This window comes from Lynx canadensis, chromosome D1 (genome assembly GCF_007474595.2).
Source record: "Lynx canadensis isolate LIC74 chromosome D1, mLynCan4.pri.v2, whole genome shotgun sequence".
In the NCBI taxonomy this organism is placed as follows: domain Eukaryota; kingdom Metazoa; phylum Chordata; class Mammalia; order Carnivora; family Felidae; genus Lynx; species Lynx canadensis.
The window spans coordinates 9,261,866-9,382,412 of NC_044312.2; the positions used below are offsets into that span (position 1 = coordinate 9,261,866).

The 120,547-nt window shown below is 45.0% G+C and overlaps 2 protein-coding genes and 3 long non-coding RNA genes across 7 annotated transcripts; 3 read left to right on the forward strand and 2 right to left on the reverse strand.

The window, feature by feature from the left end:
- Positions 1-5,930: 5,930 nt before the first annotated feature.
- Positions 5,931-22,585, reverse strand: LOC115525415. The gene is made up of 3 exons (XR_003972361.2): positions 22,497-22,585; positions 20,690-20,798; positions 5,931-6,037 (listed from the first exon to the last, which is right to left on the reverse strand). It is a non-coding gene; the product is annotated as an uncharacterized LOC115525415 (long non-coding RNA).
- LOC116738344 lies at positions 22,554-23,910 on the forward strand. Its single transcript, XR_004344190.1, has 2 exons — positions 22,554-22,625; positions 23,529-23,910. It is a non-coding gene; the product is annotated as an uncharacterized LOC116738344 (long non-coding RNA).
- A 15,062-nt stretch (positions 23,911-38,972) lies between these two features.
- CD1H11orf53 (chromosome D1 C11orf53 homolog) lies at positions 38,973-68,136 on the forward strand. Its single transcript, XM_032594979.1, has 5 exons — positions 38,973-39,015; positions 41,645-41,748; positions 62,771-62,813; positions 65,849-66,147; positions 67,374-68,136. The coding sequence occupies exons 1-5, from the start codon at positions 38,973-38,975 to the stop codon at positions 67,773-67,775; spliced, it is 891 nt and encodes a 296-aa protein (XP_032450870.1). The 3' UTR covers positions 67,776-68,136.
- Positions 68,137-76,442: 8,306 nt separating this feature from the next.
- On the reverse strand, positions 76,443-83,912 carry LOC116738343. The gene is made up of 2 exons (XR_004344189.1): positions 83,806-83,912; positions 76,443-77,862 (listed from the first exon to the last, which is right to left on the reverse strand). It is a non-coding gene; the product is annotated as an uncharacterized LOC116738343 (long non-coding RNA).
- Positions 77,737-87,483, forward strand: COLCA2 (colorectal cancer associated 2). 3 transcript variants are annotated; one of them, XM_030332608.1, is made up of 5 exons: positions 77,737-77,784; positions 79,694-79,788; positions 83,906-83,960; positions 85,235-85,464; positions 86,861-87,483. In XM_030332608.1, exons 1-5 carry the CDS (start codon positions 77,778-77,780, stop codon positions 87,230-87,232), a joined length of 759 nt encoding a protein of 252 aa, XP_030188468.1. In that variant the 5' UTR covers positions 77,737-77,777; the 3' UTR covers positions 87,233-87,483. The 3 variants fall into 3 exon arrangements, with proteins under 3 accessions (XP_030188468.1, XP_030188469.1, XP_032450889.1); XM_030332609.1 differs by lacking the exon at positions 77,737-77,784 and adding an exon at positions 81,857-82,925 and having other exon boundaries at positions 79,130-79,788; XM_032594998.1 differs by lacking the exons at positions 77,737-77,784; positions 79,694-79,788 and adding an exon at positions 81,198-82,925.
- Positions 87,484-120,547: the final 33,064 nt, after the last annotated feature.

The window sequence follows — 120,547 nt, forward strand, 5'->3', positions numbered from 1 at the left end:
ACTTTCTTCTTTGCCTGAGTGGCAGATACACCCCTCAATTTTGGGTTGAAACTGTTCTGTCTATTGGTGAAATCCTGACTCATTAAACCCAGACCTCAACATAAGATTTTCTGGTGGTAAGCTCTGCTGTAAGGATCTATTAGCCCCTAGGGTGTCATCATCTCAGACCTGCTCTCACTTTTAAGATCGTATACAAGGCCCCTGCCTTGTATAGACCCCACAGCTGCAGATTATCTACCTTTTTTTCTCAAGAGCTCTATCTTCTCTGCTTCTGACCCCCCACAAGCTACTTTACATCTTCATCACCCTAGAGATCCCCCTCTTTCCTAGAAAAGACTCCAGGGGCGCCTGGGTGGCGCAGTCGGTTAAGCGTCCGACTTCAGCCAGGTCACGATCTCGCGGTCCGTGAGTTCGAGCCCCGCGTCGGGCTCTGGGCTGATGGCTCGGAGCCTGGAGCCTGTTTCCGATTCTGTGTCTCCCTCTCTCTCTGCCCCTCCCCCGTTCATGCTCTCTCTCTGTCCCAAAAAAAATAAATAAACGTTGAAAAGACTCCATCCACTTCTACAAGGAGTAAGTCAGCATGTTCAAGGTTTGTGCCCAAGTTACACATCCTGCTGTAGACTATCCTCCCTTTCACTGCCCCGGCGTCCTCAGGGGCCCATTCTGATCGTGACCCCGCCTGTCATCTTGGGTCACATTTCAATCCACACAGTTTCTAGGGAAATTTGAAGACACAATATCATGTGCAAGAAGGGCCAGTTCAGGGAACAGCAGCAATTTCAGTACGACTGAGGCACATAGCCTGTGTGGGAGGGCTGGCAGGGAAGAGCCAGAGATGTGGAGAGGTCTTAATGGCTCAGGTCAGGGGTTTAACCTTTGTCTGATTGTCAGTAAGGAGGCGTGGAGCAGCGTTAAGCAGGACAGTCATCCTCAGGTCTGCATTTGAGAAGTAGAACTCTAACTGGAGCAGAGAAAAGGGATAAAAACAAAAGTGACCACGTATATGGAGGACACGTGAAAGGCAATTTTTGGAGCCACCATTGAGAAATGGCAAGAAACGACTTTAAGGATGGAGAAGAGGGGCCAGTGTGAGAAGTTGGGTACACTCAGCAGTGTTTGGATTTTGAGATTTTGAAGGTGATGAGTGGGAGGAAGTCTAAAGCTTCTGGCTTGAGCAACTAGAATAGACATGACATGCCTTTAACCAAAGTTGGCAAATACAGGAGAAAGAGAAATGACATGAAAACAAGTTCACTTTGGGACATGTCCATTGTAATGTTCATTTCAGATGCTCACAGACATCTAAGTGAGCAACATCTACTAGGCACTTTGAAGTTTAGGTCTGGCGCTCAGGTATAATATACCGATTTAGGTATTTACGTAAAGATGGAAGTTTGGTGCCCTGGAAGTAATGGGATTAACCAAATACATTAATCAAATAAGGTATATAGCAGAAGTGAAGAAGACAGTCAAATATGGAACCCTAAGGAAGACCAGCGTCTAAGGGATGCACAAAATAATGTGGATACTGGGAGGGAATACCAAAATGGTTGGAAGACAACCAGGAGAAAGTAGTAGCTCAAAAGCTAAGAAGTAAACAAGTTCAGGAAGGAAGTGGTCAGAAGTGTGAAATGCTACCAGTCAAGTAATACAAGTACAACAAGGACTGAAAACCAAAAATACCCATTGGATTTGGAGACTACATAAGAAAATTGGAAACCTTAGGTAGTGATTCTCAACATAGTGATGCTCTCTTGAAGTGGAGGGGTGAGTGGAGTGTTTGGATTCTCAGTCGTTTGAGTTAATCCCAACATTCATTTGTTACTGATGGCATTTGATAACTGGGGACTTTACAATTTGTATGTGTGTGTATGTGTGGAGAAGGTCACAGAGCCAAAGCCTAAACTTCATATCTACGGTGATGCCAGGCAAGTGTCCAGGAAGAGTCCAGTGAGCTCAGAATAATTAGGGGGATTAGTGCCAGCATCAGGTCCTCAGGGTCAAGAATTCTAAATAATGAGGGATAATGGCTACCTCTTAAGGAAAAAAATGTGGGCGGTATACCAGATGGACAAGGAACTCACTATGGAAGGAGAAAAATTGGAACACCACAGCAAGAAATATATCCAGTTTTAATATGAAACAGAGGTACGTGTCTAAAAGTGAGAAGTGAGAAGTGGAGTAAACCAAGAGGAAGTAAAACACAAGAGCTCAACAACCTAGGGGCTAGTAATGAATGAGTGTGCGTGGCTCGAGGATCAATACTTTAACAGCAATGGACAGGGGACTTATTCTTTACATCTTGATGGCAATAACTAGAAGAGACAACATTTAGAACACCAGAATCAGTGAGAGTAGCAATCACAAGAGAGGTGGTGTTAGAAAGTCAGTCATAATGGGGTGACAGTGATACAGCATGAACTCAGAAAGACTGCCAAAGATCTCTCGTAAAACTGCTCATCTCCCCTCATGGACTGAGAAATGAGAAACAAGTGATTTTTGTGGCGAGGGCTGTGATTCAGATATACTATGAACATAACGGTCTTCATTAACTCAGCATCGGGCTATTAATTGGGGCAAATGTGTGTCATCTGTATAAATATATGCTCATCTGTTTGGCAAACTTGAGCCATAATGAAAAGCTGAGTCCTTAGGACAGACTGTAAGTTCCGTGAGGCACAAAGGGTATCTGTGTTGCCTGCCTTAGCATTCCAAGGTCAGTGCCCTATATCCGGTCTCTGACGTCAAGGAGCTAAGATTTGATCAAAAGTAAAGTACATGTGGATGCTAAGAGAGACATAGAAGGGAGTGTAATTGGTGGCTCAGATTTTAATTTGAGAGAGAAAGAATTGGATGATACATAAAAAGAGCATCAAAAACTCGTGCTGTACTGGCACATAGTAAACACTTAATAAATGATTGTTAGGGCGCCTGGATGGCTCAGTCGGTTGAGCATCCAACTTCAGCTTGGGTCATGATCTCGCGGTTTATGAGTTCAAGCCCCGTGTCGGGCTCTGTGCTGACAGTTTGGAGCCTAGAAGCCTGCTTCAGATTCTGTGTCTCCCCCCTCTCTGCCCCTCCCATGCTCATGCTCTGTCTTCCAATAATAAATAAACGTTAAAAACAATTTTTTTAAATAAATGATTGTTATTCCTAATACTATATAGTGTGCTGCTCATTTTAGGCAATTCCTCCAAAAAGAGGGTATCTTGGGGAAATTCTAAAGCTTTCAGATAGGCTTGTAACCAGCCACGAATCTGGCTTTGGGTACAGTTTCAACCTCCCTAACAGAGCATAATGTCATCTCTTCAGACGAGCAGAGTGTTTTTAAGACAGATGGTTTAGATCAGTTATCTTATTATTCAAAAGTCTGCCCCTCAACAGGAATCCGTACAAGTTTAAACTGAAGATGAGTGGTCATTCTCAGCTAGAGTCATCCCCCATCTTGAAAAATACCTCTTCCCTTATGTTTTGGTTACACTTCCCTTTGATGGACAAACAGCTCCAGCTGTTTCAACCCTTGGAGTGCCTCAAGCCTTCCTGGGCAGGCTTTATATCCCACTCTTCCTATGGAGACAAGGGGCTCTGCATTCAGCCCCTGAGGAGTAGAAAGGACCCACAGTTTCCCTCTGATCTTAGCTTAATTATTTTTACAAATATAAATACAGCCCCTTAGACTGCAGCTCTGTAGATCTATTCACTCAGCAAAGAGTAACACCCAGTATGTCGGTACGAGTACAATTCTTAGAAGGAAAAAAAAAATCAGAAATTTTAACACACTAGTTGTTGAATATGCAAATTTTGTTGGGTGAACAGAACAAAGTTCACTGATAGCTGGAACTCTTCCTAAATTCATACTGACAAACGTTCCAAAACATGATTGTCCATTTCATTTGTTTTGCCTCCATATACAACATTTTGGGTTTTTTTTTAAGGTACACTGATACTTTTTCTCCTTTCTTTAAAATGTTATTTATTTTTCAGAGAGATGGACAAACGGAGTGTAAACAGGGGAGGGGCAGAGAGAGGATGGGGACACAGACTCCAAAGCAGGCGCCAAGCTCCGGGATGTCAGCACAGGGCCCAATGCAGGGCTCGAACTCACGAACCCTGAGATCATGACCTGAGTGGAAGTCGGACGCTCAACAGACTGAGCCACCCAGGTGCCCTGATACTTTTTTTTAAACTTCCGGCCTTGGTTTATGCAAGATCACGACCCGTTTGTAATCTAACAAGCAGGTGGTAGTTGACTCCCTCCTAGTGAAGGACAGTGTGTTTGGAACATCATAATAAAGACAGATCTGATGTCACAAACAGCAAGACAAAGTTTCCTTCAAATGAAAGGCTAGTCAGTGAATTTCTCATTCCATCAAGTGTGGTAGCCTCCATTTTGTAGTCGGATCATTATAATTTATTCATCCATTTGATATTTGAGATCTAAAGATTCAAGATTGAAAAATCTACTGTCCACTAGCCTTGAACCTGATAGATAGACGTGGTTCCTTTTATTCAGGCAGAAACTTGAGTGCTGCCTCCTAAGATGTCAGACAGCATGTACCGACTGTGTTAGTGACGTCCCTGGAGAAAAGTTCATTTTTCTTGCCAACAGTAATTCTTCTGGGAATAGCTTCCTGGCTTAGGTAAAAATAGCTATTTTCATCAGTCATCCTGCTTCCTGTTCAGCTTCTTTATACATACAATTTCTACAAATGGAAAGAATGTCGGGAAGCAGGGCTTTCAATATTATCAAATTGATAGGCTGCATCTGTATTGAAGTACAGCTTATGGTAGAAATTAAAAGGAAATAAAAATGAGTAAGCACTTCTCAAATATCAAAAAGACTGCCAATTACAGATGCTTCCCCCTTATTGACATTAGAAGATGGGGCACCTGGGTGGCTCAGTTGGCTAAGCATCCAACTCTTGGTTTGGGCTCAGGTCATGATCTCATGGCTTCGTGGGTTCGAGTCCTGCATCCGGCTCTGCACTGGCACTGTGGAGCCTGCTTGGGATTCTCTCTCTCTCTCTCTCTCTCTCTCTGCCCCTCCCCGACTTGCGCTGCCTGTGTCTCTCTCAAAATAAAGTACGTTGAGTTCTGATAGCTACTTTGAGACAGCTAATGAGAATAAAAACAGAAGTGAGAAGTCTAAGATGTGGTTACTCAGGGTTATCCCCCTCGACCCACCAGGGAAAATGCTTTTATACTGAGGATGTCTCTCCTTGATACATTCTGTAAAGTTACCAAGATGTCACTTTTTTAGATAGCCTTTTAATTGAGGTATGATTTACATAGAGTGAAATGCATAAATCTTAAGGGTACAGTTCAGTGAGTTTTCTTGTTTTAATTGAAGTATAGTTGATATACAGCATTATATTAGTTTCAGGTGTACAACATAGTGATTCAATATTTAAATATCTTAGGAAATGCTCACCACCACAAGTGTGGTTACCATATGTCACCATACAAAGTTATTACAATATTATTGACTAAATTCCCTGTGCTGTACCTTACATCTCTGTGACTTATTTATTTCATACCTGGAAGTTTGTAACTCTTTAATCCCTTTCCCCTATTTCTCCCATTCCCTGCCCCTTAGCAACCACCAGTTTGTTTCCTATACCTACAAGTCTGTTTCTGTTTTGTTTTGTTTGTTCATTTGTTTTTGTGTTTTAGATTCCACACATAAGTGAAATCATATGGTATTTATCCTTCTCTTTCTGACTTATTTCACTTAGCATAATACCCTCTGGGTCCATCCTTGATGCAAATGGCAAGATCTCATTCTTTTTTATGGCTGTTTCCACAGGGTCTGTACCAATTTACATTCCTACCCACAGTCCACATGAGGGGTCCCTTTTCTCCACATCCTCACCAACACTTGTTATTTCTTGTCTTTTTGATCCTGGCCACTCTGACAGGTGTGAGGCGATGTCTCATTGTAGTTTTGATTTGCCTTTCCCTGATGGTTAGGGTTGTTGAGCATCTTTTCATGTATTGTTGGCCACGAGATGTCAATTTTTCATGTCCTAGAGATTATCTAGATATAGAATAAAGATAATAAAGGTGGCTCACACATTTAGAAAACATAGACTTCCTTTACTATCTAGATCACTTGTCAGCCTCTGGCTTAAAAAGAAAAAACAAAACAACACAGGACCAAATGATCAAACTAGTTTTGTATTTAACAAAAATATCATATTCTACCCCCCAATTCATGAGGCTACGTATTAAAATCATGGAACTTCAGGGGCACCTGGGTGGCTCAGTTGGTTAAGCATCCGACTTCGTCTCAGGTCATGATCCCACAGTTGGTGGGTTCGAGCCCTGTGTTGGGCTCTGTGCTGACAGCTCAGAGCCTGGAGCCTGCTTCGGATTCTGTGTCTCCCTCTCTCTGTCCCTCCCATCCCCCCTTCTCAAAAATAAATAAACATTTAAAAAAAATTGTTTAATAAGAAAATAAAACCATGGAACTTCAGAGCTGGAAAGAACCTCTTTCAGGCATAAGGAGACTTAAGGTTTGAGAAGCCCTGTGTGATTCCAGGATGCAGCCAAGTTTGAGAAACAGTCTTCCAGATTCGTTCTCCTTAACTTTTCAAGGGCCAATGAATCACTTGAGAACTTGCATAGGTGCACATTCTGACTCAGTAGGTCTGGAGTGAGGCCAAAACTCTGCATTTCTAACAACTTCCCAGGTGAAGCTGATGTTGCTTTCCACGGTTACACTCTGGGCAGCCAGGTCTCAGAGATCTCCCAGCCCAGTGGCCACCAGACTGTGTTCTGAGAACCCTAGGTCTCTGTGGAGAGTTCTGGGCAGGTTCCACGATCCCAGATGTACATCTGCTCACCTGAGCTTGCACCCATCACCTGTTCTCCACCAGCGCCTCTCCCAATTTAAATTGTCACTTAATGTCATTGTCATTGGTTGACTATATAATGTGTAAATATTATAAATGTGAACTATTTTACGTATAACATTTTGTTTGAGAAGAGAGTATACTGCTAAAAACACTTCTCCAGTTCCTTCCATTATACACATAAAGAAACTGAGACCCAGAGGAGACAAATGACTTTATGGAAATCACGTCACACTTAGTTATAGGACAACATAATTCCCTTTCACAACACCCAGTTTCCTTGTGTAATTCAAGAGAAACCAACCCAACTGAGGCCAAAGCAATGGGAAGGCAATCTGGGTTATATGTCTGCCTGTTTATGTACTAGTGGTTGAGCAAAGAGAGCAAGGAGACCCAGGAATGCCGACATAGCCCCTGGGCACACCCAGTACAGTCTAGTAGTTTGGAGGTTGGTCCTAACCAGGGTTGTGTTGAAATGGAAGGAAAAGATAGGGATGCGTGTATCCTTTTGAATTAGTGTTTTCATATTCTTTGGGTAAATACCCAGTAGTGCGATTACTGTATCACATGGTAGTTCTACTTTTAATTTTTTAAGGAACCTTTGTGCTGTTCTCCACAGTGGCTTTAATAGTTTGCATTCCTATCAACAGTGCCCATGGGTTCCTTTTCCTCCATGTCCTCCCCAACACTTGTGCTCTTTCTTGTGTTTTTTATTACAGCCATGCTGACATGTGTGAGGTGATATCTCATTGTGGTTTTGATTTGAATTTCCCTGATAATGAGTGATACTGAGCATCTTTTCATGTGTCTGTTGGCCATCTGTAAGTCTTCTTTGGAAAAATGTCTATTCGTGGGCACCTGTCGGGCTCAGTCAGTTGGGCATGTGACTCTTGATTTCGGCTCAGGTTATGATCCATGGTCATGGGATCAAGCCCCACATCAGCAGGCTTTGTTAAGGATGTGGAGCCAGCTTGTCTCATGCTCTCTCTCTCACTCTGTCTCTCTCTCTCAAAAATAAAATGAAAGAGAGAAAGGGAAGGAAGGAAGGAAGGAAGGAAGGAAGGAAGGAAGGAAGGAAGGAGGAAGGAAGAGGGGAAGAAAGGAAGGAAGGAAGGAAGGAAGGAAGGAAGGAAGGAAGGAAGGAAGGAAGGAAGGAAAGGGGAAGGAAGAGGGGAAGGAAGGGAGGAAGGAAGGAAGGAAGGAAGGAAGGAAGGAAGGAAGGAAGGAGGAAGGAAGAGGGGAAGAAAGGAAGGAAGGAAGGAAGGAAGGAAGGAAGGAAGGAAGGAAGGAAGGAAGGAAAGGGGAAGGAAGAGGGGAAGAAAGGAAGGAAGGAAGGAAGGAAGGAAGGAAGGAAGGAAGGAAGGAAGATTTCTATTCAGTTCAGGTACTCTGCCTATTTTTTAATTGGATTATTTTGGGGGGGCTTTGGTGTTAAGTTGTACAATTTCTTTATGTATTTTGGATACTAACCCTTTATCATATATGTCATTTGCAAATACCTTCTCCCATTCATTAGGTTGCCTTTTAGTTTTGTTGATAGTTTCATTTGCTATGCAGAAACTTCTTATTTTGATGTAGTCCCAATAGTTTATTTTTGCTTTTGTTTCCCTTGCCTCAGGAAATATACCTAGAAAAATGTTGCTACAGCCAATGTCAGAGACATTACTGCCTGGGCTCTCTTCTAGGCTTTTTATGTTCTCAGGTCTAACATTTAGGCCCTTAATCCATTTCGAGTTTATGTTTGTGTATGGTGTAAGAAAGTGGTCCAGTTTCATTCTTTTGCATGTAGCTGTCCAATTTTCCCAGCATCATTTATTGAAGAGACTGTCTTTCCCCCATTGTATATTCTTGCCTCTTTTGTCAAAGATTAATTGACCATATAAGCATGGGTTTATTTCTGGGCTTTTTATTTCTGTTCTATTGATCTATGGGTCTATTTTTGTGCCAGTACCATAGTGTTTTAATTACTACAGCTTTGTAATATAACTTGAAATCTGGAATTATGTTACCTCACGTTTTGTTTTTCTTTGTCAAGATTGCTTTGGCTTTTCAGGGTCTTTTGTGGCTCCAAACAAGTTTTACGATTGTTCTTGCTCTGTGAAAAATGCTGTTGGTATTTTCATAGAGATTGCACTAAATCTGTAGATTGCTTCAGGTAGTACAGGCAAAAACTATAAAAACACTAACTGAAAAAGGCATATGCACCCCTATATCTATAGCAGCATTGTCAACAATAGCCAAGTTATGGAAGCAGCCCAAGTATCCATCAATAGATAAAAGGATAAAGAAGATGTGGTGTGTGTGTGTGTGTGTGTATACATATATATATATATATATATATATATATATACACATATATATATACACACACACATATATATATATATATATATATATATATATATATATATATAATACATAATAATGTTCCATGGTGTATATATATACACACACCATGGAACATTATTCAGTAATAAAAAGGAGTTTAATCTTGCCATTTGCAGCAACATGGATGGAGGTAGAGAGTATAATGCTAAGCAAAATAAGTCAGTCAGAGAAAGACAAATACCATATGATTTCACTCATATATGGAATTTAAGAAACAAAGACACAAACACAGGAAATAAAGACAGACAAACCAAGAAACAGACCCTTGACTATAGAGAACACACTAGTGGCTGGCAGAGGGGAGGTGGGGGGGATGGGGGAAACAGGTGGAAGGGATTAAGAGCACACTTATCATGATGAGCACTGAGTAAGGTACAGAATTGTTGAATCACCATATTGTATACCTGAAACTAACATCTCTGTTAGCTACATTAGAATGAAAATAATAGTTACAAAAAGGAAATGGAAGGAAAATCATTTTAGAAGCTGCAAGAAAAAGAGGAGGAAAGAAACCATGATTTGAAGAGAAAATTTTGAGCTCTAGAGAACTAGAGACCAGAACGCCAAGAAATAAAAAATGGAAAGAGAGTGAGAGAAAGATGGAGAGGGACAGACAGGGAGAACCAGGAAGGCAATCTCAGAGCTATCCTGGTACCGAGGTAGGAGCTACTCATCAAGAGCTCTGTGGCCGGGAAGGGGTTTGTGGAAGCAGACATCTTGCTGCTCAGAGGACTGTAGAGACCACAGCTCTGATTTGGAATCGGGGGGACCCAGCTGGAAACAGATGGCACACGCAAACAGAATAATTGAGGAGACTTCCATGAAGGGACTCGTCACAAAGATGACAGAGTCAGTGGAAAGCAGGATCGGTGGAGCATCTTGGAGCTAGCAACCGCAGAGAGCTTTCACCACCCCTCGGCCTGACCAAGCAAGGACAAGCATTTACAGAAATTCAGTGAGACCTATAGCTGAAGACAAGGGCTGCCCAGGGCAACAGCAACCATGACCTCTGGTCCAGCCACTGCCAACCCACAACCCAGCAATGAGGGCTCCTGGGGGAATAAATACCTTGACCTTCTTCTCCTTCAACCTTAATTTTCTCCCGTTGGCTGGACCTGACCAGATGCCAAAGGGCAAGGGAGCTCAGGGTTGATTCAGTCCATGAGGTCCACCTCTTGGGACACAGAGTGAGGAGGCAGGTGAATCTGGAGCACAGAGAGACCGGTCCCTGATCTCCGGACATCTTGTAGTCACAGCGTACTCTTCGCTCGTACGGCACATGCCTTCCCCCCTCCGTTCCCATGTGGACGGATTCTCTCGCCACCTCCTCTGTGTGTGGAAATCCTCTCAGCTGTAAAGGCTGGGGCTACACAGGTGGTTTATACAGTAAACCTTCCATCTTGGGTACACTAGTGATGTCCACTCAAAGGAACAGTAAGCTTTTGGAAGTCAGGGGCCATAGTTGTCTCCAGCAGAGAAGACAACCTATTCCCAGCAGCCTGCTCAGCAGAAGCCGTCGTGTAATTCTCACTGCCCAGGGCTTAGCTTCTGCACACGAACAGGTCACTGTGCAATCAGGGAGAGGCAGCATGCCAGTGAGAACCCGGAGATGCCTGTTACATTGTTGTCCTCCTTGCCTGTCCCGGGTGCCCTGCCTCCCCTAGTCACGTGATCCTTGACCATCGAGGTCTAAATCCAGCCTGCCTAGGGACTTGTAATCTCTACAATGCATCAACATTTGTCAATTAGCTGCCATCACTTAAAATTCAGGACATGATGCATAATCTTGGTGTACAGGGTTTTTTTCAGAAAATGGGAAAATTTGGCAACGTTGCTTCCCATTCTCTTGTGATAACAGCCAGCTGGAACGGCGCAGTGACTGCTCCTTCAAAATGAATACATGCTGTCCAGTCCATTCGCTATGCTCCCCATCTAGCCTGCCTTCCTCCCTGATAGGAGCTGACCTTTGCCCCGACCATCCCAGTATGAGAGCCCTGCTTTATGGGCATCGTGGCTACAACTCTTCCTCCCTGCTTCCTGCCTTCTGACCAGTCATCCCTCACTGATCCTGAGTGGAATCCCTGAAGCCCTCACCCTACTCTAAACAAGCTCATCTCTTCCCTCGGCCCCATTTTACAATGTCTCTTCCATTCCCTTCTATTGTGCATTGAATTGTGTTCCCCCAAAATATATGTTGTAGTCTGAACCCCCGTATGTGTGAATGTGACCTTATTTGGAAATAGGGTCTTTACAAATATAATTCAACTAAGATGAGGTCATCCTGGATTTGGGTGGCCCTTATAAGGAGAGAGAGATTTGAAGACACACAGGACATGCAGAGAAGGTCATATGAAGTTGGAGGCAGAGACTGGAGTTATGGTGCCATGAACCAGGAAATGCCAAGGATTGCCCACAACCACCAGAAGCTAAAAGAGGCAAGGAAGGTTCTTCCGGATCTTTCCAGATCATGGCTTTGCTGACACCTTCATTTCAGATATCTTGCCTCCAATACTTAGAGGGAATAAATTTCTGTTCTTTTAAGCCATTGTGTTCATAGTTTAGTTGACCCTTAAACAACGTGGGTTTGATCCACACAGATCCACATGCACGTGGATATTTTTCTGTAACTATAGGACAGTACTATAAATGTATTCTCTCTTCTTTGTGATTTTCTTAGTAACATTTTCTTTACTCTAGCTTACTTTATGGTAAGAATACAGTATATAATACATATAATATAACAAAATATGTGTTAATCTACTGTTTGTGTTATCAGTAAGGCTTCTGGTCAACAGTAGGCTATTAGTAGTTAAGGTATTGGGGAGGACAAGAGTTATATACAGATTTTCAACTGCATGGGGGTCAGCACCCATACCCCCCAGGTTGTTCAGGGTCCACTGTATTTTTTGTGACAGCTCTAAGAAACCAATGCTCCTCCCTTTAAGTGAAACTGGGATTTTTCTCTTAAGATGCTCACAAGGATGCTTCAAGGGTTGACATTCTGTTGGTGCCAGGGTCCTCAGGGTAAATAAAGCAAAGCTATTTCTTGCTCTTTGGTCCCGGACTTTGACCAGAAAAGACAGCTGGAAGTTCAAGGGCACTGTGAGAAGACCAGGAAGCGGGTTCTCTGTTCAGATACTTTTTGGTGCTGAATTCAAGCTTGAAAGCAGGGGCTCATGGCAGATGTCTTCCCTGCTGTCTCCCCAGCCTGTCTACAGTGCCGGTACATAGTAGGCATTTACTGAGCATGTGTCAAATGAATGAGTATTAGCAGTTAGAGCCTTCGAGAAGCATTCTACTTTGTCTCTGGCTAAGTGTCCCAGCCTTGAGTACTGACCGACTTGACCCAAAAGTGTGAGCTAGATGCATGTTTATTTGAGTGGCAAGTGTCATTTCTTTGAAACATTGGAAATGAAAAACCAGTTTCATGGTATAAATACAGAAAACTTAGAGGGTAGAGTTGAAGATTAATTGGGAGTCAGACCTACTGTTCTCGAATGATGGCTCTCTCATTTCTTACAATAGTTTTTATCAAACCAAAAGTTTGAATATTTAAATACACATTTCAGTATGTAAATAGATGCCATTACAAGAAAAGTGTTGTCTCTGTCTGGGCAAACACAGCAGACACTCAAGACAAGACTTGGCCACATGGTGACAGGCCAACTGTAGGAGTGGGATGTGCCTTCCCATCATCTGCAGTGACGTGGGACACTGGGCCAAATGGGTTCCAGCCTTAATTCCTCTGTCTACACTCATTGCTGACTCTTGGCAAATTGGAAGTCTTCACTAATTACCAAGAAACGATGAATACTCTATCGATTTAGGAGGTTTACGATTTGGGTATTTTTTAAATGCCTGCAATTTGCTTTGCTGTTACAAATTGGACACAACACAACAGAAGAAGACATATTTTTTTCAATAGCACCAAGTTTTGGTGAAATGTATAAAATTTGATTTTTTTTATAAACACCGAGTACTCCTAGTCACAAATATTCCCCAAATGCATCCCTTTAATTGTAGATAAATGTGCATAAAGTAAACACAGTCTACTTTATGCAGAATACAAAGACAAACAATCCCTGAGTCACTCAGAACTGATGTTTGCATAGAATGTAATCCCACTGGAAAGCCATGTTTAAATAATAAAAATATTTTCCTGTGAAGTTTTTGATAAAGGCTGAACTGAAAACAAAATAACTCATATTTATACAGCTAAAACAGAAATATTTTTTAAAGCCTTTTTTGGGTAGCTCCTTAGTGAATTTTACTTCTAAATCCTGAATTCCTTTTGCGAATCCTACTCTAGAAACAGAGATTATCAAGTGCTTCTGGCTCTAGGCTCTGGCTGCAGATGGCTGGGCCTTTTAGCAGGCAGGAAGCATGGGAAATGTTGGCCCAGACGAAGGCACCATGTAAAGTTCTCGGGCCCCAAACGGCAGTGAGAGCAACAATCCCCTTCATTCTCCCTGGGAGCTGTCAGACCATCCAGGGAGGAGCATCCCATTATACAGGCTTCCACCCTCCTCTAAAAGAATGTCAGGGCCAATCCTACCATGCCTTATACCCATTAGCCCCCAAATCTCATCTCTGTCCTGTTCCCTCTGTGACTAATTTTGACCAAATCCTTCAGCTTGATCCTTGGACCTCCCAACCCTCCATCAGCAAACTCTCCTGTGCCTTCGACTTCTCTTGCTTTAAATGAAAACCTGGCTGTGTCCTATGGAAACTCTGTGGCCCCCTGCCTTCTCAACCCTCTGCCAACAGCCCCACATTCTTCTGGTAAGGGTCTTTGGGTCCCCAGGGCCCCTCCCAAACCACTGTTCACATGTTCTTGATTCTGAGAGGTTCGTGACACCTTCTCCCTCTCCTCACTGCTGATGTCTCCTCAGCTTGTAATCCCTTCCATCATTTTTGAATAATTCAACTCCTAGACATGAGTTGGTCCCCCCAACTCATTATCATTCTCTGTCGTCTAACATGAGCTTTTTAAAAAAATTTTTTTAATGTTTATTTATTTTTGACAGAGAGAGAGACAGAGCATGAGTGGGGGAGGGACAGAGAGAGAGGGAGGCACAGAATCCGAAGCAGGCTCCAGGCTCTGAGCTGTCAGCACAGAGCCCAACGCAGGGCTCGAACTCACAGACCGCGAGATCATGACCTGAGCCAAAGTCAGTCACTCAACCAACTGAGCCACCCAGGCGCCCCTAATATGAGCTTTAACAAACACATGAAAAATATATGGTTAAGATGTTCAGGGTTACTAACAAGTCAAGCAAATGCAAACAAAACCCATCAGTTTCAATATTATCGGATTGGCAACATTTTTGAAATGATAAGCCTGATAATATTGAGTGTGTTGAAGATGTGGATATGTGAGAATTCTCACCCACGGAGTAGACTGTACATTGGTGCAGCCACAGTAGAGATAAATTTTGTAAAAAAAAAAGCCAGGTTGGAGAGAAACAAACCCAGAAATAGTGCTTCTAGATACATGTGCATGGAAACACATTGGAAAGTTGATTTCATTATTGTTTATACCAGTATGACAACCCAAATGCCATCAACAGATGGGTAGAGGATTAACTGTGGCTTATAAATACACTGGAATAGTACATAGCAATTAAAATACACATACAAAACAATAAACACACAAATTTGGATAAAGGTTGTCTCTGGGGTAAGAAACAGTGTGACTAGGGAAGAGTACAGGGTCTTCATCTATATCTACTATATTTCACCTATCATATGGAAAAGGAGGAAAGAACAGTACACAGATTAAATTGGTCTGAGTAACAAGTAAATGTTTTAAAAACAAAAAAATGTGCAGTCAATTCTGGTTTCCAACAAGATTGGAAACCTTAGATAACTTAAGAATTTCAAATAATGTCTCAGTCATATAAATGCTTCCCACATAGGAAAAAAGAAGGATGTTTGACAGTTATTCCATTACTTGTATTGGTGTCAGGGATCTAAGCTTACTATTTGCATGAAATTAATTCATGTGAAGAATCAATTATTCTTGGGTATTTAATATTGATCACAATTACCAAATAACAGTTAATCCCCCACCACACCTTGTCCTATATGGAAACAATCTTACGCAAGTACAGATCTCCAAAACGTTCAGCAAAAAAAAAAAAAAGAAAAGAAAGAAAAGAAAAAAAAAAGTAATTCGTTTCTACACCTGGCCTTACTTAAGGAGAGCAATGCTTTATTTATTCAACATCATTGTGAAATGAAGTGTTTCAAATAATTTTATGCCTTTAAGTGCCAAGACTTTTTTTTTTATTAATAATTTTAACCACTTGGATTGAAATCATTTTTGGAAAGCTGTTACACATGTGGGTGTTTTTCTCCTTTTTCTTAAGATAGTAGACAGAATATGCTTAAGGTTTTCACGTTGACCTAGGGTCAAGATCAGTTAGGCTCCTAATCTCATTTTGTTTTATAATTCCAGAGGGCCCTTGCCCACCTTTGTCTCCAGGAAATATATGTGGTAGTGGCTCCCTCCGTACTTTGGGATGCTAAACAATCAGTGAATGTTTCTTCAGAAAATTGCTCTCTTTCATATCCCTTTAAGCCGTTACTTCAGTCAGTCTCGCTGAGCTTGAGTAAAACATCTATTTGTAAGCACACATACATCAATATCCCTTTATCTCCACAACGCTTCCGACTGATCTTGTCCATATTTCATAATTATCTTCGCCAGAATCAATAGCAGTAATCTGTACATAAGGACTGTTGATCCCAGCAGTAAATGACTGCAAGCCTGGGGGGTTGAATTGGTGTGTCTTTTTTAAGCTCACGTCTTTCCTTTACTCTCAGGCCGTGCAGGTTGTGAGCCTCCAGCAACACCTTTCTTATTCCTCCTTTCTTGTTTTGTTTAAGTTTATTTATTAATTTTGAGAGAGAGAGAGAGAGAGAGTGCACGCGTGTGAGCTGGGAGGGGCAGAGAGAGAGGGAGAGAAAATCCCAAGCTGACTCCACACTGTCAGTGCAGAGCCTGATGCAGAACTCGATCTCACAAATCGTGAGATTATGACCTGAGCTGAAATCAAGGGTCGGATGCTTCGCTGACTGTGCCACCCAGGTGCCCCTCTTAATTTCCCTTTCTAATTTGCTGATTGTCATCCATCCAGAACTAAGAAACGGGGTAACTTCTTCTAAAGTAGGAACAAATATACCGTGACCGACAGGGCAGAGCCTTTCCTATGAAGGAAGTGTGTAAGTTTGGGTGTGTGTGTTTCTTGTACCTCTGCAATGTCCCAGATAAGCTGCTAGAGGCTCCCTTGGAAATGGCAAGGCAGTGCTACACATGGGGCCGCTGTCTCGTCTGCACCATGATGGAATTTGCCTTTCTTTTGTCTCCTTCCATGAACAGACAAGATGGCATTTGACACTAGCTCTTTCTTATTCTTAAAATTTTTTTCAGATGAAATTCTGGTACGTGGAAAGTTTTCTTACAGTCCTCCTGACAGGCAGGTAGCAAAAGCGTCCATCGTAATTACCACTCCCTGCTAGATTTTACAAGTTGCCTACTAGCGTTTAATTCCACTTACGTACAAACAAAGTCTGAAGTGGACATCTACTCTCCAAGCCAGGGATCTGCAGACTACAGCCTGCAGGCCAAATGCTGACACTTTTATAAATAAAGTTTTATTAGAATTCAGTTCATTAGTTTCCATATTATCTATGACTGCTTGCATGCTACAATGCTATAGTTGAGTACTTGAGACAGACCGTCTGGCCCAGAAGGCCCGAGACAGCTACAGAAAAAGTTAACCTACCCCTGATCTAGGTTAACTAGTCGCTCTCAGCTAAACAGGTTTATTTCTGCAAAGAGGTGAATTCCAACAATATCTTTCTGTTTTTGAAATGCAAACGTGGAAAAATGTAAAATAATCATGTTACTGAGCAGATGCTTAATCGTTCCCAAACTACTTTAATATTGTTGGTCGATTCTTAACGGCTCACATCGTTCACACTGGACAAGGGCAGTTCTAGACAACCCTGGAGACTACATAAGCATCTCCCAAGAATACCAACTATGAGACCCTGTAACCAAAGTACATCGGAGGGTGCACATTATAATTTTGTCTCAGATATTGAGATGAGATAAGAGATAGAAAATACCTTAAGGGGCTCCTGGGTGGCTCAGCCCGTTAAGTGTCCGACTTTAACTCAGGTCATGATCTCATGGTTCATGAGCTCGAGCCCCTCGTTGCGCTCTGTGCTGACAGCTCAGAGTCTGGAGCCTCGTTCAGATTCTCTGTCTGCCTCTCTCTCTGCCCCTCCCCGCTCAAACTGTCTCTCTCTCTCTCTCTCTCTCTCTCTCTCTCTCAAAAATACACAAACATTAAAAAAAAAATTTTTAAATAAAAAGAAAATACCTTAAAGTACTTGTGCTGTACAGAGGAAGCCATAATTGATGTGGTGATACACCCACAGGAAAAATCACAAGCCCTGACAAATGGCTGGTAATTAATAGACTGCAATGTTACTGAGGAAACCTAAAGTTTATACCTTTAAGGAAAACAAAACAGAAATATTATTTGGAAGTACTTACATTGTGTTTGGGTTATAACTATAAAATATTAAGAATAGGAAATACAACATAATTCCTTCCTAAATGTGGCACCAGAGAGTAGAATCAATATTTATAATTTGTTTATACTTGATGATACATTTCAAGTTTTTACTTGTTGGATATAGTTACAGTGTTTGAGGGCACATGCTTTGACCCACACTAACACAAATGCAGGAAACAACTATTTAAATGTTATATGAGTTCTGGGGTGTCTGGGTGGCTCAGTCGGTTAGGCATTCGACTTCAGCTCAGGTCATGATCTCACCATATGTGGGTTCAAGTCCCGTGCCGGTCTCTGTGCTGACAGCTCAGAGCCTGGAGCCTGCTTCAGATTCTGTGTGTCCCGATTTCTGCCCTTCACCTACTCACCTGCTCGCTCTCTCTCTCTCTCTCTCTCTCTCTCACTCTCTCTCTCAAAAAGTAAATAAACATTTTAAAAAGTTAAAAAAAAAAAAAAAAAGAGAGAGAGACGTTCAACTACTTAGCTGTCCAGGCACCCTGGCAATGAATTTTTAAATACAACATCCAAAGCAAAATCCATGGAAGAAGAAATTGATAATAAATTGAAATTTACTACCCTTAAAAACCTTTGCTCTGCAAAAAAAATGCTCTTAAGAGAATGAAAAGACAAGCCACAGACTAGGGAGGGAGGAATCTCTGCAAAACACTATCCAATAAAAAACTTGTGTTCAAAATAGAAAAAAAATTCTTAAAACTCAACAGTAAGAAAACAAAGAATCCAAGTAAAAAATGGGCAAAGTATCTGAGCAGATACCTCACCAAAGAAGATATATGGATAGCAAATAAGCATATGAATAGATGCTCAACACCCATTGCCATTAGGAGCCTGCAAATTAAAATGATGAGATATAACCATACATCCATTAAAATGGCTAAAATCCAAAAAACTGACAATACCAATTGCTGGCAAGGATACAGAACAATAACAACGTTCAGTCGTTGTGAATAAGAATGCAAAACTGTACAGCCACATGGGAGGACAGTTTGCCAGTTTCTTAGACAGCTAAATACAGTTTTTTCATATACTCTTAGGTATTTACCCAAGTGATTTGAGAAATTCATGTCTACACAACGATCTGCACACAAATGTTTATAGCAACTTTATTCATAATTGTCAAAAACTGGAAGTGGCCGAGATGTCCTTCAGTAGGTAAATGGATAAATAACATCCATACAATGCAACATCCATACAATGGAATATCATTCCATGATGAAAAGAAACAAGCTATCAAGACACAAGAAGACATGGATGAATCTTAAATGCATATCATTAAATGAAAGAAGCCAGTCTGAAAAGGCTACCTACTTCATGATTCTAATTATATATTTATTTCTCACATCTCATTTTGGTAGACAGCATATTTTGTATCTTAATGCCTTAGTTCACACCTCTATGTTCATGTCCTGCTATAATTCTGTATAAACACGTATTCAGGGGCCAAGAAATATTTATCCATAAGATAATTCTAATTATAAAGCTACTACCTATATATGTTACTTTAGCCAGATTATAGTTGACCCTTGAACAATCCGGGTTTGAACTGCATGTATCCACTCATATGCAGATTTTTTACTGTCTAGCATTGTAAATCTATTTTTTCTTCCTTTGGATTTTCTGAACATTTTCTTTTCTATAGCTTCACTTACTGTAAGAATACCATAGGGGGCGCCTGGGTGGCGCAGTCGGTTGAGCGTCCGACTTCAGCCAGGTCATGATCTCGCGGTCCGTGAGTTCGAGCCCCGCATCAGGCTCTGGGCTGATGGCTCAGAGCCTGGAGCCTGTTTCCGATTCTGTGTCTCCCTCTCTCTCTGCCCCTCCCCCGTTCATGCTCTGTCTCTCTCTGTCCCAAAAATAAATAAACGTTGAAAAAAAAAATTTAATAAAAAAAAAAAAGAATACCATATATAATACATATAACAAAATATGTGCTAATCAACTCTTTATATTATTGGCAAGGCTTCTGGTCAACAGTAGGTGATTAGTGGTTACATTTGGGGGAAGTCAGAAGTTATACCAAATTTTCTCTCGCGTTTAACCCTGTTTTGTTGCAGGAACAACAAACCCCTCCCTTCCTATAATCACAATTTCTACTACTTTGTAACATATATACATGTGCGTACACATTCACGCGTAAACAAATGCACTTGCTATCCCAAAATTGACTCAATAGATACTGGAAGCTGAGTGTTGATGATATATCTGTGTATACTTAATTCTACAAAAGCAATCAAGCAAGAATCTGTCACTGGAACATATAATTTGAAGCCAGGCTTGGACTTCTGAGTTTCCAGCTAAACCACTGGTTAGTCACTTAAAAAGCTGGCATTGCTTAGGACGACCCTCATAACAGAAAGATCCAGATCAGGCAGTAAACCCTGAAGATCAATGGAATGTTGTATTCAGAGCAAACGGAACATCCAAAAAACTATGGTAATACCCAGGTAAAATATTATTTTGTACCCTGTAATTCATTCGAATCTGCAAAACTAACATATTTAATTGAGAGATCAGCCTCCCCTAGAGTGAGCAGACACAGAACTTAAAACTCAGGTGAAATGCATCATTTTCGCCCACAAGCTAGCAGACCAGCTCAGCCTGGCCTAAAGTAGGGAACAAGGAGGCCACGCCCATGGTTTCCTCAGGCCAAAGGGAGATCCATTGGATGAAGTCTCCCCATTTACTGCTGCTTCTCTCACCAGGGGGCCCAAATTCCTCACCTTCTCTGGCATCCCTAATGCTCACCAAGCCTGGGTTTCTTCCGTTCCCCGCTTCAAATACTACGGTCTGCCCCTCCACTGCCACTTGCTCTTCTCTTTCCCCTGCCTTCAGACTTACCTTGCCTTGGTGGCAGAAACCCCAGCTAAATATGGGCCTACATCCCAGTCTCCTCTTCCTGAGTTAGGCCAGCGGCTCCTTTAAGTCTTTGTTTCTGCTTCTGTGTGGGCTGGGGACGAGCAAACAACCCCCAGGGCAGCAGCGAGAGAGTAGAGGGAGAAAGATATACTGAACATATGTCAGAAAACACCGATTTAATGAGATCTAGCCCTGCCACAAGGACTTTCCTCTTTGCAAAAACTGCTATCCTTATTCACCCCCGTGTCATGTTCTTTAATACCAAAATGGCTTTAAAACAAAAAGTGACACAGTTTTAAAGTGTTTAAGCAGACAGACAGCAGACCTTAATAGGCAGAGCAAAGGTCTTGGAAAAGAAGAGAATTTAACAAGTTAGACTAAGTTGAAGTCATGGTCAGGGACAATGAGAAGAGGAATCTTAGTCAGAAAGAAGTAAGGTCACAATTGACAGCCAATGGCCAGCAAAATAATAATAATAATAATAATAATTATAGGCTGAGAGAAGGCATGCCTACTAGTGTCTGCACAAACACGGTGACCCCACCAGGTGGGTACATTTTTCTGACTTGGTGGTGGAGGTTGGGGACCGGTTACTAAAGCCATCCATTTGTCCTGAGAGAATGAACTGAAGCTCCCGGAGACTGAGTATTTGGACCGAATCAGTCCAAACGGATGTATTCTAGAATAGCTCCAGAGATGTTCTGATAATGTAAGCCTGCGCTGAGGAATGTTGAATCGACATGAGTTTTTGAATCCTTGGTAGACTTTGAGCCTACTCTAAAAAGGCTAGCAAGACAAGTTTAGGCCAATAATCCTTTTTTTTTTTTTTAATTGCAATATAGTTGACACATACTCAATAATCCTTATCTTACCCTCAACTCTTATCTCAAAGTGTGTGAAAATCTATTAAGACCTAACACCAAGTGGCCTTTTATAATTCGCTTTTGATTAAGATATTCGTGTTAGGAAACATTTGTGTCTTATAACAGAAACGTTTGTAACTTCTTGCTAATAAAGACATCTCTAATTAATACTATGAATATTTCTTTTGGAGATGCGTATGTCTCTTTTGGTACAAATCATTTTTAAAAGGCTTGTAATTAGTATATTGCTCTGTCTCAACTCAGTGGTATAGGAACATGATATAGTTTTATTTTTCTCTAATTACTGCCTTCAAGCAACCGTGATCAGATCGGCCCTTTGCATTCCTCAGTGACATGCCAGGCAGGTTTCAAACCTTTTCTGATTATTTTTCTATTATTAAAACTCAGTCCAACTGAAACTCTAATCCCCAACTTGATTTGCATATCACAACCTGAGACCCCAGGAGTTGAGAGAGGACCAGGGCATGGGATGCCTTCCCCTCCCCTTCAGGGTCTGGTCTCTAGGATGCTGGGGGGAAGTAGGCAGAGAGAGGGCGTCTCTTGTTTAACTGGCCTCTGTGGCTCCTCTCCCCAAAGGCGGCTCTGCTTCTCAGGGTGACATTAACTAGCTATAGACAACCCCCCATGGGGTTGGCGTTCAAACACCGGCTCTTCAAAGAGCCCTTGTGGGAGCTCTTGCTTCTCTGACTCTGGAGACCTAAGCCGGGCTCCACCTTTTCCGCCCCTTGCCTGCTCTCCCCCACCCCCACCGCCCACAGCTTGCACCTGCAGAGGAGGGCCGAAGACAGCCCCACAGGGTCAATGCACCCCTCTCAGGACAGCTCTCTTAAGTCATGCAAGCCCAGCTACCTTCCAGAGTTTTCTCCAGTCCCATGGGAGACACACGTGCTTTGCCATGGCCATACCTCTGGGCCCCGCCGTCTTCCAGTCTTCTTCCCCCCGTTGATGAGATCAGACAGGACCTGCCAGGGCACATCAACAAGTCACCCACTTGGAGACCAGGATGCCCACCTCCCCTTCTCCACCTTCTACAGGTAATTTCCTTGGAGGCTCCCTGTCGCTGGGCTTGAGGAGAGGAGTGGTGTACAATCCATTCCTCCATCACCCAGGGCACAGAGAGGAAATAACTTCTCAGCACAAATACCACACGGCTATGGCTTGTTTTCTCTCCGCCTCCTCCTTCACTCCTTTGTTTTCTTACATAGATGTGGGGGTGCGGGAGGTGGGTGGGGGCAGATGGTGGTGTAGAGGGACTGTTCATCACTTCCTAATAAGCAGAGAGGAGGTGGCTTCCGGGGCCCTCCACGAGTTGGTGACTCTGTCCTTAATGGCAGTTAGTTCCTGCCTGTTGTTTTCAGCGGTGGGCCCAGCTCCCACTTGCGGGGTTTCAGCAGAAAGGTCACTCAACAGCCTTCAGCAGGCTTCTACAGAAAAAAAGTGGCTTCAAAAAAAAAAAAGTTGGCAGGGCAAGTCTGGGTGGCTCAGTTGGTTGAACGTCCAACTTCAGCTCAGGTCATGATCTCGCAGTCCATGAGATTGAGCCCCGCGTCGGGCTCTGTGCTGACAGCTCAGAGCCTGGAGCCTGCTTTGGACTCTGTCTCCCTCTCTCTCCACCCCTTCCCTGCTCGTGCTTTCTCTCTCAATAAATAAATAAACATTAAAATGTTCTAAAAAAAAAAAAAGACACAATATTTTTATCACAAAACCTGAGGCACAAATCTGTCTGTCAGCGATGAGCAGGACGACACATCTTTCTCGTGTAGGTACAGAAATCCTCTCCTGTCCAAAAGGTCATCTCTCTTGTGAGGCAGTCAGGAGGGAAGGACTGTTTGTCCAGCTGAAGAAGGCAAGCAGCTGCTTGGTGACAGAGAACAGATCCCCCCGTGCCTCCTCTGGTACCTCAGGGAGTTCATGCTCAGTCTCCCTTTGTCCTCCAGTCTCCGCGTGACCCCAAAATTCCATCAACAAGCCACTAACTGGAAGACAAATCTGAAGAACATAAAATGCAGACACTTCGGATAAATCTAAGGAAGGAGAGTTGTTATCAGTCGAGGACAGGATATTCCCTCTGTGATTTTCAGAGACTTCTCCGGATATGGGACAGCCCGATGTCAAGAAGAGAGGGCCGTTCTCTCCCCGCGGTCACCCAATGGACTGACGAGGACTTTGCAGTCCTTACTGTTCACTAGGAGCAGAGGGCTGGGTCCCGCTCCCAGGCTACTGGAAGATACATGCTCCAGGAACAGTGCCCTTGCAGGAATAGAATATACTATCCAGCGTCTGACCAAAAGAGCCACCGAATAAATGTTTTAAACCAAACTGACGCCAAGAGTCTTGTATCTAACAGAAGACCCAGAAATGTAAAGAAAAAAATACCAAGTGAAATGCATGATGGTCACAGAGGGAGGAAGTGTCCAGAGCAGGCTGACAGGGGTACGGGGCCCTGGCGTCTGGTCTCTGAGTTGGGGCCCTGGCGTATGGTCTGGAGGCTCTGCCTCCAAGGGCATGGACAACTAGAAGAAGCTGAAGCCCAGAGGAACAGGCTGACTATCTTCTACCAGCTCTGTGGTCATAGGTAGGACTCCCCCAGTCCTGGAGGCAGGAGGCATACCGAAGTTCCCTCTGGGAGAAAAGACTAGAAAAGATATTCTCTCACCAGGGCCAGCAAGATGGCAGACTGAACCTACCAAAAACTAAAGCTTGCTTGGTTTGATCTAATATCTAACCTGGACAGCATTAATAAATAAAAGCTACACTACCACAGTGTAGCAATCCTGAGGCAGGTCACTTTCTTTATCCCCATTTTATCTGTGAGGAAACTGAGGCAAGGAGAAGTTATGTGACTCACCATTGTTTACAAATTTATAAGTGGAGGCAGGTTCAAATCTGATCCAATAAATCTAGAGCCTGTGCTTAAACAGTTGGGTTTGCTGTCTCTCATGAACAAGAGAAGAGGTCCCACCCCAGGACCACCCAAAGAACGGTCCTCCTGTATGTCCTATTTCCTACTCCAATTAGCAGCAAAGGGCAGGTGGAACGAGTCAGGGGAAATGGCCTCCTTCTTCTCAGGCAGCCATAGAAAGAATATTTAGGTTGACTTCCAGGATTTTCAGGAAGAAAAGAGTAACATTCCTTCTAATACATTGCAGTCCTGGCCTCCCAAAAAATCCTTGTCCTAAAACCCAGCTGTCAGAGCCAGCCATTTGATGAGCCACTGATGGGGTTGATGCACCACCTAGTGGTTTAAACTGAAAATACCCCTTAAGGATATCCCTGGAGAATCCAAGGCAAGGAGGGAACCGTGATCTGTCCAAGGCTGGAAAAGGGAACTGAGAAGAAAACCTACCCACACTCAAAGCCTTTCTATATTTCCCTGTAGCCTATAGCCACACATCATTAAAAGATGTATTTCTTTTGCTAGACTGTTTAAGGGTTTACCCAGCTTATCAGGAAAAAAGCAAGAACTAGAATCCAGGAGACCTGGACCCCAAACCCCAGGAGACCTCAACCCCATACTCCCCAATAGACTGAAAAACTGTGTCTCCTAAGATCTCTCCCCAGGACTGTAAACCACCCTGGAGATCTTTGGGCCTTATTCAGCATCTGGGGGAGACTCAGTAGAGAAGTTAGTGACAGTGAAGAAGCAGGGAAAGAAAGGGAAAATGGGAAAGAGAAGCCTCTTTCTTTTCAAAGAACAGTTTCCACTGAGCTTATGCAAAAACCTTGGAGTAACAGAAGGGCAATAGAATGCAGTGTTTCAGGGTGTAACCCTCCTTCCTTGCTCTTTCAGGCGTTGTTAGTGGGTGTCCATTCCTTGTGTCTTACTTAGCACATGTTAATGAGCAGCCCAAGGAGGCCAGACCAAGGTCCTACAGACCAAGCAAGACCAAGGCTGCCTGTGCACTTCTGCAGGAGAGAAGTTCGCAGGCCAGGTCAGCACCTCCAGAAGAAGTCTATTGTAGATCAGGCATGTCACATTGGAGAGTTACAGGAAAGAGAGGCAGCTAGGAGATACAGTCTGAGAGAACAGGATGTAAATACAGCTTCTAGAATGCAGAGCCGTCTGATACAGACAAGGCTGTTAACTGGTAAAGTCAATTCAGAATGGTAGGGTCCAGCCCCAGGAAACCAGGCTGCTGACTGGGCTCCCTCCTCTCTACCTCTAGAAACCTAAGGGGAATGGAGAAAGTCCAAGCAATCAAAGGATCAGACAGGAGAGGTCTGCACAGACCAAAGTAGATCCAGGAAGCAGCCAAATGTAGCGTCAATCAGTGCCAGGTTCAGTGGTGGTCCATCTACAGAGATTGGTCCCAAGTCAGTTGAGGTTAGCATTGTGCTCAGTGTAATAGCCCCCTGACTCTGCAGGAACCAAGGTTCTGGAACATATTCTCAGAATGAGCCTCCAACTGTTCTTTTCAGCCCCTAGACTTGATTATGTCTACTCTACAGGCACCCCAGCCCCAGCAAGCCCCCCCCCCCCCGGTACTCAGACCAAGGCAGAGGACAGTACTTCCCCTATTTGAGCCTCAAGAGTTCTTGCCCTTCACCATATCTGGACTGGCATCACAGTCTACCTTTCACCTTCCTGTTAGTCTCTCTGCTCAAGTTCCTAAACCTCCAGGCTCTGCTGACTAGGTTCTCTCTTGTGTATTTTGGCTCACCTCTATTTTCATTTCTCAATGTTGGTTCCATCCTCGAGTGAAGTGTGGCTTCTTCACCTTTGTTCTAAGCTGAGCTCAGGATACGAACATTTTCAGGAAATAAAGAAGAGAACAAAATGTTCCTAGTGGAGAGAACAGTGTGAGACAAAGCTTGAAGATAATGAAATGTGGGGAAAACCTAGGAAGCAGTGAGCATAAGGGTTTAAGGTACAAGCGAAACAAGATTCTGAGGGGGTGGCGAGGGCCCCGTTGTGGAAGACCAGATGAGAACCTGTTCCTGCACTTGGTGAGCTCTAGGGTATCTTCTAGGATTTCAAATTGGGGAATGAATGATCATAGCTCTGAGGTTGGTTGGGATAGGGGGAGTGAAGGGGGCGGTTGGGGATAGAGAAACTCATAGAAAACCAGCACAATAGCCAGAGAGGAGAAAACAAGAACAAGGAGAGACAATATCCAAATAAAGGCAAAGACCTTCTCATCACTGCAGACCAGGCTGCACCTGACGAGAATCTGTTTGTCATGGCGGCTCATCACGTCCTCCAAGCTCCTCCTGGAAGTATGCTCGGGCCAAGCTTCAGGCAAAGCTCCTGCCAGGAAGCCAGAATCCCTCAAGTGGGCTCACCTACCTTCCCAGGGATGGGAATGGGTAGGCATTCACCTTCAGCACAAACATACCAGCTCCCTCAGCTTTTTCCCCAATCCCTAAGGTCCCCTCTCTGAGGGATTCTGGGAATAGGCTCAGGGAAAGGACTGGTTTCTTCAAGTGTAAGGCTCAGAGTCCAAGAGCTCTCTTCTGGCCCTGTGTACTTTTCAGCAGATAAATCCATCCCTCTTCCCCTGTGCCGAAGAGATCCTTTGAGCGCTTTCATGCTTCTTGGAGAGTCCCGAGGGTGTCACAGAATAGTGTAGCCTGCGAAATAAAATTACTGCCTCCCGAAGAAGCCTTGGCCATCTCATTCACCCTCTCCTATGGCTATGGGTCAGCCTCCCCCAGAAGCATGTCCTGCTGCCAAAGAAGCCCCCCTGGGGAGGGGCCTCCAGACCCTACCAGTTATGGCTGTAACTCCATTGTGCCTCCGGCAAAACACCAGGATCAATTTAATGATTTTCCTCTGACCTAGCAGGTCCAGGGCTGCATTTCCTCCCATGCAAATTGAGGAATACAAGCTGCCTGTTGAGTGCCCCCCCCCACCCAGTGGAGAAAATCTACCAACCAAGCTTCCATATGCCCAAATGCCAGAATATTTGCAAAATCATCATTTTCAGATTCAAGGGAAAGCTATGGCCATGAACCTGGCCACATGTAGAAGGACTGAATGATAAGTGGCCAAGTAGCCCCCCCCACACACACACACACGCACAATTACAAATCCCAGGCAGGTGTCTCTAAATGACAGTTCAGCTGGCTTAGAGTGGCCGTATCTGGTACCTAGCCTGCCCCTCTCTGTACCTCAAGTCCGCTTCAAGCTGTCCTCCCCTTTACTTGGCAAACTATGATGGCCAAGCCCCTCCTCTGCTCGGTCTTCATCAGGATTACAATGACCCCATCTTCAATGAAGCAGAACCCAGCAACCTGCCTCCGTGCCATAGAAGCAGACATATAGCCACCAGAGCCCCACCAATCTCCACACCTATCCAAGTATAGGGAGAAAAGAAACTTCTGTCTGCGTGTGAGAACCCCATTGGGCCCACTGGGCATGTGCTTGCTCATGCCTAAAGGAAAGACATGTGTCTCCTTCCTCTGCTCTCAACACCTGTAACACCAAATGTGTGGGTTTTCACACACAAAGCAATTCTCCAGTTCTCAGCAGATGCCAACGGGGATCCTACAATTTAACTCAATGTTGACACTAACTACCCAGAGTGAGTGCAGACCCCACAGGCTAAGGGCTTAGTCCCATAACACTGCCCCCCCCCTTTCAGATGCCAATTCCAAGTCACAGGTGGTCACCTGTACCCTTGACTGAAGCCAGACTGACAGGAAGTCCCATGAGCCCTTCCTCGGATTCAATAAATTTGCCATAATGGTTCATAGAACCCAGGGAAATGGTTTACTCACTATTCCTGGTTTATTATAAAGGATGCAGTTGAATGAAGCAGATACCTAAGCCGAGGAGCGTGAAACTTCCATCCATGCCCTCTCTGAGGGTGCCACCTTCCAGTGCCTGGACATGTTCGCCAACCCCTCAGCTTTCTGGACCATGTAGTTCAGGGATTTTCATGGAGACTTAATCATACAGGCAAGAGTGGTTATTTACTCAGTCTCCAGCCCCTCTCCCCTTTCCAGGGGATAGAGCATGAGGCTGAAAGTTCCTCTGATCATGGCCTTGTCTTTCTGGTGACCAGCTCCTATCCTGAGGCTACCTAGGAGCCCACCAAGAGTCACCTCGTTAGAGCAAAAGATGCTCCTGCCATCCAGAAAATTCCAAGGGATTTAGGAGCTCTAAGCCAGGAACCAGAGTCAAAGACCAAATATTAGAAAAAACAAAATGCTCCTAGCGTCCCTGTCATTCAGGAAATTACAAAGGTTTTAGGAGCTCTGTGTCAGGAACCAAGGGCAGAGACCAAATATATATTTCTTATTATGTCACAATGCCCATTCTTTTCTCCATTTGAGAGGCATGTGAAGCCTCTCCCTTCTGTTCCCACAGCCTATAATAAGGGTGTCCCTGGACCCCTATGCGCTATACCAGTAGAGAACAGCCACTGAGCAGCCTTACCTGCTCCCCGTAACCATCCCTTAAAGACAGGCCTGAGAAATAGGGAAGCCCTGGAACAAAGGCAGGGTGGGGGAGACAGGGTGCCTTGGTCCCTGCTTTGGCAGGCCTGCCCTGGGGTCCCTCACACCTGCCCTCCACATCCTCACCCATAACCACCTTAGAGCAACTGTATCACTGAAGCCCCTGCCAAGTTGTCAGGAGCTACCCAACCCACGCAGCAGGTGCCCAGTCCTGGAATGAATAAAAAAGCTGATACAGAAACATTGTGGTCGGAATATCTGAGGGGTGTTCCCGATACAAGATAAAGGAGACAAATACTAATCGTGCCTGAGCTATGTGGATCTGTGTTTATTCTACCAAAACATACCCTTGTTTTACCCTCCTCCTTAACGGGCTGCCCCAGACCATCACTAGATCTGACTTCAACCCAGCGTCCTGCCTGACTGTGTCTGTGCCATGTTTCTGAACCCACCAGCAACTGGAGTAAACACAGACAAAACTTGTTGCCAACCCACACCCTGCCAGCAACAGCCATCCACTCCAAGCTGCAAAGATTTGTTTCCTTGGGATAAGAAAGCAATCTTTCTGGGATCTTTTCATTTAATTTTTATTTAGCTTGTATTTAATTCTATGGAAACAATTCTGGAGTAGTACGCAAATACAGCACAAGAAAGGATTTTTTTTTAAGTTTATTTATTTTGAGAGAGACAGAGACAATGCGAGTGGGGGAGAGGCAGAGAGAGAGGGAGACAGAGAATCCCAAGCAGGCTCTGCACCATCATCATGGAGCCCGATGCAGGGCTTGAACTCATGAAACCATGAGATCATGACCTGAGCTGGAACCGAGAGTCACATGCTTAACTTAAGACTGTCCCACCCAGGCTCCACTAAAGGGTATTTTAAAGTACAAGCAAGCATCTGTTGCAGGTCAATGCATTCCAGCTTTTCCAATGACATCTAATATCTGGAAAACTTCTGCAGGATTCTGGACTTTTCTCCATTAACCTGCCTCTAGAAAATCATGTCTTTGAGTTTTGGATACAGGACCAGCCTATATGGAAATGGTTACAAACTCTTCAGTGGTGTGTTCAGATCATGGAAAGACAAAGGTGATACTCATGGTAACATTTCTTTATGGTGCAAAAGAACGAAATCCCCCTGATATTGCTGCTTGTACCCAGAAACTGTTGTTTCTGGTGGATTCTATAGCAGGGCTCCCTCAGCATGGCCGGCCCTCACTGGGGACCTACTACGTGCACAGCACCACCAACGCCGACACAGTGAAGTGCTATGGGAATATCGAGAAGAAGAGAAAGATAGTCTGGTCGGGGATGAGGGACGGATATGCAAACCACTGACCTGCATGGAAAGCAGCATGAAATCAGTGCCCTTGGAGAGATTCAAGCGAGAACACCATGAAATGGGCCATTAAATTCATCTCCGTGAAGATAGCATTGGTGCTGAGTCTTGAAAGATTTGTAGACCTTTAATCCCCCGAAGTGAGGGCAGCATGCTTCAATGTGAGAGAATACTGTAAACAAAGGTAAAGAGATGTGAAAGTCGATGACTTATCTGAAAACCCCCGAGGTATCAGCTACAGCAAGCGCAGGGGGTGGGGGGCAACCTTCAGTATTTATTAAGAATTTCGTGGGGTCAGGAGCATGTTTCAAACGCAGATTATCCGGCACATCGCCAGATGCTGTTCTCTAGATCCCACTGATCCGAAAAGGGGTAAGGGCATGTGAGAGATACAGCCGGGTTAGAGGACCAGTAGATCATACCTGTGTCAAGTCCTGAAATTCCAGGGTTGGTCTTATGCCAATCCTGGCTGACTCTGAAGGTGTTCAGGAACTAACTCTATTCGGGACTGGGAGACAGAACCAAAATTACGTTAAGAAGCAATTCTGGGTTCTTGAAGATGAATAAGGGAAATGTCAGAAAGTACCTAAAATTTTTTTTTTTTTTTTTTTTTTTTTTTTTGCTCTAGAGGAATTTATAACACTGAGTATACATCAAAAAGACTCTTAAAAAAAAAAATAACAAGTTTGTTTTAAAAGAGAGCTATCTGGGGGCACCTGGCTAGCTCAGTCGGTTAAACCTCCGACTCTGGATTTCAGCTCATCATGATCTCATAGTTCCTGGGATCGAGCACCCTGTCGGGCTCTGTGCTGACAGCATAGAGCCTGCTTGGGATTCTCTCTCTCCCTCTGGCTCTGCCCCTCCCCTCACTTGTGCTCTGTCTCTCTCTCTCTCTCTCTCTCTCTCTCTCTCTCTCAAAATAAATAAACTTTAATGAATAGATTAATTAATTAATTAATTAATTAAAATGTAGCTATCTGGGCCCTATTTCAAAGATTCTGAATTAGAATTGGATGGGGCATGGGCACAGGTGCTACCTGTTACCAGCTCTGGTGCTAATTCTGAGGTACTACCAGGTTTAAGAACCTGTACCTTAGATCATATATTTATGTTTTGTGTATAATAAGGCTATCCAATTGTATTAAAATGTATTTATTTTGTATTCATTTTGATTTTGTGTCTTCCTAGAATTCTATCTATATCTGAAAGATGCCTAAAAACTGTATACTCATGATATATTCGCCTAGGTATATACAGGCATAGAACCTATATTTCTAATTGGGACACATGAGCTTTTCCATAAGCACTATTTTTTGAAATTTAACTCCAAATTAAATTAAAGAAATAGAAAAAGCTGCTGTTGTTCAGAAAACAAATCGTGGATTCTTTGCTTCTGCAATAAACTTTTAAGAGAGTTTGTTCCTAGTGGAAATTCATTGTTACTAAATAAAAATCTTGAGGAAGAAAAAAATACCTTATATATAATCCACATTGGGGATGCAAATTGTAGAGAAACAGACACCAAAGGATTTGCATTTAATCAAATCTAAAGCAAGTCATTTCAGAAGCATCACTGACAGGTACAGAAGCCTTTCCCATCAGGACCAGGCTGACCTTTCCAGAGACCAGGATCCCTTATCAAGGAGAACACATTCACCAGATATCCTACATTGCTGTTAAGAAGGAGATTCACCAGAACCATCCAGAATGGAAAATGGTGAGTCACTCTCAATTATTAAAATTAAAAAAAAAACTTTAATAATCCTAATGTTTATTTTTGGCATCACAAAGTCATAATGCAGAGCAAAGGGCAAGAAGAAATAGCCCTAAATTCTGGCTAGAACATATAAAAGTATAAAAACGCGACTAGAGACCAACAATTTAGAACTCTTGGTAACAATTTCATAATTCTTTCACATTTGGTTACTAATTGTTAGGTTTACTTTTGCTGCCTAGAGCTTAGGTAGCTATCTGTTTTGGAGACCAGCTCTACTGAACATCAGTTTTATACAACAAAGACTTAGGTATTACAGCACTCTTTTCCAGGCGAGCGAAACGTTGTGTTAAATGGAACAACTCTCAGTAAGCTCTCAAAGTTAAGGAAGGTGCAGGAGAGAAATCCAGATTTATAGAGAACTCGAAATGTCTTTTACTCATGCATCTTGATTTAGGTTCTTAGCCTAAGAATGGAGGGCTGTCCACATGCGTGTGATAGAGAACAGCCCGAGCTGTTGTCTCATGCGTTCAACCTGAATATAGATCTTTCCCAGTTTGTTCACTCTTGAGGACACAAATGTGAGTGGCAACATGGAGTAAAACCCACCCATCCAGGAATAAATTTGAGATGAAAAAATTAGAATTTTAAGTGTTAACAAATAATGACAGAGTATTTCAAAAAATGCCTTGTGAGGTACCTTGAAGGAAAAATTGGTATTTTTTGTAAATGCCTCAGCTCTTCAAAGTCTGATCTCAAAAAATAAGCGGATAGAGCCATCACACAAGTGCATCCGTGTGCTGCAGCACGGAATGGGTTATTGACACAAGTGTTAAGTTTTGGATGCAGCCGTGAGGCTTTGGGTGGGAGAAGGGTCGTCATGGGGAGGGGTCTGTGAGCGAACCGAACTTGTGCAAAATCCTAACATGCTAACTAATTTGGCCTCACTTAAAAATTTTAGTCTTGGGGCGCCTGGGTGGCGCAGTCGGTTAAGCGTCCGACTTCAGCCAGGTCACCATCTCGCGGTCCGTGAGTTCGAGCCCCGCGTCGGGCTCTGGGCTGATGGCTCAGAGCCTGGAGCCTGTTTCCGATTCTGTGTCTCCCTCTCTCTCTGTCCCTCCCCCGTTCATGCTCTGTCTCTCTCTGTCCAAAAAAATAAATAAAAACGTTGAAAAAAAAATTAAAAAAAAAAATTTTAGTCTTTCTTTCCAGTTGAAGCTTTCATGAACAGTATTTTTTATTTTCTGCCTAGCAGTTGATATTTGAACACTTCATTATTAATTGCTGAACTTGCCTTTCCTTGTATCCTTCTGGGGGTTTCCCATAATAACCCTGACATGACAGGAGCCCCACAGATCTGGAGTGGAATCACAAACACCAAGCCCCTAGAGAGTGTAGAGCTAGCACATTTTATTCCTACGTGGGTGTCTGCCTCCCTTCGGCAAGGGGGCTCTGATCCTCAGTGAGGCAGGCTGAGCTGGGCTAGGGTGGTGGTCAGGGGCCCCCGAGCCGCACACCGTAGGGACACCGGACTGTCCCGGACCTCATTCTTGGTACTTCGCTGGCAGGCCAAGAAATGGAACAAGCATGAGTGTTGTCCATCAATTACCCATCACTCAGGATTTTTATTCTAATCTGTCTTGAGTGAGCATGTGCGAGCCCATCTCCTATTATCTGAATTTTTCTGTCACCAAATGATAGAACTCAAAATATGAATTGCTCTTTCCTGAAGTTATGGGATGGTTTTCTATTTTATTCTCTGTTTGTTTGTTTGTTTCAAACGATCTCTGTTCCCTTACCTTAGATAACAAGCACCTGCTTAGGGACAGCAAAGAAGTGTATTCCAGACAGGTGTTATCAAAAATAGTAAAATAGTAAAATAATACGGTGTTTACTTCAAATAAACACTATAAATGTGTTTTTTATAATATAAATTTAATATGTATTTTATTTTATATTTTATATATTTATATATATAACTTTATATATATTATATATTTTATATATTTATATATATTTTTTAATTTATATTTTACATTTTAAAATTTATATTATTTTGTTTTAATGGAGAAAATGTTTAATTTTCAAAAACAATTTTAAAGCAACAGTACCATTAAGTGTACTATGGGCCAAATTCTTTATCAGAATAGACAGCAATAAGGAGAGGACGTGACTCAGACAATTTGCCGCATGTACATAATGACAATATGGCAATACAAAAAACTTTTTTTCCAAATTCTAAAGGATAAGTTGATTCTTCATAATAAATTTGCTTGTGCTTTCTCTCCGGAAACACGGGTCTTTGTTCTCTCGACAACTGATCTGAATGCAAGTTTGTATCTAGGGGTATTTGAATAAAAACTCTCAAGCATCTCCTGGTTTATGCAGGTGTGGATTCTTTAAATAGACAATGCACATGGGGGAAAATGTTTGGGAAAAGGAATACTGATAGAATTTTTGACTCCTCTGTAAAGAGGGGAGGGCAGGAAAGGTTAGAGAACTTTCCAGAATCCTCAAAACACCAAGAATAGTCCAGGTGACAGTTTAAAGAAATTGTACCAGGTTTCACTGCTTAATTAAAACTTATATGAGAGGCCCCTGGGTGGTTCAGTCAGTTGAGTGTCTGACTTTGGCTCAGTTCATGATCTCGCAGTACATGAGTTGGAGCCCCGCATCAGGCTCTGTGCTGATGGCTCAGAAGCCCCAGTGACAGGGTTTCATCCCCCCTCTCATGAAAATGTTGTCTCCCACATTCTGAGACTATTTATCTTTCCAAATCTTATAGCCTTTCTGTGCCTTCATTTTCCTCTAAGGTATTTTATTTACTCTACAAGTGTTTATTGATCATGTACTAGGTGCCAGATTCTGGACACCATTGGTTATTCCTTTCTCTATAGTCCACCTTTTTTTTCACTTCCTTGATGCTAACTATCTGGTACATTACATACCTTAATTTTTTTTTTATGTTTATTTCTTTTTTGAGAGAGAGGGAGAGACAGAGCGTGAGCAAGGGAGGGGCAGAGAGAGAGAGAGGGAGACACAGAACCCGAAGCAGGCTCCAGGCTCTGAGCTGTCAGCACAGACCCTGATGCAGGGCTCGAACTCACCAACAGTGAGATCATGACCTGAGCTAAAGTTGGACGCTCAACTGACTGAGCCACCCAGGCACCCAATATATGCCTTCATTTCTGACCTCTCCTCCCTGCTTCCACCTTCCCTGTCCCCTGCGGTCCCCTGGACATCAGAACTGTAGCTGCCGCTGAGGCTCAGTGCTTGGATACCTAGTCTCCTATTGCCACAAAGTCTTCCTTTGAGCCCTTTATTTTTGTAGTTTTGGTTACCATAGTTTTAAAGGTGTTTCTTAGAAGTGCTGGTCAAAGCCATCATCCTATCTATAGGGTATTTGAGTTTGATTATGCCGGCACAACCTCAAAGTCACCATGTTCAAAACTGAACTCTTATTTCCCCATTAAAACTGACTCTCTTCCCTGCCTTCCTGATTGTTCTTCTTAATCCTGGTGGTCTTTTTTTATTGTGCATATGCATGTGTGTATGTATGTGCATGTGTGTGTTTTCTTTTGAAAGTTTTCTTAAATCTGTCTTTTCCTTGTCATTTCCACTGTCTCTGGTTAGCCTCTATTTTACCTTTTCCCATCCTCTGTGGTCCCTCGCCCTCAAACCCATCCTAGGCTCTATCTTCAGATTAATCTTCCAAAATGGTATTCTAAATCTTCTCCCCAAATGATAAAATCACAAGATTCTCCTGTTCAGATGGCTTAGTGGTTTCCATCACCTACAACATAAAGTATAATTTTTCACAGTCTGTTTTTCAAGACCTTCAACATGTTCGTTAATGTCACCACCACCCCTCCCCGACTCCAAAAAACAGGATGCTTTCAACAAATAATTAAGAAATAATTAAAAATAATTACTATGTGCCAGACACCATTCAGGCATTGGCACCTGAGATGTTTCAGTGAGTGAGAAAACAAGCAAATATCCCCAACTTCGTGGAGCTTACATTCTAGCAAACAGCAGACAGCAGTAGGCAATAAACCTAATGCATAAGGAAATTATATAGGCCATCGTAAAATGACAAGTGGTCCATAGAAAGAAAAAGTAAAGTGGGGTGGGGCAGGTTAGGAGTGTTTCGTGGGAAAGATGCAACTCTAAACGTGTTCTCGTTGAAAAGATGACATTGGAGCCAAGACGTGAAGGGGACACAGGGGTGTAGCCACGCGGATAACGGGGAGAAGAATAATCCAGAGAGAGCGGACAGCCAGTGCCAAGGTTCTAAGGCAGAAGTGGTGTGCTTGGTGCATTTCAGAGGCTGATGGGAGTACGGTGAACAAGGGGAGAGTGTTGGGAGGTGAGATCAGAGGTATCGTGCAGCAAGGTTACCTGGGGCCATGCTAAGGACTTTGGCTTTGATTGAAACGGGGAGCCATTTCAGTATGGTATTGAGAAGAGAAGTGACACCGTTGTGCTTTGTTTTTTCACGGATCCCTCTGGCTACCGGGCTGAGAATAGACTGGGACACTGGGGGTGAGGGATGCTGAAGGCTCCTGCAGTAATCTACGCGACAGATGGCAAGATAATAGCGGTGCAGGCGGGGAACAGTCGGCACCATCATGAGTTCCTCGAGGACAGCCTGTGAAGTACAAGAGGGAGCGAGTCCAGGAGGATCCCGATAGCTTTGGGAGTGAGTAACCAGCGGCGTGGAGGGAGTAACCCTCAGCTGAGACAAAGGAGGTCTCCAGACAAAGCAAATGCGGAGGGGTGGGGGATGGAGTTCAGGTTTGGATGCGTGGGGTTCCCGATGTCCGGCAGACAGCTGTGTGAACGTGGACATCCAAGTCTAAAGTCCGGGCCGGATGGGTCTGGGCTAAAGGATGATGTCCATTTGAAATTCATCTATGTGGAGATGGCATTAACCCCCATTACTCCAGTTCCCTACCCTTTCCGCACCTGCCTTGTTCCTGCCCACCTCTGTGTTCCTTCATGCCGCGCCTGACGCCCGCGAGACCCATCTCCCTGCCCCTAACTCATCCACGTGCAATCACGTCCACCTGAATCACGTCCCTTCCCCCAAAACTGTCACCGACCACCCAATGTGTGTTCTGCCCCTCCCCTACTCTTTCACATGTGAACACCTCACCTCTCTCACCAAACTGAGATCTCTTTGAGGACATCTGCTGCATGTTCTAAACTTCTTTTGCATCCCCTGTGGCATTCCGCCCCTGCTTTGCACTAAGTCCGTGCCAACTGGTGTGTAAGACTGACTGCTTACGACAAACCTTCAGAAGTTCTCATGTGTTTATTTGCCATCTCACGAACTTTCTCCCTCTATTAATTACCGTGTGGTTATTTGTTAAGCTTATTTAAAATAGGTGTATTCCTTCTAGGCTTTTTGGCATACACGTAAAGCACAAATTGGTGAGTCAGATTGAAATCACCAATTAAAAAGCCCTTCAGGGAAGAGTGAAGCCAATTCTGTCTGCAGACCCACAGGGGGTCCAGGCTGGACCCCTTCAGCCCCACCCCCTCCTCTCTCTCAGACCTGTGTCCACTCCCCCTGGGAATCACCAGACGTTCCTCTTTCAGCCCCGCCAGGAATACACAAATACCTACGGTTGGCCCCCACCCGTACAGGAGCACTATAAAGTCCTTACTGTTACGTATACCTGTGATTCTCAAACTTCAGAAAACATCAAAATCCCCTGGGGGGCTTATTAAAACATGAATTGCTGAGCCCCAGCCCTAAAGTTTCTGACTCAGTACATCTGGAGCAAGGGCGTGAGAATCTGCACGTCTAGCAAGTTCCTAGCGATGCTGGTGCTGCTGGTCCGGGGGTCACGCTTTGAGGATCACTGGGGTGCATTCTCACTTTGACCTGTCTGTCTGGCTTTGCCCCCTGCCTTGTTCTGACTGTTCGTGCCCTAGTCACTCTCCTGCTCCAGGCTGCTCCCCTGCACGCTAGAGCTGTCTCAGCCACCGACCACACACATGGCCGCCACCCCTCTCTGGCCTTTCCTTACCCTAGTCTCGGGGGTTGAGAGCCAACTCATGCCCTTGCCCCCAATTTCTTGCTTCCTCTTCGACCCCATTCCCTCATTTTCCCCCTTTTTCCTAAATCTTTAGTCCCTCCCTCTGACCTACTCAAATATCCTCAAATCTCTGCCACCCATAAATATATAGACATGAAAATGTAAGCAGGGTGCCCGGGTGGCTCAGTCGGTTACGCATCCGACTTCAGCTCAGGTCACGATCTCACGGTTTGTGAGTTCAAGCCTCACGTTGGGCTCCATGTTGACAGCTCAGAGCCTGGAGTCCGCTTCAGATTCTGGGTCTCCCTCTCTCTCTCTCTCTGCCCCTCTTCTGCTTGTATATATATACATATATAGTGTATATGTATACATATATATACATGTATGTATTGTATATTTATATATATGCAAACCTCTCCCTGACCCTGTACTTCTCTGCAATTATCATCCAGCTCCTCCTTCCCTTTCTCATTCAAGCTTCAAGAAGAAATCTCCATCCCTGTCTTGGCCCTTGACATTATTATCTGGCTTCTAGCTAGGCTTCCAGAGTTTCTCTTCTAAGGTTGACTGAATTGAAAGCAGTGAGTGCCCTGCTTTCCTTATCTTTCTGGACCGTTCTGCCACCCTTCCTACTCTTTCCTTCTTTCCTGAAGTCTCTTCCCCTGAATTCTGTGATGCCTCCTTCCCCTGGCTTTTCCTGGTTCCTCTCCAACTATGTCCTCAATTATATTCTTCTTCATGTCTCTCTTCCTCCTCTGACCACACTTCACATGTGGATGCTCCCAGGCTTCTGTCTGGAACCATTTAGTCCAGAGCTCCCCAACCAGTATGTCAGGAATGAGGATGATAGGAGTTTCCAAGATACTGATCCTCTCAGGCCATGGGAGCGGCCTGGTCTGCTTATTATGCTGGTGCGCGGGACGGTATCGTTTCTTTGTGTGCCGTCATGTGACTCTACCTTTCAAGCACTCCCCCCTCCCACCAGCAATTCCATCCTCTTTCCTGATTTCTTTACCACCAGCGTCATGATGGCTCCAGAACTTATGTCTCCAGATCAATCCCATGGGGAAAACTCGAGAATCACCCTCAAATCTTCCCTCTTCTTTCTCTCCCACACCGAAACAATTTTCAAGTGTCTGCTCCTTGCCCTCCTATCTACTACTCAGACCCCATTATCTCTTGCCTGAATTCTTCTAGAACCTCGTGACTGATCTCCCTGTGGCTTTGTGATTCTTAAATCTGCCCTCCACACAGCTGCCCGAAAAGCCTATCTAAAATGCAAATCTGACCATATTGGCCCCTCGCTTAAAAGCCTCCATTGATTCTTTGCCCACAGGATGAAGTCCAAACTCCTTTGCCCACCAGAAGCTTCATGACTGAGGCTGTTTCTTTTCTCTTCTGGCCTCCCTCCCTCCCTCCCTCACACACCTTGCTCTGTTCCTGCCTCCAGGATTTTGCCCCTGTGGTCCTCAACGTCTGGAATATTCTTGCCCACCTTCCTATCACTACGCAGCATCCCTCCAGCCTGTGCTGTCCCCTGCCCTCCCAGCCCCTCCCCGCCCTCATAAGGAATTGACACATCTGTGTTTTTCTGAATATCCTAGGCGAGACTGTGCTGTGGCCCTTAGCACATTTGCATTACAATTATTTTTTAAGCTCCTCTCTCCTCCCACTAGATAGCAAATTCTTTTGCATCCCCAGCTCTGACGGGATGCCTGACACACAGGAAATACTTCAATGCATCATTGATGAGTAAATGTAGCCTTAGGCTTTTCCAAAAGCGAAGCATACACTCTAGAATCAGAGCTTAGTTTCCTTCGGAACAAACGTAAAGTCATCAAGTTTTAAATTGGAGGCTGATTTGAAAGTACTTCAAGCCTCTTTAAGTAAAAGACATATAGGCCAAAATTAGACCCTGTTAAAATTATACCGAAAGGACCATTCAAATAACTTTATTTTGCTGAAATCATTTGTGTGGTGGCTTCATTTAAACTAAATGATACATTGCCTTGGAACCTAGATTTTTTTTTCCTCTTAGTTTTGTATAGGCATTTTGTATAACACTTAATAGTTTGGCATATTTTCATATGCCTGTCTTATAAAACACTGCAGAGAGATTTTACAGACAAAGAAAATGGGCCTGAGAGGTTACGATTGTCCCGGTGCAGTGACTAGAGTAACATGTGATCACATAGGCACTGCTTTTTTGGGCCAGCAACCTCTTCCATCCCATGGGTCACTCTGCTTTTGGTTTGGATTGTGTTATTTTTTCCTTTCTTCCTTCCTTTTATTCTCCTTGTGATGGTATTTGACTCATAAGTCAAATATATCCTAGACTATCTACCAGTTTAAGCAGATGAGAGAATATTTTTGGTGATATGTGTATGCATGTGCGTACACGTGGGTACATCCTGCCTAGTGCACTGATACCGAATCCAGGTGGCATTGCTAATACACCAGCAACAGCTCGATTAAAATGAATTGAAACTATCCAACCTACAATAGAACAGTGATTTCAGACTTACAAAATATCTTATAATTCCTGCAGTTTAACTACGATGTATTGCTTGAATGCTTTCTCCAATTGACTAAACAAAAGGTTCTTCGTCCGTTGCTTGACCGTCCTCGCTAACAAGGAACTCACTATCCCCAGAAACAGAGTTGTCAATTTCAGAACCTTGGGGACACATTTTTCTCTATAGTCTGTTATCTGTAATTTCTTCATGGTAAAAAACAGCTAATTTTTCCTGTTGTTAGGGTTAGAATCTGACCCACGTCTGGATCCCAGCTCTTATGGCTTATTAGCAGCTATGAGACCTTGGCAGATAACTGAGCCCCAGACTTCAGGTCCTTCCTTTTTAAAATGGCTCAAGTGAAATAATGCAGGTAAATTACTGAGCACTGTAATATGTTCAGTGGGTGCTTGTAGTAAGTTCTTAATAAATATCTGTTGAATGAATGAACGACTCTTCCCTTATCCTTGACCTAGTTTCAAAGCAGCAACTCCCCGTGTCGAAAGACTGTATTTTCAAAAATCAAAACTGCTTAATTTAGTGCAGTAAACAGGAACACATGATTTTCTTCTCAGGAACCCAATCTGAAAACAGTCCAGGTGACCTGCTCACCCACATCAGGTAGAAATACAGTACGGCAAGAATAGTGTCACTTCATAAACTGAAGCATGCAAATCTAACTTTTGCATCAGGTAATAAGTTGCATCTGATTCCTGTCTTGCGATTAAAGCATAAATTATAAGCCTTCCCGGAATAAATCTTGACAAGTCAGAGTACAAAAAAGAGGACGCTTTGAGGAGCTGTTGCGTAGAAGATGGAATAGGGGGGAGCTTTTTCTGCCTACACAGAACTTGGATGAGTTTCTATCAAGGAAGGAAGACTAAACGTCCTCTTTTGGAGCCACTGCAAATTCAAGAAGTCTATCATTGCACTGAGCAAACAGTGTCACAATTGTCAGGCCTTGAATGCGTCCCTGGGGAGGTTAACCTATTTCTCCGTCCACATTTGATTGTTACTATTCCATTTGCTTAAGTCACAGGAGACTACAGCAAACGCGTGTATCAAGGCGTGAGAGTGAAGCACACGGTCAAAGACTTACTGGCGGAAAAACGATCCAGGCAGACAAGTAACTCAAGATTTAATGTAAGTCTCGATTTAATTCATTCTGAAGTCTTTGGGGGCCTCAGTCCTCTTTGAAAGCTAGTTATCTCCGCTCTTTCCTCTTGAGTCTCATATTCTCAATGGCAAAGCCCTCATTTACTTAGCACACACTATATAATTACCATTATTAACATTATTTGGTACCTCATTCGGTTAAGCATCTAACTTCAGCTCGGGTCATGATCTCACGGTTCGTGGGTTCAATCCCCATGTTGGGTTCTGTGCTGGCAGCTCAGCGCCTGGGGCCTGCTTCAGATTCTATGGCTCCCTCTCTCTCTGCCCCTCTCCTGCTCCTGCTCTGTCTTTCTCTGTCCCTCAAAAATAAATAAACGTTAAAAAATATATATTGGGGTACAAATGTCAACCCATGGACAAAAACCTGGAGAGCTCTGTGAACTTACTGGCTGGCTGTCTCAGCTCATGGCAAAGAATGGATGATATGTCCTGACTTTTTCATTTCTCCCAATCGTGAATTAATGAAGGCTTAGCTGGTGGGGACAATGCTAATCTTCATCGACACGTTATTCTAAATCTGATGGAGACAACTTAGAAAAACCCTCCGTATAGCAAAATCAGATGGAAATATCCGAGTTGGAGATGTCTTAAGTCTGAAACCTCTCTATCTGCCATCCGTGTCTTCATAAATAGCTCTACCTTGCACTTAAAATGTTTAAGTAGTTGCACCCAGATCTCCAAAAATGCTCCTAGAGTGGAAATAGCAATTAGCTAGCAAGATGGGTTTATAATCACTTAGTCTATTGGCGAAATGTAACAACATGAATGTCAGGCATCTGTCGTGCGTTGCTGGATGCAGGACATGAGAGCAAATGTGGTAACGACGTACAGCGCCCAGCACAGGGGCTGGTACACAATGGGTACCGGTTCTTCCATTGTGGCTGCTCAGGATATGGGCACTGCATCCAACGCTGCTCGGGGATCAAATTTCTGGGACATGTTTCAAATGAACCAACTCCAGATCCTATTTCCTCCCATCCAAGAGCTTTCACTGCACATCTTCTGTCTTCTTTTATTTTAAACCACATCCTCTCTTCTGGTGCAACAAATGGAGCTTAGCTGACGAAAAGAAAATCAAAATCATCGGCTCCTTGTCTATTCCTAGTACAGTGTTTCTTAGTGGCTGCTTAGAGTCATCTGGGGTGTGTGTTACAAATATCCATGCCAATTTCATATCAAGAAAGGAAGAGAGAGAGAGAGAGAATTCAGAGTCTCTTCTAATGAACCACAGCTTTGTGGAAGTAATGTGGATGGCTTGGCCACAGCTACAGTCAGAATTGTGAAACCTAATGGGCGTTCTAGGCATTGGGAAGACAGGAATCACAGTGATGTTAAAACACAGTCAAGGAACAGATACTGTATCTGCCCAGTGTGCGTGAGGCTATAACTCACTCCTTGGCGTCATCATCATCATCAAGATATACATACAAAGATAAGGCACTATCCCAGACAGAATTACAGAAGAAGAAAAAAAAAAAAAACCAAGAAATCATAGTATTTCCAAATGGTATATATAAATATATTCTTCTTTTTAAAACTACCTAACAATTTTTGCTCAAGATCTGTGACTATCAAATAGTACGTTTTCTTTAATTTTTGATGTTTTTACTCTCTCAGTGCTATAACAATATAAACATAATTCATAATAACCATATTGTTTGATTTCATTTTAAACTGCAGATTCCTTGTCCCGTCCCATGTATACAAATGTAGAGATATTGGACAGGAGCCAAGGAATGGTCATTTTTCAACCTGCCCCTTGGCCGATTCCTTTGCTCGCCAGAGGTTGAGAACTTTACCATAGAGTACAGAGCAGGGGTTCGCTCACACAGCCAAGGTTCTTATCTCCACCCAGATTACAATTTGTTGAGCTATTGCTGTTGGCCCTGTGACACTGAAAGTGTTATAGTGAAAGTGGATACAAGAAACACATAATACATGGTCTATGTCATTAAACACCAAAAACCCTGGTAGAGAAGAAAATCTGTGTATCCATTTAAAAAATATAAGACTAGGGGCGCCTGGGTGGCTCAGTCTGTTAAGCGTCTGACTCTTGATTTCAGCTCAGGTCATGATGTCTCAGTTCGTGAGTTCCAGCCCCGTCGTGCTCTGTGCTGACAGCATGGAGCCTACTTGGGATTCTCTCTCTCCTCTTTCTCTGCCCTTCGCCCCACCCCCACTCAGGTGTGCTCTCTCTCAAAATAAATACAATTTATTTAATATATATATATAAGACCCTATAACCAAGCATCAGACTAAAGACGAAAGACCAGGAGCATAGCCACATGCTAGGAAGACTACAATCCGGTTTACAGGGCACCTCTTCATATGTCGTCTCATCGGACAGACACACGAACTCTGTGAGATTGATATTCACATGGTTTCCCATTGAACAGACGGAAACAGTGAAGAGAAGAAGAGATGGGAAGTGATTGTTCTCAGGCTTCAAATGGCATTAGCAAATGGCAGGTCTTCTGGCTCCCGATTCAACATTTAAAAGGGACAGATCACTGGGATCTGAGGTAGAACAGTCCGATTCATGTTGTCTTAGTCCAGTTGGGCTATTGTAACAAACACCACAGCCTGGGTGGCTTATCAACAGCTAGATTTTATCTCTCAGACTTCTGGAGGCTGGGAGTCCCAAGTTTTTAGTGCCATCATGGCTAGATTATGGTAGGACCCTCTTCGGGGTTGCAGACTGCTGACTTCTGATTATGCCCTCATGTAAAGGAAGGGTCTAAGGAACTCTCTGGGGGCTCTTTTATAAGGGCTCTGATCCCCTTCGTGAGGGCTCCACACTCATGACCTACTCACCTCCCACTTGTTAATACCATCACACTGGGCATTAGGATTTCAACATATGGATTTTGGAAGGACACAAACATTCAGACCATAGCATATTCAGACAAGGAAAATCAAAATATAGGAAAATATATCATCGAGAAAGAATTTCTAGGACAAGAAAGGTGCAAACCCGCCCTAACTCTGGTAGTTACTCTCAGGCACCAAGTGCATAGGCTGCATGAACTTAGCCTTGTCTACAGGTTTGCATATATTTTTACCTGGGTCTCAACACTAGTGTGTTACTCGTATCCTCCACTCCAATGACCTCTTAAATTGGGGTAATTAAATGTCTATATTCCCAAAATATGGTTATTTGGGCTTAAGTTACCTCCATGAATTGATTTTACTGTTCATCTGTCAACCACTATTCTAGAATATCTGCGTATCTCAAGAAAGACACCGTATTCCTTAGAGGTCCTATTACTGTCCTCATTGCAAATGCTAACCTGTTCAGCAGCTGGAACCTATGAATGTTGCCTTATGTGGCAAAACATGTGATTAAGTTAAGGATCTTAAGAGGAGGCACTTACTCAGATTATCCAAGTAGATTTTGTCTTGCATCACTCTGAATGCAATCCCATGCATCCTTCTAAGAGAGGGTTTGAGAGAGACACACGCACAGAGGAGAAGACACACAAAAGAGCAAGAGGCAGTGGGGTCAGGAGGCAGAGGCTGGAGTCACGCAGCCATAAGCCAAGGAATGTGGGTGGCCACCAAAAGCTGGAAGAGGCAAAGAATGGATTCTCCCCTAGGGTCCTACAGGGAGCACAGACCTAGCAACACGTTGATTTGGGCTTCTGACCTCCAGAACTGATAGACATTTCTGACTCTTTAAGCCACCCAGGTTATGGTCATTTGTTACCGCAGACCTAGGAAGCTAATGCACATATATGATGAAAGCTACTTCCCTCTGGATAAGTATCCTTTAGCAAGTATCCATCTGATGCCCAAATTGGTGTTCTTTTCTTTGCGACAACACTTTGATAAGTTTACACAGGCTGTGTTAGTCCATCGTTACCGCAATTTCCTTCCAGAACATCTGTTTTTGATACCGTGAAATGTTTTAATGTTTTTCACATCTTTGCAGTAGGAATCAAAGAGAAAGAAATCCCTTTCACCAAAGAGATTTTCACCAAAGACTGGACCTAAAACCATTTCTATACATCTTAGCCATGATCCTGTGGTTTCACACTATCACTGTGGACATCTGTTTTTAAATAATGGTTTTTCTCTTTCTTTCTCAAATCTTTCTGGGTCATCCTTTACCACACTCCTACATTTTCTAGCAGAATATTTAAACTGTGAGCCGTTCACCCACATCTAGTACCAAAAAATATAAATAATGAGACTTTTGATGTAGCTTTTTCTTGCATGTTTTTTCAATTACACTACTTCACTTGAGTTTCATAAAAGCAAATCATTGAAAAATTTTAATAACATCACAAAATTTAGTTAACTCTCAGTTATTTATAGTACAGGAAAAAAAGGATTTAACAAGAAGATGCAGTGAGGCTCATAGCCACAATTTTTCATTTTGCTTTGAAATCCAATGAACAATTTGCAGGCTATTGAGCTTTCTAATCAAGTTTTTCTTAAGCTATCATAAAGATTCATTTAAAAGCCTTGAGTACATAACAGCTGGCATGAGGGGGAAAATTTCAACTTACTAAGTAGGAAGCAGAGATCAGTTTGCAGTAAAAATTGTGCCGCAGAATGGGGACTTACAAGGCAGTTTGGAAGAGATTATGAACAGCCTGGGATCAGGGTCTGCTGTTCAGTCTATTTTATTGGTTTATGGACATCCTAATCACTCTCTTGCTCACTCCTCAAAATATGCTATAGTGAAGACCAACAAGGAAATAGATATGAAAGTTATTTTAAATTAATATTCTACGTAAATGTGAGGGAAAATTCACGAAGACTTCTGAGGTGTTTTGGAAGGCCTGAACTAAAGAAAATGTTAAGGAGATAAATCCCAAGTGGGAAATGGATTTGGATTATATTTTGAATTCTATGTATTATACATATACAAACCAAAAGTTAACTGTTTCCACTTGTCATGATTCTTTCACATCAACCTCGAATGTTTGCTTTCCACATCATAACTGCTTACAATTGCTTTTGTTTTGTGTATTTTCCTAAATCCTTACATTTAAATGAGCTGATAAAATGTCCATGCCCCGAACACATAGGATAAGGCCATATTGTCAGCTGGGTGTCTTGGTTCACAATATGTCCTAATTATTTCTGGAAGGAAAACATTGTAAACACAGGAAGAAGCCTGACAATAGTACATATCGATGACAAATTTGGAGTAACAGCAGGTAAGTGGGTGCCAGATAGTGCATTTATGGCATAGGGTAATTGGAAGTGTTTGATCTTTATGGAGAGATGGCGAACCTCTGTGAGCCAGATGTGTGTTGCCTAGCTCCATCCATCATAACTGTCTGCCTTCTGATCAAGACTGCTAGTTAGAGTTTTGTTTAGTTATATATCCAGCTGCTGTTTTGCAGTATCAATCACATGCACACTTCAGTTACCACCGAGTATAAACACTGGGATGTCCATATCTGTGAGTTGCATTTGGATTTCTTGTGAAGTGTTAAAAAATATATATATATGGAATTGGCAACTGTTTAGTATAGCATCTCAAGATCTCTTTGGTTTCTCTGAAGCTTTGGAAAACACATCCAAGACATCTCTTCTACATCAAAACAGAAAAGTTCCTTCCTCAGTCTGTTTCAACCCCTCCTTCTGGCTCTCAGTGGTCCTGGGCGATTCCTTCCTTCTCTCTGGGCCTCAGTGTCCTTGTGAGTAGAAGGGGAGGGTTAGATTCTTCCCATTTCAGTATTCAATTTGACTTGATAGCTTTTCCTGACCTCAGAACATGTCCCACCCACTGACACCCTCTCCCCAACTTCCAAAGCCAAGCTGAACCCCTCTTTGTTCTGAGAAAGATATATCTCCTTTCCTCTGGTTCAGGTAGAGCTTTGCAAGTTGAGTTTTCAAGGGAATAGGGAACAGAAAAATCACAGAAAGCCCAAGACCAATTATGCACAGTGCAAATGTTCTGACACTAACTTTAATATCTAGTCAAAGATCAGTATGGGTGAGACAGTTGAGGTGACTTCAAAGCCCAGATCTCCTTCTGTCACCTCAGTTCTCTCTGGGGCAGATGAGAATTTTTAATAATAATCATTATCATTTGCTGATAGACTTATAAATATTTTCACTTATATACTTTAAAATATATGTCATTGGGGCGCCTGGGTGGCTCAGTCGGTTAAGCGTCCAACTTTGGCTCAGGTCATGATCCTGGTCCGTGAGATCGAGTCCCGTGTTGGACTCTGTGCTGACAACTTAGAGCCTGGAGCCTGCTTCAGATTCTGTGTCTCCCTCTCTCTCTCCCCTACTTGTGCTCTGTCTCTCTTTTTCAAAAGCGAATAAACCTTAAAATTTTTTTAAAAAATAAAATATATGTCATTGATAATAAAATATATGTCATTTATCAACAAGAAGCCCAGTGGCCTTGAGAGGATGGCACTCACATCTGTTTTGCAGATGAGAAGAGTAAATGTCAGGTAGAAAGTGATGGAGCTTAGATGTGACCCAGGTTTGTTGGATTGCTTCCTGTTGCCTTTTTAATTTACATTTCTGGTCCAAGGAAGGACTAGCTTTGGAATAACCACTTTGCCTCAGGGCTTCTGCTTCAGATTCCATACATGATGTTGGGTCTTGGTCATGACCTTTGCTCCCTCTCAACCCACCCATCCCTGCAGTGCTTCTGTAGGTTGTTTAGATGATGCCACACCCAGCCTGAACCAGAAGCAGCACTCTCCTTTCCCGTGACACCCAGACATCCTAGAAAGAACTAGACACAAAAAGTTCATAATTTCCTTCTAGAACCTATCTCTAGCTCTGTCCTAGAACTTGCTTCCAGAATATTCCCTGTCATTCCCCACCACTCCTGCACCTCTGGTCTCTTGGGCTCACCATGGCACCTGGCCCTCTCTATAAAAAGAGGAAAACATTTCCTGAACCGGAGTCACAGCATACCATCTGACCTTGCAGCACCCTTTGCTGCCCTCCTGGAGATCCCTAGGTCCTTCCTCACCCAACCCATTTCTCCCTGACCTTTCTTCTTCCCTATCGCTTACTCTCCTGCTATGACTTTCAATGAAGTGCGGTTTCTTTAGTATTATCTAGCTGCCTGAGAAGCTGGTATCCCCTGGCTTCGTCCTGGGAATGGATGTAGAATGCCACTCCACCACGTGAGAAGGCAGAGACCCTGTTGGCTCCCTCTTGAGGGCTGAAAGAGATCCACGAACCTAGGGAAAAGCAGAGCTTACCAGCTGAGTTGGCCTGCTGTCCCTGGTGATCCACCGTTTAGATGCTCTCCCAGTTTCCATGCGGTCTTCCATAGTTTTACACACTAAAGGCTCCTATGCATATTCCTAACAAATATAATAGCCACTAAGGAAAGGGGAGAGTAATTTCCTTATGCTGTCAACTTCTTATGAAAGTATGGGAAAAGATGAAGAGAGGGGACCACCAATGGTCTCATTTCCTAGACACTAAGCCAATTTTTAGTATTCCATGCTAAAGACAGACAGAAGCCTTGACTGATATCAAAATCTAATTTTAATCCAGAAATACCTCCCCAAACCTACTAGAACTTGGACAATTTATATCTTGGGCTACTTCACTATGGTATTCTAATGGTGGTGCTACAACAATGAAGACACCAAAAGAAGAAAGAAGCAGCTGTAAATAAGACTACGAACTGATTATCCATGCTTTAAATTTAGGGAGTTGGCCACACCCTCCTTCTTCAAGGAAGAAATCACAGCCATTGCAGCACTGTCTTGTCAAATCTAAGAACAGAGCATGTATATGTTAAATTGAATCCATGGTTAGAAGAAGGGTACGATTTGGACAGTGGTCCCAAGCTCTGAAGACATACAAAGTGCAAGAAATACCCATACTCTCTTCCCTGCTTTCTTAAAACTTACTATACAAATTATTTTTGGAGCACCTGGGTGGCTCAGTCAGTTAAGCATCCAACTTCGGCTCAGGTCATGATCTCACAGTTTGATAGTTCAAGCCCCGTGTTAGGCTCTGTACTAATGCAGAGCCTGCCTGGGATATTCACTCTCTCTCTCTCTCTCTCTCTCTCTCTCTCTCTCTCTCTCTCTCTCCCTGTCCCTCCCATGCTCTCTCTCTCTCAAAATAAAGTCTCCTAATTATGTCACCTCTCATCCTACAATGTGACTTTACTTCAGTAAGATTTCCCCAGTTGCCTGCGCACAGCAGATGGCCATCGGATGACCCAGTGTGTGTCTTTCTGCTTTGCTAGTGTTTTATTTTTCTTATTTTTTAGAAGTACTTGCTCTCTTTGTGGTGATTACTAAATCTCTTAGGAAAACTATAATTTTTCTTTAATAAGTACATTTCACTTGCCCTTGCTACTTTTTTTCTGAATTGCCAGCAGACGGATCCATTTATTTGTAATGTTCCATTTATTTGTAATGTTTTCGAGGTGATCAGGGTCCACCCTGGGAGTGCCTTGCCCCTAACCTTTTGCTCCCTCTTACAGCTCAGCGCTTTGCATATTGCTTGTTAACGTTGCCAACCAACCCCCTTCATGAGCTCAGAAAGAATTAAAAAAGAAAAAAAAATTTTTTCTGAGCAGGCAATGCCTTCTAAACTCAAAATGCCAGTGTTTGAATACAAGAGGTACATATTATGTCCTTGGCACTCATTTGAATGAATGCTTGATCTATGCCTTTCAAAATAGCCCATTGTCTGACTTTAATTAGCCCACTATCCTGACTTGTTTATAGAACTGAACCACATTTCCAAGGCTCTGGATGTTCTCCACCCAACCACCTGCTCCTTCACAATTGCAGAATTTCTTAAAAAATAATAATAATAAAGGCAGGCCTTTTGCAAGCAACTTATTTTTTCAGCTGCTCTATTAGTTCTGAGGTTGTTGTTGTTGTTGTTGTTGTTGTTGTTTAACTATCACGAAATCTAAAATATTTCCTGGTGGTGAATTCTTTCACGCAGCTTGCAAAAATAATCAGGTTTGCAGTGAAACCGCCGTGGCAAGTCCGTCTGGAAGGGCTAAAGTTCTGCAAATTCTGTTCTGGCCATGGTGTGCAGGACCATTTATCAACGAGCATCCCAGTGGCTGCCGTTGTTATTACTTAGCTACATAAATACAAATAGCATTCCAAAGGCACACCAGGGGTAAAAAAAAAAAAAAAAAAAAAAAAAAAAAGTGTTTCCTTTTGTAACTTAGGCAACAGAAATCACTTTCCCACAGAGACAGCCTGGACATAGTTTTGTGCCAAGCAGGAGAGTTTTAACAGTAGAATTTCAAGAAATTGTCAGAAGGTTGGAATTGTATAACTGTGTTAGCTCTCCCAAGATCGTAAAATAGTCCATACACCAGAAATGTAAGATACTTGGAATCACAGTTGTTGTTTTTTTAATTTTGAGATTTGCAATAAAGAAAGGACCTGAATTCTATTTTTAAACTTTTATTAACTAGGTGTTTTAATTACAAAAGGATGCACGGGAAATTTTCAAACAATAGAGCGTATAAAGTAAATAATAGAAGTCCATGACCTTTCCTGCTTACCCATCCCCCCTTGTTCTATTTCCCATACTGAGTTTCATGTACAGTCTTCCAGAATTTTTCTATGACACTTTATTAGAAAGAAATTAAGTTGCTATACCAACAAGTCAATGAACATCAAAATCTGTGTTCAGTATTTACAAGCACTATTATAAAAATGCATAAATTAATGTTCTCCTGGTAAATCCCCTCCCCCAAGAAAGAACCTCAACAAGACTTTTAGTGTTCCTTTTAACTCTATACATTTGAAGGCCTTAAGCAAATCATTTAACCCTTTTATGTTCTCCGTTTTATATCGATTACATAATACCTACTTTGCCAGAGGCTGGTGATAATGAAAACAAACTGCGCAAACCCAGATGAGCTGTTTCTTTGCGAGATAAATCCTCCTCTGTAATCTAGGCTTTGTAGACATGTGGCAAATGTTTTTAAGGATACATCTGTCAATATTCCTTCCTCACAAATTTTTATTGGCTTCTGGATTGGACCTATACAACATATTATCAAATCATTTAAGAACGTAGGGGTTTTTGCTTTGTGAAAGTACAGCATGAGGGAGAAGGGCCAGCCCCCTCTTTATACCCAAGCATCAGTGGGGAAGGTGGTGATAAAGAAGAAAAGAGAGAAAGAGCCCTGGGAACTGGTACAACTGGGACAGGTGGCCAGCAGCCCTCAACACTCCCACGGTGAGGATCAACCCTTGGCAGGCTCTAACACAAAGCCAAAGAGAGTTTGGGAAAAAAAAAAAAAAGTCACCTGCTGGCCTCCTGACACTCCTCCCCTAAGGAGAACCATCAGACCCTCACCGCTGGATCTCTGTTCAGTTACAAGAGCCCTTGCCCTCACCCATCGTCCATTTCTGACCCATCATTTTCAGCACCAGTTTAAATTTCCTACAATACCACTACCACTATGTCTGCATAGTTAAGGAACTTCTCCACGACCATTGCCTGCTACCGGACCCTTTATAAGCTGGTTCCCACACCCTCCACCAGCTTCTCTTCAGCTTTCTCTCTGCACACTTCCTGCACACATTTCCGTGTCCGTGACATGCTAGCCTCACATTCAAGCCTTTGCTTTTCTCCTCAAGTACAATGCCCCTTACCCTGTCTGCTTACTGATCTCCTTTCATCCTTCAAAACTGGACTCAGATACCTCCCACGATATAGTGTCTTCAGTCACCTTCCCCCAAGACAGCAACTCACCTCCACCCCCAGCCCTCATGCTCACCCCCACCCCCCACCCCCCATCTGCACTAAATCAAGCTACATCCCTTCCTGGCTTTGCAACCTTGGACAAGTCCATTATACCGTCTATTAGTTTTGCAGTCTGTAGTCTAGAGATAATAACTTACAACCATCTATTTCATTAGTGAGGATTTAATGATAATGTTGCACAAATCATTTAGTGCAGAGCAGAAGACACAAAGCACAAAAATAGGAGCCATTAATAAAAACGATGAAACACACACCTATATACGTCAAGTGCTTGGTACAGAATCTGGCATGAAGTAAATATTCATGAAATGCTAGTCCTCCCAACCCCATTTGTACAGTTGTGCAACTGTCTTCCCTATGAAACTGTTTGCTCCCTAAGAACAGAACCCATGCCCTATCCCTTTTATTTCTGGAAATTACACAATCCTGATGCATACTAGGCACGTGATACATTTTTACTAAATCAATTAAATATGTAGAGTGTGTACCATGCACTTGGAAACTAGGACTCCAGTATCTCCCACAATATAACGGACTCAGTCACCTTTCCCCAAGGCAGTAACTCCCCTCCGCTCTGCCTCCACATTGTATAATCTAGCCTGGATTGGCATCCGTGAGTTACTTTTTCCTGGGTACATCTGCATCAGCTACTTATTGCTGCATGAGAACCTACCCTAACCTTAGGAGGTGATGAGACTTACATATTCTTTCTCACAATCCTGTGAGTCGGCCGGATGTTCCTCGGGGCTCAGTCATGCGGTTGCGCTTAGCCAGAGGTTCCACCATGTTGGAAGTCCAAGACGGCCTCCTTCCCATATCTGGCACTCAGTTCTGGCCCTCGGCAGGAGTGATGGAATTCACTTCCACAGTCAGTCATACTCCAGGAGCTGAGACTGACTTGTTGAAGAGGAGATGGTAAGGCAGGATTTCAAGCAAAGGTGAAACTGCAAGTGCTCTTGATGCCTAGAGTTTGAAGTGCACACATCATCACCTCTGCTACATGCTGTTAGTCAGAGAAAGTTACAAAACCATCCTAGACCTGAGGGGTAGCGGGACAGACTCCACTTCTTAATGGGCGGGGGGGGGGGGGGGAGCTGCAAAGAAACTGTGACCATATTTAATCTACCACGAACTGGCTTGTCTCCCTAAGTGGATCCCAATCCAAGCCTCTGAGTGGTGTTTTGTCTACACAGCACTGTGACGTGCACATCAGAGGTGCCCGGGAAATATCTGGTTTGACGGAAGGGGCACGTGCAGAGAACTTGCTTGTTAGGTCACTGAGAGCTTGACAGAGCAGAGATATGGGAGGCAGAGACTCTGGGTTTACAGCTAGTTCCATAATTTACTAGACATGGGATCTTGGGCATATTACTTATCTTCTCTGATGCTCGGTTTCCTTGTTTGTAAAACTGAGGTGATAGTATTTAGTTTATAATAAGATAGCCTTATAGAAAGCACCTGACACATGGTAGATGCTTCTAACTATAGTTCCTATTCATTGTGGGATATTTTTCTTACCTATGGCTAATTACCATGGAACTCAGATAAGTGGCCCACAAATCAAAACCTGTTTCAAACTTTGCAAAACTAATAAAGTTCATTAGAGCAAGGTTAGTATAGTTTATTCACAGTATAAGATTTCACACCAATCAGAATGCCCCTGGTTCTACTACATGGTTTAACATTAAGTAAGGCATCTGATTCTCTATGCCCATTCTCTTCTGGAAGAAGAAGATATTCCAACCTAACATGGAGATCCACTGAAAGACTAATTGTGTTACATCCAGCATTAACTTTACATTAATTTCAAAGCTGGAGGAAAATCGTATGACTTATGATGGGTCTAAATTCAGATATTATTTTTTTTAAGTTTATTTATTTATTTTGAGAGAGACAGAGATAGTGAAAGTGGGGGAGGGGCAGAGAGAGGGAGACAGAGAATCCCAAGCAGGCTCCACGCTGTCAGCTTGGAGCCCGACACGGGGCTCGAAGTCACGAAATCGTGAGATCATGACGTGAACCAAAACCAAGAGTCGGACGCTTAACCGACTGAGCCACCCAGGTGCCCCTAAATTCAGATATTAAAACAAGGTTTTAGAATGTACAGTATAGTATCCTCAACCCCTCTCTCAACCATAGGTGTGATGACAATGAGGTATTAAATATACAGACGGCTATGAATTCCTTTAAAGGGGAGCCCAGCTGGGTGCCTGTGTGCCTGGGTAGCACCTGGGTGGCTCAGTCAGTTAAGCACCTGACTTTGGCTCAGGTCATGATCTCACAGTTCATGAGTTCAAGTCCCTCATGGGGCTCTGTGCTGACAGCTGGGAGCCTGGAGCCTGCTTCTGTACCTCCCTCTTTCTCTGCCCCTCCCCCCCTCACACTCTGTCTCTCTCTCTCTCTCTCTCTCTCTCTCAAAAACAAATAGAAATTGAAAAGGAAGCCCAGCTATCCGCGAGTGGCTATGATTATTATTAGTAATTAGTAATAATTACTAATTAGTAGCAATTATCTTTAAGATTAAAGAGCCACATTCTAAAGTATGTCATTAGAATTTAGAAATAAATTATATAACAGTGTGAAAAATCTTATACTAGTCGGAGATCTTTTCCTCATACATTTCAGTATATTTCTTCAACCAGATTGGCAACTGAAAATATTATTGGGTCATAAAAATGACAATAAATGTACTCAAGGTGAAACTCCTAATCTTATCACTTCACTACCTGGATGACCCATTAGTTCAAATTAACTCATTTTCATGGAGGGGCTTTTGGGGCAGCTGTGAGGCTGCTGTGTTAGCTACAGGAAGTTGCAGACTGGCAAATTTCATTCAAATATAAACCTCTGAATTTGGCTACCTGGCATTGTGAGATCCTGTTGTTTGCTATATGCAAAATAAAAATTATATACCATCTTGCTTGGTCAAAAGTTATGGGCTCTTCAGTATTAATTTCAATATTATTTCTGGAGAATTCATATGATCAGAGGCAACTGTATGAACATAGTATCTTGAAACAGGAAGAAGGGGACGTGAGCTTTCCCTTCACACGTGCGATGACAGCGAGGGCGCCTGCTAAAGACTCACGTGGTAGCCTGTTCCTCCTCAACCTATGAGGTCTGAGAAGGAGATGGGGAGTAAGTGCCAGCCCTGAACTCTGTCCAGGGAGATCCTTTCCAGTCCCTACACAGGGCCGTTGGAACTCAGTTCTATGTTCTGTGAGGCCAGCTGACAGGGTGCGTGATCATTGCCTTTTATATCCACCCCCCTAAATATTTCCCAGGCCACCACAGAGAGGGCAGTGCTCAGTATCGCTATAAAACAACTAATCTGATGGAAATGTTTTAGGTCATGATTATAGTGGTGGGTCACAGGAGTCTGTCAAAATTTGTCAAAATTCATCAAATTGTATGTTTAAAATTTGGGAATTTTATTATATGTAAATTGCACCTCAGTAAAGCTGACCCCCCAAAATAGTATATCCATTGGAGGACTAAGGAGATATATATATATATATATATATATATATATATATATATATATATATGTAGGTGTCAGACAGGAAAGTGGCAATCTTCTTTGTGAGCTTTGGTATAATTACATGCTCTCTCTGGATGTCCCCAAGTCTCCTATATACTTAAAAAAAATTAACTACATAGGAAATTTTTCTATTTTTATTTTTGAGATATTAAAATGCTTGGAGGACAGCATGGCATATTAGTTAATGAATAGGATCTGAAATTCCAAAGGTCCTTATTTGAGTCCATCCACCACGATCACCATCACCTTCACCCATTTGGGAACTTGGGTTATTTCTCTACTCTTCAGTTCCCTCATCATTGAAATGAGAATCATATTCCCTCTCTTTAGGGACTGTGGTGATAATTAAATGAGATAATACATATAACACATCTGGGCACATGCTTAACAGTTTGTCTATGAAATGGCAAGTATGGGTTTATGAATTACTTCTATTGTAATTTAAATCTCTGTGAGAGAATTTGGAAATTAGGAGAAAATAAAATATTTTGTGCTGTGTAAAAAACAGAAAGGTATCTATGTCTAATTTAGGTACTCAATTGTTTGGGTCAGACTAGATGGTCTGGGGGTGGGGAGATCTCACCCACAACAAAACTGGGTCCTGCATAAAACACATTTTAGTAAGAGTTTGTTGACTTGGCAGGAAGTAAGGGAAGTCTCCAAGGCTGGGGGAAGAAGGGCAAGGAGTGCTGGTAGGGGAGGCTGGGGAAACTGTTTGATGAGAAATTAAGACATTGAATGATGAGAAGGTGATCACACCAAAAAGGCAAGTTCCCCAGAGAACAGGTGTCCAAGTTAGCTTTATGCATGACAGTCCTTAAACAGTTGCCAAGGTTGGAGCTGAACTTGGGACTCCAAGATTAACCGGGGAACCGGGAAGGGAGCTGGCTCCCCAGAAATACAAACATAAATCTTCTGGAGGAAAACAATCTCAAATTAGAACCCCAGATTTTCACAGATGAAGGTTAACCAGATATGAGTTTCAATCAAAGATTGCCAAATGCATAAGGAAGCAAACCAGGATGAGAGTCAGCATAAACAATAAACAATACATTCAAATGCCTAAAGCTTTTAGGTATTAGAACTACCAAATACAAAATACACAGTCACTTAATAAGTAGCAAACATTCAACTAGAGACTAACAGAAATCACTAGGTGGTGGATTTTTTTTAAAAAATCATGTGGAATTTATATAAATGAAAAAATATGTATTCATTGACAATGTTTAAAACGCAATGTATGAGGGGGAACCTGGGTGGCTCAGTTGGTTGAGCGTCCAACTCTTGGTTTCAGCTCAGGTCATGATCTCGCAGCTTCGTGAGTTTGAGCCCCACATTGGGATTCTCTCCCTCCCTCTCTGTGCCCCTCCCCCACTCACACTGTCTCTGTATCTCTCAAAATAAATTAACTTATAAATAAATAAATAAATAAATAAATAAATAAAACAAATTAGCTGAAGAAAGAATTAGTGAACTGGATGTATTTCTGAAGAAGTCGATAGCAATTTATACCAAAATATAGAACAGAAAATCATGGATAAAGAGAGTATAATGGGAGGTTTTCGGTATAGAGGGTGAAGGTAAAAGGTTTAACAAACGTCTTCACAGAGCCCCAGAAGGAGAGAATGAGGACGATACAGACAAGACAATATTTAAAGAGAGGACAGTTGAAACTTTTCCAGAGTTAAAATGAGGTCACTTTGAAGAAATTTGAAGACAAAGGAGTATATTAAAAAGCAGAGACTTTAAAAATTGGCAGAATACCTAAAGAGATTTTTTTTTCCAGAGAAGACATCCAGATGGCCAATAGACACCTGAAAAGATGCTTAACATCACTCATCATCAGGGAAATGCAAATCAAAACCACAATGAGATATCACCTCACACCTGTCAGAATGGCTACAATCAAAAACACAAGAAACAATTGTTGGGGGGATGTGGAGAAAAAGGGAACCCTTGTGCACCATCGGTGGGAATGCAAGGTGGTACAGCCACTGTGAAAGACAGTATGGGGGTTCCTCAAAAAGTTAAAAATAGAAATACCATATGATCCAGTAATTCCATGACTGGGTATTTACCCAAAGAAAACAAAAACACTAATTCAAAAAGATATATGCACGCTTACGTTTCTTGCAACATTATTTACAATAGCCAACTTATGGAAGCCGTCCAAGTGTCTTGGAAGCAGTCCAAGTCTTTCAACATATATATATATATGGGGGGAGGGGATGGGTGAAATAGGTGAAGGGAATAAGAGGTCCAAACTTCCAGTTATAAAATGAATGTCATAGGGATGAAAAAAAAGTACAGCCCAAGAAACATAGTCAATAATATTAGAGTAACATTGTATGGTGACAGAGGGCACCTCCACTTACCGTGGGTAAGCGCTGAGTAATGTGTAGAATTGACAAACCCCTACATGTGTACACCTGAAACCAATGTAACGTTGTATTCAACTATACTTCCACAATAATTTCTTTTTAAAAAGCATAAAGGAAAGAAAAATTGTCTAAAGAATAACTATAAGGTCAAGAGCAATCCTGAAAGCTGAGACAGTGGGGTGACATCTTTGAAGTGGTGAGACAGGAAGAACCATAAAGTTACATTTGTGAACCTGGCAATGTTCCCTTTTAAGTACAAGAGAAAAAGAAATGATATTTTCAGGGTAAATAAAAACTGAAGCATTTTACCACCAACATCACCTACAGGAAAGGAATTTTCTGAAGGATTACTTTTTAGAGAGAGAGGGTGAGGGGCAGAGAGGAAGGGAGAGAGCATCTCAAACAGGCTTTACCCAGGTGCCCCTGAAGGATTACTCCAGAAGGAGGAAAATGAATCCTAAAAAAAAAAAAATAGTCTGGAGGAAGAGTAAGCAAAGAAAATAGTGAATACATAAGTAAATCTAATACAGATTTACTTAATAAAATGACGATGGGGAGCCTGGGTGGCTCAGTCGGTGAAGCGTCTGACTCTTGATTTCAGCTCAGGTCATGATCTCACAGTCAGGGAATCGAGCCCTAAGTCGGGCTCTGCACTGATATCTCGGAGCCTGCGTGGGATTCTCTCTCTCCCTCTAGCTCTGTCCCTCCCCCGCTCACTCTCTCTGTCTCTCTCTCTCAAAATAAATAAGTAAACTTTTTAAAAAATGATGATAATTATGATGTCTAATTGGAAAGATGCAATATAAAGAAACAACCTAAAATGCCAGAAAATAGCACAGTCACATAAATTAGGGAGAGGCCTAGTGAGAGCTAATGTTCCGAGGACTTTGTCAGTGGGAGTTTTCAGGTATCGATCGTAGTGTTTGTTAAATACACAAGGTAAAATTTTGTGGGTAACCATAAACAATGAAAACACACTGGTAATTTCCACAGCAGGTAGAAAGCAAAACTGTGTAGGAGAAATGAACACGAGAGGCTTCTTTTCATCAAATCATAAGTAAAATCAATGAGACCCGTAACTGGGAATCTGCTGTAGGGTCTTTGGGTATTGAATCTGGGTTGGGGGAGGGTACAGCGCTCCAGTTCCACGGGAATGAGGGGGCCTGGGCAGAAGGAGAAGGGGTGTGAGGAGACCCCCGGGACTGGCTCGTGGCACAGGTGAAGGACAGGAAAGCTTTCACAGCAGAGATGTGTAGGGCGTAGACTGGGCCTTATCCACGCCTTGGGGAAGAGGCTTGGACGAAGAGCCGTGTGAGAGCAGAATAGGGTGCTGACACTTTCGTCCATCAGGTTGGGCCTGTGTCCGCGTCTCACAGAAGCCTTCGGCCTGGCCCAGCCTTGGCCAGAGTGGCTTAAGGGTAGCAGGCAGGGAGAAAAGGTGGGAGAAGGGGAGCAGGACATCTCCCCTGGCCAGCATTCAGGACACAGCCCACGGACACCCGGAAGGAGGCGGACACAGAAGCCAGAGGGTGTAGGCCTTGGTGCCCGCCTTCGAGAAAACACCCAGCCAGACAGAGCTGGGACTCGGAGGAACCCCAGGATAAGATGGGCCCCGCAACATGGGAAATTGTGCCCAAACACAAGTGCTTCTGTGCTTAATCACTGTTTCTTCCTTTGCTTCCCATAGAGATGTAGGCACCCCTGGCCCTGCCTGCCCGTGGTTCCCTTCTGCCACTTAAAAGTGTTAACTTATTGAACAGGAAGTCACCTAAATCAGAGCATGTTTAGAGGAACTTGCCATAGATTTGAAGGGGCATAAGAACGCATGTGAGTGATAAGCACTATGTCACTAGCACTCATTTCCTGCTCACTCGATGCCAGGAGCTATTCTATGCGCTTGCATGATATGTGCATACCTACGTGCAGGTGTGATACAACTTGATGTTCACGTACCCAAGATCACACGGCTAATAAGAGGCAGAGCCGGGATTCAAACGCATACACTCTGGGTCCAGAGTCGTCTTCGCTCAAATTAACTTGCGCTACTTCTGAATGGGTGGAGAACACTTTGGCTCGGACGACGTTGAATTCCAGTTTGGTGCTATGAACTGAATGTTCGTCGGCTCCTCAGAATTCATATGTTAAAGCCCTGACCCCGCCATGTGATTGTGTTCGGAAATGGGGCCTTTGGGAGCTGATTGGGTTACGAACGTGGAGCCCTTGTGATTGGGATCAGTGCCCTCATGGAAGAGACACATGAGAGAGATGATCTCTCTTTCTGCCACATGAAGACACAGTGAGAAGAGGGCCATGCTCAAACCACTCAGGAAGAGAGGTCTCCCCACCAAGAACCTGATCACGTGGGCACCCTTCCAGCCTCCGAGCTGGGAGAAATGTTTCCTGTTTAAGCCACCCCAGTCCATGGTATTTGCTGGTAGAGAAGCCCGAACTGATTCAGACCTTGGGGAAATGATGGATGGTCTCTGAGTATTTGGAGAGCCATATATGGAAGAAGGGTCAAACTTATTGTATATGGACCAAAAAGATGAGAAATAAGAAAATGATTCTCTTCTGCTTGCTTTGAGACAGTCAAAAGTGCCCAGAGAAGAAATGGGCTTTCACAGAGGGTGTTGGGCTCTCCATCCCTCGGAGCTCAATGCACTCAGCGTTAATAACATGGACAGGACCTTGGCATTGAGTGGGTGCTTGCACGAGGCTCTCCATAAAGTCTCTTCCAACTTGCGAGGGTCTGCAGCACCTTGAGCGCCAGGCTAAGAGCTCAGATCCAAAGAACTAGATGCTGAGGACTCTCAACTTTTGCAACAGCTATTTTTTTCCCTGCACAACTTTGTTGGGGGGGCATCGTGGAGCCAGAATTTGCAGTTGTATATTTTAAGACTCTGCATCCCCGGATACGCTTCCTTCAGAGGTCAGCTTAGGTATCACCTGCCCCAGGATGTGCTCCTCACCCCATCCCCAATACGAGCTTTGGTGCCCCCCTCACTCCACCTTTCCCCGACCATGCACTTCTCACACACTCCACTGAGTTGTCTGTTTCTTTGTCACTCTCTGCGTTAGCTTCCCAAGACTGCAGTAACAGATTAACTACAAACGGAGTGGCTTCAAATACCAGAAATGTACTGTCTCACAGTTCTGAGACTAGAAGTCCAAAATCAAGGTATCAGCAGGGCCAGACGCCCTCTGAAGGATCTAGGGAAGCACACCTCCCTGCCGCTTCCAGCTGCTGGTTGTTGCCGGCCCACAGTCCTCGGTGGTCCTCAGCTTGACGTTGTATCACTCAAACTTCTACTTCTGTCTTCACGTGTCCTTCTCCCCTCTGTGTCTGTGTCTCTGTGTTTCTCTCTCCTCTTTTTATACGGACACCGGTCACGCTGGATTTAGGGCCCGCCCTCATTCAGTATGACCTCCCCTTACTTTAACGAGTTGTGTCTTCAAAGGCCCTATTTCCAAATCAGGTCACATTCACAGGTACTGGGGTTAGGACTCCCATACATCTTCTGAGGGGACATAACCAAACAGACAACATCCCCCAACCTCCCATGATCACTAGACCGTGGGCTCTTTGAGGACTGTATCTTTATTCCACACAGTTTTGTTGTGTCTACTATGAACCACATTGTGTTCTGGGCACTGAGCACAAGCCACAGTCAAGGTCCCTACTCTGGCTGGAGCTTTGATTCTACATAAAGGCAGACTGTAAAACAGTGACCACTCAGTGCTGAAGCCAAATGCCAAACATATGTATGTGTGTATTTAAAGCACATGGTATATATTTGATATTACCACAAACAGTAAAAAAAATGAAGTACAAATTATTCCATTTCATCCAGCCTGAGCTTTTCGGCATGTTTACTAGAATCGAACTTTGGTTTCTAACTCTGTCCCTCATGAAACTTTGTACTCTGACACTTGAAGTTTTTATTTTTTTAATGTTTATTCATTTTTGAGAGAGAGAGAGAGAGAGAGAGAGAGAGAGAGAGGGAGAGACAGAGCATGATCAGGGGAGGGGCAGAGACAGAGGGAGATGCAGAATCTGAAGCAGACTCCAGGCTCTGAGCTGTCAGCACAGAGCCTGATGCACAGAGCCTGATGCAGGGGTCTAACCCACGAACCATGAGACGGTGACCTGAGCTGAAGTCGGAGGGACGCTTAACAGACTGAGCCACCCAGGCACCCCGCTGATACTTGAATTCTTAACCTAGGTTGCCCTCCCAGTTCAGCCCCCAAATAATGTTTCTTAGTATCAGGATATAAACCTTATCAAATGTATCCCTAATCTTTTCTTTTTTTTAAATTTGAACTCGGAACTAAAGAAAACACTAACACTCTCTTTGCCTTCCAGAGTGGAGTCAGCAACTCCCCGTCTCCGTTTGCCCAGATGCCAGGTGAGTGCTGAAGCTCAACGAGCAGTTACTTAATTCCCTTTTGAGTTTCAGTCCGGCATTGGGGTTTCCATTCTTTTATAACTGCCTTATAGCACCTCCGAAATGTTACTTTTTCAAACAAGTTATTTTTAAAATAGAAAATCAGTGAAGACAGACCTAATTCAATCATTCCTGAGTTTGGAATTCATTCTGTCTTGAAGGCGGCCTTTCCATCCCTGGCCTCGCAGAAGCTTAGTGAGCGAAAGCAGTAACAGGCCCTCGGTACGGTTTTAAAATGTGCACAATTCTGGGACCACGATCCGATAGATTATGCGCCTGCTTTGAAACAGAAAGGCAGGTGAAGAAACTACCATTTATGGAGGGCTCTCTGTACATCAGGCACCTTAAGCGTTTGGTATTCATTTCAATACATATGTGTCCTTCAGTGCTCCTGCAGAGGTGGGAAAGGGGCATTCTGATTCTTAGCAAAAGTGTTGGGGATGCCTATGCACACGTGCACACGCATGTGCACACTAACACACACTCCTTTCAGAGCCCAGACTCGGAGATGGCACAGGCTTTCTCAAATGATTTTAGGAAGCTTCGCAGCTGGATAAGAAAAGGAATAAGGGCCAAAAGGAGACCCCGCATATCTGAATGTCTGTATGTTGTGTTTCCCAAACATGTTTATCATCCCTGGAATCTGGCTACATCGGCTCCCTCCTATAGAAGGAAATTTTTGCACCTTCCCGTACTTTCCAGAACTATTTCTCCTCTTTTTAAGGAGAAAAATATACACTTAAGAAAGCACAAGGGTTTGTGGTTTTTTTTCCTTTCTTTCTTTTCTTCATGGTTGTTTTTATTTGGAAATTGGGAATATAGACATGAGATCCTAGAAGACTTGTTTACATACTCTTCATTCTCCCCTCAGCTTCAGTCACTCCCGTGGATACAAATTCATGGCATGAAACAGAATTTTCTTTATTGATATTAATTTTCACTTGCACATATTTTTTTTTCCCCCCTGTGGAAGTATGCTTATGATGAAACCCCTGACTGCAGCTTTCAAATTCATGAGCAGATTAGAAGTCTGGGGCTATAGAATTTCAGATGACAGTAGAAGGAGTAGAATTTGCTGTAAGTTTCTACGGGGAATTTTGAAATCCTCCGAATGAATGAATAAATTTACATATAATTGTTGAACACGGTGTTATGCTGCTGGATTTACAGCAAAATATAAGACATAAGCCCTGACCCCCATGGAGCTGGCAGGTAGATTAGAAAGAGGGCTGCAACTCAGCTGAGGGAGTAGTGAGCATACTATAAAGTTCCACACCTCGTGTCAAGGGCCAAAGTCCTGTGTCGGTGGAGTAATGGATGACGGTGTCACGATAACAAAGGGGTATGATCTCTGGGGAGGATAAGTAGAGAGTGGGTGGGACAGAGCTCCCACTCTGGCTGAGGGAAGGGAAGAAAGACAAGCTCAGCCCTTTTGTGACCTCAGGGCGCAGATCTTAGCTAATTAGACCACATCCACCACCAGCTGGAATAATTAAACCATCACTTGTACAGAGCTTGCGTCTACCTCCCGGAACACGTTCTAAATGCTAATGTGTTTCCTGCTACAGCGGAGCCACTGGGTCTGAAAGTCTTTAGCGAACACCTCGTTTCCCCTATGGAACCATTTCACTGGCCCCGCCGTAAATGAGACTCTTCTCAGGTTCATCTGGTTCCCCTGGTTTCACCAAGGGAAGCTTTCTGTGGGAGGTATTCCCTTCCCAAACTCGCCCAGGGCCCAGGTGAGCTGAGTCAGGGACTCGGCATGGACACAAGAGGGCAGCAAATAACACCAGACTCGTCAAAGCCAGCAAACACATTTTTTGGCAGTCCTCTTTCTGACTTGGTTGCAGAGAAGCTCTAGCATCCCAAAGCAAGCAAGCCATTTCTTGATGCCTGCTAGGTATGAGACATCTGATAAAAGGTCAGTATACAAAGAGGTGGAAGCAGCATACAGCCTACCTCTGATTTGGGGGTGGGGTTATCCTATCGCCTTATCTAGAGATACTGCATCTCGGATAACACACCCAGAAGCAGCCTGTTGTTAGCAGCTTGAGTCTATGGGGACAGAGCTCAGAAGCTGTAAAAAAAAAAAAAGACGCTTCATTTCATATAATGTAAACGTCAAGGGATTCCTTTCCTTGTCTCCTTAAGCCCAAACTTTTCCCAGCACAGTGACTGGAACACAGAAAGTGCACAGTAAACGCACTTGCAGTGAGCGAATGAGAAGTTACGGCACCGTCTCCAATGAGCTCCTCTCCAAAGGCAGAATGAATTTTAAACATATTAGTTATTTGGGCTGGACCAGTTAAAAGGGGCAATGCAGCAATATTTAATGCTTTTCAAGACATTTCTCTATTTAAATGTTTGCCTTGGTGTTCAGCCCATGTTAGAAAGATGGTTTCCCCAAGAGAGATGAACATCTTGGAGGGGGGAAGGAAAGAAAGGAACACAAACCATGAGAGACTCGTAACGTTAGAGAACAAACCGAGGGTTGATGGAGGGAGGTGGGCGGGAGATGGGCTAGATGGGTGATGGGCATTACGGAGGGTACTTCTGGGGCACCCTGGTGGCCTAGCTGATGAAGTGTCTGACTCTTGATTTCGGCTCAGGTCATGATCTCAAGGTTTGTGAGATTGAGCCCCACAATGGGCTCTGTCCTGACAGCAAAGAGCCTGCCTGGGATTCTCTCTCTCCCCCTCTCTCGGTCCCTTCCCAGCTGGCACTCCCTTTCTTAAAACAAATAAGCTTAAAAAAAAAAAAAATGGAAGGCACTTATGATGAGCACTGGGTGTTGTATGTAAGTGATGAATCACTGAATTCTACTACCGACACCAATTTTGCACTGGTATGTTAACTAGCTAGAATTTAAATGAAAATTTGAATTAAAAAAAAAAAAAAAAAAGACCGTTTCCCACGTGGAGGGTCTCAGCTGCAACAGATTTGCCTGGACTTCCCATGGAGAGATTGTTGCCAGTTTGTTTTTCCTTTGGCAACAGGTTCACCGGTGACGTCAGGTTACTATGGTGTCAGAAGATCTTTCCTCTCTGACTCGGATTTCCACAACACCAAACAGTTTGCAAACGACGTCTGCACCTCACCGGCGAAGCCCTTTCCCTGTGAGTCCCCCGCAGGGCAGAGCCACCCGGCCCTCCTGGATTCCTACTTCCCGGAGCCCTACGCAGACCACCGGCCCCCGCCGGGCCTGACCCCCAGCACCGGCTCTCTGTTCAGCGCCTCGCCCCTGCCGCCGCTCCTGCCTCCACCCTTCCCTGGGGACCCCACGCACTTCGTGCTTGTGAGTATGCAGGGGTCTCCCATTTAGGGAGTAAGGTGAGGTCTGGCCGGTCATTGCGCTTGGTAACCAGGTGGAAGTCAGGTCCGGCTTGCCCGGCACACCTCTGAGGCTGTTCTCCCAGGATACACTCCGGGAGGGGCCCTTCCTCAAAATCCACGCAGACCACGACCCCCGCAAGGTCTGTCTGTCTAGGGTCTTGGGAGGGGACAACTCTAAGGCAAGTTTGTATCCATTTTGTTAGGACTCAACTCATTTTGCCAGACGCTCCCCCATCGTTCCCGCAGCACACAAGGAAAGCTCACTGAAGTGACATCTCCCACGAGACTAGGCTGTAATCTGCCAGGGCAGGCCACCAAGGTGTCTCCTAACCTCCCAGTCCCCCTGCGCCCTCTCCCACAATATTTCTACCCTATAGAATCTTGTTCTTCCTCAATCCTAACAAAGTGGTGGGTTCCTAAAGATCTGAAGAATACCAACACCCAACTTACAGAATACTGTAAAGCCTTCAACTACAAAGGAATGAATCTCTAAAGATGGGATTTTAGACAAAAGGGGGTGAATTAACCTTATGGAGTTACCTCCTCCAGCCAGGAACTCCTGTGTGCCTTTGTTCCTTTAATACTTGCAACGACTCAGGATACAATTCTTAAAGCCCCATTTTACAGATGAACAAAGTGAGGTACTCAGAGTGAGAAAGTTAGTAAGTGGCACAGCCATGAAGTGAACCCAAGTCTTTCCAGCTCTAAGCCTATGGAAGTTCTACCTCTTGGCTCTCTGAGGGCAAAAGCCCACCATGTAGTTTAGAGACGTACTCCTCCCAGGAGCGGCCAGCGCTGGCGTCCCCACCGTGGAAACGGCATTCTAGGACCCCGGGTAGGGTGAAGCTTAAAAAGAATGCAAGACATAGTACGTCGTAATGGGTAAAATGCTGTATAAATGTTTGTTTTATTCCCTCCTTTCACTCCTTTAGTGGTGTTTTCTGGGGAAAGGAATTGTAATAAATATAGAGAATCTAATTCTAGAGTAAGAAAGGAACGAAAACTCTCACCGCTGGTATTAGACACCAAGGGACCAGGTGCCTGGTAAGGAAGCTGGACCAGCAGAGAGGGGACGCCAAGTCCCCTCTGGAAGCCATGGTCTGACCACAGCCAGTGTTGGTGAGGAAATCTGTCCACGTCGGAGTATCATCTAATGACTAACCCCAGTGACCTCTCCGTTCTCCTCAGAGGGACTCATGGGAGCAAACGGTGCCCGATGGTCTCAGCCAGGCAGACCCCGTGCCCGCCGATACCCCGCAGACCTTGCCGCCCAGCACAGGATGTCTCTCCCAGCTGGAGTCTGGGACCAGCACTCAGCACAGGAGCTCCAGCTGGGGGGCCCCCCTAGCTGGGGCTCAGTCCTACTCCCTGCATGCACTAGAGGATCTGTATCATGTGCCGGGGTACCCCACCCCACCCCCGTATCCCTTCACCCCTTTCATGACCATGTCCAATGATCTACCGCACAAGGTGGTGCCCCTCGCCCCAGAGGAGGGGGTAGACGCCCCCTCCCTTCAGGACCCTTCTTCGTGGACCAAAGAAGACGGGAGCGTGGCGTGGGGGTCATATGAGTGCCGTAGAGCTTACTGAAGGGAGCGCTGAAGGACTTCTGCTGGGCTCTTCTCTGAGTGGGGTTCTGTATTTCACGGACCATTTGCAGTGTGGTAGCTTATTCATTCAGAACCAGATTCTCAGAACAGGCCATCAGGCTGCCCTTTGTCAACAGACCACGGGATTCATTTGTAATCCTCCCTACCATAGCCCCATGAAATACAACGTACGTTAATTCGGGACATCAGACCGTATTCTAGTGAGACACCTGAGAGCGATGTCTTTTTGGAACTTTAGTAACACCTTACATTCTGAATTTCTGTTATCTTTGAACTATGATGTTTAGCGCTCGTAGTTTTCTTAAATTACATTAAAAAGTTTATGCAGATGGTGAAATACACTGATTCTCCCGTGCAGTTTTTCTTGGTGATGAGCTATGTGTGTCCTGCAGTAAGAGAGAAAGCATAGGATACAGCGTAGATTAGGGCACGTAAAACCAAACTCATTTTGTACCATGGGATTTCTGAAGAGTAAAGTGTTATCCATGTGTCTCTCCGTAGTGACTTAAAAAGGACCAGTAACAGATATGGTACCATATATATATGCTTTATTGTGGTTAAAATTGGATGAGGTCAGGAGACTATGGCTTCATAAATACACAGCTCTGACTCTGCCCTAAAGCCTAGAATGTCAAAAAACAAGTCTAATCACCATTCCCCCCCCCCCAGCAAAAAAATAGGCCCCAAAGTTTCTTTGATCCATGATAGCCTTAATTAAGCTACATTGTTTCTCAGATGGAAAAAAATATATATACTTATTAGAGTGGATTAGTGAAATGGGTGTTCTGTAATCAAGTAAGAATAAAGGAAATGCTGAGGACAGGACTAGTCTGTCGACAAGAAACAACAGACCACAGAATACCAAGAAGCAAAGAGGCTTCACAGGACAGATTGTCACGTGTGCATCAATAGCATTACACACAACATCCCCCATTTGAAGGAAGACCTTGTTGGTGGCTCATTGCTCAGAAATGTATAGCTCCTATTGTGTATAAATGAAGAAACTGACATCTGAAGCCTCTGTCTGTCTCATGTATAAGTTTGACTGCTGTAGATTCCTTTGCCAGTGGAGTTCACAAAGCCCATCACAAAAGCCTTGCATGCCCTTTGACTTTGCAAAGCATGAGTCAAGGCCCACAGGTCACACCCACACTCTATTACTCTCCTGCCACCTTCTTTTCCTTATTCCCTTATCACATTTTCCTCACCCCTCTGGTCCCTCTTGACCCAATGCCTTTTTCCTCCATCTCCTGGGGGCCATTGCTCTCCTTTTCCACCTGGTTGCCTAAAGCCACTTAATATAGTTTTGATCACACCCTCTGTTATGGTATCCTGTGCTTTACCCCATCTAGGTAGGAGTCCAGAAAAACCAAATAAGGGCATTAATTCACACCTAGAAGTGACTAATTGATACTCCTCCTCTGTGCCTTCAATGGTATTTTCTGACTAAGCAAGTACACTCCCTGTTTATGGGGTGCCCGCAGAAATGCTTGGATAGGGAGCCTTCCTTTGCATCACACCCCTCAGCACCCTCCTGGGAGAGCAGCCCTGCAGAAGCAGATCAGGAAGGAGCACTGGTGGGTTCCCAGCCACTGGGCTGCCCTCTCCTGGGTCCCCTGCCCCAGCTCTTCCCTCTCACCACCTCTTGTCACAGCCTTATTTTCACTTCCCTCAACATTAGCTCTTGAGTGCAGTGGGGCAACTTGGGTGCATAAGAGAGCTGCTCTTTCTTCTTCTTTTTTTTAATGTTTATGTCTTTGAGAGAGTGTGTGTACTTGCAAGCAGGGGGAGGGGCAGAGAGAAGAGAGAGAGAGAGAGACAGCATGTGCAAGCCAGAGAGCAGGAGAGGGGCAGAAAGAGAGGTAGAGAGAGAATCTGAAGCAGGCTCTGCGACAGTGCAGAGCCTGACGTGTGGCTTGATCCCATGAACTGTGAGATCATGACCTGAGCCGAAATCAAGAGTCAGACGCTCAGTCGACTGAGCCACCCAGGCACCCAGAGAGCTGCTCTTTAAGTCTGGTGAGACTTGACATCTCAGTCCTGGTCCCGGAATCGTTAGCAGAGCCCTCCCTCATCCAGGCCCCTGCACCAGAAAGAAGAGATTTGGCCTCTCTATGGATCGAGGGTCTCCACAAGGGTCTCAAAAGCCATTTTTCTATATTGGTTATGTCCACTGCTGCTTACCATTGTTACTAAGAAGCACACAACACAATAGTAGTTGTGTAAACCAAAAATATGTGTCCACATCGCTTTAACTTTTGTCTGATTGTTAACGCTGAATGTTAGACGTGCTCATTCCCCGTGGTTTGCTCTGCTCTTCTCACGTGTTACGATCGTCTCCTCACAACCTGAAGATGCACTGACTCTCAGGTAAGTACAGCTCCACAACCAGACCTCAGACCGGGGTAAGTGCAGCGAGCTCGGTGCACTCTATACTCTCCTTGAAGCATTGTAGCATTTAACAAAATTAATTTACAAGCAAGGAGACCTGCACAGGCCCACGCGGCGCCTAAGTATCCATTTTGGCTGCCCAGTCTAAGGGGGACTGGGGTGTGGGGAGTGGGGTTAGTAATTCCAAGTGGTAGATGGTTTTTAGGAATTCTGTTTCCTTGACAAAGTGTTTCTATCTTATTACATGTATTTCAAGTTGGTTCTGGTTTATTCTGGGAAGTTGAGATACTTTGTTAAAAAGCGAAACCACGCTACAAAATTATGACACAGGAATTAATTCTATTTCCCTATTCCCAACTACTCTCTATTTCCTGCTGCACGCCAGGGACTTACTGCACCTTCTCGTAAGAATGCACAAGGCCGGCGTCCGAAAGAAATGCTCATCATCCTCTCCCTCTCCTTCCTTAAACCTGCTTTCCTCAGACTCATAACTTTCTTGGGAAAGGAGGGAAAATTAGAGAACTCGGATTCAAAACACTATCTCTTTTAGGTGCGTGAGGCTTAAAGTAGGCAGAGATGGGGATGGCACGTTCAAGTTACCCAAGACAGCTGGCTAGATGATAATGTCAAGAAGAAGGAGAAAGCAAATCTGCCCCTGCAGAAACCGCAGTATCCACAGTCCTCCCAAATCGCTGGACACAGACATTACGGTATGTAGCTGAGTGTTGGTGTTCCTCCCACAATGTTATACAAACCCCAGAGAATGAAGGGAAACCACATCCTTACCTAGCTTATTTCGTTTTTTAACATATTTATTTATTTTTGAGAGAGAGAGAGAGAGAGAGATAGACAGAACATGAGCGGGAAAGGGACAGAGAGAGAGAAGGAGACACAGAATCTGAAGCAGGCTCCAGGCTCCGAGCTGTCAGCACAGAGCCCAACACGGGGCTCAAACCCACAAACCACGAGATCAGGACCTGAGCCAAAGTCAGAAGCTTAACTCACTGAGCCACCCAGGTGCCCCTACCTGGTTTATTTAATAAATGCTTTTAAATGAGCATTATGACTTGTGACAGCTCACTTAATAGAATATGTTGGTATTATTGTGGTGGGGGAAGAAATACTCCAGTTCTCTTAAATATTGAATTCTTTACAAGAAATTCCACAAAGGGAAAAGAATTCCTAATCCCAATAATAAAATACACATTTACATGCATACATATGTACCCACACATATGTACACATATATACATATATACATACGTGTATATATATGTGTGTGTTTGTACATATATGTATAAATATGCATATATATATATATATACACACACATATGTGTTACTAGTATCTTTGTGATCCATTTTTTTTCTTTTTAAAATAAATTATTTTTGAGAGAGAACATGCATAAGCAGGGGAGGGGCAGAAAGAGAGAGAATCTCAAGCAGGTTCTGCACTGTTAGCACCAAACCCGACACGGGGCTGGATCCCACGAACCATGAGATCATGACTTGAGCCGAAATCAAGAGTCAGATGCTTAACCAGCTGAGCCACCCAGGCACCCTTGATCCATTTTTTAATATGTAAATCTAAACAGTACAGTCATAAGAAAGAAGACATCAGTTACACTTAAAAAACTGAAGTAAGTATAGACTGATCCAAGGTTTAAGTCACATTACACTGTAGTGATTCTACCAACCACACACCAAAATCATACTCCCTTTAGGTTTCGTCGTTATGTTCTGTCTCAAGTATCCTTTCTATTTAAAACATCAGTCTGTGCCTTTACAGATTGTATTCAGTAACGACTGACTGTAGAGTGTTTAAAATTTTTTTTTCAACGTTTATTTATTTTTGGGACAGAGAGAGACAGAGCATGAACGGGGGAGGGGCAGAGAGAGAGGGAGACACAGAATCGGAAGCAGGCTCCAGGCTCTGAGCCATCAGCCCAGAGCCCGACGCGGGGCTCGAACTCACGGACCGTGAGATCGTGACCTGGCTGAAGTCGGACGCTTAACCGACTGCGCCACCCAGGCGCCCCGACTGTAGAGTGTTTAAATGCAAAATCATTCATTCTGGGTAAAGAGTGATTCTCTGACTAGACTCATCAAGCAGAGCACTCACAAGTGGCTCAGCAACGTGTCTGGCTTAGTGCCCAGCATGTTGTAGGTGCTCAGTAATACCTTTGTTAAACTGAACTAAAATCACACCACAAAAATGAGTAACCGTTTGCATCCTGACACTATGGGCGACAGTTCTCAGAGACTGATGTATGAGAAAACACTACCATGTTTCTTACCTAACATTAGCCAAACTCTGTGCAAATGTTGATGGCAGTAGTAGATACTGGGTGTTAATGGTAATACATTTAAGATGATTGACTTCGTATTTTTAAATATCTCTAAGAAAGAATACTACTGAACTCTGATGTAGCACACAGAAAATGTCCACATATTCATTTAGTATCTACATAGTATACATAGCACAATATGTTGCTAAGAAATCTTATAAATCAAAGTTATTCAATATTGGGTGTTTTCTCTGCTGTGATTAAAACAAATATGATAAATCGATAAGGAACTAGAATCCCTAAAGATCAGGTTAAATAAATAATAATAAAATCTTCTATAATTATCTGTAAATGATAACACCGTGTTATCTTTGATCTCCGATACAGAAGTGTCCTCTACTCTTTCACTCCAGTAAATAAGATGTGTGGATTTGCAGTATGCAATATCATTGTCAGTGCATTTATAAGCTGAGAGAGGAGGACAGTATAAGATCTTTACAAGTTCCAAAAGGAAGAAAATGTAGAGAAAAAAAATATCTAAGCATTAGCTCCTTTGCATTAGGAAAACTGACAGATGTCCCTACTGGCGTTCTTCCTGATGAAATACCTTGAGTGGAATAATCCAAAAGTTTAATGCTTAGTAAATTAATTTAGTCATAAATGAAAGATCACTCAACTGTTTTATTTCTTAACCTTGGTAATATATTCATTGGTTTTTATCACAGTCATCTTTCTATGTTTTTATATGGCATAATAAAAATGTTTTAAGTAAAAGGTGAACTTTTCAAGCAGTGTCTCATAATATTTTCCTTATTTAAATGATAAATTAGCAAATGCTTGTTCCCTACAGAAGCTTCTTCAGGAAAAGTTAAAAGTCTGGATATGTTTTACGGCAGGAGACTGAGTTATCACAAATCATTAAACAACCTCCATCTGTAAGTCTTCCTGGTCGTTTTCATACGGACCAAACACTCACTCCGGACCCAGCAAGTACTCGTGTCCGCCATGTTTTTGGAACTTGATATTTCCCCCAAGGTTTGGTAACAGTGTCCCAAAGTCAAAATGACAAAAGAACTTTGCATTAATAAAGAGAATTTTAGAGCTGTAGTCAAATTTGGAGGGAATAAACTCCTCCTCCCTTATACTGAAAGTCTTTTCCTATTCATGAAATCTCCTACTTTGGGGGTAAAATATAATGCTCACCAGTGTCATTTGCATACGAAAGCCTGCCAAAGAAATTCAGTTCAATATTCCATTTAAAACCTTTAAAATAAATGTATTCTATTCCCATTACCCTGGATGCTCAGTGACTCTAAGAAGGTCTCTGATACACTAAAGGGTTTCTCAGGCTCAGTGGCTCAGAGATCTGAAAAACCAGAATATACGAAAAACTAGAGAAACTACAGATAATAAGCCTCAAAAAGAAATGGCTTGGGGCAGGGGCGCCTGGGTGGCTCAGTCGGTTAAGTGTCCAACCTCGGCTCAGGTCATGATCTCAGTGTCGTGTATACTCATAATCAGTATATGCTGTTGGAAGCATGACTCAGTGAACGAACCAAACAATGAGAGAGCGGAAGTGAGAGAACAGTTGGTGCTCAACTAACACATAATTGGATTTTGGCTCAGTCAATGATCATTGTGTTTAAAGCAGGCTAATGGTGGAACATGCTCCCTTACACAGTCGGTTCCCATTGCCTTAACCCACGTCCATCAGGGGCCAGGGGCTCAGCCAGGCAGCGGAGGGAGCCAGAGGCTGGATGATCACCAGCAGGAATGTTGGAGAAAGGCTCCAAGTCTCTCTTGGCACCTCAAGGGTCCCTTTCAACATCCAAAATTCAGGACCCTGTGTTAGATTTTTAAGCAGGTGAGCCTGTTAAAGGCTGTTGAAAGCTCGCAACATTTTTTTTCAGCCTTTTATTAAGACCCCAGAATGATTATCAGGATTTCAGGGCAGATACCCTGGAGGTGACAACGCCCCCCGCAAGAGGGAAGAGTTGCTAGTCTGAGAAGCACAAACTATAATTAGCTTAGTGAACACCTCACCCTCTCCCCCGGCCAGTCTCCTTCAGAGTTCTGTGTCCCCAGTCCTTACAGAATGCTTTCCAGTCTGCATGCTGCCCTGTGTGTCCCTTCACACACCCCGACAGTAAAACAGTCCCGAATACTTTCACACGCACACCACTGACAAGTGGGTTTGTCTTGCATGTAGCATCTCTCCAGTGCTGGTCACAGCTCATTAGTGGGCCAGCAAATTATCTCAGCGACTCCCAACCGACATAAACGTTTCATGAATAGAATGAAATGGACAAGATGGGATAGCAAATGTCAGAATGCCTCTTATCCACGGGCGTACGTTGTTTCGCGAGGAGTTTAATAGACATGTAGATGTGGCCGTATAGCATGTGAACATGTAAAATGAATTTCTTATTATGGGTTGAAGTCAAAAAGCTTTGAAAGCCTCTGTGATAAAAGATCAGGAAGACAACGATAGTTAAGGGCAAGACCTTTAGTATCAGACTTGTCAAGGTTTGAGACCCATTCCTGCCATTTATGTGCTCAATAACCTTGGGCATGTTGCTTACCCCTCTCTGAGCCTCATCTGTGAAAGGGGGAGGCTGTACAATGCGGTGCCTGATATCCAATAAACACTCAGTAAATGACAACTTCTTGAAACAAGTCTCCTGTGAGGACCATCCAACTCAATGGGGTCTCAGGGTAGACCTGGTTACTCCAGACTTCATGACACATGCAGATCCGTGGGAAAGATTCACAGGACTCATTAGAAAGAACACCCCGTTGCATCCACAAGCATGATATTTGGACATGAAATATCTGGGCTGGGGTTTTGCAATTACAGAAAGAGCAGGAAACAAAATTCCATTCATACTGGGGTAAAAACTGGGAGACATATTTCTCCAAACAGGGCTGAGGCCTGAGGAAACCCAATTTTCTTGAAGTCGCTCACCAGCGACAGCCCTGGGACATCCATCCCTGCAGCAGGGCCAACACAGAAGCCCCCAGAACGGCTGCCATGGTTCAGGCAGAGACTTCTCAAGGAAGGGACCGAGCTCCTCGCTGTCCCAAAGACCCTGTGACTTCCAAGGACCTCATCTCTCGCCATCCCTGACCCCCCACCTGCCCTCTGCAAACATCACGTACCGATCGTCAGCATCAGCTTCAGTGATGTTGCCAAGGGAACTCAGTGACCTCCGACAACCTCTGTCCATCTCCACGCAAAAGGAGAGGTCAGCAAGGAGAGTAAGCCTGAAAAAAACGAGAAAGCACCCCAGAACAGAGGGAAACCGACACACTCAAGGGCCCAGGGAGAAAAACAGCAATGCAGTCAAGAAACAGAGGAAAGCAGTGACAGGAAGCGAGACAAAGAAAAAGACACTTGGGGAAAAAAAGTAAATAGAAAGTCCAAAAGACAGAGAGGAAGATTTTAAAAAGCAAACAAAAAACTAAGTGGAAAACAAGAAAAGGAGGAAGACACTCGAAACTCTGAGGGCAAGAGACCCCCGTCCCTAAGTCCACAGTTCTGTTCTCAATTCCGTTGGAAGGAGCGGTGCCCAGACCGGGCAGGGCTGGGGGAGAGCCAATGGGCTCTCTGAACTGCCAGTGTCCTTCCCATCCTGACCAGTCTCGTCCTCCAGCTTGACGCCCATCAGGGAGACTCAGGACACAGACTCCGAGGCCTCTGTCGAAAGAGGCTCCGGAAGCTGAGAGATTCCAGCTGGGCTGTGAGCGGACACACCCCACGCTGCCTTCCACCGCCAGCTAACATCTCAGGTGTTCCCAGCCCCGATCCTCTGCCAAGCAGCTCCTACCCATCACAGACTCCAGCGTCTTGTCGCCCCAAGGGGCCTCCATTCTCCCATCGGCATGTACGTTCTACCCTGCACTGGACACATTCAAGGGAACTCGGATTATTTTCCTGGTGGCCTATGGGGCTTTTGCATTTCACAGAACTCAGGGAACAGAGGCCCGTCGCCATCGCCTGGCCCGGCCTCATGGGAATGTCTTGGCTCATTTGCAAAAGGAACCCCATCCTGCTTCTCTGTCATCTGGTGCTGCCCCCTTCCCTCAGGAGCTCGAAGAGGGTCTGGCCTGGCCCTCACTCCCTCTCTGGACCACTCCCGTCTTCTCAAGTTTCCACATCACACGGAAGAGTCACAGCAAGCGCTCGGAGAACATAACCCAGCACAGTTCCGTCATTTTTGAGGGGCCTAGGCCTGGACCTACGGGCCCCGCATCCCGAGCGCAAGCCTCTCCCGCCTCTCACCCAAAGTGTGAATGCCTGAACACAAATCCACGTCCCCTCAGCTCAAATGAGCGGGACCCAAGCTTGTCCACATCGTCTCTCAATACAAACTCCTGCAGCAAACAGGGCAGGGGTGGCTCAAGACAGAGAAAGACGAGAGAAGAGGGACCTTCATCAGGAAGAAACGCCAGCCTCAGAAAAAAACTCAGAGTGAGGCCGCACAGGCATCCCCAGCTCCTTGTGGAGAAGCAAATGGGTTGGCATTCTGTCTGGAAACCCCAGGGTCTGGGGCGCACACAGAGAGCAGGACCCAAGGCAGGGCCGGCAGCAAGTGGCCAGGAGGAGATGCCGCGCAGACAGCTGAGCGTTCTGCCAGGCCTCCGGCCTGCAACCTGGGGCCTGCGAGGCTCCTTCCCAAGCTGAACCTACTGCCCGCCGTGTTCGCTCCCCAAAACCTGAGATTTTCCCTTAAAATGGAGACTAGGGACGTGGGAATCGGTCTGGCCAGCCGGCCTGGCTCAGGGGGTCATGAAGGTCAGCCTAAGTCACTCAGGGCTCCTGGAGCTGCCTTTGAGGCAGAAATACAGAGCATCTTTGAGGACTCCTGCTCTGTCTGTGGAAAGGTGGGCAAAATGCTTAAAATACAATAAAAGCAAGGCCCGGGACCCACAGGGGTCTCACTCCCTGTTTCTCTGGACTGTCTGTGGGGTGCCTGTGTGCAGGATTTCTGCAGAAGATAGTCCATTTTGTTAAGCCTTTGAATATTCAAATTGAAAGTATCGCGCAATCATTGATTGTCAAATCATGGGTTTCTAGAGGTTTTAAATACTTGGCATGAGGGGGAAAAAACTCAAACCTATACCCGAAGGTATAAAACATTAATTCTGTTTGTCTCCTGCTCCAGGAACCTGGGTGCAGCTGGATGCTTTGTGAAACTTTAAAAATGTGGCATCTCTGCTTCTCTCCTTGCACAGGAGCCCTCCTAGGCACCGAGTTCCTGCAGCTGCAGCACCCAGGCACCGACCCAGCCTCTGCTGACCACGATGTCGGGTAACTCGGCTGCTTCTCCCGGGGTAGGGTCACGCGAGCCAGGGGCGTTTCGATCCGGGTGTATTTCCACAGCTTCTCCTGCACAGAACAGAGAGGCACAAAGTCAGGGCGTGCAAGTATGAGCCCGGGATCCCGAGAGGGCGCGGGCCACGCTGTGGCCCGCTCCCACTCGGCGCCTGCTCCCGAGGGCTGAGGCCCAGAGGCCCGGCTGGCCGCTGTGGACGTCCGCGTACCCCCGACCCCCGACCCGCCCTTCCACTTTGGCACGGCTGTGACCCTGGGACTTCGCGCGGCGCGGACTCTGCGTGCCCAGAAGCGGCGGCGGGGGGAGCTAGAGGCTCGCGGTGAGCCCGGGACGCGAGCAAGGGCGCGCGGGCCGGCCGCACGGCGCCGGGCGGAGGCGGCCCCCTCTGCGGCCCCCGAGCTGCACCCGCTGCCCACCGGGCTGCGAGCCGCGCGGGGACGGCGGGGACGGGAGACCGGGCCGCGCAGAGGGCGCGGCGCCCGGGCCTCGCGGGCCAGGCGCGGGATGCCCTGGGTCTGCGCGGCGAGCGGCGCAGCCCGCCTTTCCGGGGAGACCCCCGGCTCCCGGGACGTGGCGCGGGGGCTCCCGGCTGTCCGGCTGCGGTCTCCGCAGTGACCAGGCGCGGCGCTGGCGGCACTGTCGCCAGGCGCCCGGGCAGCTCGAGCGGCCGCCGCGAGCCCGGGGGCCCGGCCCCTCCCCCGCGCGACTGCCCCGGCGCTCCCTCCCGGGTCCGGGTCAGGGCCGGAGGCGCGGGCGCTCCCGCGGCCACCCCCGACCGCCAAAGCCCGCCGGCTCGGCCCGGCCCCGCGCGGTCCCACCTACTCACTGCGGCTCCGCGGGGCCGACCTGCGGCGCCCGGGCTCCCTCCCCGCCGGCGCTCCGCCGCCGCGCGGCCTCCCCGCCGGCCGCGCAGTCCGGCCGGGCCCCGCCGGCCCCGAGCGCGGCCCCTTCCGCGGGGCTGACTGCCGGCGGGCCGCGCCACCCCCGGGAGCCTCGCTCGGCGAGGCCGGAGGCCCCGTGCGCCGCCGGGAAACGCCTGCACCCGAAAGGGAGGGGGTGGGGAGCGACGGGAGGAAGGGAGAGCCGGAGCGGGGGCCGAAGGAGGGAGGGGGAGAGGACGGCGAGCGGGAAAGGCGGAGAAAGGGGGCGAGGGAGACCAGGCCGGAGGAAAAGACGGGAGGGGGTTAGTGCTCCGGGCCTGGGCCCTTTACTGAGGTCGGTGGAGCAGGTCCCTCAGCAGCCCGAGGACAGCTCTCTCCACCACCCCACCCCACCCCCGCCCGCCCCCTTCCCGCCGCTCGCCCCGGGGCTGGGTTCCAGACCAAGGGCACGAGGGGTCGGGGCCTCCCCAGAAGCCGCGTTTGGCCTGCTGGAGAAGATAGGAACTCAGAGCTTCCGCACAGCATCACAGTGGAGTGGGCTGGGTCCCGGCTCCAGATCAGAGCAGCCGTCCCTGCCCTGGCCATCGGGCCCCTCCCAGGCCCGCAATACTCTCTCCCCGGCGGCAGGCTGGGCCCAGAGCCCGAGGTCCCCCTATTTTAGCCAAGGTGGTGAGCTTCCCTAGACTGCTGTCCGCATTCCTGAGCAGAAACACCTGTGTGCTACTGGCCTAGGGATAGGGCCCAGCCTGGCGTGGGTGGCCCCACAGATTCCCATAGATTCCGTTTCCACTGGGGACCCCGAAACCTGCCCAGCTCCTCCTCATCCTCTCAGGTCGGAGACTTTTGGGGTCCCTTCCCACCTGTCTTGTAGCATTCTCTTTGCATTCTTGGAACCTAGAAACCTGGCCTCCGGTGTCATAATCTGTAAGAGGACCCCCTGCCCCCGACCCCTGTCTACACCCAAACCTCACATTTGACCACTGACTCAGTCGCCTTTCCCCAGAAAAACCGAAGGTGTATCAAGGTGTCCGGGTGAAGATAACGGTGAAGGAGTTGCTGCAGCAGAGAAGGGCGCACCAGGCAGCCTCCGGGGGAACCGTAAGCATCACCCCTCACCTACTCCCCACCTAGTGCTCGGCCTCACTTAACCCTGTGTCTGGAAAGGTGTGGGAGGCCACCCTAAGCTCGGCCACCAACCCCAGACCTGGCCTTCCAAAGCTGCCTTTATAACTTCTGTGCCCAGCTTCTTCCCAGCTCAGCACAGGAAGCCACAACACACAGCTGGGGCATGTCGTGGGGCTCAGGATTTCAGGGGAGCCCATCCCTCACTGACCACAGTTGAATACAAAGGGCTTGTTGAGCTGGTGCAGGGACAGTAGCAGCCAGCGGGTAAGTAGGTGGTTATTCGGGTAGGAAGACAGTTGTATGTGTCCTCACACATGGAGAGAAAATCTCTCCCAGAAACTCATTTCATTTAGGGAGCCCTTCAAGGAGAGAATCTCTGTGGACATGCCCCCTGCTTCCCAGTCTTACGAAACCCAGCTTCTAAGGTCATTTATCTGTAAATCACCAGGCACAGAAAGTTCCCAGCACAAACGGGCCATGTATCTGCAGAAGAGACAGCTTGGGGTATAGAACCTCCTCCTTAATATGTAGTAAATCCTTAAGCAGTTCCAGGTTATCATGAGGTGATATGAGGCAGGCATAAGGGTACCCAGCCACTTTATATACTTTCCAAAGCAGATAGTATTGCCAGGAGTGCTCAGGGCAGCAGCAGAACCAAATAAATTAGGTGGGGTTATCCTCCACCATAGGGCCATTCATTGCTGACAGCCCTTGGTCATACAGTCGCTTGTGGGTTGCTTTGGGTGTGCACGTGGGATATGACAGATGGGCCCACATTGTCAGTGTTAGGGTTGGTCCCGTCCCCAGCTTTTTGGCATCCTCCCCACGATGCTTTTTGAGCCTGGTGCTCTTTGTGTGCAATGCACGACTTCCTGAAATGGCCCTTTGTGGGAAGAGGCAAGCGATATGGAAGTGATGAGCATGGGTTCTAGAACCAGTAGGCTGGGTTCAGATCTCAGCTCCTCCGTGGTGCAAGCGTATCCTTGAGCAGATCTTTAAGCCGGAGATAATAGAATTTTATGAGGGCTGAATGAGTTATAAAGCATACAATAAAGCACTTTATTTGAAATGAAAGAGTATGTTCATTTAGCAAGTGCTCGATAAATGTTAGCTGTCGTTATTATTATTTGCAAAAAGCAACTAAAATAAAATTATAGCCAAGAATTGAAAGCCGGCCATCCAGTAATGTCCATTCACTCCCTTTGCTCAGAGTTTAGAGTTCAGGTGTGGGCCTGCCGTGATACAACCTGCACAGCAAAATTTACATTTACTGGAGAGGTTAGTACCTGCACGTACAGGATTTTAGCTAACACAATGAAGCTTCCTTCCATTTGCGGCCGGCGGGGGGGCTGGGGGGGGGGTGGTTACAGTGGTTAAAAAAAAAGCACTTTTGCGCACTCATTATTTCATTTAGTTCTTGTAACAACCAGGTGGGGTAAATAAATCAGGATCTGCATGCCTCTGTTACAGCTAATGTTCAGAGTCGTACAGTTACTACAGGCAGAGCTAAAAAACAGGACCAATGTCTTCTCACTCTCCATATAAAAAACAAAAAACCTTCCCACCTATTGGCTCCCTAAATTCACCCTTCCACATGTCCAGCTGCGCTGAGCAGTAATCCGGTAGCCTCAGCTCTCGATTCCTTCAGTTCAGAGATGGTTATAAAATTAACAAAAACAGGAACGCGGGAACTGGGAAATGCTTCTGGTTGCGAAAGAAAAAGAAACTCATCAGGATGTTCACCACAAAATATAATCTTTCATTAAGGAGTGTGGGGGGCATGGTAGAATTCTGCTTCGATGCACCAGAGAAACCCCCTTTCGGCACGGTGCTTTGATTGCGGCTGGCCTCTTACAGGCCGGTTTGGCTACTGTGCCCCTGTTAGCTGGTTGCGGGAATGAAAGCAAGGGTAGAACATTTCGCTTGTGTATCTGACCAGTATCTGTTTCCTGGAGCTGTTTGATTTGTCTAAGTTTTTCTGAATCACCGCCACCACCCCTGAGAAATAATAAAGCCGTACTTCTGAACCACTGCCTTGCAGGAACATGCACAGCGAAGCCTGCTCTCCTTCACTTCCTGGAAGAGTGTATCGACCCATGCCCTCACGGGCACGGAGAAGTAGCACACAGATGATTTCATTGTGAGAGCCAGATGTAAAAGCCCTCACTGGGAGCCAGCGGGAGGATCTGGGATTCTAGGAAAGCTGTGAGGGTGTACTCAGGGGACAGTGTATGCCTGCTTCCCGGTGTAGACCCTTTAGTTTAGCAGAGATGATGTCCAGTGAAAGGACGCCTCTGGGAAGCTTCGAGCCAAGAACAGAGTTAATTTTATCAAATATACAAAGCAGGAAGAAATTTATCTTAATTTGTTACAAAGTCAGAATAGTAGCCACAGTTTGACATTTTAAGAAAGCAATCGTGAATGGAAGTTATAGATTGAGGCAGATGTCAGGTCACAAACAGGGTGCCAGGAGAAGTGTGTTTATGCCAGATTTCTAAACTGGATTAAAAAAAAAAAACTTATTTCATCCAGGTCAGTTTACAAACAACCCTACACACACACACACACACACACACACACACACACACACACCTTTTACCCTTAGGAGAAAGGGAAACTTGAGTTAGTATTCATCAAAAGAGATATTTTACCCTTTTCAACCATTAACTTTTTTTTTAAACAGCCTCCATGTGTTTTCATAAATTGTAGATTGTGGCTTTTTGTGCTGTTTGAAATTGAAGAGAACGGTGTCTGTCTTTGTATTCCTGGAGCAAAGTAGAAAGGGAACCCATGACCAGAAAGATAACATCGAGTAGGAGATTGTAAACATACCTGAGGGAGATAATGTGGGCAGGCGGACAAACAGACCGTTCCCATTCCCGGGGAGGAAAGGGGTTAAGGAGAGCTCCACAATGAAGCAGATTTTTTAAAACCCACTCCTTCCAAGTCCTTCAGCTCAAGCTGCAGTCAAATATTTGCATAAAGAGCTAGTGAAGGAGTCCAGCTTCCTGGTTCGTGACATTACAGCATGGATCGTTTTCAAAATTAACACCACCTCCTGTTTCAGCGGTGGCTGAGTGTGCAGTCTCTGGGTGACATGGTGCATGGGAGTAAGTATACCCTGTAATCCGAGAGAGAGGTGTGGTGAGCGAGGCTTCCCAGTGCAGAATCACAGAGCAATGCTGGTCCCTTTAAACTTTAAAGCCACCATCTGAAACCTTAAAAAAAAAAAAAAAGAAAAAGAAAAAAAAAGAAAGAAAGAAAGAGAGAGAGAGAGAGAGAGAGAGAGAGAGAAAGAAAGAAAGAAAGAAAGAAAGAAAGAAAGAAAGAAAAAAGAAAAAGAAAGGAAAAGAAAATCCTACATTGCTCATTACAATGATCCATTCAAAAGGAATAATCTCATAAACTTCAAGCATTTAGATATAGTCGTGAAAAAAGCAATTCTTATAGAAAGGAGTACAGAACATACAAAGAGTTTAAATACTTACTGACCATGACCTAGAGGGCAGATAGGCTTCAGCTCACTGACTACAGATTTAAGAAAAATATTTTCTCTTTTACTATTTCATAGCTAGTAAGCACATGGGAATATTTTCAGCTAACCCAGGATGAGAAAAGTTAGGAATTGCGTGCTTTTGGGGGAAAAAAACACAAAACTCCTAAGGCTAAGCAGCCAGAGAATATATGAAAATTTTGAAGAAGATGATGGATGAAGTCATAGATAGTTGGGGCTAAATAAGGTTAGGTCTTATTCATTTTAAATTAAATAGTTTAATAGAAAAGCTCTTTGCCGAGCAGTCTCAAACTGTTCCATTTCTCTGTAATATGAAAATCATTTACATTCACTTTTACTGAAATTAACCTTTAAAATTTAAGTGGGAGAATCTGATATTAAAAAAAAAAGCAAACAAAAACTGAGTCTGAATAAAATGTAACATTGGTCATACGTAACGACAGCCACTGTCTTCTAGAAGAAAGAATCTGGCTTACCTTAGAGGAGAAGGCAACAAAGTTCATGTGACAATGTCTTAGCTCTCCCCTCATAGCGCTTTGACTTCACTCTGCTCTGGTCACGTTCTTGCTTTGACAGCCGTCCGGAGGCAACAGCGTCCGCCTTTCAGACCAAGTCCTGCCATCTCCTGCAGGTCAGTACAGCCAGCATTGCGGTTCCCTCAAAACCTCTCCCAAAAGTCCCTCTCAGAAGCCTTTCAGGTGCTTGATTCAGGGGTTAAGAGAGGCACCACCATTTAATTGGAATCCGACCAATCGCATCGTGCCTCCAGATGCAAGCCCGGCAAGGGAACAAGGGCACGGTTTCGTCCTCATTTCGGAGACGTCTATTCTCTGCTTCCTGCTCTGTCCCAAGAGTCTATCTCCACCTTTATTCCGGCTCCTTCAATCTCCAAGGAACTAAACTTGACTAACAGATCAGCATTGTTTTCAGGAACCTGTTATCCTTTTCAGTGTACTGCTGAATGCAGGACCCCCTCAGGTTCCCGAATATGCTTTCTCAGCCCAATACGAGTAACTGCACTACCTATGCCATCCAACAGCTAGCACCCTACTGAAGGTGCCACTGTAGCTTAGCCTGAAGGAACCGTGAGACTTCCAAAAATCCAGGGTTCTGTTGTCCTCTGGTGAACACAGTCTAAACCTATCTTCCTTGAGCAATCAGAAATCGAGCCTATTAATAAAAAAAAAAAACGGAAGAGGAGCCCTGTTCTCAGAATTATTCTTGTTTGGTAGCTGACAACTTATTTTAATTCTGTTATCGCGTTAACATGGCTACTAAGAAAACATTTTTGCTTTTTGTAACTCGTAACAAATACCACTAATTCACTTTACATTCTTGGTATCTATTTGTATTATTTGCATGGCTATTTGTATCACTCCTCAAAATTTAAGTTACTGAATAAGTGTGAAAGTTTACAAAGGCAGCAACACAAAATCAAGAGAATTGTTTCCCATGGCATCAGAAGTTTTCTTAAAGCCTCATGCAATTCTGTATGTTACTTCTGAGAGGTGAGGTTTTCTTGAACTGCAAATGGGATGTTGATGCCTTATAGTCCAAGAAAGTAGAGCCTTGAGCCATTATTTGACTATGACAGTTGGACTCAGGTTGGATTGTCATTGTTTTATTTTGTGCCCTGGCCACATTTACAGCCTCTTTCCACATAATTAACCAGATTTATTCCATTGGGATTTGAATTCACTAAGGCAACTAAAAAAAAAAAATCCAAATTGCCTGCCTCTTTACTTTTCTAGAACTTCTTAAGTCCCCCTCCCCTCCCCCCAGACATGATAAATATTCAGAATATAGGAGAGAATTCTATTCAAAGTTGTAAGGGCAATTTTTAAACAACAACAACAACAACAACAACAACAACAACAACAAAAAGCGTATTCCTTTCTCTTCTAGGGCTGTGTTTTGAGCCTGAACCGGTTTCTTCCACACCCAGTTATTTTCAACCCCGAGAATTTTCCAGTTGTGTTTCTTGTGAGGAAAACACAAGCTGCCTCAACCAGATCTTTGATTCCTACCTTCAGACAGAGACACACCTGGACCCTTCGCTCATTTCCGCGCAAAGTGCTCCACACTATTTCCCTGACAGCTTCCAAGCCGCCCCTTTCTGCGTTAGCCAGAGCCTGGTAATTTATCTCGGTTCTTTACAAAACCTGACTGTTGCTTACTCTGGGGTGGTAATGCTTTGTAAGAGAGTTTGCATCATCTCGTGAGAAATCACACTATCAACAAGGAAATCATCCAGGAAACAAGCAGAGAACCAGTTAAAATTCAGTGGGGGTCAAAATAACCACACATTGCAGGGGGCAAAGCTTTGGATACACGCGGAATCGTGATTTCCCAAGTTGGCCATGCCCAAGTAAGTGGTGGGGGGCAATAAAAAGAGGTTTCCTGACAGTGTTCATTTAATGTTTAAAAACTGTAGTTAAGACATCTATTAATTGGAAGTCATTGATTTAAACAGCAGTCCTTGGATTTTTGATTTTGAGTTCTTGAAAATGGAATTAAGGCTGCGTCTACACAGTATGAAACTGGCATTCATTCCAGTAATGGGTTTTTGTTTCATTTTTGGCACTGAATTGGCTCTCCTAAGTGCCTGTTTTGGTCTGGTGTAGGCACAAGAACTCATTTAGGTCTGAGATGGCTAGTGAAAAAGAAGCCTTAATCCTTCCAAGAATTTGGACAGTCTATTCTTCATGAACCTCAAATGTTGGAAAATATGGTACCATTTACAATGGAGTAAGGTTGCCATTAATAGATACCAATTGTTTGAGATGTCTTTTAGATACTCATATAGTTTTTTAAAACCATAAAAAGCAAGGTTGTTTTTTTTTTTTTTTAATGCAAATACTTTTTTTCTTTTGGTTTGTCAAAATGTAGCAGACTAAATTTTCAGGGTCTAGGAAATTAACTCCAAGGAATATGCACACAGGGCCCCAGTCATCCAGTTCACTTCTGGCTTCCAAAGAAGGCTTTCTCAGTAATAACTGTAGCCCTGCTTATGAGAAAGAAGAAGGTATCTTTCTCCTCTGGGGACAAGACTGTAGTGACTATGAGTCACGTCTTGGAGTCTCCCAGACACTGGCTTGTTGAAGATCTCACTTCTGCCTGTGCACGCTCACTTGTCTGTCCACAGTCAAGGGTGTGGAGGAACATCCCAGGTGCCACCTGCGGCTTATATTGGGGCACATGGCAAGATTTGACGTGCAGGTGATTTGACGCACAATGGGATTTTGTGGTTTAAGAACAAAGCGTCCTCTAAAGTATGGTTCACAACAAAGGAGGCCAGTGAAGCAAGGCAATTTATTGTTGGGGAAGAAATAGGCAAATACAGAATAAGGTGTCGTGAACTCATGCAGTCTGCAAATTAAATTACTTCTGCACACTTGGGTTGGGTTGGGTGTTCTGTTGTGTTGTATTTCTTTCCCCCAGTGTTCTTACTCTGAGTTAATAAATCCACTCCATGCAGCTCTTTTCATCCCGTCTAAAGTATCAAGCTCTTTGTTCCTTGGTTTTCTCTAGACCCCGGGATCGCCTTCTGATTCCTCCACTCTCTCCGGTTCCTTAGACTACAGTTACTCGCCGGCTCAGCTACCGTCATATGCTCCAGAGAATTACAGTTCTCCCCCTTCTCTGGACACCAGGAACTGTGGCTTCCCCTCCGAAGACTACTCCTATGCCCACCTGCCCCCGGACGCCCAGTACGACTGCTTCTCCTCGGCCGGCACCTCCGTCTGCTACTGTGCGTCGTGTGAGGCAGAACACTTGGACCCCATCAGGGCATCGGAGTACTTTTCCTACCCCAGCTCAGACTACGTGAACTTTGCCCCCTCTGCAGCGGCCACCAGTGATTTCTATAAGAGGGGGACAAACTGTGACATCTGCTATAGTTAATGGCAGTTACGGTAATTCAGAACATGGCATACCTATATCTGTTTTTTGGCCGCCCCAAATGACAACTCGAAATATCCAACCCGTTGACAAAACGTCACAAGCCCAGTTTGCATGTCACCGTTTTCAATTTTCCGATGCTCACGAGGCATTAATATGAAGTCCTCAGACCTGATCACTGTGTCACTCCTATTCTATGTGCTTACGGTTAACATTTTTGTAGGGAATGTTCAGCTGTGTTACTTTTCTATGTAATGAACAAATTCTAATTTTTTTTTTACTAATAAATTTTGTATTATTAAAAATTGGCTTACATATTTTTAATTCTCCAGTAGCAGTTTCCAGTTGGTTTGAATAATAACAATTAATTCTGGTAAATCACCAATTAGTCTTCAAAAGTTTGAGCTCGCTTATTCATGAATTTAAAATTATTTTATTTTATTTTATTTTATTTTATTTTATTTTATTTTATTTCATTTTATTTATTTTGAGAGAGACAAAGTGCCAGCAGGGGAGAGGCAGAGAGAGAGGAAGACAGAGAATCCCAAGCAGGCTCCTTGGTGCCAGCACAGAGCCCCTCGCAGGGCTCAAACTCACGAAACCACAAGATCATGACCTGAGCCAAAACCAAGAGTTGGACGCCTGACCAACTGAGCCATCCAGGTGCCCCTAAAATTACTTTAATGTGGCCAGATGCCTTGGCTCCCATGGGGATGGAGGGTAGACACAGCTGTGGTGGTTGAAAAGGAGGGGCAGCCTCACCTCCAAATGAGGGTGTACGTCTTAAGGCAACATCAGAGAAAGACATTTATGAATCATTAGCTTCTCCTATCCAACATTCGTCAATGAAATGTTAATATGCCCAAAAGGCACATCTTACCTACAGCAATATTAACCTGTAGATAATTCTTCATTCCCAAAATGTTGTTTTGTAAACTTTAAGGGCAAATACTTGATCTTTTTTCTCCTGAGAGCCGCCATGCTGTTGATGTACCACAAAGCTTGGAAGTCGTCGTTATCTTGTATTTCCAAATGTCTTCATTAAGTCCTTAAATACGCATTGTGCCATTTGTTTCCACACATTGGTTGATAGGATTGACCGTGTTGTTTACAACTGAATTTCAGAGTCGACTTCCTTTGATTAATCTACTTGAACAAGCCCAACCATCCTTCAAGGTGAAGGGCAGTTGCTTAAGCTACCTATGCTACACTCTACTGTTCAATCCTGTTCACTGAGGGCATTAAATCACAGGACTTAATCCCTGCAATGAAGCCTGGAGGGGCGTTTTCCACGTCCCAAGTTTCTGCACAATGGCACCGACATTCATACCATTGGCAGTGGCCACGGCTACCATTTTGCAAACCCTTCCTGTGTGCCGGGATTACCTGAGGGTTTCCTCACCCATCCTCTCACTTAATCTTCACGGCAATACTGATAGCAGAATGAACAGTCTGAGAGTCAGAGAAGTCACGTCACCTACCCAATGTCACCCAGCCAGTGAGCACCCAGGCTTGGGTCTGAAGAACACCAAAGCTGTGCTTTTTACACACTCTCCGGTGGTGCAGAGTTTGAGCCGTCGTTTGTGAAAGGCTGCTCGGGAACCTGTGAAATCGTCCCCCGTTAACCTCGACTTCCTCATACAAGCACAGGTGTGCCTCCCCACAGCTAGTCAGAGCCCTCCAGAAGGGCTGACTGTCCACAGATCATAAAGGTGCCAAGCACAAGAGCTGCCGGAAGCCCCTCCTCTGGGGACTGAGGAGAAGAAGCTGACAAACCCCCACCTCAGGGGGCCTTTTTCTATCGGGAGGCAGATAGGCTTTCAAGATGACGTGCCTAGTCGTCGCCTCCCTGGGCACTCCGCTAAGGCTTGGGCAAACACGGCAAGTTGCAACCTGCCTCGTGGGAGCGTTGTGCCAGGGACATAGAACAATTGCTGCCTTTCTGAGATGCCAATAAAACTAAATTTTTTTTTTTTAATTTTTTTTTTTTCAACGTTTATTTATTTCTGGGACAGAGAGAGACAGAGCATGAACGGGGGAGGGGCAGAGAGAGAGGGAGACACAGAATCGGAAACAGGCTCCAGGCTCCGAGCCATCAGCCCAGAGCCTGACGCGGGGCTCGAACTCACAGACCGCGAGATCGTGACCTGGCTGAAGTCGGACACTTAACCGACTGCGCCACCCAGGCGCCCCAAAACTAAATTTTTAATAGTTTCACACTGAACTGACACTGGCCTGTTGTTAACAAACATCTGCTCTGACGCTGTAAAGCCCCTGCCTACGATCCACCCCACTTCACCCCTGCCGTCCCCAAGGGACAAAGAGCAGAGAACCCAAAGGTGGCCAGTGGTTTGGTTTGGCCACACCAAAATATCCTCTTCCTGATGTCATTCTCTTCTTTTTTTTCATTCTCTGCTTCTAGCCTGTGCCTTCTGTGTCTGTTGCTTTGCTAACAGCATTCGCCTCCCCTCTTGCTTCTTATTCTTTCTTCATATGTCCCTTCACGTTTGCCTCCATCTAGTCTAGAAAGAGATTACAAATAAAGAATGTGAAACGTGGGCTAACAGAGCTGCTATGCATCACAATGAGTGACCCCACCTTAAACCGGCCTTTAAGATCTTTCCAGAAAGTGGGGCCAACCGGTCACCTGGCACACGAAGAAGCGGATGAACACTGCCCACCTGGTCTCTTGAGCAGGACAGCTCACACAGAACATCTCAGGAGCCCTAGAGTGGCAGGTAAAACATCTGCCCGCACCACGGGGACAAGCTGGAGTGCCTCTCTGCATATGCCTGGGAAGCCGCATAAAATCCAGAAGCCTGTGTCTCAGCGTGAGAAAGCACGACTCAGTACGTCTGTGGTAGGACCCAGGGATCTTCCTTTTTTCAGTGGACCCAAGTGGAATCTGATAGAGACGGTCCTCTGTCTACACTTGGAAACATTCACATGTTCAATGGCCAAATTGTTCCCCTCTGGGACCTAGCAGCACAATGACAGTTTATATGTATTAAGCCCTTCCTATGATCCAGTGCTGTGGGCATTCATCTCATTTAATCTTCAAACCACAACACAAGACAGATCCTATCACTGTCCTTGTTTTTATCAGCAATGGAAGTGCAGCTTGGAGAGGTGAGTTAGCCTGTCCAAGGTCACACAACCCGTCACCAGGAGGAGTTCTCCAACCCAGGAGGTCTGAACATCCAATGCCCTTTGCATACTTTCCATGCATTATACCTGGAGGAATCATCTGTTTGGAACTGGATCTCTTGTATATACATCTGTACCCCTCTCCTCACACCACAGAGGCATTTAATAAGATTATAAATGGGAGGGTCACTGAATGAATAATTTTGTTATTCAGAACCATTCAATTAATCCAACAAAATATTAATTAAGCACTTACTGTGTGCATGGTTGACTATGTGCCCTCAAAATGCGGTCGACAGGTAAGAGGATATGTGACTTCAAAAACATAAAACGGGGAGAAGTTCAGGGAGAGTAGGCATAGACTAATTTTCAAATTCTTGGGAAACTTAAATTTGGGGTCAACCCTTGGAGCCTGAGACAAAGTTGAAGGCAGTGACCATTTGGTAATTATTGCCTCAAGCGATGGACCAGAGTGGTGACATCCTGGCAGCTGGCCTGAGCTACAAGTGGATGTCGGGGAGCGACACATAGAGAAGAGGGGATGGTGAGGAGGGGGTGAAGGGGGTGCTACCTTTTGATAGGAAATGGTTTTATTTAAAAAAAAAATTGTTAACGTTTATTTATTTTTGAGACAGAGAGAGACAGAGCATGAACGGGGGAGGGTCAGAGAGAGGGAGACACAGAATCTGAAACAGGCTCCAGGCTCTGAGCCGTCAGCACAGAGCCCGACGCGGGGCTCAAACTCACGGACCGTGAGATCATGACCTGAGCCGAAGTCGGCCGCTTAACCGACGGAGCCACCCAGGCGCCCCGGAAATGGTTTTAAAAATCATATATTCAGTCCGGAATCAAAGCCAGTCAAAGTTGTGAACAATATGGATTAAAATAAATATGGACTCACCACCATTTCCAAATCGTCAAACCCTAAATAACCCCAGCACAACGTCCGGAAGGGCTTCTCAAAAAAGTAACTGACTCGGGGCGCCTGGGTGGCGCACTCGGTTAAGCGTCCGACTTCAGCCAGGTCACGATCTCGCGGTCCGGGAGTTCGAGCCCCGCGTCAGGCTCTGGGCTGATGGCTCAGAGCCTGGAGCCTGTTTCCGATTCTGTGTCTCCCTCTCTCTCTGCCCCTCCCCCGTTCATGCTCTGTCTCTCTCTGTCCCAAAAATAAATAAACGTCGAAAAAAAAAAAAAAAAAAAAAGTAACTGACTCTTGTCCTGCCTCCCCTGCCCTTACAGATGAAGGTACAGAGATGCCCTGCCTGAAGGAGATTTGGTCGTTGGGGTACCTCAAGGTCTTGGAGCTGGGATTTTAGCTCCGGTCTTCAGAGCCACGTGGATTTGTGCCTTAAAAGGTAGCATAAGTGGCCCCATGTCTTAGGTTCCAATAGGCCTCTGGGCAAGACTTAGGAGTTGGAAGGATGAAAAAATCTGAGAGGACACAGTTTTGCGTTATAATTAAGCATCAAATGCATTGAGGGCAGGAATCAGCATCCACTTAGAAAATAGTTTTTCTTGCTTAAATTAAATGGATAGAGAACATGCTGCTGGTCCTTGGCAAATGTAGAAGAGTGTGTGTGTGTGTGTGTGTGTGTGTGTGAGAGAGAGAGAGAGAGAACCATTCGTTGCCATCTGGATAGGAAAGAGGAGACATCTACCCTTAGCCTTTCGGGAATGGATCTGGAGCACCCAGTTCCCTCCCAGCTTCAAGGCCACCACGTCCCTCCCCTCCTGTGCAATTCTTGGTTGGATCCACCAGATTTCAAGAGGAGCACCGCTACGGTTACTCAAGTCCTAGGATTGTCCTGATGAGGGGAAGTGGTGAATCCTAGGGAGAGACCAATTTGTGGCTAGGTGACAGTCACCCTAAAGGGGAGCTAAGGTAAGAATTTCACTGTGGTTGTGCAAAGAAGGAGGCATTTTCTGAGAGGAGGACCCATCAGAGGACAGAGGATCCAGGTTAAGAATTGGGGAGCATCTGGGGCAGCTGGGTGGCTCAGTCGGTTAAGCGTCTGACTTTGGCTCCGGTCATGATCTCACGGTTCGTGAGTTCAAGACCCACATCGGACTCTGTGCCGACAGCTGGGAGCCCGACGCTGCTTCGGATCCTGTGTGTGTGTGTCTCTCTCTCTGTCTCTCCCTGCTCACACTCTGTCTCTCTGTCTCTCTCTCAAAACTAAATAAACATTAGATTAATTGGGCTGATAATATTTTAGGGCTGGAAAGGGACACGGAGATCACCTAGTTCAGTAGTTCTCAACCCTTGGCTGCACGTTACCATCACCTGACGAGGTTGTAAAAAACGCTGACGTCCGAACCCCACACCAATGAATCACAATCCCTTTGGGCATTAGGATTTTTTTTAACTCCTTATTTTGAAATTATAGTTACAAAACAATGCACACCCTCTATCTGGAGCTAACTAGACCATGGATCTTGCTCAATCTTCACTATTTTCTTCAGGCATGTATTCATGTATCGCGGGTATATGGAGGTTTCTATGAATAAGCCTTAGTATTTTTTTAAACTCCCTCAGAAGATCCTAATACACAGCCAGGGTTGAACAGTGGTTTTGTCCCATCAACCCTCTTTCCACAGGCGAGGAAACTGAGTCCAGAGTAGCAAAGTACCCTGCCCAAGGACACTGCCATCTTTCAGTAGTGAAGGCAGCGGACTTTCTTAGTCCAACAATCTTTATTGCACATAAGTTTGTTAAGCGTCAACAAGGTGCTACTGAAAAAGAGCTGGTTGAGGGTCAGAGCAAGAGGTAAAAGGGTGTGCCTAATTTTTGAGGACTCTTTACGGGACAAACACAAAACCCCACTTTTGGTAGCTCTTCCAACCTCATGAGGTTATTGAATGACATTGTTTTAAAATTCGTTAAAAGCATGGGTCTTGGCCAATAGTGAACATACTCCCCCCACCTCCCGTGTTCATCATTATTATCAGCGAATTCTGACCTGGAGAGGTCACAGGTCTGGCATCACGTGGAAATTCTCATATTCTATGACGTTTTCTGTGTGTGGCTCCTTCTGTTTTCTTCTTGCTGCAAAGGGACTGGTCAATGGTTGGGAACACAGTGTCAGGCTTTAAAAAAGCTCCTGCCATGCTCTCCCTGGGGGACATTCTTCTTACATCCACTTGAGGCATTGAGCCAGGCGGGTGGGAGAGCTCACTTCCTGGCGTCTTCATTTTACGCGCTCTTTAGCCTTGACGAAAGCCACAGAAATGCTTCTTCCTTCTCCGGCAGCCCGCTCCTACACGGTGAGCCTCAAACTGCTCTGGTGACAGGCAAGCACGTGCAATGGGGGGCATGGAAGACAGCCCTGTATGGGGGACATGGCTCCAGCCGAAGCCCTTCTCAGCCTGAGCACCTCCCTGGTCTCAGCAAATCTTTCTGCACACCGCCCTTTACCTGAAACAGACAAACACAGCCGGGACTCCAGCTACACTTTCACTGGAGTCCGGGCCCAGGGCAGCCGAGGCGGGGAACCGAGGGTCTCCGGAGATGAGTGTGGCAGAAGTGACCCCTGGAGCTCCTGAGCCAGCTCTCCTTCTCTGAGCGCCCCGGTCCCAGCAGCAGCCCCTTTGAGCTGGGTTTGAGGAGCCGGACCATCCACAAGCACCCGGCCCACTGCTCCGTGAGCAGAGGTACACCCGCACCGCAAGTACCCGCTGCGGCCTCTTTCAGGCTCCCTTCCCAGGGTTCTATGCGCTGCCCGGCAGCCAGGCTTTGTGAATTAGGAGATGAAAAGGCCAAGCGTTCCTCTCTGCACCCAGCGCTCTGCGGGGACGAAAGAAAGGAGCAGAGCTACGATGGGCTCGGCTGCCCTTTTCCAAGGCTAGTTTTCTCTCCTGTGGAGGACGTGAGGGCGCTTCCAACCTGGTCAGCCATGCGGAGCCTGGGCCCCGGTGTTCCCTCCACCCAACCGCAGGGACAGGTGCGTGCATTTCTGTAGGTCCCCTTCCAGCCGCCCGGGGGCAGGGAGTAGGAGTCCAGCTTCCCAGACACTGACCTCATGGTCTCTTCAGAGAGCAGGCAGCCCAGACTTTAGAGCCCTCGGGCCAGACGGACCTGGGTTTGATTCCTGGATCCCCCACTTACTCATTTGCTCTGTAACGTTGGACAAGGACTCCAACCTCTCCGGGCTACCATGTAGTGACCAAAGCACACCAATCATTGGGGTAAAACCCACTCATTCAGAAAACCTCTTCAACATTGGTTTTCGTCCTGGGGATGACTTGTGGGATGCTATTTTTCTGGATGACGAGGAGGTCATCCCAGGAAGTCAGGTCCCATGGTATGCCCAGAACCTCCAAGACCTTTCCAAATGTTCTAAGACACTGAGACAAGGGCCATCCTGTCTTGGAGGGAATGGGGATTCTGAGAGCATCATCAAGGGCACAGATGTCGTCCTTTAAGCCTTCGGGAAAGACTTCTGTGCCTATCTGGGTTTTATGTGTTCTCTGCACTTCAGGAGAAAATCGTGTTTCTGCTGACATCAGCTAGATGGGGCTCCCCAGTTGCTTTGTGTCGGCAAGACCACCTACCCACTGTCTCATCTGGCCCCCATAACCAACCAGTGGGCTACGTGTTGTTATCCCGTTTTATAGATGAGACCACTGAAATCCGGAGTTTGAGCCAAAGGCCCACGCCAATTAGTTAGAAGACCACAATTCAAACATAATCTGTCTAATCCTATAGCCTGTCTAAACGTCGACACTGTGGTTTTCCTTTCAGAGGTTGTATAATAGAGGGGCTACAACCAGGGTCATCTCTGACTTGAATCCCGAGGCGTGGAAGCCTTCACTAAACGACTTAGTCTTTCCTAAGCCTCAGTGTTCTCCTTTGTAAAATGGGCATGTAAATAACACTTGCTCGCCTCCCACAGTTGTTGGGGGACTCCATGAGGACGTCCGTGAAACAGCTAGCTTGGTGCCTGCCTCGTAGCAAGGGCACCACTGCCATTAGCTGTTTAACCTTAAGGCTTCCTGAGCCCCCGCCCCCACGCATCTCTGCATCGTGGGCACAGTCCTTACGAAACGCCAAGATTTCGCCCTTCAAGTGTGGATAATGATACATGTTTGTGTGGATAATATCCTGTGGATAGAGCTCAGCAAATTCATTTTTTACTTTGTGTTATTTTTTCAGACAGCCTGAGTCAGAAACTTAAGGCTCAGACTTTTTTAGTTTTTTCATTGGCCACTAAGAATTGCTTCCATCAGGGGAATAAAGAAACGCAGCAAAGGGGAGCTCTAACCTTGCTTGTTCGGTTCCAGAAAAGGGACTTTGCAGTGGAAACAAGGGTCTGTGGATGGAACATTGGGCTGTAGAAGACAGGACAAGACATCCAGGGCAGAGACAGGCTATCATCACCTACTGAAGCTGCCCGAGAGGCAGAGCCACAGCCAAAGAAGGAGGCCCAGGAAGGCTTGGAGGGGAGAGCAGTGCCTCTGTCTTGGTCTCTGCAGCACAGGCACTGGCCAGGAAGGACACAGCCTCACTGAGAACCAGGCTGACAAATACTTCTAGAAAGTCTCTGCATCTGCCAGGTGGGGTGCAAGTTCAGGACGTGGTCTCCAGCTTTGGGAGCCCACACTTCTGTTAAGGAGGTGAGATTGTCAGGAGGAGGGACCAAAATCAATGTCTAGGAAGAAAGGAAGGGGGAAAGTTGGGGACCGGAAGATAGAAAAAAGGAGAACCAAGGAGGCAGAGGAAGTTGAAAGAAGGAGGAGAGAGAAAGGGAAAGAGGGTGGGGGAAAGGAGGGAAAGAAGAAAAGTAAGGAGTCTATTCCAAGAATGTGTCACAGATGCTGATCAAACAGAAGGAACAAGTGCGAGTCTGCTGAAGCACCCCCTGTGGGATGCACCCCGACTCCTCCAGGAACCACAGCAGCCCCCCTCCTCTGCAGGGACCCCTGAACCCGCGGGTGGGGGAGGGGAACCGCTCACACTCAAAGAATTTGGTGGATTTTGGCGGCTTGTGCTGCGAAGGGCTTATTGGGTTACCTTTACGTTTTTCTTTTCTGTCCCCCCTTTTTTCTTAAAGTTTAATGAGCATATGAATCACCTGAGGGGAAATCTTGTTAAAATGATTCAATAGGTTTAGGGTGAGGACTGAGACTCTGATTTGTTTATTTTATTTGTTTGTTTGAGGTATAACTGATGTATAACATTATATTGGTTGCAGGTACACAACGCAGTGATTGGGGATTCGGTATTTGTACACATTGCAAAACGATCACGGCAGGTAAGTCTAGTTAACATCCACAGCGCGCGTAGTTACCAAAAAAAAGTTTTTTTCTGGCTCATGAGAACTTTTGAGGACTTTTAAGGACTGCTCTCTTAGCAACGTTCAAATCTGCAATGCAGTATCCTTAGCGCTGTAGACCGTGTCCCCAGGACTGCATTATTTTATAACTCGAAGTTTGTACCTTTTGACGGGCTACCTTTTCTTCAAGGAGGATTGTGAGAAATTCTTTGTTCAGTATTCCTTCTACTTCAGCACGGGAAGCTCGGGAGGGATGGCATTCCCCTTGGGGGTGAAGGAATGGAACGAAGAGTCAGCCAGCTCCCCAGCCCCAGTCACATGTCTTCAGAACTGGCCACTGTGTCTCCAGCTCTAGGCCCGACTCCTCTACCCGTGCCCTTCCCCTCTTGCCACGACGTCCTCTCACCGAGTGGGGTGGGGATTATACATGACTCTGCAAGCTGGCCGTTGGGCAAGGTAAGATTAAGCTGAGGTCTTGGACCTCCGTGAGGCCCGATTTGCAGAAATCTGCTCCTCCTGGCCCCGTGCAGAGGGCCAAGAAGGGCCGACTTCTTGCTCCCTGGCCTCTCACAGCGGTAAGCTTCCATGCCCTTCTGCTAACAAGTGTAAGGCCAAGGGGAGAAAACCTTGCTAAGGTTGCATCTCTGGAAGCCACAGCCTCTCCTCCAACCACGCTGACTCGTTCCTACAATTGCTGGAGAAAAAAAAATAAAATTCTTGTTTGATCCACTGGACCGCCATGTTTAAGGGGACAGCCCAATTTCTGCAACTCAAGGGAGAACCCCAATTGTACTGGAACTACCCTCCACTCTCTGGCCCAACCCTGTGTTGCCTTCACTTGACTGGGGCTTTGAAGCTACAGGCTGGTCAGCCAAGTACTTGAGAATAAAGTTGATTTAAGACTGAACTGATCAAAGTCAAAACCCCAGACCAATGAAGACTGTTCTTTAGAGACGCTCCCTAAAGCCAGACCCACCCTCCCAAAAAATGTCTCCATAAAAACACTGTGCAGTCCACTGAGAGCTTTTTTGGCAATAACTGTCCAGGGAATTTTTACAACCCTCTGAAATAGTCACTCTACCCTAACTGTTCCGTGGCAGCAGACCAATGGTGCCTCATATAATTAGCCAGCCTCTCGTAAAATGTCAGAGTTTTGGCCTGAGATTGTTCTCAGAGATATAGTATGCAAATATCCAGCTGGTATCACCAGAGACCAGGAATTTAGTTTGGAAAAACGCAGCGATTACGATGCCAAAGGACAGGCTCAGGGTCTCCACTGGCCCAGAACTTCTTCGAGAGGGTCCCAGGGGTCCTGGCTGAGGGGTTTTCTTTTTTTAAAAAAATTTTTTTCAGTCTTTATTATTTATTTTTGAGAGAGGCAGCGAGAGAGAGAGAGGGAGTATGAGCAGGGGAGGGGCAGAGAGAGAGGGAGACGCAGAATCCGAAGCAGGCTCCAGGCTCCGAGCTGGTAGCACAGAGCCCAACGCAGGGCTCGAACCACGAAGGCCGAGATCATGACCTGAGCCGAAGTCAGACGCTTAACCGACTGAGCCACCCAGGCGCCCCTTGGCTGAGAGGTTTTCGACACAGGAGGCTCAATCCCAGCGTGACACCTCGTTCTCACTCTGGCTTTCTTAGAAGTGACCTTGGGCGAGTCTCTTAAGCGGTCTGCACTTGTTTGCTCATCATCATAATAATTGTAATAATGCCAACCTGACAGGGCTCTTGTAAATGCCAAGGGGACTGGAGGGGTGAAGGGACACAGGCTCCAGGCGTGAGAAAGGGTCAGAGAGGGCGGAAGGAACTTGTCACACGGTGGCAAGTGGCAGTTAAATCCAGGGTGTTTGACACGCACTGTGTTCTCTCCACCGAGCCCTGGATCTGACGGGCAAGGAGCACACGCCTGTGTCTGCACTTTGTGGTTGCTACAGTTGCCGACTGGACGATCCCGTGTGAACTACACCCTCCTCAAGCCCTGTTTGAGCGCAGCTATGACCTTTTAGGGGCAACGCTGTGTCACAATCACGTGGCCTTTTTGAACAATCTGTGAAACACGGGTTTCCACCTGTTCATACGGAGCACCATTTCCCCCTTGCCCTCTTCCCTGGACCCTCCTCTCTGAGCACTCTTCTAGAGTTCAGAGCTCTCCCTGCTCCAGAAGCAGCTAACACCCCTGAAAATAATGATTATTCATTTTACGGGGCACCTGGCAAGGGAGAGCGGGCTCTTTATAATATCTGATATTCAAAATGAAACTGAAGGTTAATATCTTTTGCCATTCCCATTTTATGGTAAGGAAGAGAAGGCCTAGAGAGGCCGGGTGGCCTGCCCAAGGGCATACGACCAAGAAAGACGGGCAGGATTCAAACCAGCCCCTCTTACACCGTGACCGGGCCCGTCCCTGGACGCCCTAAGCCTGGTTGGTGCTCAAGAGAGAGTACCCAGCCCTCCTGCCCGCCCCACCCCCTGCAGCCACAGGCGAAACCCTCAAAAATGCAAAACCCGAAGGCCGGGCGGTGCAAACGCCCACACAGCGTGAAGTGGATCTACCCCGACAGGGGCGGCCCGGGTGGCCACTTGGCCGTGGCATGTGCCCAGCCTGATAAGAAGGCAAATGCCGGGCACCTTGCGTGTCCAAGATGCGAGTCAGGTTTCGCCGCCGGGCTGTGGCGGGGCAAAAGCCGTATGTGGTCTCTACCTGCCAGGACTGGTTGGCACAGATGTCCACAGCCTGCCAGCCACGACAAGCCCGGCGGTGTGTCCCCAGAGGGCCTCCTCGCGCCCCAGCGCTTCCCAGTGAGGCACATTCCCACAGCCGAGAAGGCAGCAAACCAAGCCTCTGCCTCTCTGAACCCTACCCTTCCCTCAAGGTCAGCTCAAGCCTGTCCGTCATGGTACACACTCCATTGCCACCCAGCCTCGTCTGGCTGGAGGGCCTCGGACAGGTCATTCCATGCCTCTGAGCCTCAGTGCCCTTTTGGGAATAAAATGGGAGTGAAAATGCCCACCTCCCAGGGCTCTGGCAAGAACGGAGGGGTCCGTCCAGCGCCGCAAAGGCTGCAGGGCACATGGTAAGTGCTCAGGAAGTGCCAGGCACCTCCTCCCTTCTAGGGGCTTCCTTCCCTGAATTTCAGTTCCTATCACCACCCGCCTCATTCATCTTACCATCTTGTCGCGCCCCGGCTTGGATCCGTCGTCTTGTTCCAGTCGCGTGTGAGTCCTCTCTTTCCCAGATCTTAGAGCCGAAACACAAGGCCAGCCTTTCTCTTACCTCCCCACAGAGCACTTAGCAGTTGCTGGTGCATTGGGCTCCTAAGTTCGTTGGTAACACATTCAACAAAGAACTGAACGTTGTGTGAGAGTCTTTTTAAGGATTGGGTGCTGTATGATGTACATAATTATGTATTTCGTCCTGGCAACATGAAGCAGGTGCTGTTCTCCATTCTGTAGGTAACCAAGTTACCTGTGGGTTCGGGTGGTCAAACGAAGTGCCCATGGTCACAAGGACAGGAAGTGGAAAAAATCAGGATGTGTCTGGGAAAAATCCACATCTGTCCGACTCTAAAGCTCGTGCTTTTAACCATTATCTCAATTCCCATTACTTACTCACGATCTATTCTGTTGGCCCAGAATGTCCCACAAAAAAAACCCGCAAGGAAATAAAGGGGGGAGAAAGGAAAAATAGACAAGGAAGGACCAAAACAAATTCTGGGGGGAGTCCCAGATTTGCCTGACATCTTCCCCTCCAGGATGGACCCAACTGTCATTCGAACGACAGCCCCCAACCCCCTCGCGCTACACCCACACACAGAAAACAATGTATTCAAAAACAAGGAAAAAAAATTCCTTCTCCTCAGAATTTTCTCCTTAAGTGATTTTTCTCTTTAACACCACAGCCTAAAAGAACCACGGGGTAGAAGAGACCCCTATGATTTCTACAAGAAAAAATAATGTTGCTTTTTAGTGATGAGCTCTATGGCAGGAACTACCAAGAAAGTGCTGGCTTTTGAGTGTTAATTCCACCTGTCTGTTACACCTCAAATTAAAACCATTTGCATATTGGCTAGAGGGCTTTGAAATGCAGAAATTCGTGTGCTATAACTTGAAAGCCAAAATAAATCCATCAGAGCCAGCTGAGACACGTTCCCAGGAGATATAATTGAAATGTACAAGAATTCATCCACCCCAGCAGTTTGGGGTGTTTTCCCTGCAGGGGGACTGTCACCACTGTCCGGGTCTCAGCCAAACGGGCCTCCCCTTCTCAAGACTGTTGGCCGGGGACCCTGGCCTGGCTTTGTCAGTCACTCTATGCCCAGGCCCCACGTATGGGGCCAGCCCAGGGTGATTTGGACCCTCCTCGTGCTTGTAGTCTCAAGGAAGACAGCAGATTGTCAGAGAAGGTAACCTCAGGACCAACGTCTTAATCAGAAAAGGAGTGATTCCAAGGACAGACAAGAAGAAAGGAACTCCTGTTTGGGGCCAAGACCTTTGACATATGTGAGCACCTTTCACTGAACCAACCAGCAGCTCAGAGATCAGTAATACAAACTCCATTTTACAGATGAAGAAACTGAGGCTTGAAGAGGGAAAGTGACTTGACGAGTGTCACAATGTTAGTAAATGGAGTCAGGATTTGAACCCAGGCCTGCTGGCCCCAGAGCTTGCCTCATCGCACTTGGTCACTTACCCCACAGGGGCCAGTGTGCGCAGCCTGCAGACATGGGCGGGAGTATCATTCGCACGTGCCACAGCCAGACGGCTCAACTGTTTCATCTTGGGTCTCAAGTCAGATGGACTGATAACAGGGGCAGAGGGTCAGGTGTGGTGGCCTCAGGGATCATCGTCTGACTGGTTCCTTGTCCTCCCGATCGTGCCTGGCGTCTGGCAGCAGAGACAGGGGTTGGGTGCATGCCAAGGCCCCAGTCCAGGACAAAGGGCACCCTCATAAAGGCCCCTGAAGCCTCCCAGCCCCTAATCTCCCTGCCAGCTGCAGGGCCCTGGGCTTTACAGGTCAGCCTCAAGCCCTGTGATCTCTCTCCAGGCTTCTGCTCTGTTGAGGGCTCGGCCCCAGTCTGACTTGGAGACACACAGAGGAATGCAGGTGCCGCAGCCGCGGGCCGCCCAGCTTCACACATGCACATGCAGCATTCTCTACCGGCTAAAAATCCATTCCTGGCTGCACAGGGATCTGAGTCAAATGGTAATAGCAACCAGGCTGTCTGTGGGCACGTGCCTCAGTTTTCATAACAGAAGAGAGCAAAGAGAACAGAGTTAGCAAGCACTGAGTGTCTCCTCTTTGCCGGTCACCATGCACATTGCGTGCCTTCTTTTAACCTCACGAGAATTCAACAAGGGAACAGATACACTAATAGCCTCATTATACAAAGGCCACAGACTATAGAGCAGCTAGGGGCATAGGCTCTGGAGAAAAGACTGGCGGGGTCCAAACTTTGGCTCTTCTTCTCCCTGCTGTTTGCCTTTGGGCAAGTTCCTTCACCTCTCTGTGCCTCAGTGTCCATTCTCATCAGTTCTTCCCTGGCCTCCAGACTTGAGATGCAACATCGGCCCTTCCCCGATCTCCAGCCTGCTGACCCACTCCGCAGATTTTGGATTTGCCAGCCTCCTTAATCAAATGAGCCAATTCCTTAAAATAACCCCCCAGGCCCCACCTCCCTCTGGAATGTATGACCCCCCTTTGCTTCTTCTCAAGCCAAGGATTGTCCACACTGGTGCCATCTACCAGGCCCAAGAGAAGGCCACTCCTCGGGAGAACTGGCTCAGCCCTGGCAGGTGGGGTCAGTTATTGCTGTCATGGTTATATTTACCTAGGTTGTCACGAAGGCCTTTACCTCCCTGGCTTCCAGCCCAACATCAGGGTAGCACCTGGTGGGGGCATCACGGCTGGGGGTGGAGGGACTTCTCACACCGAAAGCCCATGGGCTGTTTCTGGAGTCTGGTTTGTCAGTCCTTTACCCTTCTCAGCAAAACTTCCTGAGCCACAGAGACACTAGATCATTTTCCCAAGGCTACACTGCTAGTGGATTTCAACCCAGATTTGCCTCCAGGGACCACCACCTACTTCTACTTGCTGTGGCATTAAATTAGGTAATAACCCAATCACACATGTGAAGTGAGTAACAAGCACCACACCTGGGGGCGCCTGGGTGGCTCAGGCGGTTAAACGGCGGACTCTTGATTTCCGCTCGGGTCATGAGCTCACAGTTTGTGAGCGTGATCTCATGCTGACAACAAGGAGCCTGCTTGGGATTCTCTCTCTCTCCCCCCTCCCCCATGTCTCTCTCTCTTTCTCTCTCTCTCTCTCTCTCTCTCTCTCTCTCTCTCTCTCAATAAACAAACAAACGAACATTTCAAAAAAAATAACCACAACGTCTGGTGCATTTTAGGTGTTCCATAGTCATTAGCTTTTCTTACAGACATGATTGTCATCCAATCTCTACAAAGGATTGACCCTTAAGACAGTTCCACCATTTTCTCAAAGTTACTCACACCGAGTGAAGGTCAGAGCCAAGATGACTGTGCAATGCTGATAGGAAAATAAAACCCACCGAATGAAAGCATCACTGCTTTATCGGCATTACCTCGGTGGTCTAGACACCCACACATTTGCCATACAAAATGTGAGAGAAGTTAGGGTTGCAAAGTTAAGACACTTCAAAGGCAAAGAGTTGACATTTCAAAAGCACAAGAGCATTTCTTGCGAATTTGTAATTCTCATAAAAAGTGATGAATGTCCATGCTATTTGGCCTTCCACCCCTCCTAGGCTGGCTGGTCAAAGTCAAGGTCATGGCTTGTGGCTTTACAGCCCTGCTCTGAAATCGACTGGTCACTAATACCCTGTCATCCAGTCCTCTGCCGCCGGAGGATGGCTCCTGGGTCCAGTCCAGGTGTGAGCTTGCCATCCTTAAAGATTTCCCAGGAAAGACACCTCTGAGTCTCCCCTGTCATCATTTCCTTCCTGTAGCTAATGACCATTGTCACCAATGCTTCATATATCCATGTTCAAGGATCTTGGTTAAAACATCATGGGGGTGGAAATTGGGTAACAAACGCTCACCATCTGTTCACCAACAAACAAACAACAAACAACAGAGGAACCAGACAGCTACAGCTTATGTACACACAACGGGAAACTCCAGGCAGTGGCAGACAGGGATGAATGCATCTGCTATGTGTACATGGAAAGAGGGTCAAGACATATTGTGAAGTGAGAGAATCTCGAAAACGACGCTTGTAAACACCATTCCGTGTATTAACGGATAATAAGGGATGCTGATGCTTTCTCTGCATTTACTTAACGTGAATGTGAGATAGAAAAAGCTCTGAATTAGCCAAACTGACAATAATTACCACCGGAATGGGGAAAAGTGACACAAAAATAGGGGATTGCAGCTTTTTCTGAGCCGTCTTAATTTTTCCACAAGAATAATGTATCCGTGCGCTGCTTATGCAATTATAGAACATTTAAAATAAAGTCGCTTTGATTATTTACATTAGAGAAATGGTAACATATGGTGTTAAAGGATGCAGCGTAGGTTCAGATCTTGGCTTCCACGTTGACTTGGCCACTCAATAGCTGTGTGACCTAAAATAAGTTTACTTAACCTCTCTGCGTCTCTTCAGCCTTTTCTATAAAACAAAGCTGATACTAGCACTTAGCTCAGAAGGTGTAGGGAGGAATTAAATGAGGTAATGGAGTAAGCACTCAACTCTGTGCCTAGAGCATTAAGTGATAAGTAATATTGGCAACTCGTTTGGTTCCTGAAGACCTCTGAGGAACTGTGACTTCTGCCCTGGAACTGGCAGAGATCTACTGGCGATTACTAAATGTCTCATCACAACTACAGGATTTCTATCAGGGAAATATCCAGAGCTCGTGCCTCACCCCCAGCGCGCACACACACACACACACACACACACACACACCAGAGGAGAAGAAACGGCAGGACAAGTGACAGCCAACAGGGAAGCTGGATGGAGAACAGGCATGAGAGCTCTTGTCTGTTGAGGTCAGAGGATGTTTACGGAAGCAGGTCCCAAAGACCCAGGACTCATCTGACATCCTTTCCCCAACATGGCTGATCCCCTTAGCTCTGAGGGCAGGAGTTCACCCCCAGGGAAATCAGATCCCTAGAAGAAGGCATTTGGAAATAGAAAGGGGCAAATATAAGAACTGAAAGAGAGCATTTCTTCCTTCCTGTAAGACCACCACTCAGTTGACTGTGCTGAGCGCTGGCTGAGCAGGGAAGGTGGACAATAATGAGGGGGTGGCTGGGAAGGTCCAGTTAGGAGAGTGGTGGCGTAGGGGGCTTTCTACAGAGAGTGAGGCTAGACCAGGCTCTGTCTATCCCAGCCCAGCACAGACCCAGAACCACAGCGTGGCTGTTAAGGATGTAGGAGTCCGGGGAAGCAGGGCTGCTGTGCGGCACAACGTATCCATCTGAATTCCGGTGACCGGCTTCGGGGCCAAATAACTCTGTAATCTTACCCTTCAAGCGAGGGAGGGACTAATACTTTCCTTGGCACTTAGCCAGAGTCTACAAGCACACGTCCCGAGCGTTGCCTTTACAGAGCCGAATGCTATGTATCCTGATTAAATATTGGTAATAGCTCTACCTGCCTTATCTTGATCTGGTGGAAACCTGGTCCCCGGGGAGCTGTGCATTCAGGCTGGGATTTACCTGCTGTGCTACATGCCAAGGAGATTTCCTTGAGTCATCTCTGCAAAGAAACTGCTCTAAATTATGTAAAGTCCAAATCTGTGTTTTAAATACTTACATTAGCAAAATCGTTTGTCTGACTGTTAAACCCTAAATAAAAGTCTCCTTCAGCCATCTGGGTTTGGGAGGTGAATAGCAGGAATGTCACCTGTGTGACTTAATAAATCACTCATTAACTTTCCCCTGGCGGGTTCCGTGGGGGGTGGTGTGAAAGGCCCGGGCGCAGATCCCTGATGCCTGTGCTTGAGGCTGCTGACCATCCAGGCCCTCCCCACCCAGGGCCAGGGCCTGCGAGGTCTGAGGGAGTCCAAGAATGCCAGACCTAAAAGAAAGGACTAGCCTGAAGTGAAATCTTCAGGGGGCAGATGTTACCCTCAGTCCAAGCTTGCCCAGTCGCTCGGGGCCCTCAGGCTATTCTGTGCCATCCAGGACCCGGACCTCTATGCTGTGTCTTCCCTAGGAACATGCCAGCCCCCTGCCTGGGACCCCTGATTTCCCCACTACGCACCCTGCTAAAGGGGCAAGATTAGATTACGATTATCTCCCAGGAGATGAGGAAGGGGTGATCCCACGCCCTAGGTCTCTTTGTTGGCAGAGGTCATCGGGGTGTCCCTCGCGAGGGGGGTTTCTCATGGCAGAGCTCACTACAGTAAGGAGGGTGGGCACTTGTGACTCCCCCAGGCAGGTCCCCTGCTCTGCAGGTGTGAGTCAGAGGTTTCTCTCTCCCCCTCCCGCCTCCACCCCACAACCCCTGGCAGACAAGTGAATCTAATCAGAAGCACAAATGCTCAAGACCGAGTTTTCAGTTTGCGCCGCATCCTAAGACCCTTCTGGTAAGAGCTCTGATTCGCTGCCGTCTCACACTCCCTTCCACCCCTCCCCAGGCAGATCACGAGTTCCAGAGCTCTGTGACAGAGAAGAGCCACACGCCTCTAGAACGCTGGATATGGTCTTCTATTCAGGGGAGAATGTTTTGGTGTCGGATCCCATAGGCCACAGAGACGGATCTCTGAGACGTCGGGTTTTCTCTCTCGTTCTTCCCCGCTGCCACCTGTCGCTCAAGACACCAGGCCCTAGGATAAGTGCTTTGTGTATTATAGTAGCTCATCTAATCTTCAAGGTAATCCTTTGAGAACCCATTTCATAGATGGAGAAACTAGGGCAGAGAGGCAGCAACCAACGTGCCCTTGGTCACATGGCGACTAAGTGACAGAATCAGGATTTGAAACTAGATCCATCCGACCTCATAGACCAGCTCTCAGCCAGTCGGAGACTCTAGGGCAAGACCGCTGAGGTTACCGTAGTATGAAATGAGTTACCACCCATGAGGTACTTAGAGCAGAGCCTAGAACATTATAACACTGTGCAGGGTTTATTAATTCATAACAAGCCTTGTGGGACCACAGGAGAAGATGACGCCGAGCATCTGCGTGGCCAGGATGCAGCCACAAATGGAGGAGTGGCCTGGGACCAGGCTGAAGAGCCTCTCAGATCTCTGCCCCTTTCGAACTCCTGACTGTCCCCCTAACCCCGTGTGCTGAGGAGGAAGTGGGAGCCACCGGCACAGTTCTCGGCTCTGCCTGTACTTGACGGTCCCTGGGGCTGGAAAGGGCAAGAGTGATCTCCTGCAAGGGCTCCCAGGAAGGCTGCACTCAGCCCCCTAAGCCTGGACGTTAATACAGCTGGAGTTCGTTTGCATTGGGATCGCACGGGCACCGCATCATCCAGGAGATAAGTCTGCATTATGCAAATTACTTGTGCCAGGATTCTCCAGAAATAACCAAGCCACAGGGGAATTGCCTAACCGCTTAACCCTTTCCATCCAGCTCCAGATTGAAAACAGACACTGCTGATCAATGCGAAGTTTCCCAGGACTTGATAACTTGATGAGCAGACGGTGACCACTCAGGATGGGTGTGACGGGCACGGGACTCACCCAGTGGGTTTGCGGGTTTGCCCTTACAGCTGGCTTGAAGCCCGATCTCTGCCTTCCCATACCTCTTGAAGGGGAATGTGTTTCCTCCAGGGGATCCTTGGGGCTCACTGAGGGCGGGAGATTCCTCCAACGGGCCCCAGGAGCTCAGAGTCATTTACTCTGACTGACAAGGCGGTGGGGGTTCTCAGAAAGGTGGTATTTGAACTTGACATTGGGGGTGAGTCAACCAGAGAGAAAGAGCATGTCAGGGACACAGAAGCAGAAAAGTCTTCGGTTTATATTGAGGACAGCAAGCGGTTTAAGCGGACTAGGTAACGAACAAAGGCAAAGTGCATTTTGTGTTACAGAAATCAGTGTAACAAAGCTAGGGATACTTACTAAAATCACCAAGTTCATATCTATGAGCTATAAAATTTACCACTTGAACAAAAGACAAACAACAAACAAACAATTGCCCAAACTCACTAGACAGATTTCCTACCGGCAGGCATGTGGGCATTGGAGGTTCCAAAGCAAAAGGTAAGGTCGGCACAAATACAAACTCATAACTGGCATTTGCATAGCTGAGCTCCCGGGTCCAGCTGGAGCAGACAAGCCCCAGGGAGGCCAACAGCTTGGCCACCTGGGGCTTAGACTGCCAAGTGAGAAGAAAGCAAAGGGTCCCTCAGAAAGGCCAGTTTCCCCTTGTGAGTGGCAATCTGAGACATCAGCTTTTCTCATGGCCTCCATAAGAAGGAGTCATGGGATCTCAGGGCGGGTGGCCAACCAGAGAGCATCTGATCGATCCTTCTATTTCGAGGCCAAACTGTACTACCTCTAAGAAAAAATGGAGACAGAGAGATGATGCTCATCAAATGCGTCTTGTGACAGTAATGTTCCCAGCCCAGCCTGTCCTTTGATGCTCAGAGATCTTATTGATTCCATTCACCCTATGGTGACGATATTTACTGCCTTTATTTTATTTTTTATTTTTTTAATGTTTATTTAAGACAGAGCCTGAGTGGGGGAGGGGCAGAAAGAGGGAGACACAGAATCCAAAGCAGGCTCCAGGCTCTGAGCTGTCAGCACAGAGCCTGACACAGGGTTGGAACTCATGAACCGCGATATCACCATCTGAGCCAAAGTTGGACGCTTAACCGACTGAGCCACCCAGGCGCCCCTCACTGCCTTTATAACCAAAAGCTGTTTCTTTAGCGTCAGCCTGGAACCCTGGAGAGGAACCGTGAGCATCCATGGCTTCAGATAATAGAAAATGGACCACCTTCTCACATATGCTTCCTACATTTGCCCTCACTTATCAGTTGACAGAACAGGACTCACTAAGCACTGTGCTCTTAGAAAAGTCACTTAATCCCTGTGGACTCAGTTTCATCTCTGTAAAATGCAGATAACAGCATCATGTTCTCATAAGATTGCTGTGGAGATCAAAGGAGAACATAGAAGCTAAATCTGTTCATAAATAATGCAGTATAAATATAAAATATCATAGTATTATTTCTACTTACAAAAGAACAATACCAGTGAGCAAACAGTAAGCACAATGAGGCTGAAGTGGCTATATTAATATCAAATAAAGTAGACTTCAAAACAAACGGTATGACCAGAGACAAAGAGGGATATTTCATAATGATAAAAGAATCTATTTATACAGAAGCCATGACAACGTAAATGTGTATCTACCTAACAAGAGAAATTCAAAATACATGAATCAAAAGTCAACAGGACTAAATAGAGAAATAAATAAACTCACAATCATAGAGATTTTAACACCCGTCTTTCAGCGACTGATAGAATAAGTAGACCAAAATAATCCGTAAATACATAGGAGACTTGACACTATCAACCATCTTAATTGAATTAACATGTATAGAATACCACATCCAACAATTACAGAATTTGATTTTTTTTTTCAAGAGATCATGGTATATTCACCAAGAAAGACCAAATGTTGGTCCATAAACACAAGCCTCAATACATTTTAAGATCGCAATCTTACAGACTATATCCCCTCGCAACAGGGGCGCCTGGGTGGTTCAGTCGGTTAGGCATCTGACTCTTGATTTCGGCTCAGGTCATGATCTCACGGTTCATGGGATTGGGCCCCATGTCAGGCTCTGCACTGACAATGCCGGGCCCACTCAGGATTTTCTCTTTCCCTCTCTCTCTGCCCCTCCCTTGCTCATGCTCTCTCTGTCTCTCTCAGAATAAATAAATAGACATTAAAGAAAAAAGAATATATTCTCTCACAATAGAATTAAATTGCAAACCAGGAATGTTATGATTTCTAGAGAATTCCAAAGCATTTGGAAATTAAAACATACCCACATACCCATGGCCAAAGAAGAAATCACAAGGAAAATTAAAAATATCCCTAAATTAATTATAATTAAAATACTATGCATAAAAATTTGCAGAGCACAGCTAAGGTGATGTTAAGGGAAATTTATAGATCTAAATGCATATTTTAAAAGGTATTAAAAGAAAATTCAGTGAGCTCAGATATATCTTTAAACTATAGGTCAAGGGGCGCCTGGGTGGCGCAGTCGGTTAAGCATCCGACTTCAGCCAGGTCACGATCTCGCGGTCCGTGAGTTCGAGCCCCGCGTCAGGCTCTGGGCTGATGGCTCAGAGCCTGGAGCCTGTTTCTGATTCTGTGTCTCCCTCTCTCTCTGCCCCTCCCCCGTTCATGCTCTGTCTCTCTCTGTCCCAAAAATAAATAAACGTTGAAAAAAAAAAAAATTTAAACTATAGGTCAAATGTAATTCTCAACCAGGAGTGATTTTATTCCCTAGAGGATACTTGGAAATGTATAGAGACATTTTTGGTGTCACAACTGGGTGAGGGAGAGCTATTAGCATCTAATGGATAGAGGGCAGGTTTGGCCCTAACCATCCTACAACGAATCAAACAGCCTCCCCCAACAAAGAATTATCCAGTCAAAAATGTCCGTAGTGCCAGGGTTGAGAAACCTGAATTAAATATGGCATGGAAAACAGCCCCACAAAAAAAGCTATAGGCCCAGATAATTTCATTGGTAAATTGTATCAAACATTTCAGGAAACGATGAATACCAATCTTACACAAACTACTGTAGAATACGGAAAACAAACAAACAAACAGTTTCCCAATCATGTTATGAGGCTAGCATAACCTGTTATTAAAACCTGATAAAGACGGGACATATATACAGGTGAAAATTTTTTTACCAAAGAAGTTACATCGTGGCCTAGTGAGATTTATTCCAAGAATACAAGGTTAGTTTAAATTCCAAAGAAACCTATTGATGTAATTCACCATATTGACAGAAGAAGAAAAACCGCATGATTATCTCAATGGATCAGAAAAAGTCATATGACAAATTCAGCATCATTGTGACTTTTTTTAACTCAGCAAATTAGAAATAAAAAGGTATTTCCTCAATCTTATAAAGGGCATCCATTAAAAGCCTACAATTAATATTATACATAATGGTAAATATTGGTTTCTCTCTAAGATCGGGAATAAGGCAAGTAGGTTGCCTCTCTCCACTTCTATTCAACATTTACTAGAGGTCCTAACCCATGTGATAAAACAAGAAACGAAAATAACCCAAACAGACTGGAGAGAAAGAACTCTGTTCACACATGAATGTCTATATATAAAATCCTAAGAAGCCTTTGAAAAATAGCGACTATAATCAATAAATAAGTTTAGCAAGATTGTGGGGTACAAGGTCAATCCACAAATGTTAGTTGTATTTGTATATACTAGCAGCAATTAGAGAATGAAATTTTTAAATATAATTTCTTTTATGATAACATAAAAAAAGGAAATACTTAGGAATAAATTTTGAAAACATGTATAGGATTTGTACATTAAAAACTACAAAACCTTGGTAAGAAAAATTTTTAAAGAACTAGATATATGGAGAGATACACCACGTGCATGTATTGGAATATGCAATGTTTTAATATGTGAATTACTGAAAATTGATGTACAAATTTAATAAGATCTAATCATAATCTCACCAGGCTTTTTGGGGGGGTGGGGGGGGGAGTAGGAATTGACAAGCTGATTCAAAATTTACATGGAAATGAAAAGGACCTACAATATTCAAAGCAATCTTGAGAAAAAGAAGAACAAAATTGGAGAACTTGCATATTTAAGTTTCACTACAAAGCCATAATAATTAAGACAGTATAGTACTAGCATAAGAATAGATAAACGTATCAATAGATCAGAAAAGAAAGTCCAGAAATAGAATTAGACTTACGTACTTATCTAATTTCAGCAAAAAACGTCAGAAAAATCTGATGGAGAAGGGCAAGGCTTTTCAACAAAGACTATTTCATACCCACCAAAAAAATGGATATTAGGTTTCAACATAAAACATAAAACATAAAACTATCAAGCTTCTAGAAAAAAAATAGGATAATATTTTCACAACTTGGTAGGGAGGGTAGGCAACAAAAATTTCTTAGGTAAGACACAGAAACAAATACCCATAAAAGAAACTACTGCCTCAAATTAAGATCTTATTCGCACCAAAAGATACTATGGGAAAAATGAATGTGCAAGCTGCAGCCTGGGAGAAATATTCACAAAATATATATGGGGCAAAGGAATTATATTCAGAATACATAAAGATCCTATAACTCAATAAAAAAGAAGACAAATTGCCTTATTAAAAAATGGGCAAAATATCTGAACAGACATTTCACAAAGGAAGATAAATGAACAATAAATATGTGTAGGACAGTATCCAACATTATTAGTCATCAAAGAAATGCAAACTGAGATACACCAAACATTGGCAAGGATGTGGAATAAAATGGCACAACCACTTTGGAAAAAGATCTGGCAGCTTTTTTATGAAACTAAATATATACCTACTATATGATACAGTAATTCACTCTTGGGTATTTACCTGAGATAAATAAAAACCTATGTGTACCCACACAGACATAGGCAAAGTAAACCAACTCGTACAGGACTGTTTTTAGCAACCGCATTCGGAATAGCCCAAAACTGGCAACAGCCCCGGTGTCAATCGATAGGAAAATGGGTAAACCGACTGTGATGTGTTCTTGCCATGGAATAGTACTCGGCAGTTCAAAGAAACTACACGTTCAACAATGGGAGTAAGTATGAACAGCATTATACTGAGTGACAGGAGAGTTACACAAGGGAGTGTATACCGTATGATCCGATTCATGTTAATTCTCCAACAGGCAACACTGATCTATGATGAAAAATAATGGGTGGTTGCCTCCATGGAGTTGGCAGTGGAGACTGCCTAGGTAAGGGCATGAGGGGATTTGGGAGTGATGGTAACGTTTTGGATCTTGATAGAGATTCCAGTTACACAGGTGTACTCATTGAATTCTTACATTTCGTTTTACGTAAATTTGCCCTCCCAATAAAAAATAAGAGCCCTAATCTCAGTTGTTGTTTTTTTTCTCATCTCATTTTTAACATACGTGTCCTAAAGTACTTAGAGGTGAGTGCACCGATGTCCACAACGTAGTTTGAGATACGTCTAAATACACAATCGATTAATGGAGAAAAAGATGCATTAGATCAGTTTATAATAAACCAGAGAGAAATGCTCATTGTAGCTCTGGGAGGGGGGGGGGGGGTGAGCATACGGGCGTTCACTGTACGTTTTTTAAAATTTTGGTGCCTGTTTGAAAATACTCATGATGAAATGCAGGGAAAAAAAGTAACGGTGATGGGAAATATCAGAACTCTTCCTGGTAGCCTCAGGGCAAAGGTATGTGCGCTTCTCCTGTTTCTTTCCAGCCCACCGGCCCACCTGTTGCCATGAATGGGTTCTTCTAAACACAGGCGTCTAATAAACCCACATCATTACGTTGAACTTGCCCAAAAGAATATACAGTGTTTTCAGTAAGTCTGCGCGTACCTTCTAATTTTAATAGTGGTTGCCAGTATGATAAGGTTTATGATAAGTACATCATTTAAGTATATGAAAGGTACCCTTATTTCAGACATAAAGCTAGTGACACACAACTGCTACATACAGCAGTTTGTGTAATAAATAAAACTCTATATTTATATAATAAGCAAGCTATAAAAAATATAATTATTTTGCAGCCAGGTGATTCTGTTTTACTATCAGCTATAAGAAAGGTAGTTTGCCTTTAAATTTTGCTTCGGAAGTGTTTCTACCATACCTGTGGGCTGGTTTTAAAGTTTCAGTACAAGATGCCGGAAGATCTTCTTTACTCAGGAGGAACTAACATTCATGCAAGGTTTATGATAGCTACGTCAGACGTTCCCACGGGCACTTTAATTCTACTCTGACATATATCATACCCATTCAAACCTAGTTTCGTCTGCTCTAAGCTGTTCTCCTTTTCACCAGGTACCTCTGTGGCAGATGGGGTAACAATGGCTTTTGATGTGAGAAAGAGTCTGTTATTCCATTTCAAAGGTGCAGGTAAACAGATCTTGTACAGGGGACACAGCAGCAAACGCATAGCGTCTGAACTCGCCCCAGGTGAGTTGGCGCTGAGTCACTGCAATGACTCAGCTCAAAAGCCTTCTTGTCTTCAAGTTCATAGACCAGAGTCACTGTTCCCCGGGGGGGGGGGGGAGGGGGGGGGGTCAATAGGGCCGAATGCCGCAACTCCAAAAAAATATTTATCCTGACTTACTTCCTGAGGCAGAAAGACAGAAATTCAGGTCTGCAAAGGCATTTAGGCATTCTCGATGCATCTTTACCCCAAAGCCCTTGCACTCTTTATTGGCTTATGCAGAAAGGATTATGCTTTTTCTGTTTAGTAAGATGGTGTGTAGATTTCTGTTTAAAACGGAGAAAGTAGATCTGTAAGTCTAAGAGATTTGGAAAAACAAAAGAGGATCCCCTTCAGAATAAAGAGAAATACCTGTTTCAAATTATCTCGTAAAAACTTCATACCGACTACATCATTCCTTCCTCTGAAGGGCATTTTTTAAAATTTAGTTTATTTTTGAGAGAGACAGAGACAGAGCAAGGGAGAGGCAGAGAGAGTGGGAGACACAGAATCTGAAGCAGGTTCCAGGCCCTGAGCTGTCAGCACAGAGCCCTACTCAGGCCTCCCAAGTCACCAGCTATCAGATCATGACCTGAGCCGAAGTAGGACGCTTAACCGACTGAGCCACCCAGGCGCTCCAGAAAGGCATTTTTAAATCAAATCTACAGAACAGGGTACTCTCATGAATAATTTGCCAGAACTGAATTCTGTGTTGAAATTTACCAAGGTGTTTAACCCATTTAATTTCAGCCCCTTAGATATTCTGATTTATGTTAACGATGTCAGGAAACAAAAAAGAAAGGCAAGGAATTCTAGATTTAGGAAATGTGCCAGCACCTTGGCTGAACATGGTAGCTGCTCACTACGATATTGTGATTTTTAAGAAATAGAAATTTGGTCTTCATCCTGTTCCTAGCACACTGCTCCTAAAACCCTTGGAATTTCCTAAGTGACCAGGGGGATAAAGATGATTTGTTAATGAAGCGGTTTAGGATAGCCCCTGGGTAACCTGAGGAGGGGCTGGTTGCCAGAGAAACCAACCCGCCAACCGAGGCTAGAGAGTCCTGAGAGGGAAGAGGGGCCAGAAGTTGATTGAAATGATCGCCAGGACGGATGATTTAAGTCAATCAGTGACCGTGTAATGAGCCTCCATAAAAACCCCAAAGGGTGGGGTCCAGAGAGCTCCTGGGTTGGTGAACACTGGGAGATTTGGAGAGAAGGGTGCGTGGGAGAGAGCAGGGGAGCACCGCTGCCTTTCTCCCATCCTTTGCCCCGGGCACCGCCCCCCCCACTGGCCCGGCCCTTAAGTAAAATACTTCTCTGACGTCTGTGAGCCACTCTAGCAAGTTAATGGAAACTGAGGAGGAGGTCATTGGAACCCCCAATCTATAATCAGTGGGGGTGCGGTCTCGTGGGACTGAGTCCGTCACCTGTGGGATCCGAGATATTTCCAGGTGATGGTGTCAGACGTGAGTAACAGAACTGCACTCCCTAAAGCACCTGTTAAATGGGTGGCTAACGTATCAAAAGGAATGCAAAAAAGGAGCATAATGAATATAGAGCTACCGTCACCACGTCCCTCGATTTGGAAAGCACCCAAGCATACGTGTGCGTGGAGCGCTTTGGAGCTACAATCTACTAATTCTCAAAATTCCTCACCCTCAGAAATGGGCAAATGATACTCCCCTCGACAGAGGAAAACAACCCAGGCACACAGGTGGCGTGGCAGACTCAGAATCTCAACAGCAACTTTGAAAATCCCGACACCTGAGAAACCGCCTCTGGGGACACACCCGTTGGCTACAGGTCCATTGAAGGACAAACTTTCAGAGAGACCACAAAAGTACGAAAAGGTAAGACTTCTGGCTACAGTCTGCGTAATCCATTAAATATATTTTGTTTTGTAAATCTACATCCATTCGGTTTTCTATCTGTATTGTGCGTATACCGCAGGTCCAGATGATATTACCTCGCTTAGTAGCAAAACGGGAGGGTTTGGATATTGGCACATAGATAGTTAGCACCGAGAGAGCATATAGGACTTGGAGGGGGACACCACTAACCATCAAGATTCTAGATCTCAAGGTCAAACAGCCACCAGCCGGCTGACCTAAAATGGTGCCCTTCTCCCTGCACATCCATTCTGGATTCAGTGCTGACCACGTGATTCTCTCAATATGTAGACCCCTGAGTGATTGCAATCTGAGGTCGTCCACGTTGGGAACATTCCAACCAACCACACGTCTTCTTCATCCGTATCTTCTTCTGCACCCATCTTTACACACAGGGCAAACAGTAATACTTGCTAGATGAATTGAGGTGAACATGTGAATTTGGATAAGTTACTTAACCCCTTTAAGGGTTTCTTCTCCCTATAAACAGGAGTTAAAATGGTGCATTCCTTAGTTGCTTTTTGTGAGGATTAAATGAGATAGTGGCAACACCTTTACTAGTAAATGTGAGTTACGTAGAGCACCTGGGTTTATACTTACCACTCATTTCACGACGTTAATAACCTTCCATTTGCTCCGCTAACCCTGAGTGGCTTGTAATAAGGGCTATGCCTGACTTTTTAAATTCCCCAACAAGTAGCCCAGTACCCGGCACATACATGTTACTTATTGCATGTGGCATATGAGGCAAGAGTCTCCAGTCTCATTTATCACAAGTCAGTTACAACCTCTCTGGAGCCCTCCCGAGTCACTGTAGACACCACCAGCTTGTTTCACAGAAATAGATAGAATTTTAAGACCGCAACTAAAGACATTTGTCATGGCTCAGTTACACCCTATCATTGGGATAAGCAGATTTTTCAGCCCTGCAGGGGTCATTCTAGTGCCAAGGTTCTTCAGGCCACAGCCAGCTTCCCTCAGGTGGTCCCCATGGGGGGGGGTTTAGTGACAACTCCAGCAAGCAAGAATCTTTAATCCAAGCTCCAAAGTGGGGTGTGTATATCCTAGGTATCACAACAGACAATCCATTGGGGTATAGAAAGAAACTACTCATTTATGAGAAAAAAAAGAAATGAAATCTACTTGGATTGAATATGTGAACTAAGGGGACCAGATGTCCCTGTTTGCCTCAGACTAAAGATTTCCTAGAACACTTGATTTTCAGTGCTCAATCATGAGTGAATTGTTACCTCAGCATGGACTAAGGCTGGTGCCCAAACTGTGTGACACGTGGGTCTGAGAGTGTCCCCAGAGAGACGAGGACGTCCTGTATGGGAGAAAGGTTGATGGTGGTGCCTTTGCTCAGTTCATTCACTTCCATCAAATTGCAACATAGTGAGTTTTACAGGATGATCATCTGTGTGATTAACCTTATGGACACAACACCTCTCAGTGACGCAAGCTTTATAGTGGGATGGGACTCTTGGACCATGAAGAGAATCGCTGATTATCTCCCGGCTAAAACTCCAAAGAACTGTCAGACTGAAACATGAATTATGGATTTTTTTTACCTAAACTTTCTATTCTTTTTTGGTTGATAAGTTTACTGTGCAAAATATGTTACCTGCAGATTTTTTAATGTTTCATTTATTTTTGAGAGAGTGCAAGCAGGGGTGGGGCAGAGAGACAGGGGGACAGAGGACTCGCAGTGGGCTCTGGGCTGACAGTTGTGAGCCCAACTTGGGGCTTGAACTCATGAACCAGGAGATCGTGACCTGAGCCGAAGTCGGACATTCAACCAACCAAGTCACCCAGGCGCCTCAGATATTTTTTAAGTAACGAACGTAATTTACATTTAACCAGCCCACCAAAACAAAGATGACATTTTAATGATGCTTTTATAAACTCATGCAATGGGGAAAACATTTACAAAGTGGAAGTTTAGTAGATGTTGAGGAATATATCCATCATCATGGGCTGTTGTTGTTGACAATTATGATTTAGGTGTGTGTCACCTCTGAAAACTGTCTTCATACCTTTTTTTTTTTTAAGTAGAAGCAGAATGTTTTAGCTTGTTTAAGAACTTTCCAGATAAAGATTTTGAGTGGTTTTAACTCAGTGTGTTGAAAATATAAAAAGGCAGCCCCCTCAGTGAGTTTATAAGACTGATGTCAGCTAGGATGGCAATTTACCGGCCAGATTTACAAATAAAGCTTTGCAAAATTGATGGAAGCAGTTATGAAATGATTTTTTAATTTGTTTAGCTCAGCCAATGATTTACTATTTTTATTTGGATCTCAATATCTTGGTATGGTGTCTTTTTCAGCTATGACATCCATTCAAACCAAGTACCTAAATAATAGAACTTAGACCCAGATCTCCAACTTGGAGTATCACAAAGATTTTATTTTATTTTATTTTATTTTATTTTATTTTATTTTATTTTATTTTATTTTAAATTTATTAAGTTTATTTATTTATTTTGAGAGAGAGAGCACAAGCAGGGGAAGGGGCAGACAGAGAGAGAACGAATCCCAAGCAGGCTCCACACCACCAGCACAGGGCCTGACACAGGTCTCGAACCCACAAACTGCAAGATCGTGACCTGAGCCGAAGTCGGACGCTTAACCGACTGAGCCACTCAGGCGTCCCTGGAGAATCACAAAGAGTTTAAAAATCAATTTAGATATATTCAATAATATTTCTCCTTCTAAACACTATTTATTATTATTTATTATTTATCAGTAACAAATAACTTTAATTATTAATAAAGTTAAAAGAATTTTATTGTATTAATGACTGAAACAATGCTTTAAAATATTATGTTTTATATTTACTTCATCTTTTAAATTTCTCTTGTGACCATTCTATAATGGATATTATGTTCATAGAGGAGTTCAGGGATACGATTTATAAATAACTAAACATACGTGTATAGGGATGGACACTCACACTGAAAAGAGATCACTGCACTAGCAAACTACTTCAAAGCAGAAATCTGTAGTAACTCTTGATGCCTGCCTAGCCCAGAGCTGCCACTGAATAACATATATTCAGTGAATGAATGGTCACGTTCGTCAATGTTGTCATGTCCTGTAGGACTGCCTTTTTTAAAGCTGAATGACCATTGTATGTATAGGTCACATTTTCTTTATCCATCGAGGACATTATGCTATGTGGAAGAAGTCAGTCACAGAAGCACAAACACTGTACAAGTCCATGTCCACGAGTGTTTTGCCAAAATAGTTAAACGCATAGAAGCAAAGAATGGAATGGTGGTTGCCAGGGGCTAGGCCGAGGGGGAAGAGGGAGTTGCTAATCAGCGGGTATTCCATTTCAGTTATTCAAGATGAATAAGTTCCTAGAGATCTGACGTATAACATTGTGCCTAGAGATAACAATACTGTATGGTATACTTACAAGTATGTTGAGTGTTCTTAACAAAATTGATTAATTTTAAAAAATTTAATTTTACTGAGGGCTGATGGGGGGTGGGAGGGAGGGGAGAGTGGGTGATGGGTATTGAAGAGGGCATCTTTTGGGATGAGCACTGGGTGTTGTATGGAAACCAATTTGGCAATAAATTTCATATATTTAAAAAAATAATAAAGTTTAAAAAATAAAAATTTAATTTTATTTATCTTGAGAGAGAGAGCAAGGGAAGGGCGCAGAGCGAGGGAGAGGCAGAGAGAGAGCATCCCAAGCAGGCTCTGGCTGCCAGCGCAGAGCCCAAGGGGCTTGAATTCAAGAACCGCGAGATCATGACCTGAGCCGAAATGAAGAGTCAGGCACTTAACCGACTGAGCCACCCAGGTGTCCCTAAAAATTTTTAATTAAGAAAAAAATGTAAAGCCCTTCCGAAGAATCCATAGGTGTACCTGAAGAACTAACGAATAAGAAGACCAGCTTATGGAAGTTCCTACCCAAGCTTTAAGGGGGAAAAAAAAAAAGCATCTGAGAAACGTCATGTGTCTGAGAGTCTCAGAAAGGAGGCTCCACTGTAATCAACTGCGTCATCCGTATCCGTATTCCTTCAACAGAATCGATGGAAAATCTCCCAAATTCATGCAATTCAGCGAGGAATTACTGAGTACCTCACCTCTGATTCACAAAGTAGGTTACTACAAAATGACTTATCTATGATTTCTGATTTCAGGAAATTCATGTTTAGAACACGTCTCCAAATTCCACGGAGAGATGATTGCAGACGAAGGATCAGAGAATTTGGGCCTCGTGGCGGCATTATTATGTTGTAGAGGCCCAGCTTCTTTGTCCCACCGGGTACTCATCTTCTCCTTTCTGCCTCATTTCACGCCGGAAACGGGCAGCTTCACAGATCAGAGTCTGACAGGGCACCGACCTAGACCAAGGCGGCCATATGTTCCACACTGCAGACCGAGGGCATCACGGAAGCTGGTGACAGAGGCAAAGTACATTTTTAAAAGATCTTCCCCTCCCACTGAGTGTTGGTAAAACTAGAGGGGGAAGAAATCCTCACGTACGTTTCCTTTCGCGTCTTTATTCTGGATTATGATCTACACAGAGACTAAGAAGGAAGACAACAGGGGTGATCAGGTAAAGCACACGAAATAGCTGGAGATACTATTGTCCCCCAAAATCTGCACACAAGACATATGGCAGAATAAAGTGGACTATTAAAAAAAACAAAAACGGTTACCCCAGGAGAGATGCACAGTGAAGGCAGTGATCTCAGAAGTTCTTAGTAACTCAGAAAGTCACCCGGAAAAGGAGGCCTTCCAAACCGTTACTCGCTCTAAGGACTGGTGTTCCAGAGGACTGGCAGGCTTCTTGACCGT

Bases quoted from the DNA above. Each gene is read 5' to 3' on its own strand.
- CD1H11orf53 (XM_032594979.1), top strand. From the start codon at position 38,973: ATGGGAGCGGCCTGGTCTGCTTATTATGCTGGTGCGCGGGACG. The intron at 41,749-62,770 runs GTAAGTCTCGAT...TTTGCCTTCCAG, and splicing joins CAAGTAACTCAAGATTTAAT to AGTGGAGTCAGCAACTCCCC. The intron at 62,814-65,848 runs GTGAGTGCTGAA...CTTTGGCAACAG, and splicing joins TCCGTTTGCCCAGATGCCAG to GTTCACCGGTGACGTCAGGT.
- COLCA2 (XM_030332608.1), top strand. The intron at 83,961-85,234 runs GTCAGTACAGCC...TTTCTCTTCTAG, and splicing joins AGTCCTGCCATCTCCTGCAG to GGCTGTGTTTTGAGCCTGAA. The intron at 85,465-86,860 runs GTAATTTATCTC...GGTTTTCTCTAG, and splicing joins TCTGCGTTAGCCAGAGCCTG to ACCCCGGGATCGCCTTCTGA.